Source organism: Anabrus simplex, chromosome 1 (assembly GCF_040414725.1).
Source record: "Anabrus simplex isolate iqAnaSimp1 chromosome 1, ASM4041472v1, whole genome shotgun sequence".
Taxonomy (NCBI): domain Eukaryota; kingdom Metazoa; phylum Arthropoda; class Insecta; order Orthoptera; family Tettigoniidae; genus Anabrus; species Anabrus simplex.
The window spans coordinates 1203736968-1203881146 of record NC_090265.1 but is presented as its reverse complement, the minus strand read 5'-3'; positions in this window follow the sequence as shown (position 1 = coordinate 1203881146).

Sequence of the window (144179 nt, the reverse complement as noted above, 5' to 3'; positions counted from 1 at the left end):
TTAATTTCTCAATTGACAGTTTAAAAGATAAAAAAGAAAAATGAATCAGACTTTTCTTTTTTAATGAAATAGTGCTTCAGAGTAAGGCAAAATTTGTGCTAAACCTGTAACGTCGCGCGCAAGCCTTGTAAGATGGCGCTGTGTTGACTCGTGCGCTCAGTTGGAGGTTAGCTGTCGTTGTGAACACATGGCGGTCAGTTGTATAGAATAACAAATTTAGTAATGGAAAATATTTTATTTCTAAGAAGGAAGTCTGCGAAACCCTTAAAGCGCCGTGGGCGTAACAATAGTGACAGCCTACCACCAATATTTTATATAAAATAAGGCTTTGGAAGCTTACCTTCACCTTTGGCATCGGTTGCCTGGAACTATGACGAACGACAAACATTATGCCATACAAGTAATTATATTATATATATAACATTAGATGTTTATGACGTTTCGGTCACCAGCCCCATGCATGTACTTGGTGTGTATGGAACGTTTCCGTGGATAACCTGCGTAAATATGACATTTGTGCTGATGTGTGCAATTGTAATTAACTGAAACTAGATATGATCGTGCTCAGTGGCACCAGTTGGCCTTTGTCCTCATGTTGCTTAATTAGCAGCCTCGATACTGGTTGAGATTGTTGCCACGTGAAGGTGATTAAATGCAACATCTGCGCTTCTCAGGCTTCTTGCACGTTACATTATAGGCCTATATGTGGGACAAATTTACAAAAATCTGACTTCTCTTAACTCCTTAGGACCGAGCTCGATAGCTGCAGTCGCTAAGTGCGGCCAGTATCCAGTAATCGGGAGATAGTGGGTTCGAGCCCCACTGTCGGCAGCCCTGAAGATGGTTTTCTGTGGTTTCCCATTTTCACACCAGGCAAATGCCGGGGCTGTACCTTAATTAAGGCCACGGCTGCTTCCTTCCACTTCCTAGGCCTTTCCTATCCCATCGTCGCCATAAGACCTATCAGTGTCGGTGCGACGTAAAGCAAATAGCAAGAAAAAAACTCCTTAGGACGTTAAAACTTGATATTATTATTATCACTAAGGTAAGGGTTATTTTGCCCGAAGGCAGGTCCGAACCTCCGCAGAGGTGTTCCTGAGCCGGAGTTTACGTGCGGTAGGGTGGCTAGTTCCTTTCCGCTCCTCCATTCCCTTACCCCCCATCAACAGCGCGTGGCAACCCATCCAACTCCTCACCACGCCCAATGTTGCTTAACTTCGGAGATCTCCCGTGATCCGGTGTTTCAACACGGCTACGGCCTGTGGCGTTATTATCACTATTATTATTATGTCCCATACTTGCATTTATTTTATTCTTTTTTTTTTTTTTTTTTTTTTTTTTGCTTGGCGGAATTTTAGGCTACGAAGCCTTCTCTTACTCTAAACCAAGGTTAACAAATGCAAAAAAGCTAATGCATTCGCCATAAATCTATCAACACATGGCTGAAGTATCTGAGCACCTTTAAATAAAACCGGGCTGAATTGCGATGGAACCAGCCACGTGGACTCAGAAAAGTAAGTGGTGTGTCATTTATCTCATAAGGTTTAGAATTAATATTGATGTTAACACCTACGTAAGTTTCAGAATTCAAGAGGCCACATCAGTTATTGATAAAACTGGTTGATTGTAATCCACAGTAGGATTAACTACTTTACGGTTTTCGGAGACGCCGAGGTGCCGGAATTTTGTCACGCAGTTCTTTAACGTGCCAGTAAATCGGCCGACACGAGGTTGACGTATTTGAGCACCTTCAAATACCACCGGACTGAGTCAGGATAGAACCTGCTAAGTTGGGATCAGAAGGCCAGCACCTCAACCCTCCAAGCCACACAGCCGGCCAGAGTAGAATTATTCTATTCTCGAATATGTTACCGGAGGCTAAGTGCATCCAGTTCTCAAATCGCTCTAACATCTGTGTTAAAGCCTGAAATCGAATAAATAAATTTGTAGTGGGGGTCCGCTGTCTGTAATTTCGTTTGTTTTGCCAATTTTTCAGATATTTATCCCATTTAGGTCAACTCAAGAATGTATCAGTGGTTTTTAATTTTCATGTCTGTTTGTCCGTCTATTCCACCATCACACCCCTCCCCCCTTAAAACAACAAGCAAGCCACCATCACGGTGAAACGGCTGGATAGACCTCGACCAAACTTCTCATATAGAGTATACTCATCCAGGGGAAGGTTCCGGCATGCATATGATTTAAAAATCACGCAATAAAATGGGGATTTATAGATATATCACAACAGATTTCTTCCATTTTCTATTATACAATTGATTTTCTGTAATATTCGTGGACTACATGTAAAATGACCCGTTATTTTAACAACTTTGGTTGTGAGCTTAATTTTGCTTACTCTTCTTATGACGGTGAAATTTGCTGCTTTCTGCGGCTTTCTTGCTCTGCATTGAGTGATCGACAGACCGACAACGAATCTACCGGTTACTATGGCAAGTCTCTGGTTGCTTGCCAGCAGGGAAGTAACATGTCATAGTCGTCAACATTCCTGTAAACTCGTAGTTGTTCCTTGCGTAGAAGGCCAGAGAGACGTCATGCTGCCATTCTGCGAGATATTTGAGGATTAACGTTTGAGGTTGCAATCGTCTTCGAATAGTTCTAAAGGGGCTGTTAATATTTGAACAGCACCGCGGAGTGTATGCCCTTGATTTCACACCGTAAGGTGTTTTCTGGCATTTGCTATAAGTTTTACTGCATTTCTTTTCTACTTCTGTTTTCCGCTTTCATTTCTTGCCCATGTCTTCCCTCTTTAGGGTTAAGTAATAGCACCATTTAAGTGATCTTCTTATCTGCTTACCTAAGAATCTCTACACCTAAATTTGTCCTCTGATACTGCCTTTTTATATCCGTAACTCATATCATCACAATTTAGTGAAGGGCATTTAATTTTACAATCCATCCTATTCTATTAATTCTATTAATTTTAACTTTCTTGCCTGTAATACTTTCTCCTTGAATTGCTCCGTATGTATGCCAGTGCTAATCCAGAAACGTGGACACTCTTTCCTTTGAGGATTTTTTTTTTCAAATATTTATCCCAGTTAGGTCAACTCAAGACCTATCAGTGGTTTTTAGTTTTCGTGCCTGTTTGTCCGTCTGTTCCACCATCACGGCAAAACGGCTGGTTAGATCTCGATTAAGCTTCATATATAGAGTATACTCATCCAGGGGAAGGTTCAGATATGCATATTATTTAAAAATGACTCAATGGAAAGACAGTTTATAAGGAAACCGCAAGAGTTTTCCTCCATTTTCTCTAATGATATTGATTTTCTGTAAAAATCCGTGCACTATATGTGAAACGTGGTTTCATATTAAACAACTCTTGTTATGGACATAATTTCGCTTGGTCACTGGACGCTGTTTCCTTTGAGGGAACATTCCAGGCCGTTCAAATATATTACTTTTAGAGGCAATTTCAATTATTTGCAGTCCTTCGTTTCGTGGTAAGTACTTTGTAAACGGTAAGTCATTTTACAAAACAGATTACAAAATCGCTGATCAATTTGGAGAGATTTTGATCTTTGGCCCTATGCCTTATTTTCGTATCGCGATTCTTTAAACTTTAGATAGCGCAGCATTTGTCGATTATAATTAAATACCTCCAACTCGATTATGCCTGGCATTAGGAAATGGGGCATGTCAATATAATAAAATTTTCCATCTCTATTGTGAATGGCAGTGGGCAAGCGAGCCTGCTGTTATTGTAGAAACTCCCGAACTCTATTGTGAATAGCAGTAGGAAATGTGGGCTGGCATTATCGTCAAAATTTCCCCAACTTGCACCTCACATCGGAAACAACGTATGGAGTCCTGCCCGTTTTGTTTCTCTGATAGTGCTAGGAGAGATGCAATTTAATATAATCTTACTCACTGCGTGTACTTTAACTTTCGTTGAACTCCACATATACCGGGCGAGTTGGCCGTGCAGTGAGGGTCGCGCAGCTGTGAGCTTCAATCCGGGAGATAGTGGGTTCGAATCCCATAAAACCTGTCTGTGTCGGTGTGACGTAAACCCACTAGCAAATAAAAAATAAGAACTCCATATACAAGGTAGAATACCGTAGCGAAGCACGGGTACATTTGCTAGTTAACCATATAATAAGTATCGGCGTGTACATGTAAGCACGTGTTTTTATTCAGTAGAATGGAATCACAAAAATGTTAAGAAATGTATTAAAGCTGTTTTTAACAGTGTGAGTTCTTATGGTGTACGTTCGCCGAACCCAATGTTAAGGCCAATATTAATTCTAAACCTTATAGGAGAATGATTTCTAGGATGCAAACTAAAACGCATCACTTACCTTCTAGGCACAACTTGGCTGGTTACAACGCAACATAGCCCGGTGGTAATTTGAAGGAACTCAAATGAGCTAGCCATGTGTCAGTAGACTTAGCGGTATGTAAAAGAATTCACGCCAGACAAAATTCTTGTCTCCGAAAACCTAAAGTAGTTACTTGGACGTATGGGGCGTTTGCGAAATTAATAACTGATTTGTTAGAAGGCAATTCGGATTTCAGAAAATTTATTCCACTGAGGCTCCATTTGTAGGATTCCAGCAAGATAAGCTGATATTTTAGATTCAGAAGGTCAAATGCACTGTAACGCTATTGACTTATCCAAAGCTTTTAGTAGCGTAGGTCACGGAAGACTGCTTGAGAAAATAGGGTGGTGGTGGTGGTGGTGATTATTGTTTAAGAGAAAGTACAACTAGACAACTATCCTCTATATAATCAAAGAGAAAATGGAAGGGATACGGCACTTCGAAGAATGAAGGTGTCGGCTAAAGACAGACAAGGCCTTGTGACCGAAGACCGCCGGGGTCTGAAATGAACAAGAGTTGACCAAGGGAGATCGGATAGGATATATGAAACTGAGGAGCCTGGCAAAGTAAGTGGAAACAATGCCAAGACTCAACTAAGGGCCCCGTGGTCGCCAACCCACGCTCCCAAGTTGAGAGCCCCTGGAGTCCCTTTTATTCCCCTGTTACGACAGGCATGGAATACCGTGTGCCCCAGGGGCTCTGAACTATGGAGCGTGGGTTGGCGACCACGGGGCCCTCAGCTGAGTCCTGGCATTGCTTCCACTTACTTGTGCCCGGCTCCTCACTTTCCTCTATCCTATCCGACCTTTTTTGGTCAACTCTTGTTCTTTTCCGACCCCGACGCTATTAGGTTTGCGAGGGCTAGGGAGTCTTTCATTTTCACGCCCTTCGTGGTCCTTGTCTTTCTTTGACCGATATCTTCATTTTTCGAAGTGTCGGATCCCTTCCACTTTTCCCTCTGATTAGTGTTATATAGAGGATGGTTGCCTAGTTGTACTTCCTCTTAAAACAATAATCACCACCACCACCACCGGAATACCGTGTATGTTATTCTACCGCCCCCACCGGCAGTGGGAAGAAAATGAGGGCTATTGGACTAAATAAGAGTGGATGAATGGGTGGCTACATTTCTGAAAGATAGAACCAGTATCTCACGGGGATCACTGTAAGTACCAAGCTGATAATATAACGGAAGATCATAATTGGGATAATCATATTAACTAAGTTGTAAGTGTTCACTTACGGTACAGAAAAACATGTAAAACAGGACTGTAATAGGTCCGCCTTCTCAATATAATTGTACATACATGTAAAATTTTAATACATACCGGTATTGAAGTCGAGAACGAGGTCTGTTCTCTTCTTCAGCTATCATTAAAAATTCCCAAAATTACCCAAATTCCTAATAAAAGACTTAATTCGACAACACATAATTTACATAAAAGCAACTTTCACATTAACAATTTTGTCACACTAAGATGCCAATATTTCAATGTTGATATAGTCTAAAACATTCTTCTCCTTCTTCTCCTGCTTCTTCTTAAAATCTGACTTATCATTCCTTTGAACCATTTACATACCATCCATAGTAGTGTAATGTTTAAAACAATAATTAGAGCTGGTTTCCGAACTGTTTCACAGGTTTTTTGATAAGTGTTACGAGTCAGTAGGGATCAAATACCTGGTAGGACTGAGTAGGGTCAATTTTTTTTTTTTTTTTTTTTTTTTTTTTTTTTTTTTACACTAAGTTGTACAGTAAGTGTTACATATCGTTTCATTTGGTTATGATGGTACACTGTACAGGGGTTGTAGTACGAATATAAAGGAGATGGCGTATGTCTCTGGTAAGACTCCAGTTAGAGTACGGTTCCATTGTAGCGGGCCCACACCAGCATTTCTCGATACGAGAATTAGAAAAGTAGCACGATTTGTTCTGGGTGATTTCCGGCAAAAGAACAGTGTTACGAAAATGTTGCAAACCTTGGATTGGGAAGACTTGGGCGTAAGGACATGAGCTGCTCGACTAAGCGGTTCTGACCTTTCAGTGGAAAGATGGCGTGGAATGAATTAATTAATCTTCTGAACCGAAGGCCAGTACGCTGACCATTCAGCCAACGAGTCGGACATGGTGTGGAATGATAACAGTAGACGCGTACGCTTGATCGGAGCTTCTGAAGTTAGGAAGGTTATAATATGAAAATAAATTTGAAGTTCAAGAGGACAAATTGGGGCAAATATCCATTCATAGGAAGAGAAATTAGGGTTTGGAATAATTTTTAAGAGACATGTTAGGTAAATTTCGAAATTCTTTGAACTCGTTTAAAAAAAGACTAGGTAAACTATTGATAGGGAACCTTCCTCATCGTTGACAGACCTAAATGGAGGTCAGCGATGATTTATTTTATTATTATTATTATTATTATTATTATTATTATTATTATTATTATTATTATTATTATTGTACCGGGCGATACACCTCTACGACGCAAGTTCAAATCTTGCGCCAATTTAATCTACTCTACAGGAGAAACCCTGAACTTTAAAAAACGAACTAACTCTACGGTTTATCAGAAGATGCCACTGAGTATTTTTGATTTACTTTTGTTTTTCAGTGATCAAGAAGTGTGAACATTCTCTAACAGATGTCTCTACCCCCCCCCCCAAAAAAAAACTATGGTAATACACTCTGGCGCAATGGAATGAACTCTCTTGAAGACATTTTGTATTCTTAAGTTTTGTCTTTACTAAATTTTGTTCTTTAATTTTTTGGGTTGGCAATATTAATCTTTCTGTCCGCCAGTTTTGAACTCCGCCAGTCCCGAATTTCTGTAATTAATTTTTGACCAATAGTGTCTTTCTTCTTCGATGTTGGTGTATAACTTTCAGCGACCCAATAAAATTGAGGGTCTCGAATTTTCCACGAGAGTATAAAAACTGCTGATTTTCTTGTCTCGGTGCCACTAGTATAACATCTAATTCAGTGTGTGGATATGTAGCAGGGTGCGGGAAACGCCTCTTTCTTCTAGCAGCAGTTCTTCTACAAGGTAATGGCCTTTAAACATCTTTATTTCTTGCTAGCTCAGCAGTTTAACTCTCGGGGAGGGTTCGAATCCTTTAATATGTAACCCATCTTGTTAAAATGTAAATTCCTTTCTGTCTATGTAAAATCTACAAATCCATTTCACTGTAAAGCGGGGATAGAGAGTGCTTTTCCCTCTCGAACTCCCCTTCATTTCGAAACTGAGGTGACCACGTTTTCATAACCGTTTGTTCTCTTCATTAATGTATTAAAGTTCTCATACGGGTCACCTCCCTAGCTTGGGATTAGCCCCTGTGTACCGGCCTAGAGCAGCTTAGGTTTTAAAGGTGTTATTTGGAGTGCAAGTTCACGCCTCCAGTTCCTTCTGTACTTTGGGCCAGTAACTCATCCTGATGTTTTGTTTTCTTCATGCAAAGGCCCTGTAGGTTGGGTATTAGATAGTCCTGTTTCACTGTATGTGTGCCTTGAGGGCAGTTAGGAGTAAGGGTTGTTGTGGCCTTTGATAAGGCTGGTAAAAAAAAAAAAAACGAGAGCAGGTCAGATCTTTCTGGTATTTTGGAAAGTGCCTCTAGGAGGCCTGACATTGTTAAGCGGGAGCAAGAGATCCAGGTAATGAAGGGGTTTTCTGCCCTTTGTTGAATTGTGGGTCTGAGCTGGGAGCTCAGACTTTGGGGCGTGTAGCCCAGAATTATAAAGTTGCTCTGTACCTGATTTAACTGTTGTTATTTGTTGTACGCTCAAAATTCTATGTTACCATTGTTAAGTTTTGAAAATATAACCTTTTTTAAAGTTTTAAATTAACTTTAATTTTGTAGTTGAGACCTATTCCAGCCCGCACCTTCTTTCACCTCTAACTACCACGGATATCTCCGTAACAATTATTATTATTATTATTATTATTATTATTATTATTATTATTATTATTATTATCTTTCAGACAGAAAAACTGAGTGTAATCTTCTATGAAAGACAACCATGGCGCAACAGCCCCGAACGGCTATGGCTTACAAAGCGACCGCTGCTCAGCCCGAAGGCCTGTCGATTACGAGGTATCGTGTGGTCAACACCAAAGAGGATAGAATAGCACGACGAATCATCTCGCTATTATTCTTGGCTTGGCTTTGTAGACGGGGGCCGCTATCTCACCGTCAGGTGCCTCCTTAATTGTAATCACATAGGCTGAGTGGACCTCAAACCAGCACTTAGATCCAGGCAAAAGTCCCTAACCTGGCTGCGAAAAGAACTCGGGGCCTCCGGGTAAGAGGCAGGCACGCTACCCCTACACCACGGGGTCGGCATGCAAGGACAAGTCAAATTTTATACTAGTCGTCCCGTTCTATGGTCTTCCATTGTAGCCCCAGGGGCTCTGAACTGTGGAGCGTGGGTTGGCGACCACGGGGCCCTCAGCTGAGTCCTGGCATTGCTTCCACTTACTTGTGCCAGGCTCCTCAATTTCATCTATCTTATCCGACCTTCCTTGGTCAACTCTTGTTCTTTTCCGACCCCGACGCTATTAGGTTTGCGAGGGCTAGGGAGTCTTTAATTTTCACGCCCTTCGTGGCCCTTGTCTTCCTTTGTCCGATATCTTCATTTTTCGAAGTGTCGGATCCCTGCCACTTTTCCCTCTGATTAGTGTTATATAGAGGATGGTTGCCTAGATGTACTTCCTCTTAAAACAATAATCACCACCACCTCTTCCATTGTAAAGTTCTTCCTGTCGTACACTATAATGTACGTCTATCAAATTCACACTTTCGAAATCAATTTACGCAATTCTCTTACGCCAGGAAAGTGAAAAGTAGCGGTTAGGCCAATGTTTAGTGGATGATAAAATTAAAAAATTCGTTGTTACAACATAATATTACATCATTTCTTTACCAAAGGGGAGATGAATCTATTTGTTTTAACAAGCGAATACATTTTTTAGACTATGTAGTTTATGACACCAATGACCAATCCAGCATAACAATATTAGGTACTTCAATCAACAGATGACTATTGCCCCAGTATTATCACACCTACGTGCGTTTGTTTCTTATATAAATTTATCAAAACAACTCATTCAAACATCTTTATAGCTTCTCTTTTAGTGTACAGTAATACGTTTTGAGATCTAATTGGGACTTAGGCCTATCACACTGTTCGTATGAACTGACGTCATACGAACAGCTCAGCGCCGGCTGTAATCATGGCAATTATGTAGTGAAATCAAAGTTACTAGCCACTCATTTATTACAGAATCAAGGAAGATAGTAGCAATACCTGCTCAATTTTCAAAACGTAATTCTTCTTTCAGAAACGTACAACTCAGAAAACTATTTGAAGTGAACAGAATTATACCATGAAAATACTGAGTGATGATTGGAATATCCTGGAGACAAAGTCTCTATTGTTGAATGTTTCAGAAAAACGTGTTCCAAGAAGAGCGCAATTTATAACATTGAAGCTGTAGAGCCATTTAAAGCACAGACCAAAGCGAATAATATATACAGGGAAAATTCCATGTCACCTTAATACGTTGTATCGAGTGGTTCTGGTCAGCTTTTGTTTCTACACTGACAATTCCGAACAGTTCTCCTTGTTATCTGGTAGGCTGAGTGGGATTGAGAAAGGACGGCAGAGGGCAGCTTGATGTAAAGACCATGTCAAGAGCTGAAGACTATAATTAGAGAAGCCCTCCCCTCTGTGAATAATTGAATCACTTTTCAAGTTAATCTCCTGCCAAGGCGCGGCACAACTTCCGTAAACTGCACATTCGCTCCCTGTCTTCTGCTAAAATCATTAACCTTCGTCACTTTTAATGAAAATATCGATTCAACTTGCAATGATGTTGTCGTATTGAAGGAAAAACCTTCATTTAACGTATATAACGTTTCCTTTTGTGGTGCGTACATCCTTCTTTAAGAAGAGGGAATAATACATGAAATGGGAAGTAACACTCTTCAATATTTAACTGATAGTTTGGTAAGTTTCACTGTAAATCTTATACATACCTACAAACATACATACGTAATGAGCTCTTTGTGCGACTATTGTATGACACATTAAAATACCTCGACTACTGAGTGGACTTCTTTCCCTCCTACAGTTCCTTCTTCCTTAAGTTCAGTGCTCTTCCTAGGGTCAAGCGGGATCAAGGAATGGTCAGGTATCGGATTTATATACAGTATATATATGTATATATACTAATATTATAAAGAAGAAAAATGTGTATGTTTTTGTAGCGAATAGACTCAAAAACTACTGAACCGATTTTAAAAATTGCTTCACCTATAGAAAGCTACATTGCCAGTGAGTAACATGGGCTGTATTTTATTTTCAAAACAATTCGAAGGGGGGGGGGGCGATGTGCGGAGATATAAAAATATTAAAATAGTAGGCTAATATAGGCGAAATCGAATTTGTCGTACAAGGACGAGACAAAGCTCATTTTAAGCCCCTTGACGCAAACAACAAAACTCGGTAAACCCTTCGGGCCCTAAAACCATGTTTTAAGACCCTAAAACCAACCGTTATGGAGATATTGGAACCACACTATCCCTGCTCTAGGAATCGGATAAAGAAACGAACGGCCGTAACCATGGCAACGTCAGCTCCAGGATTCTACAGCAGCTAGATTATGCATGTACGTTTGGGCATAGCTGCCTACCAAAATTGATACACATATGACTTACTATCTGGAAAATATAAACTGTTGTGTAAGATGCTCATCCTTTGGGCGGGGATGGAAAGGGAGTGAAGTATAAAAATAATAGCCCTGAAGATCTCCGTAGTACAGCGACCAGCGGTTGCCGACGGGCCTCCGTTTTTACGTACTGGCTTAGGTTTTAGCATTTTGCGGAGTCTGTTACCTGTAGTTTAAACTTTCTATCAAATAAAGGAGTAGTAGGATCACTGATGTTACTAGTGCCGATATTTTGGTCCACATTTACGATCATTGTAACTATGAAAAGAACCTATATACTGTACACGATTGTCAAGATGGTGCGCACATGACTTGAAAAATTTCTCAACATTTATACTCAGATTCATTATATGATGTGCGACATGAGTGACAAGCCCTGAGAATTATAATTCTCGATAATTATAGTAGTTTCTTTTATGCATAGCTTATTTCCTTGATCATTTGTAATATTTACGAAATACGGATCAAACAAATACATTCAATAATATTTATATTTGTGATACTATCTAGCGGAAGTATACTTACACTAAACCTGCAGCTTTGTGAAGGGAGCAGGTTTATCTAGGTGGGAATGAAGGAAAACATGGTAGCAAAAGATCTTAGAGGTCGACGCTAATTATGAACTAATATTTAGAGGCCTCCATGAAGAAAAGTGGAAGAAGATACACTATAATAAGATACACTGTAATTCCAAACATGACAAATAATCTCTGCGTACTTAAGTAAATACACCAGTGATATAAATATCTAATGAAGTCAGTCACACCGATAGTATGAGTAACTAAAGCCAGTTTCTGATAACCCGTACAAAGAACGGGTACTTCTGCTAGTATATATATATAAGGCAGGAGAGAAATATATACATTCTGAGACTTGCAAGTACTGTCTCGTGCAATGACATGTAAATGTCAGTATCAGGCAAGAGAGCTGGGTTCCGTGGTTCAAATCCCGGTCACTCCATGTGAGATTTATGCTGGACAAAGCGAAGACGGGACAGGATTTTCTCCGGGTACTCCGGTTTTCCCTGTCATAATTCATTCCAGCGACACTCTCCATTATCATTTCATTTCATCTGTCATTCATTAATCATTGCCCCAGAGGAGTGCGACAGGCTTCGGCAGCCGGCACAATTCTTATCCTCGCCGCTAGATGGGGGTTTCATTCATTAGATTCCTGACCCGGTCCAATGACTGGAAACAGGCTGCGGATTTTCATCAGGCAAGAGAATATATTTAGAGACTGCGTCGTGATATCATTCATAAAACAAGTATACTAAAACCTGCTGACTCAGTCACATTTATTTAAAATCATGCTAAAGATGTGGGCGGACAGTTAGGTTGACATCACTAATCACAAAGAATTTAAATCTTTCGCGAGATAAATCTCATTTGTACCTGACAATAGGCACGAGTTAAATACATTGTTGAACTGGTAAATAAACAATGGCTGCCATATCTCACAGCTCATCTGCGTTAAATAAATATACAGTAGAAGTCCGATAGTCCGGTACGTTTGGGACCGGCCCGGTGCCGGATTACCAAAAATGCCGGACTATCGGGCGGTGCCTCTTACTACGATATAGGTTAAGGCGTACAGCGAAAACAGCTGTAACACGGCGTTTTACAGTAAAATGTTGATCAGCAGAATCGTTAGTTTAATAACACATTCCTCTTTTCAAACATGTTGTTTCTTATTGCCATACTGTAATAATGCCGGAGTTCATCGATGTTTTTATCTGTAATTCTTACTTTACTATTTAGTCTTTCCATCTACAACTTCTATTTCCCTTCTGCCTGCTTCAATTTTTGAAGGAATGTTCCCATCCGTTTTAGAACGTGCCCCATACATCCAATTTTAACCTTCCAGCGGGCGCGCATACCTGGATATCCCAGGCGGGCGCGCGGCGGCTAAATGGCCGCCCTTTCTTTTACATCATCAAATCGAAGCCTTCTTAACAGTAATGAAAAGCGACGTTCACTGAAGTTAGCTCGCAGTACTGTTCTCGGGTTCTGTTAGTAGTAAAGAATTCCGATAAGTTCGTCCGGTTTACTTTTTTCACGGCTATCAAGAACAAGGCATCAAAAAGAGCTAAAATTTCCGATCTTGTTCTTTCTCCAAAATCTATTTCTCGAGCTTCTGGATGTTTCACTTTTACCCTGTCAATAAACGTATTTGTGTTATTAAAAATTTCATTGACCATAATATTTGCATTTATTACGGTGAGAAAGCATTCTGGTTCAGTTTTACACTGGCGAGCTTGTCCTTTAGGACCAGGAAAAGCTTTATCAGTTCTTTGCCTTTGTTTTTGTACTCCTTTCCATGGGATTATTTGCCTGCAATGTCTCACCATCTTCTGTCAGCACGGTCGTCATAGCTTACATCATCAGCCCTGTCTATTTCAACTTCAGAGTCACTCCTGTGACCGTTCGTTTCGATAACTTCGGGTTCGAAATCAATATCATTAGGATCGTCCCAAACATCTTCTCCTTCATTCGTTTCTTCTTCTTCCAATTCATCAAGAGTTCAGAGAATAGAATCAGGATCATTATATCGTGCCCTGAAACGCGTAATAAGTCACAATTACGTCAATATTATTGAAGAAAAACAATAAGAGAAAAGAGGAAATCAAACAGAAAATTAAGCAAACTTCAAAATATAAATATCCATCAACATTTAAGCATAAGAGAAAACGTTCCTCCCTCACGCACACACACACATACACACGCGCGCGCGCGCGCGAGCGAAATATATTTACTTACATGTTTCATTCGGGTTCTGTTAGTAGCATCTACAATCGGGCACGTGGCGGCAGACTGGCCGCCTGACTCGAACGACAATTTGGCGCGCACCACTTAGAAACTGAACAGCTGCCGATCGGCGCCGACTGGAAAAAGTACGAAAACACTGTCTCGAGTCAAGATGAGTAATTAAAGAATAACCGGGGGTCCCGCCTGGTTAATTGTCCATGAAGGGCACAATCTCGTGATTTTCCCCAAAAGACGGTCAAATTGCCGCCCACGCGCTCGCTGGAAGGTTAAATCTGTTTCTTATCATAAGGTTGGATTTGCAATACTCAGTGTAGCACACAGCCTTCTAGACTAAATGTTTCCCGAGATAGAGATATTTAAGTAAGTCAATGCATAACAACTGGACTGTATCAGATACATTTGCACTATTAGCTTTGAAATAACATAAAATACACTTCCAATGATTTCGACAAATAATGCATCAAATTGTTCAGAAGAGATCATTATTAAGAGATATTAACATTAAAAAATCCTGGAATGGTGCCGGACCATCGGGCGTTCCGAACTGTTGGATGCCGGATTAATGGAATTCTACTGTATTTCATCAAACATTAAGTTATACTTACAAATGAAATCACGCCCATATCAAGAAAGGATAAACGAATAAACTCGAAATAAAATTGATTAAAATTTTCTGGAATATATCTCGCATCTACTGCCAGTAACTATTTACAAATAGAGTTCTTGTTCACTCATTAGGAGTTTTAATTAATTGCTCAGGAAACGTTGTTATAAGTCCGTCATTTCGTGTATTTCCTCTTTGTACGGTCAAAAAAGAAAATTACAAGGTCATCTAAATATAAGTAAAGTTAGGATTCCTAATAACTCCGAAAGAGATTCAATATTGCACTTTGCAGAAACGTTACAATGGCATTTGGAACATAGCACAAAAATGGCAAGTCTAGATACAATAAGATTCAATGCTGTTGCCAAACAAGTTCCAAAACAACAATGGAAATATACACAGACAGAATGTAGACCCGTACACATCATCAAACCTGAAAAGGTTATACATGAGTTGGCAAAAGCTTCCTGTGAAATAAATAACAGGATATGGACGTACACATTACATTTCATACGAATGTAATAGAAAATGATCTTTCCATATTAGTGTGCAAATAGATCAATAGATAAATTAACATGATTTCGAAGATCCGGTTCCTGCATCATGATCTCTGGGTACCAGAAAAAGAAATCTGAGCTACAGGATATACCACTAGCATGCACTTAAATTAATATGTAGAACTTTAATATGGTTCACGCAAGCTTTATAACAGTATATAAGGAAGTAGAAATGATACAAATCTTACGTGGAATTGCTTTTATAAGATAGGCGTATTCATTGCCCGTCCCCAGAAATTTATATTTACTTTTATAACCTAATAAGGCGTAGCACACGCCATTTTCTATTGCTTGAGTAGTTACTAGCATTGTTATTGGCTAACATAAAATGGGATATGACGTCATGAGAAATACATTCCATTACCAACCCACGCAGAACAAAACCATTTTTCTTTGCCGGCGGCGCATGCTGTCCGCACGTCAAATATAAGGGCATTTGAATCGTCCAGTTGCAAAGCTGGAAATGTCCATCGGCAACAAAATTTCTATTTCATCATCATCATCATCATCATCTGTTTACCCTCCAGGTTCGGCTTTTCCCTCGGACTCAGCGAGGGAACCCACCTCTACCGCCTCAAGGCCAGTGTCCCGGAGCTTCAGACTCTTGGTCGGGGGATACAACTGGGGAGAATGACCAGTACCTCGCCCAGGCGGCCTCACCTGCTATGCTGAACAGGGGCCTTGTGGAGGGATGGGAAGATTGGAAGGGATAGACAAGGAAGGGAAGGAAGCGGCCGTGGCCTTAAGTGAGGTACCATCCCGGCATTTGCCTGGAGGAGAAGTGAGAAACCACGGAAAACCACTTCCAGGATGGCTGAGGTGGGAATCGAACCCACCTCTACTCAATTGACCTCCCGAGGCTGAGTGGACCCCGTTCCAGCCCTCGTACCACTTTTCAAATTTCGTGGCAGAGCCGGGAATCGAACCCGGACCTCCGGGGGTGGCAGCTAATCACGCTAACCACTACACCACAGAGGCGGACAAAATTTCTATTTATGGTGTCATTTTGTAGCTAAACATGTCCTGCATTCAATGACAGAAAGAAGCTGATGCAAATCACTGTTTATTCCATTTAAATTTCAATAGAAATATGTCGTCCTGCTTCAAAAGTCGGTATATCCATATTCATTAATGATGCAAAGTCCGACTCGTTGGCTGAACGGTCAGAGTACTGGTCTTCGATTCAGAGGGTCCCGGGTTCGATTCCCGGCCGGGTCGTGGATTTTAACCTTAATTGGTTAATTCCAATGGCACGGGGGCTGGGTGTATGTGTTGTCTTCATCATTGCATCCTCATCACGACGCGCAGGTCGCCTACGGGAGTCAAATAGAAAGACCTGCACCTGGCGAGCCGAACCCGTTCTGGGATATCCCTGCACTAAAAGCCATACGACATTTCATTTCAATGATGCAAAACGTGGCATATTTACCAAATACTCCTGAATCAAACCCGAGTATATCCATTAGTAACTTATGTTAAGGTAACAAAATACTGTTTCAAAACCAGGTTATTCCTTGTCTACTATTCATACCGTGGCTCAGTCAGAAAGGTCTCGGTAACATAATGAAAATTCAGGCAATTTTCTCACTTGTCGGTCATTTTTACATTCCTCCCCACAGAGCATCTCCCCCCCCCCCCCCACTTTGACATTTTTAACCAGCATGGCAGGGTACTCCCTGTGAGTCATGATATTCATAATGCGAATTGGTAAGAGGCAGTTTCACAGGTAATCAAACCTCCATTACAATTACATTTCAAATTTGCCCCTGCTGACCGAATCCTTGTTCAAAGGTCCAAGCTGTAAAATGCCCTGGTTAAGGGAGAGGTTCACTACATCTCCAGCATCAATATCGGATAAGGAAATGGTATCTGGAAACAGGAAAAGAATCACAACTTAAATGTTCAAAGGCTTGATATTGGTAAACCACTAAACGCTCTCAAGGTGAAGGATATTGTTTTCCTTTTACAGAAACATTTCAACTCAAACTGCCGGAAAAACAATTCCCTTAGATTTTACAAGCACCTAGTGGAAGAACAAGGAAATACGAGTGCAGATGTTGGTGTTGATTCAAACTTTGAAATACCGGATGAAGGCACTGAACAACTGTACATGTGTGAAGTAAAGTGAAGATTGTTTGAAAAATTCCGGCAATGCCGGCTGAGTGGCTCAGACGGTTGAGGTGCTAGCCTTTTGACCCCCATTTTGCAGGTTTGATCCTGAATCATACCGACGGTATTTGAAAATAAATATACCGGCACCTAAAAGAACTCCTGTAGGACTAAATTGCGGCACTTCGCCGTCTGCCAAAACCGTAAGAGTAGCTAGTGAGATGTAAAAACAATAACATTATCTATATAAATAAATTTGTAGGGAGTCCGCAGTCTGTAAATTCGTTTGTTTTGCCAATTTTCAGATATTTATCCGATTTAGGTCAACTCAAGACCGTATCAGCTGTTTTTAGCGTTCGTGTCTCTTTGTCCGTCTGTCTGTTTGTCTCTTCCACCATCACGGCAAAACGGCTCGATAGATCTCGACCAAACTACATATATAGAGTATATTCATCCAGGCGAAGGTTTAGATATGTATATGATTGAAAAATAGAATAGAATGGGGGTTTATAGGGAAGCCACAAGAGTTTTCTTCCATTTTCCTTTATAATAATGATTTTCTGTAAAGTACCTGAACTACAAGTGAAACGCCCCTTCATTTTAACAACTTTTGTTATGAGCATAATTTCGCTTACTCTTCAAATGACGCAGAAAATTACTACTTTCCCCGGATCTCATGCTCTGCATTCAGTGACCTACAGACCAACAACGAACCTACCTGTTACCGTGGCAACGTCTCTGGTTGTTTGCGGGCAGGGAAGTAACATACGCTAATGTCGTTTTCGACAACATTCCTGTAAACTCGAGGTTGTTCCTTGCGTAGAAGGCGAGAGAGACGTCATGCTGCCATTCTGCAGGATATTTGCAGATTACCGTTCGAGGTTACAATCCTCTTCGAATACCTCTAAAGGGGCTGTTAATATTTGAACTGTACTGCAGAGTGAAGCCCATGATTTCACAAAGTAAGGAGTTTTCTGACATTTTCTATATAATTTTCTGTATATCTCTTCTACCCCAGTTTACCGCTTTAATGTCTTGCCTCTGCCTTGCCTCTTTAGGCTTAAGTAATAACACCATAAGTCGCATTCTTATGAATCACTCCGCCTAAATTTCTCCTCTGTTACTGCCTTCTTATATCCGTAACTTATATGATCACAATTTAGTGAAGGACATTTCATGTTAAAATCCATCCACTTGGTATTTACATATTTGCCCAATCCGGCCGTCCTTAGTTATAATGCTATTTTATATTAATTTCAACATTCTTAACTATAATACTTTCTTCCTTAATAACTGCGTGTGTATGCGAGTGCTAATCCAGAAACCTGGAAACTCTGTCCTTTGAGTAATAAATCCAAGCTGTTCAAATGTGTAACATTTGAGCTCAGGAACATGTAGAAATATGGAGGCAATTTCAATGACGGTGAAGACCTGCGTGTCGGGGTCATTGGTGACTAAATGGTAAGTCGTATCATAAAACAAAAGGCGCAATCGCATTTAAATTTCTGGAGATCTACAACTTTGGTCCTATGAAAAACTGCCGTATCTCGATCCCTTATACGTTAGATGGAGCTGCATTTCTCAATTTTAAGATAATTTTCTACTTTTTACACATATACGTTATCTTTTGGCACTCTTATAGGAAAGATAGAATCATCAAATTCGGTGCGTACATTGATACGACCAGTGCTCGTATGCTAGATAAATTGTATGATTCCAGCTGCAACATAAATACCCTTAAAATAATGTTTGAAAACTGTACCCCAGTTTCATCCTATATGATGTATCTAACTCATTCTAACCCATAAATATAAAATTTACGAGAAAACGTCATAGGATCAACCATGTAGAACACTAAAATGGTTGTCCGATGGCGGAATCCGTTTGTTGATATGACGTACCGTTTTAAAGCAGTAAATCTCGAAATGAAGGTGTGCACTTATAAACCTGCCCATGCATATCTATATAAATAAAGTTGTAGGAGGTCCGCTATCTATAATTTCGTTCTTTTTTGTCAATTTTTGGGGATATTTATCCCATTTAGGTCAACGCAAGGCCGTATCAGTGGTTTTAATCTTTCATATCTGTGCGTCTGTCTGTTGGTCCATCTCTTCCACCATCACGGCAAAACGGCTGGATGGATCTCGACCAAACTTCATATACAGAATGTACTCATCAGGCAAAGATTTAGACAAGCATATGATTTAAAAATCACTGAACAGAATGCTGAGTATAGGGACCCCACAACAGATTTTTCTTCTATTTTCTCTTATACTGTTGATTTTCTGTAAAATCCGTAGACCACATGTGAAACGTCCCTTTATTTTAAACAAACTTGTTATGAGCATAATTTCGCTTACTCTTCAAATGACGGAGAAACTACTTTCTGCGTGTTTCATGCTCTGCATTGAGTGGCCGACAGACCGAAAACGAACCTACCAGTTACCGTGGCAACCTGTATGGTTGCTTGCCTACAGGGAAGTAACATACTGCAATTGTCCCGGGCTCGGCAGGGATATTTGGATGGGAATCTTCTGGATGCGGTTCTTCGGACATCACACCCAGGCATCGACGTCCCATCCTCCCTACTTTCACTGACACAACGGCTAAGCTCAAGAGCATACGGCCAATGGACTGTTCGCAAATAAGTGGGCAATTAATCTAAATATATTGAAAGTAGGCTGCTCTATAATACAAGAGGAATACACTATACTATTTAATAAGAATGGTTTGTTCCCAATTCAAAACATAAATTTAATAAAACTGATAGTCACATGGAAAATCGATACAAACGAGAAATGCCATATTATTTAACAAAAAAAAATCATTGTACGGGAAATGCCGCTACCGTCCTTGTCGGTCTTTCTAATTTTCTGAATATCATTTTGGCATTCCCAAATCAGCTCATCAACACTGGACACATGTATATTGCACTCCATAAACAATAGAGATCTTTCCCTCAATCTAAAATCGGTACCCGCTGATATCTGTTATGTTGATACTTAATAACACATAATTATACACACAGAGGTGGCATTTCTCGTGAGGAAAGCAATATGATTTGACAAAAAAAAATCATGGTCTTGAGATATTTTTATAAGATACAATTTCGTATACTTCCATAACTATGAAAATTATGTCGTCGCTTGTCACAAATTTGGTCTATTTTATTACATTAATTATATATATCACACTATCGCGTATACGCTCTTCTCCGTGGTAATATCTAATTTTACTATTTTACAAAGCGGGCGCATACAACGTTGGTATCCTGTAAGTCACCATGAATCATCATACAATGATATAATACAAAAATACGAACACATGTAGAAGGAAGCAATTACCCGTAAATTTATCAACATACGATATACTTCACACACGTTAATGCCTTCTGACATTGTGGCCCTTTCAGGATTCCTGATGTCGATCCAAGGGCGTCAATACCACACGGTATCGAACCTGTGTAAGTTTGACCTCGAGGTGTACCTGAAATCCGTATTTAATATTTGAATATAAAACTGTGAGGATTACTTCACCTATCTGATCATGGAACATACAACGCTGATGGTAAGAAATTATTGGCGCGTGAATAGTTAATACAGTGCGGAAGTGAGGGAAACTTCTTACGTGTTCCTGACGAGCATTGTGGACAAACCTTACGTTCAGCCTCGAAGGCTCGCTCTCTTCATCCCCTGTCATACAGTCTGAGGGACATAAATCTCTCCCTCCCTCCCTCTCTCTCTCTACACCAGCCAGCTGCCAGCTGAGAGGGACACTTTCACTAATCACGAGACGTAAATACATATTTCTCAGTTCAATTCTCTCGTAATTCTCCAAGCAAATGCTCATTCATGGCTATATGCAAATAACACTTTATCAATGTTTCGACCGTATTCAGCCTTGTTCATTTCATCTCTATTGTTGTTATTATTTTTCAATCTTTCATCTTAAACCTTTTCACACATACCGTTTCACACTTCACTTTACACGCGTGTATCTCAACCCCAAGTTATTTGCGCATTAAGAAGACCCTAAGGTAATTTAATTAGCATAACGTTCACCCGCGTAACTATATAAATCATTTATTGCACCTCGAGCCATTATCCCCTTCTTCCAGTTGTCAGCATCCTTAAGATTTAAATTGGAATAGTTGGACAAATGCATTAAGTCGTGAAGCATTTGGATAAAATATATTGTATATATATAAATAATACGAAGACCCCTCTCAACTAATTAAACCTAGAATGGATTATGAATTCTGCTGAATTATCAATTCCACCCTTACGAATGGTTCACTCAAACGTAAAACACCCTGTATGGCCTTACATACTAATTCATGCAAAAATCCACGGTAAAAATTCGTGATTGCCCATAATAACAGAAGACAAAAACAAAGGACATCAAACTAATAAATAAATTTTACCCCATTGAAACACTCATATTGAGTCACCTACACATTATCAAATTACAGGCTGGATATTTCTATGTTTATAAATTTAAGTTTAATGCGACCCTTATGATTTTCATGTTTAGGAATATGGGATGTACTTATCATTGCTGCGTATAACCGTGCCATTGTCAGAGGGTACACCTATGGGTTTAGGGTTCCATCACTGACGCCTCGTTAGCTGAGAGTCCTAGGTTCATCTTCTTCGGGGTCGCGTCCATGGTGTCTTGACCTGCAATCTCGTACCGTCTGAAATTCTGGATTGTTCCTGAATGAATTAATGCAGGCACAATGGCGCGTTCTGGTAGAGTAGAATCCAGGGTTCGACGATCACTCACACACATGTGGACATATCGCGAAACTAGTTATTGATGTACTGCTTATATGGCTTCAAATAACATAATATGGCTAGACCCACTCATAAGCTCGAATGGACTACCCGAGTAGCGGTTTCAGTCCCAGGAGATAACTACTCGATTCCACCTGTATTGTAACACGACACAATTACTGACTTTTTTATTCGTACGTGAGCGTCACTTGTTCAATTATACATCACTTCCTGGCTAGTCTAACACTTTCTACTGGTTAGAAGGACGTCTGTTACTGCATATGCCCTAATTATTGGTATAATATGGTCATTAACTCGCTACGACTTGGCGATCATTGGAATTTTACCCGATCTTTGTTAAATTATTCGCGTGAGCCGATACGAACTTTACTAGTCTGCATTCCCTTAATTTATATATGGGAATTAGAAGCACATATACCCACACACCACGATTATTATTTCACACAAGAAAAATTTGAATATATTATAAACGTGTATCGGTCTGATATGGAACAGACCAGAGCTCTGTCCAACACAATTATTTAAACACTGAATAACACAGAATGTTCTTGAATGGCACTGAATCACAATGAATGAGCAACACTGGTTCACAATGAATGACGGAGTCTCAGCAACGAATGAGTAAAGAATGGATACTAAGGGTTCGCCTACATTTCCTTTATAGTAAATCCGGGTCTCTGGCGATGGAGAGAGTAAGCTCCGACCACAGGTGGCAAATCGCTCCGTTAGTAATGATCCCTCAGATCGTATGAATAATCACTTTGTAGATCTTGAATTCTTCTTTTTACTGATCTATTTTAATGTGAATCGCATCGCTGAATCTCTAATAATCTTACAACCTTTCTCTTGGAGATTCGTGCGCGAGTCATTATAAGATAGGGACTCCCTTATTTCCGCCACGATACGCGCGCCCCAACATCTGGTTCCCCTTATGTACACCTGTCTAATGTGTATCATTACCAGTACGTTCATTAAGTAGTACATCTTCTGACATTAAATAGTGTAAATTATACTGATTCCAGTGAGTCCTAACTCGTAAATTTCTAAGGCTTGTACCAAAAACGTATTATTATTATTATTATTATTATTATTATTATTATTATTATTATTATTATTATTATTATTATTATTATTATTGTTACCGTGTTTTAGCGGTAGGTAGAGGCGTAAGAAGGTGCGGGCGTGAATGGGTTTCAAACTACGGAATCAAAGTTAATGTAAAAGTAATTTAAAATTTAACTAGGTTATATTTTCTTTTCAAAAAACCAAGCAATAACAGACATGGCAGGTACAATGTAGCAAAACAAGGGGAGATACAATATTTACAGGTTTTGGGCTTCACGCCCTGACTTCAGCGATCAGCTCAGTTTTACCACAAACACAAGTTTTAACAGAGGGGCAGAAAACCCCATTCATCCCTAGGAGCCCCTGGCTCCGAATTACACAGAAAAGCCTCCACGAGGCATATGACACTCCATTTTCAAAAGAGCGATCCGCTCTTAAAATTTAAGCCTCTCAAAGGCCACACCAAACTCTACCTTCAATCTGTCCTCTAAGGACGTATTCACAGGGGTAAAATACCCAACCTACAGAGGTCTATTACATGAAAAGAAGGTTGATTACATGACCTCTAAAATAACAATTTGAGAGGAGGCGATCTTGCACTCCTAATACACTTTGTTTTTTAAAACCTAATCTGGCTCTGGGCCGCTAACGCAAGGGCTAATCCCATACTACAGAGGTGACTTAGAGAAGAACACTTTACATTACATAAACGAAGAATAGTTTGAGAAAATAAGTTCACCTCAAAACAAATGTGAGTGGGAGCTCGAGAGGGTTAGCACTCTCTATCCCAATATGTAGCTTTACAAGAAAAAGATGAAAAGAGTAATTACATTTTAGGAAAAGGTTACATGATGGAAATGCTTCGAACCCGCCGCGAGTGTTAAACTGCCGACCTAGCAAGAAAAGAAGTTATTAATAGGCCATTACCTGGTGTTGAACGGCTGAAGAAGAAAGAGGCGCTTCCCGCCTCCTGCTATGTACTTAATACACTGAAAGATGGAACAGAAGTGGCCCAGAGACCCTAAAATCAGCAGTTTATATCCTCTCGCGGAAGATTCTAGGCGTTAGGGGAAAGAAAACACCCTCCCACAAAATCTTTATTGGTTCGGGAAAAGAAACCCCTACATAGAGGAAAAAGAAACACATTATTGGTGGAAAATTAATTTAAAAAAATTCGGGATTGGCTAGATCCAAACTAAGGGGAAAAAGAGGGGTATACAGCCAACTTAAACAATAACAGAAAGAAATTTAACAAGAAACAAACTTTTGAAATAAAAATTTCTCCAACAAAATAGTTCTTTAACTCCGCACTAGGTCGCACTATTGTTGATCTTCAGTAGTGTCCTCTAGAAGAGAAAGTTCACACTTTTTACTTCAAGCGAAACAAAAACACATCAAAAGTGACACAGTTCAAAAACTCAAAATTTTCCACGTGGTGACATCTTCTGAGAAAGTAGAGAATTAATAGAATAGATAAAGTTCAACCTTCCTCCAGAAGAGGAGTTTCAACTGGCGCAACTTTTAAATAAACAGAGTAGAGGTGTACCGCCCGGTACAGACCTCCCCCCCCAAAAGTTCCTCCAAGGGGTAACACAGAAGAACATAAGCTTTGTTTCCAAAATAAGGTCCAAGTTTTGATGTTGATATTAAGATTAATTGCGGAAGCATTTATAAGATTTTAGTAATTTGGTTGGTTGCAATTTCAAAATTTTGTTGTTGCCGGTGCAGTAAAGTTTTCCTGTTGTAGTAGTTGAATTTCTGAAGATAAACCTTTAATGCTTAAAAGTGAAGAAAAGTTTTGCAATGTCCACCAAATATTGTTGTTAAATTCCCAAATGTAATTATTGCTTATGGTGACTGTCCATGTAGTTGATGTAGATTGAGTCGGATGGCCAGACCGGCCGTTGCAGCTTGCGTCCAACGGAGGCCGCTCGGACCCCTCAAGTACCCTGAGATACCGCTCGCCCGCACTATGAGGGGAGCAGAGGTGTTGAAGTACGCCGCGCCCGCGGTGAACAGATACAGGCTGCGGGCATGTAGCAGGACGTGCGCCGCACATCAGCCTTGGCCGGGGGGGAGAGCTCCGGCTCGCCGTGCACATGTCGTCCTCGCTGGAGAGGAGGGGGCCCATCCCCCTCCCCAGTCGCTGCACGGCGCTGCGCGGCTGCGGGGGCGCTGAAACATTAAAGCTAGGCGGCAGAATTGTGTTGGACTATCATCTTCTTTGAGGGTACAGGCTTGTGGAGAGGTTGAGGGGCCAGCGGCGTGTAGATATCCATGGCATTTACTATTATGAAGCCGCAGTGTAAGGTGGAGCAGGAGACGGGAGCGTGGTAATGGCCGTGGCAAGAACAGGATGGCAGTTTAACGGGTCGGGGCAGGTTTTACATAAGGCTTACATCTAAAACCAAAATATTACAGAAGGGGCAGAATGCCTTAAAAGTGAAACTCAAAAAAAAAAAAAAAAAAAAAAAATAACCTTCATATCCTTTCAAAATAATATGGAGCAAGTTAACACAGAAATTACACCGGTTTCACCTGGGACAGGTGAACTCTAAATATCCTCTCGGTGGCTGGATTACTTAGCAATAAGGTAACCGGCGTAAGAAAATCGAGAATGATACAAGGCCCCTGAAATCTGGGGGCAAGCTTGCCCGCGGGAACAAAATTTTTGACCATAACCTGGTCACCTACCTTCAAAGGGGTTGGTCTCCGTCCACGATCATACCTTTCCCTAACCTTTTCATGAGACACTTTAAGATTGGCTTTAGCCTTCTTCCAAAGATCTTTAATGTTGTCCGGATCTATTGTCTCGGGCAGAATGTCATTCAGAGACCAGAGGTTAGAGAGCGGCGAGTTGGGAACAAACTTGAACATCAAAGAAGCTGGAGTAAACTTGTGAGATTCATGAACCGCCGAATTCAAAGCAAAAGCTATCCAATGCAGGGACGTGTCCCACCTAGAATGATCTTCATGATGATAGGCAATAAGTGCGGACCTGAGATTACGGTTAACCCGTTCAGCCAGAGAAGGTTGAGGGTAATAAGCAGAAGTAGTTACATGAGAGATGGACAAGTCAAAACAGAATTTACGAAATAAATTTGATGTAAAAGCCTTAGCATTATCAGATACAATATATTGACACGGACCAAAAGAAGCAAAAATAGAATTTAAGCAAGTAATTGTAGACTGAGCGGTAGCCAGCTTAGTCGGAAATAACCAGGAAAATCTTGTAAAACCATCTACACACACAAAGATGAACTTGTTGGCATTACCCTTTGACTGGGGGAAGGGTCCCACATAATCGATATACAGGCGTTCCATGGGGCGCGACGCTTGATGAGAAGACAAAAGGCCTACTTTAGTGGACATGGTGGGTTTACTGATCAAACAAGATTTACAAGCTTTTACAAGTTCCCGAATTTCACCGTCCATACCTTTCCATATGAACATTTCACGAATCTTTTCACGAGTTTTAAAGATTCCAAGATGCCCCCCCAATGGGGTCTCATGATAGTATTTGAAGATCATAGGTACAAGAACCGCTGGAACAACAACTTTCATCAACTTATCATGCCTCGAAGGGCAACATAGAACACCATTCCTTAGAACATAAGGGACAGCATGTTCCCCAGAAGAAAGGGTTTCCATTATAGGAGCCAGCGTCGGATCTTCACGTTGGTATTTCTCAATATCCCTAAAAAGCATGGGAGCATCTGTTAAGATGGCATTAACACCAGATAGTATGGACTCGGAAGGTGATGAACTGTCGACCGGTTCGTGGGTTTCTACGTCGTTATGAAACATACGGCTGAGTCCATCGGCAACAACATTTTCGGTACCTCTGATATGTCGTACATCAAATTGGAAGGCAGAAATACGGATGGCCCAACGGGCTATACGACCAGTACGACGCGGCCTACCTAAGACCCAGCTTAAGGCTTGATTATCTGTCTCCAGGTCGAATTTGACATGTTCCAGATAGAGACGGAACTTTTCTAAGGCGAATAAGACTGCCAACCCTTCGAGCTCATAGATGGAATACTTGGCTTCTTGAACCGATAGAGTCCTAGATGCATAGGCGATGGGACGCCTCCCTAGTTCAGTCTCTTGAAGAAGGACTGCAGCTACAGCTGACGACGACGCGTCCGTTTGGACGATGAATTTCTTCGAGAAATCAGGCATAGCAAGTACAGGGGCATTACAAAGAGCTAATTTAAGGTCTTCAAAAGCGGCTTGTTGAGAAGGTCCCCACTCGAATTTGATGCCTTTCCTACGAAGAAGGTTTAAGGGCGCCGCTCTATTAGCAAAGTTAGGAATGAACTTTCTGAAGAAATTCACCATACCAATGAACCTGGCGATACCTTTAATGTCCTTGGGAGGTTTAAAATCACGGATGGCCTGTGTTCTAGAATGATCGACTGCTACACCATCGGGTGACACAATATGCCCTAGGAATGACATAGAGGGCTTAGCAAAGGCAACCTTGGACAACTTAACAGTTAACCCAGCCTTACGAAGGCGATCGAGAACTTCTCGCAGATGATCTAGATGTTCTTCAAAAGTCTCTGAAAATACTACGACATCATCTAAGTAGTGATATAAGTACTCGAATTTGATGTCGGAGAAGACCCTATCTAGTAGCCTAGTGAGCACAGCTGCCCCCGTGGGGAGCCCGAAAGGCACGCGGTTGTATTCGTATAAATTCCAGTCCGTGGCAAACGCTGTAAGGTGTTTAGACTCTTCGGCAAGGGGAATTTGATTATAGGCCTGATTCAAGTCCAAGATAGTGAAGAACTTGGCCTTACGAAACCATGAAAAGCAAGAATGAAGGTCGGGAAGGGGCACAGATTGCAACACCACCTTCCGATTGAGAGCCCTGTAATCAATGACAGGCCTGAAGCCTCCTTGGGGTTTCGGGACTAGAAAAATAGGCGATGAATACGCCGATTTAGAGGGCCTAATAATACCATCCTTCAACATCTGATCGATGATTTCCTTCAGAGCCTTCATTTTAGGAGGAGACAGCCTATAAGGTGGAAAGCGAACAGGAATTGAATCCGTGACCTCAATTTTGTATTCAATAAGGTCAGTAACACCAAGAGAATCAGAGAACACCTCGGGAAACGACTGACACAGTTTGCGAATACTATCAGCCTGCTCCTCAGGTAGATGTCTAAGGTCTAACAACATCTCATCCTGGGTAGGCGAAATAGATGAACATGATACAGAATTACACTTTAACAAGGGAATTCTACAATTGGACGCAAATTTGAATGTGCACGACCTACTCTGGAGATCGAGCACAAGACCAGTGTGAGAAATAAAGTCCGCTCCCAATATGATGGGGCAAGACAAACGCTTGGCCACAAACAATTTGATCTTCCATGTAAATTTAAAAACCCGAATTTTGACATGTAAGGAACCTAGAATTTCTAATGGAGATGAATTAGCCGAAACATATTTAACAGGAGATGAGTCATAGTCAGGGAGTTTACAAACAGATTTCAATTTAGAATACCAATCAGCCGAAATAATGGAACAAACACTGCCTGAATCTAAGAGAGCTGTTATAGGCTCGTTATTCAACTCAATCCTAAGAAAAGGAACAGGTGCGGGGGTATCCGCCGCAATCCTAAGACACTCTCTGGGGCATTCAAAAGATGAATTTGAAGGCTGGTCGTTCTCTGCATTTACAACCTGTTTACTAGGGGCTGAGTCTCGGGAAGATGGATTAGTCGGCTCAGCCGACGCCACTAGTCACTTTTTATTATTGGCATAGCTGGAATTTGCACCAGAAGTTGAGCAGGAGGGGGTGCTATTTGAGTTTGGGCAATTCTTGGCGATATGTGAGAAGGCCCCACACTTAAAACAGCCTTGTGATGACCCTGCTCCATTCCTTGTCCCACTTGACTTGATCAGAGGACACTTATTCCGCAGATGGTCAGGCGACCCACAAGCATAACATTTACGGGGATTGACTGGTCGGCGAGGTGGAGGCCGAGTGTTACTAAAGGAAGGCGGGGGTTCTTTCGCCACACGCAAGGAATCGGCATACCTAACTCCTTCCGCAGAGACGGCTAATGCTTCTAGTTCAGAGAAGGTTTGCGGGCACGCCGCGAAACACAAATATGACCTGTAGGGTGGTGAAATCCCTTCGACAATAGCTTGCACGATCTGATCCTCAGGGAAGTGGAGAGCAAACACCCTAGTATAAAACTTAATATCTTGGATGAAGTCTGCCAGGTTTTCATCCAAGCGCTGTACCCGATAATAGTATTTCTGAATAAGGGAGGACCTGGCCCTAGCCGGGATGAAGTTAGCTAGCAAATGGGCATGGAAATCCTCAATAGATGATTGCTCGGCAATGGCTCTTACGATTTTATCAGAAAGAATACCAATAGCATAAGGATAGATAATTTGCAAAATTTGACATGGGGAAAGAGAAAACACAAGGGCATGATCCTGAAATTCCACTAGAAATCTTAAAAATGAAATTACGTCACTGGTGGTGTTGACGGAAAACTTAGAGATACCTCTAAGCAACATTGCCAATGGATGAGGCAAGCTGCTGAACCCAGGTGACATAGTCGTTAAAGGTTTCAAGGGCAAAGAAGTTAATTCAGAGCGGATGTTACTCAATGACGCACGGCGTTCAGATTCGTTGTTCGATGGGGCAGAGATAGTTTGAGCAGCAACGGTTATCCTATTGACTTCTCCCTGAGGAGGCTCTTCCTCGTTACCTACATTCACCGTGGCGGGTTGATCAGTTTTGGGAGGAGCTTCGCCGGTTAGCAATTGAGTGACCTTATTAGACAATTCAGAAATAGTTTCAAGGAGCGTATTAGCTTGCTTCCTCTGAACGTCATTCACCTTTAGAGACAACAGATCATTAACTCTATTTGCAAAGTGATACAGCCTGCCTTGCACACGCTTAATTTGATTAGGAGATGGATCGTTTTCATCAAAAAAGCTGACTACCGATGCTAGCCCAGTAATATTCTCGACAATCGTGGAAAGAGAGTCATCAATTTCTTTCTCTCCCAAATTGGGGATGGAAATGGGCAAATCAAGGGACTCTCTAAGCTTGTTAGTGTCTATTGCAACCGTGCCTCCAGATTGAACGTTTCTGATAGTTAACTCGTATATCAACTCCTCTTTGCGCAAGTAGTTAAGGAGGAGAACATCGCGAGGGCCGGGCATGATGACAGAACAATTTTGAAAAACTCAAAAAAATTCCAGCAACTGAGAAAATTGTTAGAGTTCGAGTCAAAGCAATGTTTAGCCGTCAAAAGGGGCTAAATTGAGACCCATTCAACCACGCTCTGCTACCACTTGTTACCGTGTTTTAGCGGTAGGTAGAGGCGTAAGAAGGTGCGGGCGTGAATGGGTTTCAAACTACGGAATCAAAGTTAATGTAAAAGTAATTTAAAATTTAACTAGGTTATATTTTCTTTTCAAAAAACCAAGCAATAACAGACATGGCAGGTACAATGTAGCAAAACAAGGGGAGATACAATATTTACAGGTTTTGGGCTTCACGCCCTGACTTCAGCGATCAGCTCAGTTTTACCACAAACACAAGTTTTAACAGAGGGGCAGAAAACCCCATTCATCCCTAGGAGCCCCTGGCTCCGAATTACACAGAAAAGCCTCCACGAGGCATATGACACTCCATTTTCAAAAGAGCGATCCGCTCTTAAAATTTAAGCCTCTCAAAGGCCACACCAAACTCTACCTTCAATCTGTCCTCTAAGGACGTATTCACAGGGGTAAAATACCCAACCTACAGAGGTCTATTACATGAAAAGAAGGTTGATTACATGACCTCTAAAATAACAATTTGAGAGGAGGCGATCTTGCACTCCTAATACACTTTGTTTTTTTAAAACCTAATCTGGCTCTGGGCCGCTAACGCAAGGGCTAATCCCATACTACAGAGGTGACTTAGAGAAGAACACTTTACATTACATAAACGAAGAATAGTTTGAGAAAATAAGTTCACCTCAAAACAAATGTGAGTGGGAGCTCGAGAGGGTTAGCACTCTCTATCCCAATATGTAGCTTTACAAGAAAAAGATGAAAAGAGTAATTACATTTTAGGAAAAGGTTACATGATGGAAATGCTTCGAACCCGCCGCGAGTGTTAAACTGCCGACCTAGCAAGAAAAGAAGTTATTAATAGGCCATTACCTGGTGTTGAACGGCTGAAGAAGAAAGAGGCGCTTCCCGCCTCCTGCTATGTACTTAATACACTGAAAGATGGAACAGAAGTGGCCCAGAGACCCTAAAATCAGCAGTTTATATCCTCTCGCGGAAGATTCTAGGCGTTAGGGGAAAGAAAACACCCTCCCACAAAATCTTTATTGGTTCGGGAAAAGAAACCCCTACATAGAGGAAAAAGAAACACATTATTGGTGGAAAATTAATTTTAAAAAATTCGGGATTGGCTAGATCCAAACTAAGGGGAAAAAGAGGGGTATACAGCCAACTTAAACAATAACAGAAAGAAATTTAACAAGAAACAAACTTTTGAAATAAAAATTTCTCCAACAAAATAGTTCTTTAACTCCGCACTAGGTCGCACTATTGTTGATCTTCAGTAGTGTCCTCTAGAAGAGAAAGTTCACACTTTTTACTTCAAGCGAAACAAAAACACATCAAAAGTGACACAGTTCAAAAACTCAAAATTTTCCACGTGGTGACATCTTCTGAGAAAGTAGAGAATTAATAGAATAGATAAAGTTCAACCTTCCTCCAGAAGAGGAGTTTCAACTGGCGCAACTTTTAAATAAACAGAGTAGAGGTGTACCGCCCGGTACAATTATTATTATTATTATTATTATTTGACGCGCGGAAATTCTGAGTTGGCATCCATGAATATACAGGGAAATTGCTCAGAATCTCCAGTTCTCAAGTTAAAACCCTGTAAAACAAACTCCGCCTCTTGACCTAGACGGTCTCTGTGCGTGGAGTGCTATGTCTGTCTCGCTCGCTGCATAGAGAGCGTAAATTAAAAGTTTAGCTGTACTGCGATCTCTCTCCCTCTGAACGCGTAAATAGAGCTTCACCTTTCGAGCTAATGCAACGCTGATCGCATCCCGGACCGGGCGAAAAATGCGTGTTAGACGCGGAATGACGCGGAAAACGGCATATACTACTTGTTGAGCCTCCTGACATGCCTATTAGCATTGTATTGAACGGTTACGTCCTTCCTCCATTTCATCGAAGAAAAATCACGAAATTAGGGATATTTCTTAATTAATATACTGTGAATTCTTAAGTTCTCTGAGATGACAATAGTCCTTTCCGGAGCATGACGTTCTCCTGGATCAAGTCATGTCTCTTCATCAGGATTTATAGACATTCTTGCATTAATATCTCTCGTTTTTCCGCGCATTCTTTTCAAGCATCTACATCTGTAGAGTCATCATTTTAGCCATTCAAGCTCGAAGGTTAATATTGTAACCGTATTTCATCAAAAGTATAATAATGGGTTCGAAGAAATGTTGTTGGTGTGCCTTGGCATTATTCAACGGTGATACATGAGCTTCCACTTGCGGGCGTTAAGGTTCACATAGGCACTGGTTACAGTTCATGGCAATCATCAACACGATAACATAAGAATTTGTAACATAACCATTTGAGGCTACTATAAATCCTAATGTATAAATGAAAGTACAGAGAATCGATTTCAACTGGAAGAATGTTCCGTTTTAATTATATCAATCCATCGATAAAATAGAATTAACATTAATGAAATATAATATCTTGTGACATGGGCGGATAAATATGAAATGTTGAATATCATAATTAAAGTAGTTTAAAAATATACTTTAAAATACTTTTGTTGGCTATCATTCTCCCGCTCATATGGCGCTACAATATTATTATGATTCAAACAATGTTAGAAAACCGATCTAAAGTGATCTAAGTGAATGTTTCGAAACATCCTGGAAATGGCCATGTAAAAAGAGAACAGAAATTGCATCAATAATTAGTCGCTCCATTGTCAATCTTTAAATGTTACATATTTTTTGTATAACACTTAGGTTTTCATTCAGTTTCTACATTTGTTGGCCCACTTGTATCTTATTTTCATCTGATTCTTCAGTTACCAGACTAAATTTATTATTAATTTGCTCTCTTGCTAAAGTAGTATCCTTTTGGAAATTCTGATTAACATTCTCCACTCCTGGCACCATTTTCTTAAATTTTCCTTCCCATTCGGAATTTGATTCCGTCATCCCCCTTGTGCGGAGTTTTTTCCTTTTCTGAGGCCATTAGTGACTTGATTGACTTGTGATTGAAGTTCCTTAATGCTTGAATTAAACTCAGCTTTCAATTCACTAAATTTCTCTTGAACATCTTTCTTACTTTCATTCATGGCCATGGTCATTTCTACTCTGAAGCTCACCGGGCGACATGGCCGTGCGCGTAGAGGCGCGCGGCTGTGAGCTTGCATCCGGGAGATAGTAGGTTCGAATCCCACTATCGGCAGCCCTGAAGATGGTTTTCCGTGGTTTCCCATTTTCACACCAGGCAAATGCTGGGGCTGTACCTTAATTAAGGCCACGGCCGCTTCCTTCCAACTCCTAGGCCTTTCCTATCCCATAGTCGCCATAAGACCTATCTGTGTCGGTGCGACGTAAAACCCCTAGCAAAAAAAAAAAAAAAAACTCTGAAGCTCTGAACATTTTCTTGGTCATCCGTCATATTCGCCCCTATTGATGCGATCTTGCATAATTTTTATATTCTGCTGGAATGCATCAGTAATTCCACACAAATTTTCTTGAATTTTTCCTTTTATTCCTTCTTGCATTTCTTTCTTAGCTGTGTGTTGGGTTTTTCGGAATCTGCTATGAATAATTTCTTGCATTTCCTGGATTATTTTCTCTGCGTTCTCTTGACCTTCATGAATCTCTTTTCTCATAGTTTCTTGTGTCTTATGAATTTCTTTCTCTGTATTCTTCTCATCTTCGTGAATTCCTTTTCTCGTGTCTTCTTGGTCTTGAATTTCTTTTCTCGTGGTTTCTTGACCTTCATTAATCTCTTGGATTTTCTTCTCAGTAAGCTCTTGTGCCTCTTGCACTTTCGTCATCTTACCTGCCAGCTCCTCTAACAACACATTAATCTGGGCTAACGAAGCCATGTTTGTTAATATTTATTCGCCGACGACGCACGATAATAATAATACTTAAAAACTGCCAATAAGAATTAAACGTCGTAACAACTCCTCGAAAATATTTATGTCGATTGAATCTCTCAACCTTTAAATCTCAATGTCACGTACTCTTGTACGATCACAATCACTAGCCTAGGCGAGTGTAAATATACACAATATACACAATTCACTGAACCTATATAAATGTGTGAATCCGACAGGGCCTAGAATATGTGTTGATACCGTGACCAGGATGATATATATGAATGAACGAATATCTCTTTGCGAATGTTCAAATATCAAATAAATTAACTATTCTTAACCAACAAAAAATTTTACATTTCGTTTCTTTCTTCCAATATTCCATCTACCAACTTCAATTAAGCCGCAATAATAATCCACATGTCTTATATCCACCAGGTTATCATGTGTTAGGATTTGAGATTTATTATGCGATCTTAAATATTTCATAAATCGTGCCCATGCCTTCCATATTGGTGTATGTTATTTCAAATGGTATAATTTCCTTTATTACAAACCGTGAATCATGCCTAACTGAATCTTATGATTGATAGTCCAAAAATATCTGATCAGCTCCCAAGATTGGATGTCAAAATATCTGCTCAGGCCCCACACTTGGGCGACCAAACATTCTGTAACCGTTAAAGCTCTAAGGTCTTTCATTCCCATGCTCTTCGTGGCCCTTGTCTTACTTTGGCCGGTATTTTCATTTTTCGAAGTGTCGGACCCCTTCCATTTCTTCTCTCCAATTAGTGTTGTATAGAGTATGATTGCTAAGTTGTACTTCCTCGTAAAATAGTACCACCACCACCACCACCACCACCACCCTAACGTTTATTTACAAGAAGTGATAGGTTACACTTATTAGTTGTGCGGAAATATATAGGTACTCTGCATCGATAGTTTCCAGTTCACCAGTTTTGTGACAACAGATTTATCAGTGCTCAAAGAAACGCCTGCAGGGCAAAATTTCGGTACGTTCGCGTCTCTAAAACCTACAAGGGGAACACAAAACCAATAATATTATAATAGTTTACCCTGTTCTAATCAACAAATAGTGATAGATAGACTCTCACTGAAGAAATTTACTACGCTGATCAGGACAAATAATTTCTTAACTGAGAAGTTTAAATATTACTTTGTACTTGACCTAAATTAAACTGACTGTGAGGGGAAAAGTCAGAAACCATCTCTGTACAGATTATAAAGGCTCGTGAAGGAGAGGAAGGTAATTTCAAATATCTGTAACGTAGGTTGTAAGAGAAATAGAGTTACTGGCTCTATATTCGACCACCAAGGAATTAACCTGATACTCGTTTTTGATGTAGGCTAACCGAACCTCAGGGATAAGTGCCTCTCAAGAAGTGGAAATCATTTTTATAGTTTTCTGCCTTCCTGAAAGAAAACCGAACTCGTGTCCTTCGGGGTGAATGGAATACGCCAGTACTGCCTACGATAGCCAGCCTTTGAGGAAGGAATTGTCATAAAAAGAATGAAATCTGCTTAACTGTCAAGATATAAGGAAGGATGTTGTTTTCTCTCTCTTAGAATTGAATATTATTATCATCCTTCACCTGAATGTAATCTCTGATCTGTATGAATGCATCAGTCATTTTGTCTGGTTACGTTTCATAACGTTAAAGGTTTATAGATTTATGTCCATTAAATTACAACATGTGTTCTTGATTAGTGCAAATAAAATGTAAAGAAGAAATCAAATTAAAATCCACAACTATGATGATGGATTTTAGATGTAGTTTTCAACGCGAAATACACCATTTGCTTCATTCCTCGTAACTTGCGTTGACGACTAACGTTCGCACTACAAAAGGCTGAAGAAGACTGTATAAAGTTGAAACTCGAGTATCTGAAATGTAGCAATTCTCGGTAAAAACTACATATAAAACTCATCACTATGAGTAAATATCACAACATCTCTGCTTCATCCATTCAGTATTTTAAAACCCGCATGTTTCTTTGATGCAATGTTGTTAATATATACGTAATTCCCACTGCCTTTGACAAAATAATAATTCGTCCAGTTGGTCATCTACCCTTTTCGAATCAGGAAAATAATGAAGTCAACTGTTGAAATGAGGGACAAGTGAAAAAATGAGTACTCGAAAGATGAGGAGAGAAGAAATCGTTAAGTCATAAAGCAGAGTGGTTGGCGGAGGTGGGGAGGGGGGCCTCTAAGCATCGGGTCGTCTACTACAAGATCCAAGGCCCGTAAAACTGATCAAAAATGGCATTACACTGACTACGTAGTTGGTGTGCGCTGTCTCTTCTGCAGCCACTTACCTCCGCTAGATGGTATTATAGGTGCATTTGTTCAAAATCTTTTATCAGCTGTTCCTTACTTAGGTATTGATTTAGTACAATGGGTTTGAGGGGGATTCGCGGTTGATAATGCTACTCTCACCCTACAAAGTCAAGTTAAACAGCCAGTCAGACATAAATTTATGACAAAATTGTTAAAAGGAGACACAAAATAGAAGCTGTTACTGTCCCAGAAGTCAGTTGCTCGTAATGGCGACCGAGCAACTTGGCCTTGTGGTTAGGGGCGCGCGTCTATGAGCTTGCATCCGGGAGATAGTGGGTTCGAATCCCACTGTCGGCAGCCAGGAAGATGGATTTCCGTGGTTTTCCATTTTCACACCAGGCAAATGCTTGGGATGTACCTTAATTAAGGCCACGGCTGCTTCCTTCCCATTCTCAGGCCTTCCTATCCCATCATCGCCAAAAGACCTATCTGTGTCGGTGCGACGTAAAGCCACTAGCAAAAATAAAACATAATGGCCGAATTCGAAACAAATGAAAACGTACCAGTGTGGTAATATTTAACGTTTGAAAGACAGTACTGTAGCAGAGTATGCATAATTTCTTGCAACTCTCCTAATTTATATAATTGACGATGACATTTCAGGATACTTGTACGCGACCATAGCACATTTTACACCTTTGAATATAGTGTGCATTTCAAAATCATAAATTTTTAAATTTTTTTAAAAAGTTGCTTTACTCGCACCGACGCAGATAGGTCTTATCACGACGATGGGACAGGAAAGGGCTAGGAGTGGGAAGGAAGCAGCCGTGGCCTTAATTAAGGTGCAGCCCCTGCATTTACCTGGTGTGAAAATAAGAAACCACGAAAAACCATCTTCAGGGCTGTCGACAGTGGGGTTCGAACCCACTATCTCCCGAATACTGGACACTGGCCGCACTTAAGTGACTGCAGCTACCGAGCTTGGTTTCAAATATTTCACGCCACTTAAATTTATCATACTCATTTTATCAACCAGTATGTTCTTGTCATTTCAGCAAACAATGTAGGCCACTTGAGTGCAACTAGATAATATAAATGCATTTTTGGCTAAAAATAAAAGTATTTCCGTTCAGCTGTTCTTTGAAACACCCTATACGAAATTACGCAGTTTTACTTCACATTTAAAATTATTTTCGGATTCCTTCGATGAATGGTCAGCGTTAAGACTTTACGTTCGAAAGGCTCCGGGTTCAATTCCTGGTCGAGGCTGGAATTTTAATAATGTCCGGTTAATTCCTCTAACATGAAACTGAATATCTCTGTTTGTCCAGACACGTTTGATTTTATATTCACATAACGTATCACACTCTCAACTACCACAGAAACACCCAGTAGTGAAAACCTCCTTTCACAGAGTTAAAGTTAGGGAGGGTATCTGGTCGTAAAGAAGGGCCAGATGTACTTGTGCCGATAGGGTTCACACCCGCGAACCCACAAGGGTGTCGAAAATGCTCTAGATGAAAGGAGGCTTTACATTTATCATTTTGGCTTAGAAAGAACTGCTCATTGCAAATGAAAATTCGTGAAACTAAAATGTGAAACGTACGTAGTTAGACGTATTAAATATGCTTTGCTCACAAACCAGTGTCCCAGAGAGTTCATGACATGCAATTACCGCACCTTGCGTCGCGATCGGAGAAGAGTCTTGAGAATAGTTTCGTACCCTCTTTCTCATAAAGTGTCTTTCATTTAACGTGCGAGGAATCAACCAGTGTAAATATGCGAAGAAAGCGAATGTTTTTTTTTTTTTTTTGCTAGTTGTTTTACGACGCACCGACACAGATGGGTCTTACGGCGTCGATGGGACAGGAAAGGGCTAGGAGTGGGAAGGAAGCGGCCGTGGCCTTAATTAAGGTACAGCGCCAGCATTTTCCAGGTGTGAAAATGGGAAACCACGGAAAACCATTTTCAGGGCTGCCGACAGTGGGATTTGAACCTACTATCTCCCGAATACTAGATACTGGCCGCACTTAAGCGACTGCAGCTATCGAGCTCGGTATATTTCTTTTTAGAATTCATGGCTTATGTAAATCCCTTCATGACGCTGAGCCGAATGAACTTGGTAGAAAGTCTAGAACGTCATTTTCTCAAATATTTCCATGTCAAAGGTCTCCATAATTTGATGTAAATCAGCGCTAAAGCTTTGAGATACGACGTCTGTAATAGAATTGTGTGGGATATACTGCCCTGCCAACCTAATGAGATCATTTCCCTATGAGAAATTTTCCTGACCTTACGTCTTTTTTGGATTCTCTTAGTTGTTAGAGCGTACGGCAGTATAACGTATTAGAATGTCATTTTTCCCAATTAGCATTTTTTGTGTTTCGCATTAGAATGTAGACATGTTAATAATTTGCAGTGATGACGTCTATCATATAGGGAAGATTAAATAATAATAATAATAATAATAATAATAATAATAATAATAATAATAATAATAATAATAATAATAATAATAATAATAAAAAATTGGTTTTACCTCCCATTAATGACTTCTCCATTTTATGGAGACGTATACTATAATTGCCGGAACTTTGTTCTGAAGGAGTTATTTCATTTGTACGTGCACGTGCTGCGAGTACCTTCAAGTATCACCAGGCGGAGCAGGGACTGAACCCACGCACCTTGGCTCAAAAAGGCAGTGCTCTACCGTCTGAGTCACTCAACCCGGCAGATGATACGAATTAACGATGATTTTTGACGTTTTATTGCTTTTGGTAGTAAGCAATTGAGTTCGTTAGAGAGCTTTCCATTGATTACGAGACAGTTGCATAGGATGACCATTCAAAAACATTCGAAATAAAATAAATAAATAAATAAACAAATAAATAAATAAATAAATAAATAAATAAATAAATGAAAAGTAATCAATCAAGAAATCAATGTCACGAATGATCTGCATTTAGGGCTGTCGCCCACGTGGCAGATTTAATATCAGTTGTTTACCTTAGTCTCGTTTTTAAATTATTTCAAAGAAGCTGGAAATTCATAGAACATCTTCCTTGCTAAATTAATTCAATGCCCAATTCCTCTTCCTATAAATGATTATTTGCCCCAATTTGTCATCTTGCTTCGTAACTTTATTGAACTTTACTACTTCGAAATCCGCACTCTCGCTTATTCGTCGACTAATTTAATTCCGCGTCGTCTCTGTGTTCAAAGTTCGAAACATATCACGTAGTCAGCTGTTCGTCTCCTTACTTCCAGGTATTCACAACCCAAAGTTTTCAGCATTTTCGTTACAATACTATTTAATGGAAATCACTCAGAGCAAATCGTGCTGCTTTCCTTTGCATCTTTTCCATTCTCGAATCAAGTACTTCTGGCGAGAGTCTCGTATACTGAAACTGTACACTATTTGGGGTCTTAACTTATACGCTCTCGAGCTCAAGAATGCGCTTTATATTGTGGACATCCTCCTCGATCTTTCTCTGTCCGGCTTCCTTCTTATTCTGGTCTCTTCCTTCTATTTTTGGCTGTCTTCGATCTTTACCTGGCCACCGTCCATCTTCTTCTCGCCGTCTTCCATCTTCCTCTGGCAGTCTTCCATTCCCTTTATCATCACCTTCTGGCTTTCTATTGACGGTATCTTTATCTGGCTTTCTGATATCTTCTTCTCGCCTTTTTCCTATTTTCATCATCCTCTCCTGGGTTTCTACTATCTTATTCTGGCCTTCTTTCATCTTGTTTATCACTCTCTTTTGACCTTCTTTCATCTGCTTCATCATATCCTTCTGGTTTTCTTCCATCTCCATCATCTCCAAGAGCGCATTTTCGTGTGACGTCTCAGTTGACATGAGAAATTACCGCTAGGAGAAACCTAATGCTTTATATGAGTGTTTACCCATTATACACGTATGTTCCGGAATACTATCGGCAGCGTCGAAGCTGCCGTATCTGGTCCGCTGATTCACTCCGATTACAATGATCTGTCACACATGGGGCCCACTCCAACTTTTGACACCAACTTTGTTATGAATAAAACGCTGTCTCTTTTATCAGCCTAATTTAATTCTAGGACGACCCAATTAGCGCCCCCCCCCCACACACACACACAATTATCGTAAACTATGAATGAACAGCCTCTTCTAATTGTTCTCTATTTCCAAGTCTCTCATTGCATGACTCAAGCTGTGCAGTCTTTACCTGAACGGGTCGTAATCCTTATAGGCAGGCTTCACCTTTCACTTATGCTCGCACGCTCAGTCCCTCCACATACAACAGCTGCACGCAGGTACGTTAGAACGCAGGGCTGCGTATCCCCACAGTACACGATTACAGTTCCTTGGCCCGACTCTAGAGAAAGTCCATCACTCTCACGTTCAACACAGTGAGCTACTTAACACTGACAACTCAACAGCGGGCACACAACAGCAACAAACCAACAGTGCTAGCCAACACTACAATATTCCTCAAAACAACGACAGTTAACACTGCTCTATTTCTACTCCAACTGTTTCACACGCTTCAGATTCTATACTGAGCACATCAGGTTCTATCAACACTACGTATATAATATTCTTCTCATCCTCTAGTTGTTTCAATCACTTTCTAATTCAGCTGTTCTCCCGGATGTTATTTACCATATGTTGGTCATGATTTCTGACATTCGCATTACCTTCTCAGTTAACATTTAGTAAACTGAGATCATCCGCTACAATCACGTTTCTTTTTTTTAATTTACAACATAACTTAATTATTTTATCAAGTAATTGAGCGTCAGAGTTACTCCCTGCATGCCTATACACCCCATAAACATTAAGTTGCATTTTGCCTTTAGAGATAAGCCTTACACCTAGAATTTCATGTTTATCTTTTTCTGAAATTGTTCGTATTGTACAAATTCGCCTTTCACCAGTATGAATATTCCCGCTCCTTTCGAATATTTTCCGTCTCTACGACAATCCTATTCTTTTCAATACAATCATTCAACAGTTTAACTGTAACATCATTACTTCATCCTTATTTGACTTCCAGCTCCCTGCTGCCTCATCACTGCTCCCTGGTCCATTACGTTTTCTTGACTATACCTCCCTAGAACCCTTCTCAACAAACCACCTAACATACAGAGACCACTGCGATTCAAATGAAGGCCATCTGAGCGCAGATCCCAATCTCCTACCCGCCCGTTGATCTCAACATCTCGCTCCCACATACCCACTACATAATCTGATAATAATCTACGCTTCCTTAAACTTCTCCTGCGCTACTTTAAACAGATCCCACGGATTTATAACGATGTTGTACCTATTCTTGCTAGCCTTGCGTTGTTGGTACTAACGACCCTCTTTGTGTACTCCCTGAGCTCGGTATCATGCATTCACCCCATTTCATTACTACCTGAGCCCAGTATTATAAATAGGAAAGTCTGCTTACTTCCATCCAGTCTGTCGAATTTTTAAGGTCACCAGGGTATTATCAATGAGCTCATATCAAATGGAAACTTCTATCTGTCTGAACCCACTTCCGACTTTTCCATACCTGCGTCGAGTGTGATATGTGACCATAATATTGCTATTGATCGTCATTATTGTGGCTCACATGGGATTGAAATCAATGCATAAAATATTTGGCCATTCAGAACCGTGGCTTGAAGAATTGGGTAAAATTTTGAAATGTACTGATAATATTGTAATTTTATTCATATAGATAAAAGTAAAGGAATAAAATAGCATACTACCTAGGTAGAGAAAGAAATGTCGGAAAATTACTTAATGTCTCGTACATGATTGTTTCAGATCATTGCACACGCCACATGTTTATTATTCAATGTAGCAATGTTTCAAATATGTTGGCCTAAGTACCTACTTTGAATCAGAGCGTACTTCAATATCAGGAAATGAACAATATCAGGATTGATAGTGCGTGCTCTTTAAGGGCTATCATACATACATACATACATACATACATACATACATACATACATACATACATACATACATACATACATATATACATACATACATACATACATACATACATACATACATACATACATACATACATACATACATACTGTACCCTTAGACTGCATAATGTGACGGCAACTGGGTTCTTGACTCTGCCTCGGCGCTGAAATATACTTACCGCTCACGTTGATTCTTACCTCAAAGCTGGGCCATCCGTTGTCTTCGCCTTCCCCGGTAGATAAAGGAACCTACTCTACGGACTAAGCTACTGCAACTAAAATAACTCGGATCAGACTGACTTAAAATCACATAATTTATTAACAAATAATTACCGAAAAATCAAAAATTAAATAAATAAACAAGTCAGGAAGGCCCAAATATATTTAAAAAATCACCAGCGACGGGCAATATTATTCTGAAAGAAATAAAATCATTTCTTACGTTCCATTACCAGATCTGAGCCTGTTTTACCATTCACAATAATTAGTAACTCAAAATCAAAACAGGCCTGCAAAGCAAATGAAAGGCAGGGGTTTTACTGGGCACAAATGCCTGCGGAACACTTAAATTATATAACATCTCATTATTGCTTCTACATCAATATATTAACTCATCTTCTCATAGATCTCTGAAAAATATACCTGGAGGTTACTTTAAATAATTCAAAGGCATAAATTTATAGATTGAAAACTGCCCTAAAATTACACCTTGCACCTCTGAACACACACACTCTCTTAGGAATCCTTCTTCCTATTATTATTATTATTATTATTATTATTATTATTATTATTAACAATGTCAATGAGCTGGCTCGTGGGCCTTTCATGGCTTATTCTCTTCATAGGATATTAATAAACAATTCTGTTCTACTTATACAGCCAAGATTATTTATTCTGAACTTTAACACGATACTGTGGAGATATTATATTTCCTATATTAACACTAATCGAGAGGAAAACAAGGAAGAGGTCAGACATTTCGAAGAATGAAGGAATCCGCAAAAGAAACAGAAGGGCCACGAAACGCATGAAAATAAAATACTTCCTAGACTTCGCAAACCTAATATCGTCGCGGTTGTAAAAGAACAAGAGTTTACCAACGAAGTTCACCAATGAAGGCGAAAAGTCTGACGCAGCCAGACTCAGCTGGGGGAATCTTGACCACTAACCCATGCTCCGAAAATAAAATCCCCTGGGCCTACTTTTGGTCACATTTTTACGTCATGCAGAGGATACCGAGGGTGAATTATACCACCTCCAACCCCCAGGTGGGTACCATATTTTGAAATTACTCTCTTAAATCTTATGAATATAAATAGTTTATTCACCTCAGTAATCATTCATTCTTCGGCAGAGGTAGTCGGATTTTTGAAGGGCGGAAAAAAGTCCATTCGACACTCCATGTCGTACGATGTCGGCATGTAAAATATCTCTGGTGACACATTTGGTGTTTACCCGACAAAATTCATTAAATCTCAGCCATAGACGCCCAAGAGAGTTTCGGTCTACTCGGTCTGCCATCTAGTGGGGGCCTAGAGTAAAACGGAACGTCTAAATTGACGAGCAGACAGCCAGATGGCGTCAAATTGAAATGTCTGCACACGGTAGCTGAGGCCATACGATTATTATTATTAGTAATCGTATTTAGTTAAAAAATATCCTATATGTATATATATATTGCATGTGTGATTTAAGGGTTATTATAAGTGTAGCGAAAGCGCAGGAATACATTAAGTATCGCATGAGGACAGGGGTTGCCTGGCCGAGGCGGTAAAGGCGTGCTCGGTTCGCCCGGAAGGACGTGGGTTCGAATCCCCGTCAGGAAGTCGTAAAATTTAATAAAGGAGATTTCCACTTCCGGAGGTGCATATGGCCCTGAGGTTCACTCAGCCTACACCAAAATGAGTACCAGGTTAATTCCTGGGGGCAATTGCGGCCGTGCGTAGAGCTAACCACTCTACCCCATCACGTGCCGCGGTTAACAATGGTGGAAGCCTTTACCTTCCACTCCTCCAAGGGCCTGTACGGAGATGTCTTTTTGTCTTTTATCGCATGAGGACCCTAGTACGAGCCATCAAGCGGGCGATTGGTAGGGCCTTGTAGAATTATCGCACTTAGTTACGTATCATGGATACATCGGGAGGAAAACGACTAATGTAGTCTCCAAGGAAATATGGTAAGGCCTACCACCAAAAATTCACAATTTCTCCCGTTGGAAACCGAGGCAAGTCGTATTATATTGCAAGAAATTTTCAACCATAAAATTTAAGACTTGTAGAAAAGCACTTACTTCATTTTACATCCAATCTCCTAACCACCAAAGGAGATACCACATCCTTTGAAACTATACATAGTTGAAGGTTTATAAAATCCGTGTGAAAAAAGTTAAAATTTGGTGGTAGCCAAAATATTATCGTTAAGCCCCTCGCGGTGACAAGCACGGTTGCTTAAGAATTATTGACGCCAGAAGTTTTCGTTCGTCTGTTTATTTACAGATAGTTAGCTTCAAAAGCAATAACTTGCGGAGGGACAGAAATGGCTTTACGGAAGATTAAGTTTAAAGTCAATACTGTTGTGGATTGAGCTGTATCGCTAATGCCACAGATGGACCCAAATTGAAGCCTTAAATGACACCAATGAATTAATTAGTAAAGCATAACATTGGAATTGTGCCGTGATTACACCAGATGTGAGTACATTGTCACAAAGACATCACCAGTCGATAGCCCAACAGCTGTGTTCTAATTGCTATCGTCTGTAATGGCCTATCGGTGTCAGTAACTCTGCTGCCACAACTCAGTTCGTGTTCATCAGTACTCGCCTCTAAGACTACACAAGGGATCTTGAAATAGTGAACTACAGTTAGGAATGTAACCCCGAAGCCTTTAACTTGGAATATCTACGGTTTAAGACGCTATCGACTCTAACTGAAAGCAAAATATTTCACTAAAACACAGTGATCAAAAAGGAGGACCAAATGCAACGAAAATACATAAAAGAAAAATTCATAACTCATATGTCAGAGTGGTTCGTACAAAAAGTACGTGCTGACAAGGTGTGAACGTTGCAGCGAGCGACGATTTTTGCTCTTCAGAGTTCTCAGTCGTTAGTAATTTCTAATTATACACTCATGTCCATAAGTCATCATTCTCTTCGAGATACGAGCGAGTTGGCCGTGCGGTTGGGGGCGCGCAGTTGAAAGCTTGCATTCGGGGTATACTGGTTTCGAACCCCACTGTTGGCAATCTTGAAGATATTCCGTGATTTCCCATTTTGATACCAAGCAAATGCTGGGGTTGTATCTTAATTAAGTCCATGGCTGCTTCCTTCACACTCCTAGTCCAGCTCCATGGTTAAATAGTTAGCGTGCTGACCTTCGGTCACAGCGGTACCGGGCTTGATTCCCGGCAGGGTCGGGAATTCTAACCATGGTTGGTTAATTTCGCTGGCACGGGGGCTGGGTGTATGTGTTGTCGTCATCATCATTTCATCATCATCATCATCATCATCATCATCATCAAGACGCGCAGGTCGCCTACGGGAGTTAAATCAAAAGACCTGCATCTGGTGAACCGAACATGTCCTCGGACACTCCCGGCACTAAAAGCCATACGCCATTTCATTTCACACTCCTAGCCTTCTCTTGTCCCATCGTCACTATAAGACCTATCTGCGTCGGCGCAACATAAAACAGGTTGTCAAAAAAATAAAAGAAAGGATCTTCGAGATTCACGGATAAAACATGGGACACAGTAGTAATGTATGCACTGAAATTATGCCCTGGCAATAATTTGACTCTTGTCATTGTTACAGATACCAGGTGTACAACAAAATCAGACATGAATGGTGGGTGACGCTAACTGTGTGGGGTGTCCCACCGCTGGTGGCGTACAGGACGTCAATACGGGTGCAATAACCTCGCATGGCAATGCAGGACGCACAACCGTACCCTATACTCTGGATCAGGCCACCCAGCATTGCTTGGAGGTCAAAAATGGTCCGTCGTAATGGTATTAGGGCTGCAATCCTTTGGCCTAGACCTTCTCATGCATGTTCAATCGGATGTAAGTCTGCAATACGAAGTGGCCACTCTAAACGTGTGACGTCCTCGTTCTGCAGGTACTTGTCCTCCAGGCCAGCCTTGTGTGGGCAGGCTTTATCGTCTATTAGATGGAACCCAGGTCCATACGCACCACAAGCCACACATACTGTTGCAGGATGTAATCCTTATAGACAGCACCCGTCACAGTACTTCTAGGAAACAAACACAGTGAGTTATGTGTTTTTAACATGATACCGCCCAAACGAGAACATTAGCGCTGCCATATTGGTTCCTTTCCACAATATTGGCAGGTTTTAACGTGTCCTAGGGTGCGTCAGATAAATAGACGACGAGAATCACTCTCCTGGCTAAACCGCGAACCATCCAGGACACCACCCCAATGTTCCTGGCTCCAATCACGATGAGCATGTTTTAATCATACGAACAAAACTGCCACGACGAAAAAGTGATAATTCAAAGAAAAACTATGACAGGAAGTGCAATAGTGGCCTTAAAAATGGCAAAAGATTAATCTTTACGCTACTACCAGGTCTTGCGATTTCATAATAAATCGACATTAAGTGCCCGAGAGGCTACTGAAACGGAAAACTACACTTCAAATGTATTTGAAAGAACAAAAGTATAATTGAAGTCCTGTTGTTTGGCTTCCATAAACAACCGTGGATTATTTCCGTTTCATTTTAGAAAGTACGTAGTATAATACTTGGGAACCGAGCTCCAGACTTCCACCATAATTAAGGCTGTCCACTAACTTGATATGAACGCAGGATACCTTGTTTGTTACCTGGACCTCCGGCTGTGTTATGGACCGATCACTATCGTTGGCTGACATTTAAATCAAGTTATCGGAGCTAATGGCAAACATAACGTACCGGTAACACTCCAGAGGAGTTTAATGACTGAAGATCATTAAGCTAACATAAAAATGTGTTAAATATCAAAATGCTCAGCAGTGTATTTATTACAAACTAAGTGCCAAAATAAAATAGCACGGTTTACATTCAATTTGTTACGGGGATACCGTGGTTTACAGAGGTGAAATAATGGGTGGATAAAACACAGTCAGAAGATTAATTTAAGACTTAAAAATTGGAGCTATATTAATTTCTTTCTATTCTTTTTTTCTATCTTAAACTTTACACTTTGCTAAGCAATTAACAAATCAGGTACAGAACTAGCTCGTTAGCTTGGGTAACAATGTTAGAAAAAATCAGAATAATCAACTAATAACCAATTAACAACCTGAGCTTGAAGCTCCCTAATTACAAACTTTAAATGAGCACTACTGCTCCTTTTATCCAACAGTCAAGGAGACAGATCTCCCCAATTTCTTTTACAACAGTAGGAAGAGCATCTTTGCTCTACAATTTTACACTTTTCAGGCCTATCAGAGGCACAACCTACATTTAACAAAATTAAACAGTACTCACTGTCTGATTCCCTTAAAATAAAATGAATTAAATTGAGTTTGAAAGGGATAACAAGTACCCATTCTACATTGCCTTTGGAATAAACAAAAGGTTAAAGTTACTGGCCGAAAAGAAAAATGTTAGCAGGCGAACACTTGCACTCCTAGAAATTTACAAGAAATACTTAGAACCCTATTTGGGCTTATGGCCCGACGTTACAGAGGCTAAGCCTATACTACGGAGGTGACTAGATAGAGAAAAATATTTAAGTTATAGAAATTACTAGAAAGATTAAAAAGGTTACAAAATGATAGCCACCTCAAAATCAAGTTGAGAGGGAATACAAGAGGGTACCTCAGTCTGTATTCCATGATTTCGGTTAAGTTCATTCAACTTGTTTGAAATTTACATTTAAAGTTTGAAATTTACATTTGGGAAAATAAAAGCTATATTACTAAAGAAACATTCCCCTCGAGCTAGCTTTCAAATACCATCACATAGTAAAGCCGAATATGCCATTACCTTGAGCTGGTGGACCTCTCGAAGATGGACGACGTAGCTTCTGCCTCCGATACGAACACACTCTAGACTGGAGCGATCACAAAGACAACATGGCTCACCAGTCCTCGGCTTCTATGGCGGAGAGGAAAGTTCCAGAGAACTCTGGGCCAAGGCCCTGACACACCCACTATTCCTATTGGTTTATTTAATAAATAACATAAAAGTTTGATTGGTAGATAAATAAATGTACACCATTTCTAATTGATCAACGTGTTACGTTGGCGGTAAGAGATAGAAGTGTTGATAACTTTTGAACACTAAATTCAAACAATAAACATTTCAGCTTAGGAAACCTTAACACACAAAATTTATCTTGAAGTGTAATACTTCATCATTACCCCAGAGGGCACAACATAAGTTGATAGTAGAGACATCTATCGAAAAATGTCCAAATTTTTGTACTAATGGTTTCCAATTTTACTTTACAGATGGCCTTCTACAAGGCACTAATTTTAAATGCACGTGGCGGGGGTACCCCCGGTGCAAAGTTAATGAAGTCTATCTTCAACAAAGACAACGTTAAATTCAAGCCTATCACTTGAGCTTAATTAAACACTCGGGTTGCGATTTTAATTAAGTGAAGAGTGAACAACTAATCTAAATTTACCACATCAATGATAACACTGATGAAAAGGTTTTCACTAAAATAGTTAACTCCACAAATAGTTACACTGTGAACAGTTTCTTTATAATATTTCTTATTGTTGTTGGGGTCAGTTGTTTGAACAAATGCCATTGTTTTTGATAAGTCTGTAAAAAAATATCCTTCGTGCATCTACTACTTTACTATGCTAACATTCCAGTACATAGTAAAAGAAACCCTACTGAAAACCATTTAATTTGAAATTAAGACGTAGGTAACCCTTAAAATAACTTAATAATAATAATTATTATTATTATTTTACGTTCCACTAACTACATTTTTTGACGGTTTTCGGAGACGCCGAGGTGCCGGAATTTTACCACACAGGAGTTCTTTTACGTACCAGTAAATCTACCGACACGGAGATGACATATGAGAGTACCTTGAAATACTACCGGACTGAGCCTGGATCGAACCTGTCAAGTTGGGGTCAGAAGACCGGCGCCTCAACCGTCTTAGCCACTCAACCCGGGAAAATAACTTACTTCCACGAAGGAATCCATCTACATTTGCGTAATACAATCCTACACTAACCCACAAAATAAATGTAAATCCCAAACTCTAATAATTAGCCTATAATTATACAACATGGACAAACAAACACTGGGAACACTTGGTCTGGTGGTAAACTGCTCGGCTGGTCCATAGATTTTCATGTGGCACCGACTCTGCTGTGACTCAGCACCAATTCAGGATGAGTGAGCTGCTTCAGTTAACCGAAACTGACATTGCTGAAAACCTACTCCTCGTTATACAATCTAACAACTAACGTTTGGTTCCCATACAATGGCAACACTAGCCATCATATACCATATCCTACATCACAAACTCCATAAATGAAAACACAACACCTCGGTGGACAATCAGTCCATCTAAACATCAAATAAAATAAAATAAATATTAACTTGAATTAATGACTATCACTGTGTTTACTCCCAAAATATACTGAAAGATGAACACAAAAACTTCACTGTTACCACTGGTCATTATAAATACCAAAAATTATGCACATCATCTAAATGTGAAACCTATGAAGGTACTGGTCTCAAGTCTCAAATGGTCCTAACACATTATCAGCGCAACAGTTGTTCTCACCTCAGAATGTGATCCATTGACTCGCCCACTCCACGCTTACAAGCGAACAAGCACTCCCCCTTTCTATTCCAACATCTTCACAGTGGCTGTGATGAAGGAGCACAAAATTTCTAGTAAATTTCTAAGCAGAATCTGGGCCACTACATAAGAATTTTCGTATAACGAGATCTACAGAGTTACTATGCGTGCGATGAGCTTCGCTTGGACTTATTGAATAAAAAAAAGGAACCTACCCTCTGGGCATACGGTTGTATGCAAAATCTCAGCAATGGGATTTTTATGCAATATTTTCTCACATCGTTCAAAATTCTTCGGGCATTTTCCAAACAAATCCCAGCATATAAAGAATATTTACTGAGAACAACCTCACTAACACATGGATCGCACGGAATCACAATTAACTAAAAGCAAAGTAAAGCAACGTACCTCCGTACAGGCCATGAAGGCCCTGGGAGGAGTGGAAGGTAAAGGCTTCCACCATTGTTAACCACGGCCTGATGGGGGTAGAGTTGTTGGCTCTACGCCCGGCCGCCTTTGCCCCCAGGAATTAACCTGGTACTCATTTTTGGTGTAGGCTGAGTAAACCTCAGGGCCATATGCAGCTCCGGAAGTGGAAATCTCGTTTCTTAAATTTTACGACTTCCTGACGGGGATTCGAACCCACGTCCTTCCGGGCGAACCGAGCACGCCTTTACCGCCTTGTCCAGGCAGCCCCTAATCACAATTAACTGGACCAATAAAATGTGTCCTCGACGCAAAAACAACATAGAAATGTGTCGAAAATCACGTCAAATAAGAAAAACATCCTTCATTAGGAAATGGTCTGGTCGAGAAAACATGACAACTTTCGAAGGCCTGAACATTGATCTCAAAACTCATCGACCAATCCCTGACGATATCGCCTCTTGACAAACATCTTTAAAATACCTACTTTCCATACCGAATTCTTCCGTAATGACATTAATTTCCACACATTACTTTATATTCTACAAATACTCTACAATCCCAGATGTGAAAACATTATCCTAAATTTAACACGAAAAATTACTCTACGTTCTAGGATATGAAAATGACTCACAATTTTAGTGCGACAACAATAATACACGCTCCGATGTCGTTGCACGGATCCTGTATCACTAATAATAATTCCAGTATCTTCCCACATGGAAGTAAATGACCACAATCTACCTAGAACACAGTGATACACATGCGGATATCGTACCAAATCCATAAATCTTACCGCACAAGAATAAAATATCTCAAACCTACCTTAATGTACCTTAACTGAAACATGAGGCAAATCTGCGCTACACATTCTAGAATATTTACATAGTAATTACACAGGGCTACATAAGTAAACTTATAACTTACAGTCCATAGCTCGACTACGAATTCTATTATCTGATTCAGCCAGCGATCCCTGGTATTTAACGCTTATTATTCATTTCTTTTCAGTTATACATGTCTGGCTCATGACATTTAACACCTTCATCATATTGGTTTTTTGTCTTAACCCAAGAATGTGAAAAAGAATGACAAAAATATTCACATGAAATACTCTGCACACGAAATAAACGCACTTTTAAACCGAACCTTTATATTTGCCCATACACGTGATTGAATGTTCATTTTTGTCCATACACGTGATTGAATCTTCCTGCACAAGAAAATCTGACAGTCAGACTTGTCTATATAACAGGATATCAGACCGTTCTTACCTCGTTCACCCACTGAGATGCATTAGTAACAACCTGTTGGTAATATTACGGTCGACTCGTATCTGACTTATTCGATCCATACTAGCAGACAATACCTATTCTTTGCACAGTCCTGTCCATTGTAGACTGTGAGTTGGGCTAAGTGGTTCTACTTTCAAAAAATATCTAAGTTAAGATTTATGTTTTCACTTACGTGAACAACGTAGGTAAAAGGACCAGATCGCTGAATAAGGGATAGTTTCCACAATTGCCGCTGTTCAGACTCCACAACTGTAACTCTGTCGAGTGTAAGTTCCATAAAATGCCTTATTCCAAATTCTAAGTCCCCACAGGACAACTCGTTCAAATTCTAAATCCCACAGGACGACTTCACAATTATACTCTAACTTTCCAGCCCTACGGAGCTGACACAGAAGTACGTGGAGGCGCGTTGAAATCTTCCACGAATATGACCAGGAGCGTAATGGCGTCACTTTTTTATTGGCGATAGGTTTCCCGCCAGGGCCCCAGGGCACAATGATTGGAAATACCTCTTTCCCAGTTTCTAAAGACGTTTCACCGCAATTACTGTCAAAATGTTCAAAAATATCCGGCCATCACGGATTTAGATTAACAATTACGGACTATACGTCTCTTGCACTATACTCTCCTTTTTGGCGACTATTTCACTCCACTTCACAATTGGCGCGTGTGTAATTGTCGTATTGGCAAATGTTATTAAAATATCCTCTTCACTCCCTGAGACTTCGGGCTTTCAAGGAACTGTAAGGGCTTAAATACATGTGAAATTAGTCCCGCCGGAGCCCGCGTGAATATGACAGCTCGACAGGTGTCAGGGCCGGCCAGAAGATGATGGGGACGTTTAATCGTGTGAATTTTATTGCTTGCTTAATAATGTTTTTACAGACATGTTATAGTGTAATATTCATGTTGAAACTGTGTGTTCGGCAGACTGGGAAGCTTTTAAGTTTACATTTGAACTCCATATGAATTTCCAATACAATTCTCAATGTATTTACATGAGATTATCACACTCCCTGTCCGGCTACATGGCTAAATGGTTAGCGTGCTGCCCTTTGGTCACAGGGGCCCGGGTTCGATTCCCGGCGGAGTCTGGAATTTTAATCATCATTGGTTAATTTCGCTGGCACGGGAGCTGGGTGTATGTGTCGTCTTCATCATCATTTCATCCTCATCACGACGCGCAGGTCGCCTACGGGAGTCAATTCAAAAGACCTGCACCTGGCGAGCCGAACTTGTCCTCGGACACTCCCGGCTCTAAAAGCCATACGCAATTTCATTTCATCATATTCCCTGGTACTCTTCTGTCTTCCTGAGGAACTCAATTACAAGATACTATAAAAATCAATTAAATATTGGCATCATTCACATAGAACCACAACACTGGGATAACTGTGAATTTCATTTATTACTGGTGGAAGTTTTGAAGCACAATTTCTTAAGTAGTTTATTGGATATATTTAACTCATTGAGCATTCTCTAGATTTGTGTCCCAGACGTTATTTGGGACAATACTAATTTCACATGAATTTTGACACACTGTATAATATTTATTTTTATATACGAGAATGCCGTTAGAATTTTAAGTTCTATACACCCGTAGAAAATCTTCAAATGTATTACTGGTTCAACTAATATCACTGAACACACGGCGATAAATTGCATCTGACAAACCGCAGATACAGTATTCCAGACGCCAAATCGTAGACTGTTCACAACTCTGATTATAATTGACCGCAACAAACTGACTAGTACAACTAAATGTTGGCTTAGGGTCCTCGTTTTAACCTGTTCATTACCGTCGGTCAGTCTGCGTGTCACCACAAGGCGTTTTACATCAATCACTCCACTCTCACGCAGCCAATCGAAATGCAAGTACTGCATCAAATTACGAAATTTGTCTCTCATTTATTCAATAAACAACATTAATTATCCAGTTGAACACAAAGTTTGTTCTTTCATGTGCGATTTCATTATCTCACCGACGTAGAGGATGCTTAAAAGGAACGTAAGTAAAACATTATAATCCCATTGTTCGGTAGACGTCAACAGATGATTTTGCTTGGAGCGCCAGTGAGAGAGTAAGGAGAAAGATAGCTCTTGCGATGGGAAACATACATGTAGCTTGGAACTAAAGCTAACACACATGTACACGCTCTGAAAACATCGAAAAAGCATAGTCCCTCTCGCTCGCTCATTATCACGGTCACATTTACGGTTTGTATATTCAGTGTAGATTTTTGTGTTTGTAGGAGACTGATGTTATCTGTAGTGTAATTGTATAAAAAAGCTTCCATACGCTGTGTAATAATTTGTGTTATTATTCAAGGAGTTCTCTACGTTAAAGCGTTTCCATAACCACACTAAAAACACCCCCTTCCTTTTACGGTTTCACAATTTTGTTAAGAATACTCATGATACGGAATTAAAATAAAATTGTCTCACTGGCTCGTGGGAATACACACAATTGAGACAATCTCTAACTAATCGAAAGAATTATAACGTTGAAGAGAATAATGTTGCTTTAATCTAGGTCTCAAGGGATGGTATTCTTTCAACGATACTCTGCTCTCTCTCCTCCTAAATGTTCAAGTATATAAAATTAAAACATAATTTCTGACAGCTTTTCTGCTTGATCAATTATAAAGTGAACAATTCGTTTTATTATCATTAATTATATTTTCATTTTTATTTATAGTTGCATAAGACGACTTTCAGCACAGTTATTACTAAATATTAGCAGGGCAGCGGCCAATCGCAGTGGGAAGTTGGTCCCTCGCTGCCGCAGTCTCCGAATGATCACCGCAGCGAGTTGCGTTCCTCGATGACCTCTCTTGAAAGAGCCGTAAATTTCTAATTTCACTTTTTACAATAGCTGGAAAGATATTTTTTCTCTCAAATACGACAGCCCCGTGTCGGTAGATTTACTGGCACGTAAAAGAACTCCTGCGGGACTAAATTCCGGCACCTCGGCGTCTCCGAAGACCTTAAAAAGTAGTTAGTGGGACGTAAAACAAATAACATTATTATTATTAAGATATTTTTCTTATTAGATATTTTCTCTTCCGACTAAGTTTTCTGCTTGTTTCATAGATACAAGGACAGTATATACCAAACCATTCCGATCACACAGATTGTTTGAGATAATGCACATATGCGGAAATTAAATAATCTTACACTATATATATGGCGTCCTTAGATTTTACCTGAAAGAAGTTCAGTTTTCAGTATAGTATAAAAATACAGAAATTCAGAGCATATTCTAACCATATTTTTTGGTACTGGATATGGAATAATAATTTCTTGTACGTGTTACTAACTACATATCTACCGGGCGAGTTGTCCGTGCGGTTAGGTGCGCGCAAGTGTAAGCTTGCATCCTTGAGATAGTTGGTTTGAACCCCACTCTCGACAGCCCTGAAGACGGTTTACCTTGGTTTACCATTTTCACACCGCGCAAATGCTGGGGATGTACCTTAATTAAGACCACGGTCGCTTCCTTTCCTCTTCTAGCCCTTTCCCGTCCCTTCGTCAGTACGACGTAAAGCAAAATTGTAGAAAAAACTACATATTTTTTGTTTTCGGAGACGCCGAGATACTGGAATTTTGTCCAGCAGGAGTTGTTTTTCGTGCCAGTAACGTACCAGTAAACGTACCGACTCGAAGCTGACGTATTTGAGCACCTTTAATTACCACCGGACTGAGCCAGGATCGAACCTGCCAAGTTGGGCTCAGAAAGTCAGATCTCTAGCATCGGAGCTACTCAGCCCTGCACTAGACATGTATCACGTCAATTGTCAGGAAGGATAGACTCCTATATCTTTAAATCTATTATATTATATAGAAATGTATAGAGAAGGCAAATGATAGTATACGTTATATATCCTGTTTTGTTGGTGAAATCTGCTCAAAGGTGAACTTCAACATCGTCATTTTATGTTCGTACATTATGCTGTAATAAGTGTATCCTTTTCATTGTTGCACCGGTTATTCATCGCAAGTTGCTCCGCAGCAGAATTCCAATCTGCAAATGGGAGCTTGACGAACGCGACCCATTTACTGAGTAGGTCTTCAAAAATACGATGATGGATCACACACTTCTCACATTTCCTGTGGGAGTACATTTGGTTCGCTCGATGAGTGAGCTCATGTACCTTCAAATTTAAAGCTCTTCGTTTTCTGGTGAGGAGGATGCCATTTTTATCCAGTGCCTACTTAGTTAATGTAACTTCAAGGCTTTCCAGTCTGTCGATAACACTAATTATAATATATGACACTAAAACATACCTGTAAAAATACGCACTATTAAACAAAGAATGAGATGTATCGTTCTACGAGAACATCCTCAGGTTCTATCAAATCATGTGTATATACCTACTGTACAAGGTTGTTTACGCTGCGTAAACTTGTTAATGATTGAGAGTTGGTGATATTATGTACAAGTAATAACAAATAATGACTGTAGCAGTCCTCAACCGTCACCTTATTAACTTATAGAAATGTTTCTGTACTTATCTAAGCTGCTAATCAATCGTCCGTCCATCCGTTACCTTCAGCAACTGCGCCTGGACTGCGGTCAGTGTCCTTGCCCAGCCCTGGGAGCTAAGTAGCGGGGCGGGGTGAGTGGAAAATTCTCTACGCAATGAACTCTGCTCCGTGGAGATCGTAGGGGAATGTTTCTTCTCATGTAGCGGTAATAATATATTTTTGTTTATTAGGGAGAGAGTCCTTGTACCGTTTCTCTAGGGGTCGGGTGAGATGAATCTTCGTAGCGAGTTTTTACGACCGGGTTCCCTTCCTGAAGTCAACCTCATCAGATTAGTTAATGAGATGAAATTGAGTCGTATATGATACTAGGAAGGTAGAGGGTGAAACCAGCTGCCGGCACATAGCGAACTCCTGTCTTAAGGCACCAAAGGATCTGCTCGAGACTTAACATCTCCATTCAACGGACGAATCACAATCAGCAGCGTCATATTCCCTCACTCCATATGAGCACTGCGGAGAGGTTTGGAATTGAATCCAGATTGTTGTCACACAATCTAGTGGTAATGAATCGTATACCACCACCTATCCTCTCCTGCCGGCCAACATTCTGATGGTGAACATTTTTTGCACCAACGGGACTCGAACTGGCTAACTACAGTGTCTGACCATACATACTTCACACCTTAACGATCATGGCAACCAGGAAGGGGGCAATAGGGAGTAAATGCAAGTTAGTGATTTTGATTAAATTTAATTATCGAATTTAACCTAAAAATCCAGTCTTGAGTGGCGAAAGACGCTGCGTAAATGAAGAGAATTTACTACAGGTAAGAATATCCTGTCCCACATACCAGACATTTAAGTAAGATTAGCCTCCCATAGGATTCATTAAGTGCTACCGGGTGAGTTGGCCATGCGGTTAGGGGCGTGCAGCTGTGAGCTTGCATCCGGGAAATAGTGGGTTCGATTCCCACTGTCGGCAAGGCTGCAGATATTTTCCCGTGGTTTCCCATTTTCACACCAGGAAAATGCTGGGGCTGTACCCTAATTAAGGCCACGGCCGCTTCCTTCCAACTTCTAGCCCTTTGCTATCCCTTCGTCGCCAGAAGACCTATGTGTATCGGTGCGACGTAAAGCCACTAGCTAGTTCATTAAGAGCTAATTCAAAAAGTGTAGGTAGAGTGTTGTTCAGAAGTTAAGTTGGGTGACGAAGGTGGGGGAGGGGTGTGAAATGTGTATGATCAATGAGGTTGGTCTGGTTCACTTTTTTGCGGTGTAAATTTGGATCTGTTCGTTAATATCCAAATATTTGCTTTTATTTTTGATGTGTAAAATTTATAGATCTGTGCTGATGTCTATGAAATGCAGTAAGTTATCATATATGTTCTCCTAAGGCTGGATGCCGATTCTATGTGATCGCATTTTTGTGTTCTTTGTAATTTTGTCTAGAAAATACGTATTTTGTTCCGTTTACATGTGCCATTGCAATTAGGTTCTTGACACTAGAATTCATAAACTTCTGACTTGGAAAAAGTTTTTTTTTTTGTTTAGGCTAAAGTTAAACTTAAAGCTTTGTCACAGTGCTTTTTATTGCATAGAAATTATCTATAGCCTAGGAAAAACCATTTAAAAAAATGTAAAGCTATTTGTTAGGGGCGTCGACCCATGTGGATCATTTATCCCTACTGGCACCATATTGTATGAACCTGCGTGTAATTGGAATGGTGGTAGTGTGGAATGTTGTGTGTGAGGAAAGGAAGATTAAGGACGTCACAAACACCCAGTCCTCAGGCCAGGGATATTAATAATTACAATGAAAATTCCCTGACGCGGCCGCGAATCGAACCCGGGCCCGTCGGGTGACAGGCGGACGTGTTGCCTTCTACAGTGCGGGGCCGGACAACCATTAAGATACATTGTATTTTTTCTTATTCTTCAACCTATTTAAGATACAACGTATGAAACTTTCTCATCAAGAAATGTTTGTGTATTTCAAACATATCTAAAGATGTTTTAAAAGTTCCCTTTCTTTTATCACAGGCAAACTAAAGATATATTTTCAATTTCAAAATCTTCCCTGGGTCATCTTATCGTAGAAACAGGCCAAAAACAGATATTTTGGATTAGGATTTTATCTTAGACAAATGAAATTCTTTCCGATCTCTAATAAATACTCATTTGATATTGAACCCTGAAAGCAATGGTGGGGAACATACCTCCTACTTCCCGTAATACAATATTAAACAAATAGCCTTTCTTCAAATCCTTCACGCCTATATTAGCCATGAAAACTTATTTGTTATTATCGATACAGTTTTGACGCCAGATACAGCACTTTTCGAACAGACCATGAAACATTCTGAAATTTTCCACGATGAATACCGTATTTCATCTTTTTCATGCTGAATCTCTCTCAATCGTAAGGATCACAGAAGTCGAAAGGCTACCTGGTGAGTACATTTCTTATATTCACACTATCTTTTTCTACTGCATGGAGAATGATCGAGGGTTTAGAAATCTGTTCATACTTCACTAAAGACAAGACTGTAGAGATTTTAGGAAATACCATATACATAGCAGGATATAGCATATCGATCATTTGATGATCTATGAGACTATATAGACGACGATGTAATCTATTCCTATTATGACAATTCTTTTGGATCGTCTGATGTTTTTCATCTGGTTATAAAGAATGAACATGTATGATAATGTTAATTATTAATAGAACTGACAAAGTTTTTTATGTTATTAGCATACAAAAGAGTCTAGGATACTACATGTTGGCGATGAGCATTATTACGATGACATTCACTTGTGTTAACTGACGTACAAGATAAAAGTAACATTTCATGGGTGAAAAAGACGACATAAAAATCACAACTGTGAGTCCCATGGTAGGACAGTTGCGTGAGTTTTCGACAGAATGATTGGAAAATTTCTTTACTGCAAATGAAATAACGAGGGATATGTCCGAGGACTTCGGCTCACCAGGTGCAGGTCTTTTTGTTTCGAAGCCCGTAGGCGACTTGCGCGTCGTGATGAAGATGAAATGATGATGGAGACGACACATATACCCAGTCCCCGTGCCAGGGGAATTAACCAATTACGGTTAAAATTCCCGACCCTGCCTGGAATCGAATCCGGAACCCTGGGACTAAAGGCCAGCACGCTAACCATTTAGCCATGGAGCCGGACATCTGTACGTTGATGGCCGACCTCACAGAGTAGAATTCCAGTCTTGTTCACGCAAGCGTTGTAAAGTGATGAGGAAGTGTACAGTATGTGTGTAAGATGTATGATACAGGAAAAGTGCCACACCGGGCAAATTCTGGGGCTGTGCCTTAATTAAGGCCACGGCCGCTTCCTTCCCACTCCTAGCCCTTTTCTGTCCCATCGTCGACAAAATGCATATCTCCGTCGGTGCGACGTAAAGCAAATTGTACAGGAAAAGTGCCGTCCGATTTTCGGCAGAATGTTGTTATACCTATTCCCAAGAAAGGCGGTGCTGACAACTGTGAAAACTACCGCACCATTAGTTTAGTATCTCACGCCGGCAAAATTTTAACACACATTATTTACAGAAGAATGGAAAGACAAGTTGAAACTGAGTTGGGAGGAGATCAGTTTGGCTTCAGAAGAAATGAGGGAACACGTGAAGCAATCCTGAGTGATTGTTCTATTAAAACTATATGAGACAGTTTGTTCCCCTTCTTTTTAATTTTTATATAGAATATACGATAAAGGAAATCGAAGAGAAGTTTGGAAAGGGAATCACAATCCAAGGTGAGGAAATCAAAACCCTGACATTTGCCGATTATAATGTTATTTTATCTGATTCTGCACGCACGCTATTATCCGTTGCTGGACTAGCTTCTAGCATTGGTATTGGCTAATATGACGCCATTCCCGTCAACGATAAGAAATACATTCCGTTACCAAGGCGTGCGTAATTAAAGGCAAGTAAATATAGCCTGTAAATGAAACAATGTAGCACACAGAACAACAATAATTTTATATGAAACTTACGTTAATGAAATGGAAGAGAGAGGACAATTTAGTAGGCTTTGTAACTGCCTGGCATTCTCAATTAATTCAGCTTTTCACCGCTAATAATAATAATTTCGTGTGGCTATTTCTAGCCGAGTGCACCCCTTGTAAGGCAGACCCTCCGACGAGGGTGGGCGGCATCTGCCATGTGTAGGTAACTGCGTGTTACTGTGGTGGAGGATAGTGTTGTGTGTGGTGTGTGAGTTGCAGGGATGTTGGGGACAGCACAAACACCCAGCCCCCGAGCCATTGGAATTAACCAATGAAGGTTAAAATCCCCGACCCGGCCGGGAATCGAACCCGGGACCCTCTGAACCGAAGGCCAGTACGCTGACCATTCAGCCAACGAGTCGGACTTTTCACCGCTATTCCATATAGAATGCGTTGGTATCGTAGGCCGCCAGACAAATCACTGCCATGAGAGCAATTTTTACAGCTACACTGTCCGAAAAAAAAAAAAAGGCCATTTAGTAGCTGTAACCTAGCTTATTTCTAAGTAAACAGGTTTGCAACCTTGTACACCGCACGTTCACGTCGCCCGCGGGAAATAAACGTACGACAATCATACCGCGCCTAGATGTTGGCGATGGAAGTGCTGTGTGAACCGGACTGGAATTATGAACTTGGGTAACTCCAAAGGAAGTGTTGAAAGACCGCTATGTTCTGGATTGGTCGAAAAGTGAACTTGTCAAGTACATGAAGCCTAAGGGCACTTACCAGTCGAACAACCTATTAAAGCTAGTTGTTGTGTTTGTGGCAGTAAAAATCATGAAATTCGTTTTTGTAGATACAAAGATTATATCTGTAAAATAAATGTCATGTGAGGGAGCAGCGGTTTTTGAAGACAACGATAATACTATCGTGAAAGAAGTGAATGTGCTCTATCGTGGCGTGTTTACTGATAATCTCAGAAAATTTACTAAGGGAAAAAAACTAGTATTGCCATGATATGGGCTTTCTGGGCTTATTCCGTGACAATAAAGTAAGTGGGGGTCACAAGGTTGACTTACTTGCGAACAATTTTCAGATGGAATTTCTTATTGATACGGTTTGTAACATAACAATAATGCCGCTTTCAGAGTTAAAATGGTGTGATATTGGAAGCATGCGATGAAAGGTTCGTAACTTACTTTAGCAATAAATAAACGAGCTACTACTCATATTCCTGTAGTTTACGATGACGAAAATTGCACTGACATGACTTTGTATGTAGTGGACTCTATAGGCCACCTTTAATGTGGCGCCAATGGTTTGAAACCCTAGGCAAATGCAGTAAAGACAATACGCGACACTTCTGGAGTTAGCCTTGTTTAAATGGGAGACAGTTCGCAAGTGGCGCTCCTAGTGGCATGACCTGGAAATTCGCGCCAAATTCAAATATCAATGGAAATGCATATACATAAATGGATAAAAAAAATTACGTGTAGAATGAAAGTGTTATTAAGAGATTAACTTCAATGTTGGTAAAGCAATTCTGGATAAATGGACGAAGACTGTTTTAAAAAGTTATTATTTAAAGACTGAAATTAGACATATAATCAAGATGTGAAATGGATCGCTGTTCATTTATGCATTACTTTTTTAGCTTTAGCATTCCTGTCTAAACTTCTACGGCTAGATTTGTCTTTCAACTTCTTTGATAACATTGCATCATCACATTAAGACACTTATCAATGAAAATATCGGCACCGGCACATTCCTTACACACATGATCCAATGAACTAACATTTAAGCGCTGAACAATTTTCCTCTTAACATGAAGCCTACTAACAGAAGGGATATTAAGAATTTAGCCTCAAAAACACTCAAAATTTCCCTAGAAGCAATATTTGCCATTTCATTAGGATAAAGCAAATTTGCATCATCATTTTGTTTCAACAAAATATGTATATTTCTTAAGACACTCATGTTTTCTTCAGTGCTTGACAATGCATTATGTTATTCCAAAGGGGGTAACTTGGAACACAAGCAGCCACACACATATGCATATGCATTTTCCTGAATTAAATAAAAACCCACAGATCACACCTACAACAACACATGGGTATTGAAGGTTAACTGCTGCACTATACAATAAAATAAGTTTATTATATTTTAAGCCAGTTAAAATGTGGGTCGCGCAGGTCAAAAGTTTAGGAAGTACTATAAAAATCTCGGTCACTGGAATAATATATATGCAAGCACAATATTTACTTACATTTTCTTGTCACGAGGGAAACGGAAAAAGACCTCGCGCGAATCCTTGTGCACTTCATAGTTAGTGCAGCCAAACACAGCACATATCTTTCCACTCATATTGAGAGGACATATTAAGGAATGACACGGTACTATTTACTTATGTCAACTTACTGCAAGCTCACAATTAACGCCAAAATCTTCAAAAACAAATACACCTGCTCTCATGACAGAACCAGTAACTCCAGGTCACTCCGCTAGACAGAGTTCTAATCGATGTCCCTCGATATTTCGCGGACTATCGCGTCCCTAGGTTTTCCTTTAGCCCGACCCGATAGTGATTGAGTGGTTTTTGAAGACAACGACAATAGGATCAGGAAAGTGCTGGGTGTGTTCTATCCAAGCGTGTTTATTTACAAACTCGGAAAATTTATTAAGGGGAAGTTAGAATTAGTGTTGGCATAGTGTAGACTTTGTGGGCTTATGTCGTGTCGAGGAAATAAGGTGAAATTCTTTACGTTTCGCAAAGAATTTGTTCCGCGTCTTCAGAAGAAAACCTCCTAAGAATGTTAAGGAACACCAAGCCCTTTTAAGATTCACAAACTTTTTAAGTAGGTCTTTACCATCCACCGCTTCTGTTTTGCAAGTTTTCGCTATGTTCATAATTTACCTTACTCTTCAAGTGACGGAGAAATTGACAATTTTCTGCCGGTATCATGCTCTGCATTGAGTGACCGACAGACCGACAACGAACCTACAGGTTACCATGGCAACGTCTCTGACTGCTTGCCAGCAGGGAAGTAACGTATTGCCATTTTCCTCATCATGCCTTTAAATTCGTGGTTGTTCCTCGGGTAGAAGGAAAGAGAGGCGTCAATCGGCCATTCTGCGGTATATTGGCGGAATATCGTCGGAGGTTATAACCGTCCTCAAATAGTTCAAGTAATAACACCATTACTCATCTTCTTATCTGTTTACCTAAGAATCCCTGCGCCTACTCTGTTACCGCTTTCTTATATCCATAACTCACACCAGCATCATTTATTGAGGGGAATTTCATTTTCCAATACATTCACTTGGAATTTACATATTTGTACTCATCCCGCTCTCCTCCGTTATAATCCTATTTTCTGTTAATTTAAACTTTCTCAACTGTATTACTTTCTTCCGTAATCACTCCGTATGTATGCGAGTGCTAATCTCGAAACCTGGAAAAACTTTTCTTGGAGGAAATTCATCTTCCAGGCTATGCAAATGTATAACTTTTGGCCCCGGAAAATATCGGAATATGGATGCAATTTTAGCGGCGATGCAGACCTTCTTTTGGGAATAACCGTAAACCGCAAGTCGTATCACAAAAAATCGCGTTTGAATTTGGAGAGATCTACAACTTTGGGCCTATGACATTTTGTCATATCTCTATCCCTTATTCGTTAAATAGTACTGCATTTCTCGAGTTCAAGTCAGTGTTGTACTTTTTACACGTGTATGTTATTGTCTGACACATTTATAGGAAAGATGCAATCATGACATTCGGCACGCGTATTGACATGAACAGTGGCCATATGTTCGCAAAATTTTATGATTCGAGGGTCACATGAGTATCAGGAAAATAAAGTAGTGTGTGAAAACTGTACCAAATGTCACCCCATTCAATGAATAACTGAATATAACCCATAAATATAGAAGATATGGGAAAAAAATCACAGGAAGAACCATGTAGAACACTAAACGAGTCGTCTGATGGTAAAGTCCGCTGGTAGGTGCAATTTAATATAGTCTTACTCACTGCAGTTTTTACAAGGAAATCCATCCGTATACATCGTAGAATATCATTGCGAAGCACGGGTACATTTGCTAGTTAGGCAATAAGTGCAGCGCCATGCCCGTTCACAAAATATTCTGTGTGTCATACGTTGTTTCTCTGACTGGAAGAAATGAGAAAATGTTTGTAGTTGATGTTTATCACTGGGATTAATCGGAAACTGAATTTGAAAGTGTTTTGTATAATGGACTTTGTTTTCGAATCTCCTACATTTCCTACAATTATGTTCCAAAATATTGAAAATTTGCTGATCCAGCAGTGCAACGGAAAAGTCTATAACTGGATGTGAACGCGTGGATTTGGAACACTTGCACGGAACCATCTCCATACCGAGCGACCTTGACAGTGACAGATCGGGTTGTGATACTTGCCCAGAATAATATCAGATACTAGAATGTTTTGTTTAAAGAAGGGGAGGCAAATAATAGTTTTAGTCATTACTAGTGGCATATTTTAATCTTTCTATCATGTGCACTGGACCACAAATCCTTATGTACAATTTTTACAATTTTAATGAAGCTAGTGTACCCATTCCGGGCATATCACGGCAACTATTACATAATTCGATTTCACAAACAGATGTATAAATGGAATTGTTGGATGAGAACCTTCGGAAGTCATTTCCCGGGCTCGAAGTCTCGTCCTCCCTACTTTCATTGCGTCAACGGCTAGAGCTCAGAAGCATATGGGCAGTGGAATGTTCGTAAGACAATATAGGCACTGCATAAAATATAACGAAAGTAGGGTTCTCTATAATGCGAGAGGAATACACTAATAGTATTAAATGAGAAGAATCTTTGTTGAGAATATTGGCTAAACATTTTATTATACTAATAAAATCACTCGGTAAGTACACGAGATGATACCATATTACAACACATAAACAAAGAAATAATGAAGATTGAAGCAATAATTATATCTAGTGTGCCTTAATGTCCTTTTAGTTTGTTCACAGATGTAGTTGTCACTCGGCATACCTTAAATCATTTGATTAATACGCACTGATACGTGCATTTATTTATCTATAACAGTGATACTAAATGACATCTATTAGTTAATAGGCTGATCAAAAATGGCACCATCTTGTTGAATCATATCGTTTATTAACTATCATGGTTGTGGAATGTAAGCATTCCACTAGTACATTATCTTTTACACACGAGATTGCACCGCCGTATATCAAACACATGGTCTATTTTATCACAACAATTACATATTACATTGAACACATACGCGTAGTTTACCTAACAAATTATATTCATAGTAAGATCAACCAACGCTGGTATCGAACCCATCACCGTAAAACATTTTGGGAATAATTAAACACGTAAACACATTGCATAGAAAAATATCAAACATATAGAACACAATAATTCTTGAGAAAATATGGCTTAAACAAGCCATAGTATCAGGTTAAATCCATGGTTCCAACATGAGTCGAACCCAAGTACTTCAGCTTCCGAGGTAAAAAATCTGAAACTCCTATCACGAGCTAATTTAATGCATAAAAATGGGGCGGAATCCATCCTTCGCAAAATCATAAAATTATCCACGTTACTCATAACGTATCATTAGCATGGAATCGATACTGCACTGGCAAATGAAAGAAGGCTTGCAGGTAGACGTTAAGACTGTTGGGAACAACACAATCTCCCCTCAGACCGTGCAAATCCTTACATCGTAAATCCGTCATTCTATGACAACAGCTGTGTGCCCAGCTCTGCGGCTACACATTATATTCTTTCTTTCTTTCTTTCTTTCTTTCTTTCTTTCTTTCTTTACCGGGCGAGTTGGCCGTGCGCGTAGAGGCGCGCGGCTGTGAGCTTGCATCCGGGAGATAGTAGGTTCGAATCCCACTATCGGCAGCCCTGAAGATGGTTTTCCGTGGTTTCCCATTTTCACACCAGGCAAATGCTGGGGCTGTACCTTAATTAAGGCCACGGCCGCTTCCTTCCAACTCCTAGGCCTTCCCTATCCCATCGTCGCCATAAGACCTATCTGTGTCGGTGCGACGTAAAGCCCCTAGCAAAAAAAAACTTTCTTTCTTTCTGCCATTTTGGCTCGTATTCAAGTACGCATTCATTTGAGAGCCATTACTTCCTATTATTTATTACCTGGCTATATATTCAGCCTAATTCAATATATCATGACAACCATAATTATTATAATCCTTTATTATTCCAACATCTCAAACATTTCACAAGCTTCATCTTCCCACATCATACCACTGCACCTCAAATCCGTTCTATTAATTTACAGAGAGGACTCCATTCTCACAGGTTATTTTACTAATTCAATTTCACTCGCGTATCTATATAATTCACATATTACCTCGGTTTGAACATCTTCAATGATCATATATTATATAGGATTTATAAATACCTGAATCACCTTGAAGCAAACATATAGTCTATATTCAAATTACTATGGAAATCTTTACCAGATAGTAACATTACGAAGAAATTATAAATTTAGCTAAAGCGCTATTCTTCTCAAAATATGTGCTTCATATGCACTAAGAATTTATGGGATCCATATACTAATTCATGCAAATAAGTCCACTAAATATCAATGATTATTTTTGAATCATCAAGAAACCCTAATTAAAATAATAAATCTTTTCCCAGTCACACGCGTATAGTGTTCCCTACATTTAATATTATTTATTATGACATTTTAATATTTACAAAATAAAAATTGCTACTGGCATGCAAATCTCGTGGTTTAATGTATTCAAATTAAATGTACTCATCGAATGCTGGTATGGTTTGCTGTCATCTGGAGGTACACTTGAGATTTTACACCATCATGATGACTTCTCCTCTCTTTGATAGTCCTTGGTTCCTCTTCATCCTAACACGATCCATGTCTCGAAATGTGGCCTTCTTAGTGGAGTCTCTATACGTTCCCTGTAGAAATGACTGCAGGCACTTCGGCGCGATTCTCGTAGGCTCCAGTTCTCGGGGTTCGATGATCACTCACGAACGTACAGGCAAAAATGGGAAAATCAGTTCCTAAACACTGTTTATGTGCTTTCAGAGAATCTACTGGTGATTAGATCCACTAATAACTTTAAATAGATGAATGGAAATAGTGGCAAGTTTGTATAAATCACTATTCATTACCCCATTAATCACGCAGTCAAACTAATTATCACCACGAGTGTCCATGGAGTAAGCAAACGCTAATTTTGACAGGAATATCGTTCTTTAATTTTACTGAAAGTCACTCACTCTTAAAATGCTTTAGATCGGTCACTATTAATTACTGAACGTAATTAGCTGTCTCACAACTTCTAAACAACCTGATGCGTTTGCTCTTTCACTTAATGATTGCATCATGAGCCGCAACTGACTGTCGGTGATATTTAAAAGATTAAATTTGAGATAAGAATTCTATTCATCACCACTGTACATTATTTGTACCACACGGCTTATTTCGCGATATTTTACATCGCACTGATGTGTTTTTCGTCCTTGACACAATATTTCATACACTGATATCCATATTCACTACTAACGTGTGAGTATTGCGGCTGCACAAATTACAATGGGATACTGCATCTAAGTCCAGGTCTTATTTATATCTGGGCTGAGTGGTCGGAGTGGAGGTAAACCACGCCCCTGGTCGAAATGGAGCTCCGGTAAACGGAATCTACTGATCTCATTTAAAACCAATACGATCAGCGTCCTTTTAGAAATTCACGCGTCATGGCTCATCTCGCAAGACCTCTCCCAACTTTTTTCCTCATGTTGTCAGATTTCGGCAGTCATCTTTATTCTGCGTACCACTATATGGCAGGCGTCATTAACCGATCCACTATTAAAGTATTGCATTTATATGCATCAAAAATTAGCATTAAATACATCGATTCGAATGAGACCTGACTCATACATTTCCAGGGATTATCTCAGATGAAGGTGTTCTTCTTCTTCCTCTTTTTAGTTACTTATGGTGAAGTGGCACCAATGAATGCGGTGTTGAATTGTTAAAGGATATTCATTTCTTGGGGGTTAATACACCTTAATTGAGCCCAATCTCCGACAACCTACATTTCCACACGTAGCGTCATCTCTCCTCCTCGCTCGCACGAAAAGAGAGCGCTATTTCAAGGTTCAGCAGTAATGCGCTATCCTTTTCTCAATACAGCGCAGAAAACTGCTCCCTTCGGGCTGGCGTATCGCAAATCACATCCCGGTTCGGTATGTAGACTGCTAATTACGACATTATATATCACAGAATGTTACGGAAAACGGCATATATGATTGACTAAACAGCCTAACATGCCTATGGCATGGTGATGAACGGTTACACTAGGTTAGGTTAAATAAGAGTGAGGAAAGAGTAACATAATGTGAAATGTTTACTTATCATTCCCGTTCTATTACCATGGAACCCCTTCACTTTTATTTTCTTAATAATACAAAGCTCGGGTTTCCCACGACAATGATCATTCCGTTCAAGAGCCACTCAATTCATCTCTGTGCAAATGTCACTGCGTGTGTGACAAACTGTAACATGTTAACATTTCACAAGCTCATTCCAGGTATTTTTGCGGTCTCAGGAACCACCTCGGCTGATTTTAGTTTTTATTAATACAGTATGATTCATTTAACGTGACGCAAGAATCGGACATTAGTCTCGCAAGGGTTCGTTAACATTCCTTAAACCAACGACACGGAGTTGTAATAGCCTACTCTGGATCGCAGCCTGAGCTGAACTCGCTTTTAAACGGAACGGCAAAGATTTACTGTAGGCCTACCACTGAAATCGTCACTTTGGGCTTTTGCTGGAGTTTTAAAGCCACATGCCATCTGTGACACATGATTTTCCCGGTGAACATTTTACCCTGGTTTCCAACGAGATTCAAACCTCCTGGGTGCAATGTCAGCAGATGAGCTATTCTAATCCTATATCTCCAAATCCTTACATACACCTTTATAAAATAATAATAATAATAATAATAATAATAATAATAATAATAATAATAATAATAATAATAATAATAATTTTGTGTCCTTCTACTCTTATGGTTCCCGGAGACACCCAGATGCTAGAAATTTTTTCCCGCAGGAGTTCTTACAAGTCGGCAAATCTACCGACACAAGGCTGTAGTATATGAACACCTCCCATTTCACCCGTCAGAGCTGGGACCGAATCCGGCAAGTGTTATTCAAAACGTCAGTGGTCCAACGTCTGAGTGACTCAGCCATGCTCATAATAAACATGAGAAAATATTATCATAGTTAGGTTAGAGTGACAGGCTGTTTCAAACCAGTCTACTGGACCTAATATATTGTTTCAATAAATATTAACCACATTTTCAATAGTGGAGTAATTGTAAGAATGGAAAGCAATGGGAATTCTATATGAAATGTTCGCATTCGTATTAATCTTCACCTTTTGTGATGGGTTTCGCTATGAGCTGATATAACGGGTCTGCTGTATTGTTGGTTCTCACTATAGGAAGCTCAAGAGCACAAAGATTTAATTCGTCCGTCCAGCTAATTTATAGGAAGTTCAAAGTGGTGGAGGAAGTGGAGCGTATAGCAGGTGAGGTATAGCCACATTAACTGGTGAAGGGTAGCGATTTACGGAGAAATACGATCTCGCTTTATTTCCGTGTCAGTATATGTACATTAGGGCATTAAGGGTCGCGCCGGGTAAGTGGTGAGCGCGTACTCCCGCCGCTCTTCACGTATCCGTTGCTTGTATACCACTCCGGAAGAAAGAATTGCTTTGTACTGCTCTATTCTTTGGGGAGAATGCTTCCTCACAACGCCTGGAACTCAGTTCATTATCACGTAGCGTACATTTCCTCTGACCTGATTTCTGTGTGTACGTTTGATGGAGATATCGCTACAAAATATGCTACCTACAAGGGAACAATACGGATTGGATCAGATCAATTGCAATTAGCCTCAGTAGGATGATCAGCTAAAATAACATAAGCTAAATGGTAGCAGTCATTGCATGGAAAAATAATATTAACGTAATTAAAGAAAACAGTGATCTTTTGCTGCAATTTTAGGAGGAAAGTGGGGTATCGAAGGCTCCATTTATATATAGATGACCAAGATTTTACACTACATAATAAATTATTTCAGCTTCCATTAATATTTCGATTACAGAGGTACATCTTTGCTTAGGGTGGTTTATGAGGTCTTAGCCAAGGTTTTGTCTATGAGACTCACTCCACTGGTTGAGCAGATACTAGGAGACTACCAAAGTGGCTTTCGACAGGGTAGATCAACAACAGATCACATCTTCACTCTCAGGCAAATAATGGAGAAATGCTGTGAATATAATGTGGGTGTGCATCAGCTGTTTGTGGATTTTCGGCAGGCTTATGATAGTGTGAATAGGAGGAAACTGTATCAAACAATGATATACATGGAGTTCCCAACTAAATTGATAAGACTGGTACAAATGACCCTAGCAGGTACTAAATGCATGGTTAAAATAGAAGGAAATCTTACTAAAGAGTTTGAAGTAAACCAAGGTTTGCGGCAAGGGGATGTGTTATCTACCCTGCTCTTCAGTGTGGATTTGGAGCGTGTGATGAGAAAGGTGGAGGTCAGTAATCCAGGTGGTACGCTGTTCAACCGTGTAACACAGAATCTGGCTTATGCTGATGATGTTTATTTATGCTGTCTAGAAGATTGAATTACCTAGAGGAAGGACTGGATAGATTAGAAAAGGAAGGAGGAGAAATGGGCCTAAGAGTGAATAATGCCAAAACTCATTACCTGTTTGCATCTAGCAGGACCATAGTTAGGGAAGACAAGTGCATCAAATTAAATGCGATTAACTACGAGAGATGTGAAAAGTTTAATTATTTAGGAGTGCTGGTGACAAAAGATAATGACATGAAAGAGGAAATAAAAGCGAGGATTGCTGCAGGCAATAGGGCTTACTTAGCTTTACTGAAAGTGTTTAGATCACTCAGCCTTTGTAAAAGATTAAAGTTGACAGTCTATCGAACAGTATTGCGACCAGTGGTAACTTATGGCTCTGAAACTTGGACAATGACCAAAGTAAATGAAGAACTGTTGAACAGATGGGAGAGAAAAATACTGAGAAAGATTTTTGGCCCAGTGAAGGAAGGGGAATTGTGGAGAATAAGGAAAAACAAGGAATTGGAAGAACTCTATGGACATCCAAGTATCGTAACCGAAATGAAAAGCAACAGATTAATGTGGTTGGGACATGTGGGGAGAATGCCAGATAATAGGGCTGTCAAGAAGATCTATAAAGGAAATCCAGGTGGTAGAGGATGGAAAGGAATACCCCGGAAAAGATGGCTGGATGATGTGGAGGAGGATTTAAGAAAGGTGGGAATAAGAAGATGGAGGAGGTTTGCAGAAGATCGTCAAGATTGGGCGACAATCGTCAGAGGGGCCAAGGCCCTACAAGGGCTGTAGCGCCGAGGAGTAAGTAAGTATTAATATTTCGATGCACAGTATTCATATGCTATACGATATGTGTTAATGAAATAGGCCTTTCCTGTCCCATCGTCGCCATAAGACCTATCTGTGTCGGTGCGACGTTAAACAACTTGTAAAAAAAAATTAAATAGGTTTTTACAGCACGAAATTCTGTTATTGTCAAAGTATCACTTTCTGTATATAGTGTTTTTATGCAGCTTTAAGTTAGAACTATCATTTCTACAGTGAACACGTAAGGTCAATTTACTTCCCTAGTTTGCTGCTCTAGCACTTTTTCAGCGATTAATTATATCACTGCTGTTGATTTTACGGCAATATATTTGCTACCATTAACTTTAGTATATGCTAATACATTCATCCATGTTTCATTGAAATCATTCAGATTCAACTCAATTACTTCGTTAATAAATATTTATTGAATTCGATATAAAAGCCAAGCTCATAACTATCTCCAATATCCAGTGTTAATAGTTCAATTCTTCTTCTTCTTCTTCTTCTTCTTCTTCTTCTTCTTTTGTACCGCTTTTCCCATATGTGTGGGGTTGCGGGTGCGAACTGCGTCGAACATGTGGATTTGGCCCTGTTTTACGGCCGGATGCCCTTCCTGACGCCAACCCTATGTAGGGATGTAATCACTATTGCGTGTTTCTGTGGTGGTTGGTAGTGTAGTGTGTTGTCTGAATATGAAGAGGAAAGTGTTGGAACAAACAGAAACACATAGTCCCCGGGTCAGAAGAATTATTCAGATGCGATCAAAATCCCCGACGCGGCCGGGAATCGAACCCGGGACCCTCTGAACCGAAGGTCTCAACGCTGACCATTCAGCCAGTGAGTCGGACTTAATATTTCAGTATGGAACAAAAATTCAGAATAACTGAAGAGTGTGTCACTAGAAAGAAACATTCTGTGTACGAAATTAAATATCAGGTTACATTGACTTAATTATCTGCTTAATTATCTGATTGGAACCCAGATTTTGGCCGTGCGCGTAGAGGCGCGCGGCTGTGAGCTTGCATCCGGGAGATAGTAGGTTCGAATCCCACTATCGGCAGCCCTGAAGATCGTTTTCCGTTTTTTCCCATTTTCACACCAGGCAAATGCTGGGGCTGTACCTTAATTAAGGCCACGGCCGCTTCCTTCCAACTCCTAGGCCTTTCCTATCCCATCGTCGCCATGAGACCTATCTGTGTCGGTGCGACGTAAAGCCACTAGCAAAAAAAAAAGGAACCTAGATTCAAAGACCAATATCACTCATTATTTAAAAAATTCAAACATTATTTTCAAATCATTCGATTAAGTCTGAAAGAAAGGTCAAATGTGTGAAAATTTTAGTGATCCGAATTTATATATTGAAATCATTCACAGGGAATGAGTAAACAGCAGTCCTAAGGGTAGCTAAGGTTACATTTAAACAGGCGATTCAGCAGAACAATAAACAGAGGAAGAACTTCTATCCTTATAGATCTCTAGCCATATTCGTAATGTGTCTGTCTGTCTGTCTGTCTGTCTGTCTGTCTGTCTGTCTGTCTGTCTGTCTGTCTGTCTGTCTGTCTGTCTGTCTGTCTGTCTGTCTGTCTGTCTGTCTGTCTGATACTTTGACAATAAGAACAGAATTTCGTGGTGTAAAAACCTATTTTAATTTTTTTTTTACAAGTTGTTTAACGTCGCTATTTGGATCTTTAAATAGCAGCGTCTAAGGCTATGCAGTAGTAACGAAACAGCAAAAACTTCTGGCAGATTTATAATGAGCCTTACTAGGAAGAGAGGAGTGAAGTAATCTACCACTGCGTTCCTCCCTATTCTAGAAATTTCCACTGCAGCACAACTGACTCCTTGAAGTACGCTGAATGTCTTATCTCATTACCACTTGTTACTCAGCAGCTTCCATATCGTCGCAGTCATACATGAAACTGAGACACACCGAGCGAGTTGGCCGTGCGGTTAGGGGCGCGCGGTTGTGAGCTTGCATCTGGAAGATAGTGGGCTCGAACCCTACTGTCAGCAGCCCCGAAGATGGTTTTCTATGGTTTCCCATTTTCACACCAGGCAAACGCTGGGGCTGTTGCCTTAATTAAGGCCACGGCCACTTACTTCCGACTCCTAGCCCTCTCCCATCGTCGCCATAAGACCTATCTGTGTTGGTGCGACGTAAAGCAAATTCTAAAGGAACTGAGTCGTAAGTGGAAGTTGCACTTTGCTATGGGCTGGGCCAAAAAGCAGATTCAGAAGTACTATATATGTCAATAAACAGCCATATGTGGGCCGAAATGTGTAGGCAACTGAATTTCTTATTCTGCTTCTTCACGTTCGATTCTCTGTTCAGTACTGAATATTGTTTTTCGCAACACGTAGATAACATTACTGTGAGGAGATAAGAAGATATGCTTCACCGCTCTAGAAATTAATTTTTGTGAGCTTCTCGTCTTCACTTCCAAGCGAATCCGATGATACCTAATATGAACGCTTCCTTTCCAGTCTTTTTGGAGATTTATAACAAATCCACCGACTCCAGTGGTGTTCACTGGTACTCATCGGTTGTTAGTACATTACAGAGCTTCCCGGGAACAAAATTCTTATTAGATCGTACTGTTGTAAAGACCGTATCTTGAAAGGAAAATAATAAATACTAACACAGATCGAATTCATATTTGCATATAATTATTCCATCCTTTCTGTTTGGGTTACATGGTTTAACTCTTCTTCTACTGCTTTTTCCCATGCCTGAGGGGTCGCGGGTTCGAACTGTGTCGTACATGTGAATTTAGCGCTGTCTTACGCCGGATGTCCTTAATGACGCCAACCCTATGGGGAGGGATGTAATCACTATTGCGTGTGTGGTTCGTAGTGTGGTGTCCGATCTGAATCTGAAGAGGAGAGTGTGGGGACAAACACCCAGTCTCCAAGTCAGAAGAATGAATAAAACTTGATTAACCCGGGACCCTCTGTACCGAAAGCCTCAATGCTGACCATTCAGCCGAGAAGTCGGACGTTGTTTTATTGAAATATATTTATCAACACAATAAGTAACTTGAGTTTGTAACCATGGTGTGCATCTGCGAGTCAAATGAAAAACTAAAAACAAAAAAAAACAAATGTAATTTCTTCTTCTTCAACACTGATAGCAACACATCTGTAAATATCGCATTAGTTACACCAGACGTTTCGAAGACGTGCCACTCAAAGCCTATTATTTAAGGTTACGTTTCGGTAGGAGTTATGCTCTAGAAATAGTTTGCATCAATTGCAAGTTTTATTGAATTCGTGCATTTTAATTTACAAGGAAAAGGAACGACTGAAAAACTACAAGCATTGTTTCAGCTAGCATATCTATATTACCATTTGATACTCAACAATTTAAAAATCTTTCGTTGTAAGAATTGACTACAATAAAAAGTCTGAATCTGATGTAAGCAAACGAGAAAAAACACAAAATATGAAAATAGTACGTCCATGGTAAAAACAAATGTGAGTCTATTAAACATGAATATCCTTATACAAATACTCAAAAAGGAATCAGGATTCAAACACTATCAGTACACACACAAATATAACACAGAATTTCAGAAACTGAAGCATAAGAACAGAAATGAAATTAAATGGCGTATGGCTTTTAGTGCCGGGAGTGTCCAAGGACATGTTCGGCTCGCCAGGTGCAGGTTTATTTGATTCGACATCCGTAGGCGACCTGCGCGTCGTGATGAAGATGAAATGATGATGAAGACGACACATACACCCAGCCCTCGTACCAGCGAAATTAACCAATGATGGTTAAAATTCACTACCCTACCGGGAATCGAACACGGGACCCATGTGACCAAAAGCCAGCACGCTAACCATTTAGCCATGGAGCCGGACATAGAAATTAACAGAACGCAAGTTTCTAATTATGACATAATAATTAGGCATATTCCACTGTGCTCAACCCTGTTGAACGTCCGACTATCTCGCTGGCCTTCACAATTTGGGCAAATTTTCTTCTGATGCTTGCCACTAATCGCACTTTCGCAAATCGCGCATCTTACTTTTGTCATCTTCTTTATCTTCCAAGGACAGAGAGGCTGCAGTACTTCCTCTTTTCACAGGCCTTGGTGGCAGACTTCTGACCTGAGCCCAAGACGCCGGCCGATTATCTCCCGAAGGTGACTAGGGATAGGTTTCTCCAATCTTGTTGCCAACCAAGGAGCAACAAGCTGTTCAGAAAGCCTAACCATGAACTGAAATCTGGACATAGGTTTCCCGTTTCCTCCTCCTTTGAACAAATTATGGAGGCACACAACATATCCATTGATGCATGTTATATTCAGCATGTTGTAAATTATACACACGGGCCAACACTTTATTTTTGCGCCCGGTGTTCGTCAGGTGACACATTTGATCGAAGGAATCTACAGGACCTTTAATGTCGTTATACACACACTGCTACGGATCGTGCTCTACTCATATGGCCTCCCAGATCCCCAGACCTCACTCCTTGCGACTTCTTCCTGTAGGGATACGCCAAAGACAAAGTTTATGTTCCGCCACTACCCACTACACTGGATGACCTTCAAGAGCGGGTAACACGCGTGATCAACTCAGTGGATCGTCATATGCTGCAACGCGTTTGGGAGGAATTGTCCTATCGCCTTGATGTGGTCCGTGCTGCTGGTGGTGGTCATATTGTACACTTGTAGGACTAAACTTGAACATCAGTCAAACACATGTGTCATAGGTTCAATTTGTACTACTGACTGTTGCGAAAATATAGCTTGATGAAATCGGTTCATTCTTTATGAAAGACCCTGTAATTCAAAATCATCTCTGGTTTTCTGATCGACGGATTGACACCGTCATCATCGTGCATTTTTAAGATCGAAGTAACAAGTTTGTTAGCTTTTGATTTATACGAAAATGCCGTCATAACTTCCTTATGGATAAATCAGGATGATCCAACTTCCCGTTTCTGAAACTTCACATGCCCGAATTCAACAGGAAGCAGGGGTTTGGTTTTCTTTATGGTGCCTAAATAAGTCAACTTATAGTCATTCTTCAGCTAAAGGAGCACTCGTAAACCAGTTGTCGCCCGTGATGTTTCGTTTGGATCCTTTGATGGGCTCAACGAGAAAGTGAAGTATGTGGCGGCTGGAATGCCAGGTGGGATAAGATATTGAAGCCAAGCCCAAGTAGGCCAATTCACATGACAATAAGTGGCATGAAAAAGTATTATTTCATACGCACGGAAATCAATCTCAAGGAAAATACCTGTGAAATGATATCCCATTGCCCTTGTGAACCTCTCTATGCAGCCATAAGCTGCACAGGCGACTGGTATTTTCCTTCAAAGAAGTATATATTTCAATTTATCGGGAAGCTCCAGTAGTGACAGTGCCAAATAATCCAGCTTTTGCCAAACAGCGCGCTCGTTCAACTTCGCACGCGACTGCAGCGCCCATACTACCTCTAGTGTATTATTTACTAACTCTGTGGCCAAGACCTGCATTTTGAGCGTCGTAACATCCACCATATACACTATATTTCGAGCTTAGTGATTCCCGCATGTCTCGACCACTCAAGGAAGCACTAGGCGGAAAGTTATTCCGCATTGTTGAAGATGAAGAATGAAGCTGATGTACGACTTGCTGCACAGAAAACAGACTTTTTTAAATTGACGAATCCATGCACTACGTAAGCGTTGGCGGACTTTTATTGACATAACGGAGACTACGTAGGAAAATGATACACTTGTGTAAAATTTTCACAAATAAAATTAATTGAAAGAAATATTCCAGACCACAGAGAGGCTGTCAAGATCAGATTTTCAGTATGCGCCAGATAATTGAAAAATGCTACGAGAGGAATAGGCAGTTGTGTTTATGTTTCGTAGATCTAGAGAAAGCATAGGAGAGGATACCGAGGTAAAAGGTGTTCACTATACTGGGGAACTATGGAATTAAAGGTAGATTATTTATGTTGACAATTAGGTTTCAGTGAGGATTGATGGTAGAATGAGTTCTTGGTTCAAGAATTTACAGGGGTTAGCAAGGCTGTAATCTTTCACCTTTGCTGTTCGTAGTTTACATGGATCATCTGCTGAAACGTATAATGAAACGTAGTAAGCAGTTTGGCCTATGCTGACGACTTGGTCTTAATGGCAGACTGTGCCGAAAGCCTGCAGTCTATTATCTTGGAACTTGAAAATAGGTGCAATGAGTATGGTATGAAAATTAGCCTCTCGAAGACTAAATTGATGCCAGTAGGTAAGGAATTCAACAGAATTGAATGTCAGATTGCTGATACAAAGCTAGAACAGGTCGATAATTTCAAGTATGTAGGTTGTGTGTTCACCCAGGATGGTAATATAGTAAGTGAGATTGAATCAAGTTGTAGTAAAGCTAATGCAGTGAGCTCGCAGTTGCGATCACCAGTATTCTGTAAGAAGGAAGTCAGCTTCCAGACGAAACTATCTTTACATCGGTCTGTTTTCAGACCAACTTTGCTTTACGGGAGCGAAAGCTGGGTGGACTCAGGATATCTTACTCATAAGTTAGAAGTAACAGACATGAAAGTAGCAAGAATGATTGCTGGTACAAACAGGTGGGAACAATGGCAGGAGGGTACTCGGAATGAGGAAATATAGGCTAATTTAGGAATGAACTCGATGGACGAAGCTGTACGCATAAACCGGCTTCGGTTGTGGGGTCATGTGAGGCGAATGGAGGAGGATAGGTTACCAAGGATTATAATGGACTCTGGTATGGAGGGTAAGAGAAGTAGAGGGAGACCAAGACGACGATGGTTAAACTCGGTTTCTAACGATTTAAAGATAAGAGGTATAGAACTAAATGAGGCCACAACTCTAGTTGCAAATCGAGGATTGTGGCTACGTTTAGTAAATTCTCAGAGGCTTGCAGACTGAACGCTGAAAGGCATAACAGTCTATAATGATTATGTATGTAAGTATATATGTATGTATGTAATATTCCAGGTATGCATTTGATTCGCCCTCGAGAAAAAGAAACTGGTCATCCGTCTTCGAACTGTCAATAAAGTAACCTACTTGGAGTATGTTTATGTTCTAATCACATCAAAATTGAAATTATTGACATTTACATTCCGTGATTAAAACCGTCAATGGTCACTCTGAAGGGCCCATCTAGTGGTCATGATCGTTACGGCATCACGGCTTTCTGGTCTGACACCGCGATTATTCGTTTCGAGTTCTGTTGGTGAGAAAAAAATTCACTTTCAGTATTTTGGCCGTCGGGGTAGGAGACGGTTTGTTATAAAATTTATAATCACTAGATTGCGTGCTAAAAGCCTGGATTCAATTCCAAATCTCTACACAGTGTTCATATGGAGTGAAGGCATATTGATGGTGATTCATCCGTCGGTTGGACACGTTAAGCCTTAAGCAGACATTTAGCTGTTATTCGACAAAGCGGGGTAAGCGCAGACAGAATTGCACCTTCTCTCTACCTCAGTTGTCATAATATCACACTCAGACACGCGGGTCGCCCACGGGTGTCAAATAGAAAGAGCTGCACTAGGTGGTCCGAGCATGTCCTCGGACCTAGGACACATCCGGTGCTAAATTAGCCATTCACTGAATAATACTCTGAAAGCGCATTATTACTACAAAATTCACATAATTAAAGAATAACGAACTGAATTTCGTATGTGACATGGAAGTTCTTTATGTCCATTCTGTTCTCTAAAAATGTGGCATGTGATGTAACGTGGTGCTACCGTTAATTAAACCAGCCATGAGAGATTATTCACAAGTAATCAGCTTTGGTATAAAACTGCTTGTTGGTTACAAGCCACATTAGGTCCATTGTTAGCAAGCTCTCGGTCGTCATCTCGTGAATATCACCGGCTATGTTCATTACCTCAATTTGGTTGATTATGGATGTGTTTCATTTGTAGATGGGTCAAAAACTACGTATTGTGACATAATTCCACAGAAGCAGATGTTCAATAGACTAGCAAGAGAAGGGATGCCATACTGATATCATTACGCCGTATGCGACTTCAATCAGCCGTATAATGGATCGGGATTAAAACTGACATAGGAAAATATATTGTACTAACTGTAAGTTTGGAATAACGCGGAATGTAATACTTCTGTAAATTAAGAGATTAGCCGATATGATCAAATAATTGATTTTGCAAAATATCTATTTGTGGTTATAATTGTTTCAAGACGAAATGCACAAGGTAACTATCCCGTCTTTATGACGACTGTTTGGAGATGAAGAAATCCACGAGAACTGCCCCAAAGCTTGGCTCGGGGCATTGATGCGAAGAGAGGGCTTAATAGGGTACGCAGCAGTTTAATGCTTTCAAATATTTTCGAAGAATTACTTAAACAGCCACTTTTCATTTCAATTGATTACGAAAATATAATTACATAAATTGAGAAAGAGTCGCTTGCATTTAAGAAAACAAAAAAAAAACATAATCCTATAACATTACAATGCTTATATAACATTTACTGTAATTATATACTTGCATTACAAAAAAAGAAAGAAAGAAAGAAAGAAAGAAAAAAAGAAAAACGGGAATCTACGTAACCACAGAGGCGTCTCCCTGAAATTCACCTCCAAGGAGTCCGACTCGTTGGCTGAATGGTCAGCGTACTGACCTTCGGTTTAGAGGGTTCCGGGTTCGATTCCCGACCGGGTCAGGGATTTTAACCTTCATAGGTTAGTTCCAATGACCCGGGGGCTGGGTGTTTGTACTGTCCCCAACATCCCTGCAACTCACACACCACACACAACACTGTACTTCACCACAATAACACGATTACCTACATATGGCAGATGCCGCCCACCCTCATCGGAAGGTCTGCCTTACAACGGCTGCACTCGGCTAGAAATAGTTAAACGAAATTATTATTATTATTATTATTATTATTATTATTATTATTATTATTATTATTATTATTATTATTCCGAGGTATCTGTGAAACAGCAGAGGTGAAAGAAGGTGCGGGCTGGAATGGGTCTAACTACAAGTTCGAAAGATGAATTAAAAATTTAAATAAAGGTTTTATTTTCAATAGACAACAAATTTTAACAAATTTGTACATAGAATTTGAAATCTTAACGAGTACAACAATCAACAACTATCCAATAATCTGGTACAAGACCAGAAAAGCAAGGATTTAGAGACAAATTAATGATCTGGACTTCAAGCCCCATCTTTTACAATCTCTGAGCTCTCAGCTCACAACCACAAATTACCAAAGGGCAGAAAACCCCTCATTACATGGAGCACTTGCTCCCATCTAGTAATGTCAAGCCTCCTAGAGGCACCTTTCAAAACACCATAAAGAGCTGACCGCTCTCAATCAAGCCTATTAAAGGCCACAACAACTTTCGCATTGCCTGCCTCTCAAGGCACACTTACAAATGAACAGGGGTACCTTGTACCCAACCTACTGGACCGTAAATTTAAAAAAAGGTTAATTTAAACGGCCCTAAATACAAAAGGAATGGAGGCGAGAACTTGCACTCTTACATGAAACTAGTTAAAACCTAAGTGGCGCTAGGCCAATTCAACAGGGGCTATTCCCACACTAGGGAGGTGACTCGTATAAGAAAATTTTAATACATTAGGAAAGAGAAGAAAATCGGTTATGAAAACGTAGTCACCTCAGATCAAAATGCAGGGGAGCTCGAGAGGGTAAAGCACTCTCTATCCCCGATTTACAGTTAAAGTAACATGAAAATTTTACATCGAAATAGTATAGGTTGCATCAAAAACTGTTTCGGACCTTCCCCGAGGATTAAACTGCTGAGCTAGCAAGAAAATAAAGATGTTAAACGGCCATTACCCTTGAAGGGCTGCTGACTGATGAAGGAGGCGCTTCCCGCCTCCTGCTATTCTTCCATACACTAAGCTAGATGTTGTACGAGTGGCGGAGAGCCAGGAAAATCAGCAGTTTTTATACTCTCGGGGAAGATTCGAGACATTTCATGAATGATTAAGACCCACCCACAGTCGTTTATTGGTCGGCTAAAGTTTACACATCAAATGTGAAGGAGGACACGATTGGTCCAAAATTAATTAAAATTCGGGATTGGCTAAGTTCAAAACTGGCGGAAGGAAAGATTAATATTGCCAACCCACAAATGAAAGAACAACATTTAGTAAAGAACAAACTTATGAATACAAAATATCTTCAAGAAAAGTTCCTTCACTTCGCGCTAGGGTGCATGATCATAGTTTTTGGTAGAGACATCTGTGAGAGAATGTCCACACTTCTTGATAATTAGAAAACAAAAACAAATCGAAATTAACACGGTGACATCTTCAGATAAACGGTTGAATTGATTCAGTTTCAAAGTTCAGAGTTTCAACTGTAGAGGAGAACTTTAAGGCGGAAAATTCAAATGTGCGGCGTATGGGTGTACCAACCGGTAAAATTATTATTATTATTATTATTATTATTATTATTATTATTATTATTATTATTATTATTATTATTATCACCTGCAAGAACCTCCCTAGAGCCGTATTAACTAGAGTCACGAACCAGTTGGACTTCCAAGTATGTGAATATCAAGCCGGCTTTCGCGCCAATAGGTCTTGCGCACAGCACGTATAAAACCTCAAGAACATCTTCTCGTGCATGAGGTGTGGATGACATCCTTGAGTTATATTTATAGTGGATTTCTAGAAGTCACATGATTCGATAGATGACAGGCAGACTCTCTTATCCACCATGGGGGAACAGAGCGTGGGTGAAAAGCCTACAGACTAGTTCAGGCCACTCTGAGGAACACCACCTTCAAAGTAAACTTCTGAGGTGAGCTCTTCAATAGCTTATCAGGATTTAGTGAGGAAGATGGCGTCTTTTGTATTCTCTTCAACGGCGTGCTACAGTAGATATCAGAGAATGGATCGCCAGACTACTTTCACGAGCTGGACTGTGGATACAAGAAAGACAACTTCAATGTACCATGTGTAGACCATGTACTTTTTAGCCAACAACATAGATGAGGCTACTCACCACTTTACAGAACCTCTACAGTATGGCAGCTAAGACTGGCTTGGAGGTCAACATTAAAAAGAAAAAACGGAGTTCATAACATATAAAGGGAGCCTTTCCTATAATCCCATTAAAAGACATACGTAAATTTCCTGCAGGTAAGTACCTAGGAGAGTGGACCTCAGTAAACGAGCCTGAAACCTTGGCCATAGACACTAGATGCGCCAAATTAGAGAGGACCTATCTCTCCTGCAGGAGCATTTACACCTCCAAGTACCTATCCAAGAACCTCAGGCTCAAGCATTACAAATCTGAACACTACGCTTCTGAATGTCTCTTGAAGTATCTGAAGGAGCCACTCAGGAACAGTAAATAGGACATAACTTAATAGAAAGAAAAACCCAAAGAAAAGAGGATGGCGCCTACGGAATCAGGCACAGTAATGAGCTCTGTGAACACCAAGAATATATAATCACATCCATGATGAAAAGGCAACCAGCCTTTTATAGACAATTAACTCGCATGAACCCCTGCAGACTCACCAACGGGATACTCTTACTTCCCACTAAATTTATAATTTCCACGTGGCTTTTGTGGTATTTTCTAAGCTACATTCTTCCGAAGAGGATATTGACATCTAAATACAGCTCTTAGCCTGATTATTACCCGCTGTGGATCTCATTATCCAGGCCTACTTAACAGAACAAAATTGATTAGCGATAATTTGTTGTTTTCATTTTCTAGGGTACATTCCTTTGAAGAGGACATCATTTAAATTGTGTTCCTAGTTGAAATTCTCTCCCTTGCAGTTATGTTTATATTTATTTCATTAATTCTCGGCACTACGGTCCTGATGTCAAAAGAATGGTCTTTCGAAACATCAGGGTTCACTATTTTGTCCACTACCCATTTGCTTATTGAAATGTATGATACTGCTTGATGAAGTGATGGGAGTGAATCGTTTATGCAGTGATTCGAACCCACGACATTCGGGGTGAACCGAGCACACCTTCACAACCCAAGTTACACGAATACAATAGGACTGATGAGATTCTCATTTTAACCCTTGCTGTAGGAGGGTATTACACGAGCGTTTTCTGTAAACATTGATTTGAAACCAGTAAGTACGCCGTTTTAATTATTTAGCTTATGATGAATTCAATATTATTATATTCAATATGTTTAACAAACATCTCAAGTTCACAACTAAAGCTCCATATCTATGTTGGAGAGCCAGAGAAGAGCTGAGCTTGAGACCCAGTTTAAGTACGCCGCTAATTCCAACATTGCGCATAACTTCGTCCGATTTCATTGTAGCGAGAAACTATTTAAATCGTACATTAAGATGGTGGATTACGTACTCAATTAAACAGTCTCAGTATACAAGAATAATATACAAGAATATACAAGAATAATGGAAACTCTGATGTTGATATATTAGTATTTAACCCAACAAACAATGAGATAAAGTGAGACTTAATTTAATGAGAAAGTGACAGTGTATATAATCGGGTGGAGTCAGTTGAGAAGTAATTCTCAATGGACCAAAATTTTATGAGCAGCTGTAAATATGTCACGTTGGATTCTTCCTTCTCATTAGTTCCAGAGGCTAATCTCAACTTACTATTTGGTTTGGTTAAGCCATTGAAAAAATGAATCCATCCCAAAGTTACTGAATTCTTGAAGACGGATGATAGAATCTGCGTTGATACGGCAGTCATCTAAATAATATGTAAATCATTCCATAGGAAAAAGATATTTTTCATACTTCATATATTAGTGAATTTATCTATATAAATAAAATTGTTCGTGTCTGTTTGTTTGTCTGTCTGTTTGTCTGTTCCACCATCACGTCGAAACGGCTGGATAGATCTCAACCAAACTTCATATTTAGAGTATACTCCTCCCGGGGAAGGTTTCGATATGCATATCATTTTAAAATCTTTGAATACACGGGGGGTTTATAGGAAAACCAGAATGGTTTTTCCACCATCACGTCGAAACGGCTGGATAGATCTCAACCAAACTTCATATTTAGAGTATACTCGTCCCGGGGAAGGTTTCGATATGCATATCATTTTAAAATCTTTGAATACACGGGGGGTTTATAGGAAAACCAGAATGGTTTATCCACCATCACGTCGAAACGGCTGGATAGATCTCAACCAAACTTCATATTTAGAGTATACTCCTCCCGGGAAAGGTTTCGATATGCATATCATTTTAAAATCTTTGAATACACGGAGGGTTAATAGGAAAACCAGAATGATTTTTCCACCATCACGTCGAAACGGCTGGATAGATCTCAACCAAACTTCATATTTACAGTATACTCCTCCCGGGGAAGGTTCCGATATGCATATCATTTTAAAATCTTTGAATATACGGGGGGTTTATAGGAAAACCAGAATGGTTTTACCACCATCACGTCGAAACGGCTGGATAGATCTCAACCAAACTTCATATTTAGAGTATACTCTCCCGGGGAAGGTTTCGATATGCATATCATTTTAAAATCTTTGAATACACGGGGGGTTTGTAGGAAAACCAGAATGTTTTTTCCACCATCACGTCGAAACGGCTGGATAGATCTCAACCAAATTTCATATTTAGAGTATACTCATCCCGGGGAAGGTTTCGATATGCATATCATTTTAAAATCTTTGAATACACGGGGGGTTTATAGGAAAACAAGAATGGTTTTTCCACCATCACGTCGAAACGGCAGGATAGATCTCAACCAAACTTCATATTTAGAGTATACTCCTCCCGGGGAAGGTTTCGATATGCATATCATTTTAAAATCTTTGAATACACGGGGGCGTTTATAGGAAAACCAGAATGGTTTTCCAACCGTCACGTCGAAACCGCTGGATAGATCTCAACCAAATTTCATATTTAGAGTATACTCATCCCGGGGAAAGTTTCGATATGCATATCATTTTAAAATCTTTGAATACACGGGGGGTTTATAGGAAAACCAGAATGGTTTTTCCACCATCACGTCGAAACGGCTGGATAGATCTCAACCAAACTTCATATTTAGAGTATACTCCTCCCGGGGAAGGTTTCGATATGCATATCATTTTAAAATCTTTGAATACACGGGGGGTTTATAGGAAAACAAGAATGGTTTTTCCACCATCACTTCGAAACGGCAGGATAGATCTCAACCAAACTTCATATTTAGAGTATACTCCTCCCGGGGAAGGTTTCGATATGCATATCATTTTAAAATCTTTGAATACACGGGGGGTTTATAGGGAAACTAGAATGGTTTTTCCACCATCACGTCGAAACGGCTGGATAGATCTCAACCAAACTTCATATTTAGAGTATACTCCTCCCGGGGAAGGTTTCGATATGCATATCGTTTTAAAATCTTTGAATACACAGGGGGTTTATAGGAAAACCAGAATGGTTTTTCCACCATCACGTTGAAACGGCTGGATAGATCTCAACCAAATTTCATATTTAGAGTATACTCATCCCGGGGAAGGTTTCGATATGCGCGGCTTTGAGCTTGCATCCGGGATATAGTGGGTTCGAACCCCACTGTCGGCAGCCCTGAAAATGGTTTTCCGTGGTTTCCCATTTTCACACCAGGCAAATGCTGGGGATGTACCTTAATTAAGGCCACAGCCGCTTCTTTCCCACTTCCAGGCCTTTCCTATCCCTACGTCGCCATAAGACCTATCTGTGTCGGTGCGACGTAAAACAAATAGCAAAAAAAAAAAAAAAAAAAAAAAAAAACGGAGGCAGACAAATAGAACCTATTAAAACATTATCTTTTAATCATCTTACAATAATGAATTATCCCTTTGTTCATCTACTGTAATTTGACAATTTATTTCATTACTTATACTTACTTTAATTACATATATATTAGTTATTCATAGGTTTTACATTTTATTTGAGGGGGCCCGTATTACATTAGTTACGCTTCTGATTGATAAAAAGCGTTTGCTGTCAGGTTGCTTTCGGGAGATGGTGGGTTCAAATCCCAGTGCCGGAAGCACTGAAGTTTGTTTGCCGTGGTTCTCAATTTTCACATGAGGCGGATGATGGGACTGAATCTTAACTGAGGCCACGATCGTTTCCTTCTCAGTCTTAGGCTTTTCAAGTTCAACTGACGTGGTGGCGCAGTGGCGATCGCCGCAGCTTCACACTTTTGCGCCCCGGTTTCAAATCCCGATGAATTGTATATTTTGTTTCATTTTTATACTTATGTTCATTGACGATTACTAATCGAATTTTTTATCAAGTTAGTGGATACAAGGGCGTTATGTTGATTGTAAAATTGCAACTGGGTTTCACAATAAGTGTTATGTATTTGTTATATAGCTAGTCCGGCTTCATGGCTATGCGACATGTTAAATTTTACTGCGGTTGAAGAATATTGAAGTTATTTTAATTGGATGAAATATTTAATCCTATATTTACATAATTTTATTCGATCTCTCGTCTGTTATTTTTTCGTTTTTATTATATATTGAGATCAACCGACTGGAACATTTTCTGAGATATTCATATTTAACAAATCACTGAGTGGCACGGTACCCAACATTCATAAGAAACTCGTTATACTGACTTCAGAATACAAATTCTGTTTATATAAAATTGCCTTCGGTATCCTACATGTATCCTTTCATGAAGCCAGACAGCAAGCTTATTGAGGATTTCTCTGTCGTATATGGCAGTGCGAAACTAACACATGTTCTTCAATGCCTGCACTGCAGCTGAAATCGATTTTCTGTGATAAATTGCTGAGCTGTGTCCACTATGTGACCCATTCCCGTGACTTCGGCATATTTCCTCTTGTTTGTTATGGACTCGCACCCATTTGTCTGCCCAATTTGTTCAGTGACAACTTCGTGAAATATGGAGCCAGATTTATGAGGTTCGTTTCATGGCCACAGTGACCTATTGGAGATATTTTCTGGAATAGTTCGTAAACTGGCGAATGTTTTCTGTTTTGTTATTACATCATATGCAGTAATGGGGTGTGGACATTTTGATTCTTCAACCCCGTGAGTTCAGCGTACGCGTATGAAGTTTTGTCGGATAACATTTATGGAGATGGTAGTTGCACTGGTGGATGTATTTGTAAATAACTTCTCTAGCAATCGGCTGGTATTTGAAAGGATATAAAAAGCAAAGCAAAGCAAAGCAAAGCAAAGCAATCTCCGCACAGGCCATGAAGGCCCTTGGAGGGGTGGAAGATGAAGGCTTCCACTATCCGTAACCTCGGCACTAGATGGGGTAGAGTGGCTGGCTCTACGCCCGGCCACCTTTGCCCCCAGGAATTAACCTGCTACCCATTTTTGGTGTAGGCTGAGTTAACCTCACGGCCACGTGCACCTCCGGAAGTGGAAATCTCGTTTCTTAAAATCTACGACTTCCCGATTGGGATTCGAACCCACGTCCTTCCGGGCGAACCAAACACGCCTTTACCGCCTCGGCCAGGCAGTCATTTGAAAGGATATACCACTATTAAAGCGAGCTAGGTATTAGTAGAGCAAAACTTCAAAATGTTTTAGTGAGTAAATTCGTTACTGATTTTCTTACAAATGCCCTTTAAATTACGTATTTTGGTAAATATTGAGTTTCCATAGGGTAAAACACTTCTATCGAGGTAGTCGATGATACTCCAACCAATTTACTGCAACATTTATTAAATATAAATATTTATTAGTTTCTTCTACTGTTTATAGTGAATGTAAATTCTAGACGCTTGGTACAATTACTGTTTTCACCATATCTTTTGAAGAGACTTTCATAGATTTCAGGGGTTATTTGATACATTTTTCAAACTACTTCATTCAATGAAGATAACTTTTAGGATGTGAGTCCATATCGTGTTTTGGAAAATATTTCTGAAAAATGTACGTAAGAAGTAAATTTTATGACCTAGATAGCCTAATCATAATCTTTCCTTTAATGTAACGTTATCAAATGTGAATTTAAAGACCCGTTGTATCATGAAAAGTTCGCTTGCTTCCTTGTTTTGTATCTTTAAAATGTTTGAGATCTTTCTGACCAGTGTATGCTATCTCTTTCACGCAATAGAAAGTATATTAGTTACATCATATTCAATAGAAGATCCTCACAAACACAAAATGTAACAAAACTACTGTATACTGGGACTGAATAGTAAACCATTCCAACGAGAAGTCAAGAAGATGAATATGCCATGAATCTAATCCACTTCATTGGGGGAGAATACCATTTGCGTTTGACGGCTACGTCAACAATTAAGAGAGAGGGAATATGCAACAACAACAAAAATGAATCGCTTTAATGAGGTGAGTGGGAGGGTGGATATCATGCCAGCTAAGAAAAGTAGAGTAGGGCCTATGTCCTCAAGAAGCTGACGACGTGGAATACAGTTGCTCATCTACCATATACGTTTCCTAGTGAATAATTAATATTTTGGCATGGAACTATGTTTAATTACATTTTAAGCTAATATTTGTGAAAAATTATGAAATCTTTACTTTAATATCTATGGAAAATTAATTATTCATAAAAAACCAATTCGTGTTATGCCAAAATACAATGTAAATAAGCCCTATCCAGTCTACGTGAAATGGATAATTACAGAGTAATATAAACCCACATGTGATTTATATAAATTGTATAAAGTGGTGTTTCAAGAATGATATGTGCATGTACAGTTGAATGCAGGCGAATGTGTATGAGTGTTCGTTTGGGAATGGTTATGAACCTATATGAGCTCGGAAGAGTGTGTATACAGGTGTATGAGTACGAGTATGAATGACTGTGTCTTGTTACTCTTAATATGTATTTTTCTATCAGCTGAGGATTTTTTAATCGTCATATTTTTTATAGGCTACCCGAGATGTACAGTAGCCCGCTGGTTTTCTGATTCAACATAGTGTTGGTTAAGTTATTGCGTCAGTCGGCTCACTTACTGTCCACTATAATTGAAGTCTTGTGCAACGATGTGACATATGAACTGAGAGAATACTGAGCCGTTCTTCCCAATGTAAAACAGGTACTTTTAAGTGGTCCTGAGTGAGCATGACTCATAGTCATAGGGCAGGCTAGAGTCGAGTTTAATTGTCAAATGTCAACTAAGTTATAATACTAACATCCATTAAACTAATAAATAGTATAACCTAATAGCCTGCCTACTTACTAGTTACTTCAGAATTATGTTTTGACTACCTTCTTAACTGAAAATAAATCCATCTATTATTGAAACCTCCCTATAAGAAGAGGGCAGTGAATGCAAGTGGGTATTATTTTCAAATGAGCTGAGCTCGAGAGCCCGTTATAGCATACGATTCTTTCAGTGTACGATGGCTCACTGTATGTCTCGCTGCAGCGGAAGCTCGGCTCTCCGCCAGTGACCAGTGTGCCGATAAGGAGCCGTGCGTATCTTGTGTCTCACTGAGCCGTGCTCGTTCACGATTCTTTCGATGTGCCATGATTCACTGTCTCGCTGCAGCGGAAGCTCGGTTCCGTGTCAACGTCCAGTGAGTGCGCCACTCAGCACTGTCCGCTGGGAGTAAATTGAATCGTGTGCCGTGAGATCGCCATTCATGTGAATCGATTCACTCAGACACTTGAATGAATCGATACACTGGTTCGAATCATGCATTCAATAGCCAACACTACTTCCATGTATGTGGGGTTTGCCCTTTCTGCATCTACCACTCCTGGATTATACATTTACGTCAATTTAAGGAAAATAAATAAATACGTAATAATAATAATAATAATAATAATAATAATAATAATAATAATAATAATAATAATACTGTTATATTGCTCACAGCCAAAACCTTGAAGTTCAGGAAGAAATATACTAATTGGCTTCTTGCTTTCGAGATGTAGTGTCGAATACAGAAAATTAATTGGACAAGAAGAATGATATATCCATTTCCATTTGAAAAAAGTAGTCACGTTTTCCAATAGTTTACGGCTTCCGATAATAGTATCGACATAACGAGTAGAAGAGAAAGTGTGAGCTCTTAAGTTGTTCCCTGTTAGCTGGTATAGAGACTGTGATGAATCGCCCACTAGGGGCAGCACCGTTGCTATCTGAGGGTTGGTATCTGTAGTTGTAATGCGTTCATTACTCTTAAGTGAAAGTGAAAAGCGTGTGATTTGGTGATGGTATTCATTTATTTAGTGTAAATATAGTGCTGAGATTATAAAACAAATATACCGAGGCGGGAAAAATGCCTTCTTGCTTCATTCCAGGCTGTACGTCTGGCTATAAAAATACGAAAGGTAAACACTCTTCAAACCACCTACAAATTAAGCAGAATTTTCAAAATGGAAAAGTAGGTTACCAGAAAAGACAAAAAGCTTTCTGATAAGTGTTATGTGTGCGATTCATATTTTTCTGATGAATTTATAGTTAAATCATATTCATTTTAATACAAGGCGAACAGGTAGACATTCCTAGAGATAAATGGAAACTGAAAACTGGCGCTGTCCCTCATATATTCCCCAGTTTGCCACAATATCTCACGAAACAACTGCACAAACGAAAATCACCCTGTAAAAGACAGCCTCCTAAGACGGAGGAAAGTTCAAGAAACAAATCACACAGGCCTCACCGCGAATAAAATTTCGATACTTTTTCTGAGAGTGCCGAAAGAAATTAAATGCATTCAGAGATAGCTAAAAAGACAATAAGTTCACTTACGAAAAATTAAGAGTCGAGGACGTAATGTAATTACTATCCATAATAAATAGAAAGTAGCCAATTTTGTTACTAGAAAAACAACTAATAGATTCCAAATTACAGTCAAATTACTTATGTAAACGAACATAAAGCAGAAAGCAAACGGTGATCATTGACTCCAAGCTAATAAAAAAGTCACCTAAAAATGAGAAAGGGATTAGATATGACAATGAATTCCGTTTAGATAGTCCCTTACTTAAAATTAAAATTCACCTAAGGGCTATAGACCCTGTTAAATGCTCGACATGCTTCACCTTCCTTCGGAGGCTCATCTGCGAAAATTAGCTAAAAGTCTTAAGTCCCCTTACAGAGTGAACACCCATACCATTAGTGCTACTGAGAACAATTTCACCGAGTTCGATAGCTGCAGTCGCTTAAGTGCAGCCAGTATGCAGTCTTCGGGAGATAGTGGGTTCGAACCCCACTATCGGCTGCCCTGAAGTTGGTTTTCAGTGGTTTCCCATTTTCCCACCAGGCAAATGCTAGGGCTGTACCTTAATTAAGGCCACGGCCGCTTCCTTTCCACTCCTAGTCCTTCCCTGTCCCATCGTCGCCATTGCGACGCAAAGCAGCCTGTAAAAAAAATTATTTCTCCGATGAGAAGAGTGAAAACTATCGTATATTCTCATATTTGACGAAGTAACACTAAGAGAAGAGGTTCAGATTAATACCATCTCATTAAAAGTTGATGGATTCGTAAATTTAAGAGAACACACCCAAAAACACGAGAAAAATAAACTCCCAAATCATGCGTTAGTGTTCATGTTTATGTCCCTATACCATAATTGGTTTCAACCGGTTGCAGTGTATCCAAGCCGAAATTCCACATCTGGTGATATTTTGTCACGAATTTTAATCCTGATGGTCTTATAACTGGAGCAAATTGGGGCCTGAATTATTGTTTTCACCTCAGTTGGAAGTAAGTCTAATGAAAACGTGTGGAGATAGTTAGGAATAACTGGAAAAGGAGGGAAGGTCAAGTGCTCTATTTCTAATCCTTTTGATTTTAGTAGGAGACTTTAGGACTTTTCAGATGCTGTACATATAATGAAGTGCATAAGTAGTAATTTCCGCGACAGAAGGCAAGTCTATTACAACAATGAAATTATGGATTTAAATTATATCGACAAGTTTTTGAAATGGAGAACTGCCATTAATATGCAGGTTTGAAAGTTTGCCACAAGCTGACGTCTGCACATATAGACCCCACTTCATTTAGCGCATGAACGTGACACTTGCTTTTCAGTTATTTAGTAAGTGTGTTGCAAATGGCATAAAGCTTTTCAGAGGGATTTGAAGAGAGTGAACCGATATAAACGTTCACTAAGGGAATTAAACATCCTAAAAGATGTATTAAATACTTTAATAAAATGGAGAGATAACCTCAGTGGGAAGAATAATACTTCTGCTTCAGAAAGACCCTTTTAATCCCCAAGACTAACAATTGAGAGGAGTATTTATGCAATAATGAATTCCTATATATGCTCACAGCTAAATTTCATCAAGATCCACTAGAACGGGGCTTTGGTATACTATACTTATTAAGTTTTGACGACCACCCTTCAACAGTAGACTTTTTGAATTTGCACATGCTGCAGTCTATTTATATCCCAACAAAACTCACCCTGTCATTGGGTAGTAATTATGATCCCAAATCTGAACTGACATTTGGCATCATTCGTCAATCAAATGAGAACACTGGCTAAGAAGTGAGAAGAGACAAGTAAGGCAGTATTAGAAAAAGCACAGAATAAAATAAGGCAAGCACTATAATTCGTTGAGAACATGGATTACCTCTTACCGGACTGGGAGATTAATTTATCCCTACTTAATATTGATAGCCACAGTCTTGCTAAGGAGTGTTTGATTTATTATCTGGGAGCATACAGTATATGTAGTACGCAATGTATCCAAAGTCACAAAATGTCATAAATATGTCATCCTGTTACATGGAAAGCCTATAGAAGAAATACTTGCCAAATCACTCACATTTATTAGGGACTATAGCAATAGATACATCATTGGCAGCACTTTCCTCACCCATCCTTCAAGAGCAGTTTATAATATGTTCGTGCAAGCTGAAAGTGTAGTGGAACATAAACTATCCTGTAAACATAGTATATGGGACGATATACTCGTATTTTACGAGTGTTTGAACAGTTTGCACAGTATCACTATTTATTGGAAAGAATTAGGATGCTGCTACGACCATATTGTGGATATTACCCCTAAACTTGTATTACACTATATGAAGTGTCGATTTTATTTTGCAAGAAGACAGATGAGAAAGGAACTGAAGTCTTGTAAGACCACAACGTCTACCCAGAAGCTATCTAAATTATCAGACAACTGACTTCTGGAATGGTAAGCAAAACAGCAATATTTTGCATGTATTAATTGTCTTATATTCGTATGCTCTCTTGTAACGTGAAACTCACTTGCTGCAGGAAAAGCGGCCTAGCGGAGGAACCGATGAACTAGGGGAGAGATCACATTTTTACCTTCAACTCGCTATGGTATCGGGAAGAATCAGAACAAATATTTATAAGTACTCTCACTTTATAGTGAATAATAGGGCCGGTTCCATTGATGATCTATTTCTACAACGCAATGAATAGTAATGGATTTTTGTTGTTCAGTAGTCCTCTTTATAAGACGTGCAGTGTTAGTTACTTATGTTAATGTAACATTCATATATAAATGATAATTAAATTAGTCCATCGTCAATGTGGTTCCAGCTGTTATCAAGTGCACCTAAAGGAATAATTAATTCCCTATCTGTTTTTCTCGTAGCCTTTCCTTAAATGATTTTTCCTTCGTAAGTTATTCTAATCCCTAGCTTCCCTTCCTATGAATGAATATTTGCCCCAATTTTTCCTCTTCAATTCCAATTTTATCTACATACTAGCGAGATACCCGTGCTTTGCTACGGCTTTAAACTGAAAATTATTATTGAAAGTTTTACATTTTGGAGAGCCCACTGTCAGCTAAGCCTGCAAAATACGCCCTCAGTTCGTAGGTGAAACGTTTTTTGGGGAATGATTATTTATTTTCTGATTGAACACTCATTTGAACCCCAGACGGAAGAATTTGAATTTTTAAACCCTATCTTATTTAAAATCTGGGATGTAAAAGCGACCAACCAGTGAAATTCTGATTTTGTACGTCGAACAGTAATGGAGGAATTAATACTTTTTAAGGGATGATTGTTTTAAATATTTATTAACAATTAGAGCATAGAAGACCAACCTTCATAAAAAAAAAAGTGCCTGAAAGGGTTTCAGAAGAATGGATATTGTGTTTTTGAGGGTCAACCACCATCTAAACCCCTTAGGGAAGAAATATTTTGAAGTATGAGGTATTTTACACCTAGGGCATAAAAGAACAACCTTCTCTTAAAAATACAACTTTGTACGTCAAACAGTTTTGGAGGGATGAATAATTTCGTTTACGGAGCTAACCTCATTTAACACTTTAGGGTTGGGACGTTAAACATTATTTCTTATTTCATGCTTAGGATTTGAAATTGGAATTTTGTCTTCGTACGTTAAACCGTTTTGGAGGAAGGAATTAATATATTATTTTGTTTTCGGATCTTAACACTCATTTAACTCCCTCAGCGGTTAAATTTATTTCAGGCGTTCTGTTATTTAACGTCTAGGATATCATTTCAAATTTTAACTTCATAATTCAAATGGTTTCATATAAATGCATATTTTTGTCATCATTCCTCACATCCCCTGAAAAATCCCCGTTCGGGGTGTATGGTTTTAAGGCCACTTCTTATTTGTATCCTCATAAAAATAATCCAACTACTATTACACCCCCTTAAGTTGATTCCAGACGCCTCCTCCGCCACAAAATACGCGTGTCTTTATTTTAAAAGGAGATTCCAAATAACAATTTTCTCGTCCGTAACATCCTTCGTTTCTGAGATAAAGTATCCTCAAACAAAGGATTCAGGTCATTTTTCAATTCATTTATCACCCCCCCCCCCTCATTAAGAATACGTGTTTGTTTTTTAAGAGGAGATTCCAAATACAAATTTCCATGTCTGTGTCATCTTCAATAATTGAGATACAAGTATTCTCTTAAAAACAACTCATCCCGTTTTACACTTCCTTTTATAACCCCCACCCCTCAAGTCTTCTTTTCGAAACAAAAATACGTGTTACTATAAGTTTTAAATACCAACTTTCATGTCTGTAATATGTGATCAATTTTGTATATACTATAGATATGCTCATTTTTAAATTCGCCCCCTTTAACACTTCCCCTTAAGTGGATTTTCAGAAAACAAATTATGCATGTTCCTTTACTTTTACAGGAGATCCATATACCGATTTCCACGTCCGTATCATCTTCAGTATTTAATATATAACTATCCTCATAAAAAAATTCAACGCTTTCTTCAGTTCTGTTCACACACCGCACCCCCTTAAGTAGATTTCCGAAAACAAAAGAATACGTGTTTTTTAAGGAAGATTCTAAATACTAATTTCCATGTCTGTAACATCTTCAGTTTTTGAGATATAAGTATCCTCATACCCACTATTCATCTTTTTTCACACCCCTTAAGAGGAATTTCCGAAAACAAACATAATAAGAAATATAGACACCCATTCAGTCACTCTTTTGTCTAGTCCTATTGCACTCATGTTTGCCGGTAGTCTCCCACGATCCACCCTAGCAAATGCCTTAGAGACGTCAATCGCGGTACAATCCATTTGACCTCCTAAATCAAAGATATCTGTTATAACTTGTTGGAATCCTACACGTTAAGCTTCAGTGGAATAACCTTTCCTAAAGCCGAACTGCTATGTATCGAACCAGTTATTAATTTCGCAAACATGTCTAATATAATCAGAAAGAATGCTTTCCCAAAGATTACATGCAATACATGTCAAACTGACTGGCCTGTAATTTTCGGCTTTATGTCTATACCCTTTCCTTTGTACATAGGGGCAACTCCCATTCATTTGGTATATATCCTTTGTTACTTACTAGTGTTGAGTTGATTGTGGAAGTCATCGGTCTTGTCTGGAGTCGAGCCACGTGAAGAGCAGTCGTGTGTTGTGACAGTCAACACATTGTTTTCTAACCAAACTATGAGTAACTGGTGAGCGAAGAGGCTGGTGTGTGCGTAGCGATGCGAAAGCTGTCACTCAAGATTACGGAAGGGTAACCCTTTCCAGGCAAGAAATGCCAAACTGGGAACCTGGTTTGTGGTTGAGAAACTTAGTATATAGTCCTTAATTAGTGGACTTGTGTCATTCACTTTTAAGTCTAATTGTGTGTACATTTACGTACACTAATTGAGTCATCGTAAACTAAATTATATCAATAAAACAGATAGTGATACTTGTAGAACTGACTTGGAACCAAACGACTCATCACACGGCGTGCTACCATGCCGAAGTCCAGAGCTACATTAATTGTTCTTTGTGTGTCACGGTGATTTTAGTAACCAAAATGGCGGCGTTCCTGTGTCACCTAATGACGTCATATTGAGGCCAGTCTCTTGTTGTTAGATGTAGTGATTCTTACTCTTTACAATGAAATATTCAACACTTTCGCCGCAAGTGTTGTCCAGAAAAAATTTCGATTTTAAAACTTCCATGTTTTTGTTACGGCCCAATTACGCTTGCGAAACTATTGTCGCATTCAAGGTCAATAATAAATCCATACCTAGAATATATGACAGTGTTTTCAGCCATTAAAAAATCTGCGCGTGAATTGTGCTAGGAGGGTGAGGTTCTGGTTAAGGACTATTAGCCCAGAGTCCTGACCTGATTCCTTTTGAATCCTATTGGAATGAGGTAGAACGTTCTTAGTTGAAGTTATAAACACACCTGTGGGTAGAACCATTCGATATATACACGGTAACCCATAACTATCGAAAAGGCGACTAGCAGGTGACCCGCAATTGTTGTCGATTTTTGAGAATGATTTGGTAACTATGGTGCCTCGAGCTGTGTCCGTCTGTGCATACACTTGTCCGTTCCCGGCCTCTTACTTTCTGACCTCACTTGATAAACCCATGTTTTTTTTTCTAATCCAGTCTTTGTCAGGACCATTGTCTTTTGTTTGCTGTAGTTTTTCTTCAAAAGTTCCGACCTCCCTTTCTCCCTTCCGACTCCAGTCGCGTCACCGAGGTTCGAACCTTAAGGGAACGTAGGGGTAATGGTGTCGCTGAGTTCCATTAAGTGATTAAGGTCATTAAATACGTATATTAGGTATGTCTAAAGGGTTCGGTGACTGATACCACAACACAGAGAAAACAGAATATACAAAGAAAATATTTTTTGTCGCCTTCAAAATACTCTCCATTGTCCACAATAAACTTCTGGCAGCGTGTAAGCAGCTGCTGGAAACTGGCAGCGAAGACGTCTTTTGGGATCGATCGAAGCACTGTTTTTATATGTCCGGTATGTCAGCACAATTATGTGTCTTTCATGATTCGCTTAAGGCGGGGAAACAAGACGAAGTCTGCAGGCGCCGGTTCCCGGAAGGACAGTGGATGTTCCAGAACAGTTACGCCCCGCTTAACCAGGAGGCTGCGCACGCAGATCTCAGTGTGTGTGAGCGGATGTTGTCGTGGAAGAGACTTGGCATTACTGTCCTATACAACTCTGGACGAAGTTGCATGTGATGTTTTGTTTAGGTTCCAATAGATGGAATGCTCCTTGCTCAGCTACTGGAGTTCCACAGCTGTAGGTTGGGAGACAAGATATTTTCATTAAATTAAATTCTTTAATCCATTCATGCTTGCGTAAGTTCATTCCGATAATTTATTTATTTATTTATTTATTTATTTATTTATTTATTTATTTATTTATTTATTTATTTATTTATGTATTTATTTATTTATTTATTTATTTATTTATTTATTTATTTATTTATTTATTTACTCGTTCGTTTATAATGGGGTTCCGCAGGGGTAGGCTGGGTGAATGCAGTCAGTCAGTTAATAATGAATGCTCTTTCACCTGTTGGTGGTTATCCGTGACTGAGACAGAAGAGTTTTATTCATTCATTCATTAATTGATTGATTGATTGATTCATTCATTCATTCATTTATTCGTTCATTCATAATGTTTGTTGTAATTGGTGGACAACGTTTTACAGACTTGTGACATAAATAAATAAATAAATAAATAAATAAATAAATAAATAAATAAATAAATAAATAAATACCTGTAAATAAATTCGCACATGCAGAACAGATCTTCCGCTTACCCTAATTGTAGTGAATGATGGTGTTCACACCGTCCTTGCTAATCTTTAATTCCTGTGTTATCCGTCTCAGAAACGGTTGTCCATTTTGTGGTAGCATCTATCGCACTTATTCCATGTTTTCTGCATTCTGCTTGTTGAAGGTCGACCCGGACGTGGCTTATCATAAAGTATTTCCTGGTCATCTTGGAATTCAAGAGGACAGATTGGGGCATACATTAATTTACTGTATAGGAAGGAAAATTAGGGAATGGAATAATTAATTAAGGGAAATTTTAAATAGATATCGAAGTCCTTTGCAGTCATTTAACTGTGAGCTCGCATCCGGGAGATGGTGGGTTCGAGCCCCACTGTCGGCAGCCCTGAAGATGGTTTTCCGTGGTTTCCCATTTTCACACCAGGCAAGTACCTTAATTAAGGCCACGGCTGCTTCCTTTCCATTCCTAGGCCTTTCCTGTCCCATCGTCGCCATAAGACCCATCTGTGTCGGTGCGACGTAAAGCAAATAGCAAAAAAAAAAAAAAAAAATAGCAGTCATTTAAGAAAAGAGTAGATATACAATCTGTCACGTGGGCGACAATCCCAAACGCATATCAATGATGATTGAGTATAGCTTCGCAGGTTTCTGTTCATGTTTAGGAGCAAATGTACTACTACAACAACAGAACGCTATCTATACAATGTCATGGGATGTTATGTAACATGTATGTATGTTTCCGTCTTAGGGACTTCAGACACGTCTGGCCACTGGAGATGTATCGAATTGTCGGCGTTACTGCTGGTTATTTTGCTGTTACGTCCTTTAGGGGATTGGGACATAATTATATGGTCATCAGCCCCATGCTCTAGTGAGTATGGAAATGACCTGAAAATCTTTGTCGGTGCGGGGTCTGTACGAGCGTGAAATATAATTATTCGATTCGAGCGTAAGGTTGGAATAGACGCTCCGGGACGTGAAATATGGTTCGCTGCCCGCTTTGTATTGTATAAACGTCGAGGAACAAGGCAAAATCGTGTTGACGTGTATGTAAACAGAGTTCCTTACGTCAACAAAGAATGCATGGGATAGGTCTATAGGATGTCCAAATTAGTAGTATCGGAATTATCGAAGTACATCGAACGTTTGTTTCAAACGAACAATGGACGTGTAATAAAACTAAATAAATTAAACGTACCTATATTTCGTGCTTTCTGCCTGGCTGAATGGCTCAGACTGTTGAGGTGCTGGCCTTTCTAATACAACTTCGAAGGTTCGATCCTGGCCCAGTCCGGTGGTATTTGAGTGTGCTGAAATACGTCAGCCTCGTGTCTGTAGATTTACTGGCACGTAAAAGAACTCCTGTGAGACACAATTCCGGCACCTCCGCGTCTACTGAAACATTAAAAGTAATGGGACGTAAAACGAATAACATTATTATTATTATTATTATTATTATTATTATTATTATTATTATTATTATTTTATTAAGTCATTAAGAGCTGAAGGCCATGGAAGGAAATAGTAAAATATTCGTGGTTTAGGAGGAAACAAGATGAAATGTACGTCACACGTGGCAACATCTGTCGATAACAGGCAAGTTACGCGCCATCCTTGCCAAACTGGTTTCTGTTTATGTGTAAGAGCAAATGTGCTACTACAACAGCTGAACGCTACTTATACAATGCCACGAGATGTTATGTAACGTTCTCGCCAAACTAGTTATTAATTTTTTTGCTAGTTGCTTTACGTCGCACCGACTCAGATAGGTCTTATGGCGACGATGGGACAGGACAGGGCTAGGAGTGGGAAGGAAGCGGCCGTGGCCTTAGTTAAGGTACAGCCCCAGCATTTGCCTGGTGTGAAAATGGGAAACCACGGAAAACCATTTTCAGGGCTGCCGACAGTGGGGTTCGAACCTACTATCTCCCGAATACTGGATACTGGCCGCACTTAAGCGACTGCAGCTATCGAGCTCGGTCAAACTTGTTTTATGTTTAAGAACAAATGAACTACGATAACAGCTGAAGGCTGCTCCTAGGAGGAAACAAGATGAAATGAACGTCACACGTGACAAGATCGCTCGCAGTAGTAACTACATAATACTATGCTTAAGACCAGATCAGGTAATGAAAGCTCTTGTGAATGAGTCAGCTGTAATCTAGTATTGTGGTTAGCACGAGAGGACAGAATGTGACAAACAGATTTTTTGTATAAACATCAAACATACACATCAAAACATCTGCGAAACAGAAACAAGGTTACACGTGACATACATGTAGCTATTAACCTGACGCCAGGCCAACGGTCGCGCTCACGAGTACCAGATGAGTTACCGAATTATACACAATTCACAGATGTCCAACGTTCTAAAAGGATTCCGCCACAACTACGTCTTACATTTTACTATGATGGTGTTAATAACAAATCGCAACAGATTACGCTACCGTGTGTTAAGACGATACCGGTAGAATATATCTGGGATAAGACATAAAGCTCTAGTAGTAGTAGTAGTAGTATTAGTAGTAGTAGTAGTAGTAGTAGTAGTAGATGGTAACGGGAGCCACATAGTCAAGCTGGACACAGCCGAACAAGGCTGACATCAGTGACACAGGCATAAGCGTGGCATGGTCGTAGGAGCTACAGTCGTAATAGTAACTTTCTGTTGTAGAAAAGAATGAACCAACGTGCAGTAGGGGCACGGTAATTCCAGGTGAACGGTAACGAGATTATCTCGAATAGAAAAACACGGTTTTACGATAGTACACGAAAAACCCTGTATACACGAAACGTTTACTTATGTTATATATTACAGTACAGTAGTTTAGAAAGCAAAACATATAGATTACCTTACACTAAAATAATTTTTTTATTGTCTTTTGTAAATTTAAAAACATCACTACGCAAACTATTTAAGTTAAACGTTATATTTCATTTGTGATGAATATAAAACACGCATTTTATTTATTGATTGATTGATTGAGTGAGTTATTCTATTGATTGATTCTTAAATGTGGTAATGATGATGATAGTGATGAATATGATGACGATTGCCCTTTTAAGGTCATCGGCCCTTAAAAACGTAAAGTGTCTTTTGTTTTAACGCATAGTGGATAAAAAACAAAATATAAACTGATTAAATACACGTAATCAACCCAAACCACGTGCATGGTAGGATTGACGAACTGCCGAACTGCGTTCAAGGTCAATGTCTAGCTTTTTAACAAGCACGTCTCCCGTGTGTTGTGTTCAGCTTTCGCCACGTGCAAGGCACTCGAGCAATGAAACTCTCGATTTATATTTTTTCTTCCCGATACTTCAATTTTCTTCTCGGATTTATGGGAATATCGAGCTATCGATATTCAAAATACTACATCGATTCTCTACTGTACTCCCAAGTCAATACGCTGCAGAAATGACATAACATCAAATATACCAAAGTGAAACTCGTAGCAATTGTTCAAATTGACCATCCTGGGCTTCCATGCAGGCTTTACTTCCCCGAATCCAGTTGCAACGCATTCGAGTCAAAACACTAGGGTGGTTCCAAATATCATCTGCTGTTCGAAAAACACGTTCACGGAATGCATCCTAAGTGATTACTTCAGTTCGATATATTTTGTTTATCTTGTCTCCCGAGACTTAAATATCTATTGGATTAATATCTGGAGATCTAGCGGGCTAATTGATGAGCCCACGTCATCCTATCCACCAGTGACGAAATGTCTGATCGATATGATCACGCAGTAAGCGGCTTACATCAGTTGGCGCATAGAGGTCTGCATTATCTCTGATTTTTACCGGCGAGTACCGCTCGCCTCTCTGGCTCTCGGGAGTTTGCGGCCGAGCGTCCTGTGCAGCCGGTTGCGGGCTACCGATCATCAGCGACTGGCCGAGCGCGCCAAACGCTCGGTCGGTCGCCAGTAACCGGCGGACAGTGCTAGCCAGCCAGCGAGCTGCGCTTCGCCGGGCTCGAGATCATAGCCCACTACTTTACATTAATCCTCACCTATTTCTTTTACAAATGTCTTTCATTTTCTACTATCAGTTCTATAACCTAAATAATACAATTGTATATGTTACATTTGAAGTGTGTTAATATGTTGCAGACTATTGGATTTTCGTCTTTGAGGTGTTCATGTATTCCAATAATTGTAACGTTATGAACTGTAAAGTCTTCATATAGTATTTTGTTACGTTCGCTAGATAAACGGGGACACAGTAATAGTGGGCTATGTGTAGCCTATCTCCAGACTCGGCCACATATGCACTGTACTAATATCAAATGCAGGATCAAGAAGGAATGCAGGATTGTTTTTAAACAAATACTCATCGATTTTCTTTTTACAAGCGTTAATTTATAAACAAATTATGACCTGTAAATAAAGTTATATGTGAACCATAACTATACAATTCGTTTTTCGTCATTGGTGCTGCCTGATGCACAGGATTCATTTGTGTTTCTGGAGCTACTACTACAGCTGGCGGTTTGCACTTCTCCCTGTGAAGTAAATGAAAGTAGAATCATACATTTATAGCGTTTGAGGCATGTTTCCTTTCTTGTGATTACGTGGTATGTTCAGAATACTTACAAAATTGTGATGGATCAATAAGATATCATACACCTTGTCTGATTCCAAGCACGATCTTTTGCTGGACAGCAGGTGACCGGCCTGGCTAAAATTTCTCTCGCTGGCAGCACTAGTGGCAGGAATGCAGAGTACTCTTCTGGCTACTACCGACAGAATTGGAAATAACTCCGCATGCGTTGTCCACCACTTCAAAATGTGTCCTTCGGCACAGCAACAGTCGGATTTGGAGAGCGAAAGGTACCTGTCGAGATCATTAGTAGTATTTGTGTGTCCATCTTCGTCGTCCTCATCTGAACTCCAGTCCACCTTGGACTTTTTCATGGGAAGAACTTCGTCACTGTTTGCTTGAATGGACTCTAAAAATGAACAAAACATCCGTAATGCATTCCTGTCAACTTTAAATATGTATAAAACTTACGATTACTGGTTACTATAAAGCTATATTTCCAGTGAATTCATATATATATCGCAAAAATTACATTAAAACGCATTGTGGAATTTTTAGGCTGCGAAACCCTTTCCAAATATTGTATATTTTAGACGGCATAATTGCTGATCTAACGAAAGGTGGAAAATTAGACAAACAAACATTCGTTTTGTTGTCATTAATGCTTTCCCAGCCCGTACTTAAAGACATGATACTGTATAGGCTTTTGGACTTATGCCTTATTCTCTTGACACGGCATAAGGCCAAAGTGATTCGACCTTACCATTTACAGGCAGTTCCGAGAACAATCGTCGAACTTCAGCATAAGCGACCCGCTTTTCTTCTGCCGTGACTTTCTTCAAATGACGTCGTGATGGCTACAGAACCGTGGCAACGTAATGGATAGCCTCCAATTTGCACTTCTCTCTGATGAAGTATGCTGCTCTCGTTTTTATTATCGTCATGCACTGAAAAGTATAAACAATACATACATAATTTAATTCCGATAATTCAGCAGGTTTATAAACGATCGTAACTTATAAAAGTATTTCTTACTTCGTTGTCACTCTCTTCTGATTCACAATAATGTAACAGACGCGTGTACCAAGGCAGCACACGTTCCAGCCTTGTTACACTTTCCAAATCCAAACTCGCTTCTTTAAAAGGGGTTAGAAAAGCGATAACTGCTCGTACGCACTCTTCATGGAACGTTTCTAAGAGTTTCGATTGCCCGCGGGATTCTAGTAGATCTCGAATATCGTCAATTTGACTTATGATGGAATTGAGCATTAACAGTATACTGTTTCACCGCGTTACAGCTTCTTGCGTCCCAGAGTGCTACAGACGCCCCGAGTGACCCGATCTCTTCAAATAGCCTACTATAGCTCTTGCTGATAGCAAACACGACAGGATTTCAGGAGCTTCGTTTTCTAAAAACGTCTCTTGAAATGTGCGACGAAGCGCAGTCATCAGGCAGTGATCAAAGCAAGGCAAACGGTCGTAAGATGCAAGTGCCTTCTTCATATTGGCTCCTTGGTCGGTGACAAAGTAAATTTTGTAAGATCATTCTTGTTAATTGCTAACTCAAGCAACCGCTCTTCGATTTCGTGCCGAATGTTCTCTCCTGTCTTAGGTATGTCCGGAAACTCAGTTGTTAGCAAAACAAGCGTTTCTAGCTGCCACTCATCGTTAACATAATGCGATGTCACAGTCAAAAAATTTCTCTTCTTGTAGTTATCAGACCACAGATCAGCGTCTAAAGCGCACATATTGTTCTTTATGGCACATATTAGCTTGGGCATCATTGTCGCCCGTATTTTGTCGGCCTTTTCTTTAACATGCCGTTTTTTTTTTAATTTCGTGTGGCTATTTCTAGCCGAGTGCAGCCCTTGTAAGGCAGACCCTCTGATGAGGGTGGGCGGCATCTGCCATGTGTAATTATAACTGCGTGTTATTGTGGTGGAGGACAGTGTTATGTGTTGTGTGTGAGTTGCAGGGATGTTGGGGACAGCACAAACACCCAGCCCCCGAGCCAATGGAATTAACCAATTAAGGTTAAAATCCCCGACCCGGCCGGGAATCGAACCCGGGACCCTCTGAACCGAAGGCCAGTACGCTGACCATTCAGCCAACGAGTCGGACTTTAACATGCCGTGATACAGTGGTAGGGTGCGGAAGAACATCTTCTATATTGACTTTGCCATAAGTGGCGCCAACATTGATGACCTCCTGCAAATAAATCTTGAAGCCAATCTTACTACAAGTGTTTAACGGTAGCAAACCTATTCCACTCATATCGACCAACTTATCAACACCAAATTTCTTTATGCTGCTTGGTACTGCACGTGTTCGGTGGAATTCTGATACTCAGTTACTTTTGCAGCGCTAAATCATACCTGCTGTGCTTGGCTGGTAAGAAAGTACAGTATCACTGCACGAACCCAAAAGAAGCCTGCGTGACAGGATCCACTACAAGTGCAAGCGATTTCCAAGCTTCACTCTTCGCCTCCTCTTCCGACATATCTTTCTTCTTCAGGACTAACGAGCCGCTCCTAATTCTCTCCAGAATACTTCTCTTCGTTTCTTAAATGCAGCGTTTACAACCTATACTTGGTTGATCCATAACGCTGTCTGCACTGCTCAAAGCCCAGTCACCAACTGATTTTACACACGATTTCTAACGCATTCCGCACTGTAGAGCGCGCGGCGGTTTTACTGTCACCGACCGGGATTACGATTACGCTCGAGCGCCCGGCAGTGCTCGACAGTTCCACTGATCACCGAGAGGTGAAGGAAGGCCGGCCACATGGTCCGTTAGACGGCCACAGCCTTATCGCAGCGTGGGCTTTTCCCAGCCGTCGAGCAGCGGCACGAAGTGGGCAATGCTCGAGCGGTTGTTTTCTTCAAAATGCAGAGCTCTAGTGGCGCACCATTAAGTAAACACAACATGGTTCTGCATAGTCGAAGCGACCGCGTCCTCTGAAATCTACAGTAACGTACCTATGAGGCATTCCAGGTAACCTACACTGATCAACCGTGCAGGTAAGATGATTGGTGACGCGCTGAGTAAGGTGCTGGCCTCCTGATCCCAACTTGGCAGGTTCGATCTTGGCTCAGTCCGGTGCTATTTGAAGATGTTCAGATACGTCAGCCTCGTGTCGGTAGATTTACTGGCACGTGGAAGAACTCCAGCGGGGCTAAATTCTGGCGCCTCGGCGTCTCTGAAAACCGTAAGAAGTAGTTAGTGAAACGCAAAAACAATTATTATTTTTATTATATTTTGATTATCATTACTATTACGGAAGCTCTAATTAAACGGGTCAATTAATCATCATTTTGTCCGTCTCCTTAGCTTAATGGTTAGCGTTGAGGCCTTCGGTTCAGAGGGTCCCGAGTTCGATTCACCGCAGGTTGGGGACTTTAATCGCCTTTGATAAATCCTTCTGGTTCGGCTCGGGGACTGTGTTTTTGTGTTTGTCCCAACACTTTTCTCTCCGCACACCAGAGAAATACGCAATAGTGATTACATTACTTCATATAGGGTCGGCGAAAGGAAGGGAATCGGCAGTAAAACAGGACCAAATCCACATGTGCAGCACAGTTCGCACCCGCGACCCCACAGGTAGGGGAAAAGTGGTATCAAAAGAAGAAGAATTGGTCATCATTTTATCTATCGGCACTTCCTGTCCAATAATAAGCCTTCTATTACAAGAACACCGCGGCCCTTTTGATAATCATGTTATTTGATTTACGTTCCTCTAATTATTTTTACGGTCTTCAGAGACATCGAGGAGCCGGAATTTACTCCCGCAAGAGTTCTCGTAAGTTCCAGTAAATCTACCGATACCCCTAAGGATGGGAGACGAAGACAAAGAAAACCCATGGTGTTTCCTGCCTGTCGTAAGTGGCGACTAAAAGAGCCGACCAAGCGATGAAGGAACTGGAACCATGAGATTACTTGTGATTAGTACCATTAAGTGAGTAACACCATGGGTCGACATAACTTGCGATTAGAACCATTATGTGAGGAACACCATTTGTCTGGGTGTTGCCTGTGATTAGTACCATCGTATGCATTCCACCACCATCATCAAATCTACAGACGTATTTCAGCACTTTCCAGTACCACCGGATTGAGGATCGAACCTGCCAAGTTGAGGTCACAAGGTCAACGCCTCAACCGTCTGAGCCATTCAGCCCGACGCTGCACTTTCATAGTAGCCCTTCTAGCAATTTTCAAAAGCATGGATGCAACTACGGTCTTTGAAATTTATGGTATGAATAACAATTTAATTGAATCTACGGGTAGCGTATTTTTCAGTGTGCACCGTTCTTTCGTTGACCTGAAAATATTATGAAAATAGTATACACAACTCTAGTGTCTGTTATCACAAATTCAACATTGATTGACACAGTAACACCAATGAAATCGTGCACCCACATTTCATTAATTCAGTATCTACTCCCTTCATTTTTGTCAACTTTAATCGCTTAGTAATGTCACTTTCGTCTTATAAATCACACACCACTGCACAACACTTGATGCGCATGTATGCACTGGTACGGATATTCCGCGTCACATACTGCTTTAATTTATTGACGTAGGCCGTAGTACAGACTGAATTTCTACCGGATATAGTCCCGAAGCTTGATAATTTTTAACCTTAGGTATCGTTTATGAATTACGTTATAAGCTCAGTTCCATTTCAACCAACGAATATGCCCATACAAATCCGAATAACACAATAATTACATTTATAGAAAAAGGTTCGTACGAGTATAAAATAGCACTCGGCGGCAACATCAGAAGGTACAAGAGTGGATACGTCGGTACGGATCACGTGTACTTCTCACAGAGTACCCTAGACCAGTTTTCGAGTAAATAAAGTGGTCTGGTATGTGCTTCTACCACCCCTACTTGCCCAGCGGCTAGGGGAAGGCACAGTGACATGCGTTGGCCTGCAACAAAAAACAGGTTCATGCTCTGCCACTGTTCTCTAATCCACGAGGGCAGTATGGCATAACCGGCGTTTCCTACTACGGCCGTTCAAAACACATTCGATCCTGAAATATTTGGCTTTTATGGGGACACTAATAGGACAAGGTGAAAAGTACATAGCATATATTCTGAGATGTACTCTTTTTACCGACTAACAAAATATCTGCACTATACCGCTAACAGCCTGTATACTGTAGAACACTCTTCGGATATCCTTGAAATTAAATAGCTAGTTTCAAGAAATTCTGTCAACCCGTTTTCTTATCATGTTGAGACAAACATTCACACAGACAGATAAACAGACAAACATTAAACTGAACCTAGTTTCCGTATACGTTCTCATATGAATAATTTATGGTGGCATTGCCACGAAAATACGGCCTCCTTGAACGAGATGTTCAGTTCGTAATTCAGTACTTCGTTGGATGAGTCTACATAATGTATACATTATAGCCGAGTAAGATTTTCTTTGATGTCAATATTTGGCATATGATATGTTTAATGTAAATTCTTGCATACCTCTATTTCTAAAAAAGAACCTACAAAAGTCTAGAGTTGTAATATATGGTGCTACTCCAGCCTCTCACTTAAAAATAGGGACTAAGTAGAGTTGGAGGCCCTAAAGTGGAAAATTTCGATTCTTAGAATTTTATCCCACAAAGTAATCCACAATTTTCTGACTGAATTGGTGTATGACGTACGTACTTATTAAGAAACTCGTTCCAGAAACAAGATAAAAATCTCATGATTCTCTCAAACCTAAAAATTTCGAAAACTTTTTTGTTACACAAAATGTTTTGTTTTCTAATAGTTTGTAGAAAAAGCAATATTATTGAAATTGGTAGCATTGTCACAAAAATATTGCTTCCTCGAGTGAGGTACTTTATTGTGTGGGTATACATAACGTATCCCCCCCATGGCTCAAAATCCCCGAAGGGCTATGGCCTACCAAGCGACAGCTGCTCAACCCGAAGGTCTCGTGTGGTGCGGACAGCACGACGAATCCTCTCGGCCGTTATTCTTGGCTTTCTAGACCGGGGCCGCCATCTCACCATCAGATAGCTCCTCAATTGTAATCACGTAGGCTGATTGGACCTCACCAGCCCTCATGTACAGGGAAAAATCCCTGACCTGGCCGGGAATCGAACCCGGGGCCTCCGGGTAAGAGGCAGGCACGCTACTCCTACACTGCGGGGCCGGCCATAATGTATTTCTTTAATGACAATTTTTGGCATGCGGTATTACCATAAAATCTTACGTACCTTTCTCTCTCAAAATACATACCTAGAACAAACAAATGTTCATCAGGGCATCAAAACAAATAAATACCAACCTCCGAACCAAAAATCAGAGCAAAGATTTTCCCACTGCTTGGTTTAGACACTCTTAAAACTTAATATTATTCTAATCTAAAAAAGTTAATTTTAGTAAAATCATATATTAAAATCAGTTCAGAAAAGTCGCTTCACTCCGGTTCAGCGGATTTACAATATGTGGAAATGAGAGTTCAGAACTTTCAAAATTATAGCCGAATATTTTTTTGCTAGTAGTTCAACGTCGCACTGACACATGGAAAGTTTTGGGTGAAGCAAGGATGGGGGAGGGCTTGGATTGGCAAGATCGTGGCCGTCGCTTAGTTAGTGTCTGTAGAGTATTCACCCAGTGTGAAAATAGAAATCCACCTTCAGGGCTGCTGATGGCAGGTTTCGAGCCCTCATCTTCCGAATGCAAGATCATAGTGGATTTCTGAGATAAAGAAACATACGTTTAGCAATTAGAAGATATGCGAGAATGCGTGTTTTAACTCTCCTTATAAGAGTTTGGCCTGTCGAAACTACTGGTACGACGTCCCTCTGGGGAAAACGTATATGTCCCTTATTCGCTCCTCCATACTGTAACTAGATACAGAGTAGAAATCACGAAATAGGAAACAATTTTCAATTGTTCATTTTGCATGTATAAATGTATATTTCCCGTGATAAAACATACGTTTAGAGCGACAAAATAGGCATTTACAATAAATGAATGGCAATGAGATAAACAACTGCCGAGAACAATGCAGCCACAATTGTATTTATATTCATTCATGATCGCTCACTTCCACAGTCATAAATCAAGTAAGCAAATTATTGTACATATAACAATGATGGTTGTTTAACAAAGGACAGGAAGCATTTTATGTCAACCCTTGTTTGTAACATAACACGTTTTAAAGATGATAGCATTCACTAGCATTGAATACTCGAAAAATCTATGGGTCATGCATTCAGACCAAAAATCTGGCCAGTGAATTTTCTGATTAATTTTGTGGGTATGGAGGATTTGAGTCTAATATGTATATTGTGTTTAAAATAGTCGTTTCGGAACAAGGGAAAGGCGATAATTTAAAAACTTGAACGTAATGTCTGAAGTGAGGAAGAAATCGAATTAAGGAACCAGTTAACCAGCCATATTCTTCTCCCGTTATTCTTCGAACTAAACCACTGGACCCTAATCCAGAGAAACTTTATGATCAGTTTTCAGTTGGCCATGACTTTATTTTAAATCCATTTTTATATGGTTGATATAAATTGAGTTGGTTTTCTACCAGGCCTCTCGTTTCATTCGAAACGGTCTACATAGGAAGTTTGCTCTGTTGAGTCTAATAAAATCATAAATCATTAATACTTAGTCATTGGACGTAAATCAATACTTTCAACAATCAACGTTTAACGTAATTTTAAACCTGACAAATGTGTGCTGTTAGCAGAGGCAGTCTAGGCATGCCCGGTTCACACGGAACGACGTGGGTTCTATTGATCGTCAGGCAGTCTGGATTTCACTTCCACTATAGAAGAATGGCATGAATCTAGGATTTACTCAGCCTGCAACATAAACGAGTTGCTGGGGCTAAAGGTTATCGGTCATGCGACTTATCATTGTATCCCATTTAGTCCCGGTGTTACACATTGGGCTAGGCTGTCATGAAGATTAATGATATTACTAAGCAGGCTCTTTAAAAAATGGAGGAACACACGTTTAAGAAAGTATAGCCTACTACTTTTTACGTTGTGAGCACACGTGTACAATAACTATGGACTACATGTAACATATTAGACTAATTTACTTATTTTGAGTCTATATCCCTCAATCAATACTAATTAAACTGAGCAGGTGGCTGTATGGTTTGGGTCACGTAGTTATTAGCTTGCATTCGGGGGATAGTGGGTTCGAACCCCAATATAGGCAGCCCTGAAGATGTTTCTCCGTGGTTTCTCATTTTTACACCAGGATGTACCTGAATTAAGGCTACGGTCGCTTCCTTTCGACTGCTAGCCCGTTCCTATCCCATCGTCGCCATAAGACGAGGTAAAGCAAATTAAAGAATAAAATAAAATAGTAAACCACTAAAAGTAACTATATGCAAATCACAAACACCTTAATAATTATCTGTAACTCAACACTGCACTTCAGTTTGGTACTCCGTACGTGTGGAGGCTTGATACCCGAGTGGTATAGTCACTAGCTTCTCTAATGTCTAATGCATCTCACCGAAGAACAGAAGACGTTAGCTAAAATATCTTCTAAGTCGAATATTTCAACTGAATGCGTACTTGAACCGATCATTAATATAATAATTTCGTGTGTCTATTTCTAACCGAGTGCAGCCCTTGTATGGCAGACTCTTCGATGAGGGTGGGCGGCATCTGCCATTTGCATGTAACCGCATGTTATTGTGGTGGAGGATAGTGTTATATGTGGTGTGTGAGTTGCAGGACAAACACCCAGCCCCCGGGCCATTGGAATTAACTAACTAAGGTCAAATTCCTCGACCCGGCCGGGAATCGAACCCGGGACCCTCTGAACCGAAGGCCAGTACGCTGACAATTCAGCCAACGAGTAACCGATCATTAAAAGAGAGTCGCTACAAATATTTATCTCGCTTCATACCCGATCCCGTTGAGAAACTGAACAAGGGTTTGACATATTATAATTTATCTAACATGCTGCAATAATTATTTATGTAATAGTATATACGTTGAACTAAATTCACCCACCAATATTGCAATCCAATTGTATTCATGACGAGAAGAATCGCTCTCGGCAAGTCAAAGAAAACTGTTTTCAAGAAAGCTGATGATTTGAAAAAATGTTCTTGTTCCAAAGACTTGTTTGTACAAAGAAACCCAAAATCATGGATACAATCCACCTTCATTCTCTATGTCATGCTATGTCCCTGCCGATTCGAGGTGTGTTCTGAGTCAAAGCTTACAACCTTGACCCCGACACAGGCCCACTTAATTTTTGTACATCAAATCTCTACACTGAAATGACTCTCCCAGTTAGCCATTCTTATTTCTGCAGTGAACTTGGGTTGTTTTAATTTTAATATCGTGAAAGGCTCGTTTTCAGCTAATTCTACTATTTTTCTTCGTCCTTCTGGTGGTATTTATCATTGATTTTTTCTTATGCTTTTATATCGTCTTCACAACTCTGCATATCGTTCTTGTAACATTTCCTCACTTTGTATTTGTTGTGCCTTATGCAATGCTGATAGTTTCTTTCCAGCGCTGGAACATTCTGAGTTAAACCAAGGTTTAGCTCTTCGATGATATTGTATTCTCTGTATGCAGCCCTCTTTATTATGTATTCGGTTCCATTTAAAACTTAATTTATATATCCGACGTGTATATTATTCAACATTTCTACAAATGTAACTCTGTCCCCATATTTTCTAAGTCCATTATTCTGGAATAAGTTTGTCTATTGGTTACAGGCTTTGAAATTTCATTCTTCATGACTAGAATCAATTCTACTAGTAGATGCTTTCGTATACTAACGTTCCTTACGGTCTTATTTTTAAGGTTGTTCACGTTTTTCAGGTTGCTGAGGAAAATATATATGCTGCTACACCGTCAAGGCTGGCTTATGAGTTACGAGAGAGTCTTTACTTACAGAAGACTAGCTGTAGTACCCGGCGTTGCCCGGTTATTTTTTGAATGTTTACCTTAAAGAATTGTATTACCAGTTAATTATGTGTGAAGTGAAATTTTATGGAATTCCTTTCTGAAATGTTGATTGATATTTTATGATCTATAGTGTAGTTTTAGAGTTATTGAAATGTGTTCGATTTAAATTTTAGATTATTTAATTTTCGAGTAAAACTTTATCGTTATGGAAGCTCGATTTGACTGGGAAGTATTTGACCCTGTCAAAAATATTATAAGTGATAACTATATGTACGTTATTTGCCCGTCGCACTATAGATACGATGCACACGATTTCGGCTGCCATTGGGACTGCCACAAATCATTCTTGCGATCCCAAAAGCAGTAGATTCAACACTCATCTCGGTTATTTTAGACTATTTACTTTTAAGTCCATCTCAGACTCCCGTATCAATGGAGGCTGAACGTGGACTTAAACAGTATCCAGAGTGTAACAATAATTCATCTCAGCGACACGCAAACAATGGATTCGACATTATTTATTTATTTATTTATTTATTTATTTATTTATTTATTTATTTATTTATTTATTTATTTATTTATTTATTTATTTATTTATTTATTTATTTATTTATTTATTTATTTATTTATTTATTTATTTATTTATTTATTTATTTATTTATTTATTTATTTATTTATTTATTTATTTATTTATTTATTTATTTATTTATTTATTTATTTATTTATTTATTCACGAAGCACAAGATACAGATACACTGAGCAAATTTCACTTGCACTGTCAACAGACTACTTAACAAACGTAAACTTTCATAATAAAATATAGCAAACATAACAAAGTATAACAAGATCAGGTACACATCCTACTAATAACTGTCCAAATCGAAAACCATGAGAATGTCCATGTTCATAGCCAAGTCGTTGTGGGTCAAGATAGCGGTATAATCCCTTCACATCAACTTTAAGATACTATTTACACACCTCTCGAATACACTTTTATTTGATGCTATATCAAGCTCTTGTCTACTATTAATATTGTTAAAGAGTGTTGGGAGGCAGATTAGGAAAGATCGTTGAAGTATTGAGTGCTGAGTGTGGGGAATGTGGAGAAGGTTGGTTCTGGTGGAGCGGAAAGGAACGCGGAGAGACAAGAGTGAGACAAGATGTTCCAAGCGGTAGTGTCCATTTAAGATCCCGTGGAGGAAGCTCAGGTCAGCTACCTGTCGCCTGATGTGCAGCGGTGACACATTAATTGCCATTAATACCTGCTGCGTAGACAGATTTCTGAGCTTGGGGTTTCTGTTCCTTACAATTGCAGCAAAGAAGGACACTGCTCTGTCTAACTGCTTAGTATTGGAGGGGGCGGCTGTTGTCCAAATCGGAGAGCAGTAGTTTAAGAGAGGTTGAATGATCGTGAGGAAGAAGTGACGAAGAGCAATGGGGTCAGAAATTTCTGTGAAGCGATAGAGAATGCCTAGTAATTTCATATCCTTGGTTGTATATGTTTCTACATGGGTCTTAAATTGTAATTTTGTATCGAATATTACACCTAGGTCACGCTGTTGCGTAACCACGGTGATGGGCTTGTCGAGTAGGTAATATGATGTCGGTAGAGGAGATTTACGTAGTGTTATGGTCATGTGACTGCTTTTTTGTGGATTGGGGACGTTTCCAAGTACGGCACCAGTTCGAGAGGGCATTAAGTGAGGACTGTAGCAGAGCTGCATCTACTGGATTCCTGATCTCCCTAAATATCTTGCAGTCGTCAGCAAAGAGTAGGGTATTCGCTGTTTCGTTGAGTTCGGACGGCAGATCGTCCATAAACAAAGAAAACAGCAAGGGGCCAAGAGTGCTGCCTTGTGGGACACCGGAGGTGACTGGTAACCATGGGGATGAAGTGCCTGATATTACCACTCTCTTGCCCCAAAAACATTGTTCACACATAGTAAGAAATATTTGTACCAAACTTACTTGACAGTTATTCTAGAAAATAAACACATAGACCCATAATCTCCAATATTTGGGTTATTTTATTTTTTCACTCTTTCTCTCCCTCTATCCGAAAGGGGCCTGAACGTTTATATCTCACTCCCCCCCTCGCCCGAACCGAAAAGCGGGCTGAACTTGGACTTGAAAAAGATCCGGAGTGTAACTATTCATCTCAGACACTCCGAAAACTGTGGATTCTTTCTTTTTTGCTAGGGGCTTTACGTCGCACCGATACAGATAGGTCTTATGGCGACGATGGGATATTAAAGGCCTAGAAATTGGAAGGAAGCGGCCGTGGCCTTAATTAAGGTACAAACCCAGCATTTGCCTGGTGTGAAAGTGGAAAACCACGGAAAACCATCTTCAGGGCTGCCGACAGTGGGATTCGAACCCACTATCTCCTGGATGCAAGCTCACAGCCACGCGCCTCTACCCGTTTGGCCAACTTTTACTTTTATATCTCACTCCCCACTCGCCCCCCCCCCCATCGCAAAAAGGGTTGAACTTTGACTTTAAAAAATCCGGAGTGTTACTGTTCATCTCAGCGACCCCGAAAACGCTGGATTTGACACTGTTTTCGATTATTGTTTACCTGAACTCTTAACCCCAACCCTTAAGGGGGCTAGAGATGGCTTACCCCCACAGCGCTCGTCTCCAGGTATCAAATGATAAGTGTTCAAAATTTGAAATTACTCCGGTGGTTTAGGAAGAGACGTGTCTTTTACATACATATATCCATTTTTATATATAATAGATATAGAGATATATATTTATATCTCACTCCCCCCTAGCTTCTCACCGCAGAGAGGGCTGAACTTTGACTTTTTAAAAATCCGGAGTGTTACTGTTCATCTCAGCGACCCCGAAAACTATGGATTCGATACTTTCGATTTTTATATCTGACCCCCTAACCCCCACCCCTAAGGGGGCTAGAGATGGCTTACCCTCACAGTGCTCGACTCCAGATAGCAAATAATAAGTGTTCAAAATTTGATTGAAAACACTCCAGTGGTTTAGGAGGAGATGTGTCATTTACACGCACACATACATACATACATACATACATACATACATACATACATACATACATACATTTTTATATATAGTACGATTTATTTAACCCTGTTGATATTACCATCTAATTCACAAAGCGAGATATGAAAGAGAAGAAACTAATTTGGTTGGAGTTCCATTCTACGGTGGCTATGACTTCCATTGAGTGGACACAGTCAAGATTTGAACTGAGACACACTGTAACAGGTTTTGCAGTGCATAGATTTCAGCACAGAATTCGTAATAAGAACAAGTCTCATGGTCGGTTTCCGGAATGTGTTTGTGAATGATGTGAGCTGTCTTGCGATAGATATAACGCATTACAATGTACAAAGATGATAATAACAATTACGCATATATATAGTGAGTGATTCACTTACCTTATAGATATTTCATGCTTTTTCATTTTATTGTTGTTACTATTATAATATTGACTTTCTTTCTTTTATATGTATGGCCGTTGACTGTAATAAATATTACATCTCTAGAATGCCTGTTCCATTTCCGCAACCTTACTGTCTATAAACCATTCCCGTACATTAGTGAAGGAGTATAATTTTATAGGTGCGGGTTATACAATAGGCAACGCCAACCTAGTCTTCTACTGACGACGGTACACAGCTGGTCACTTCTGACTTCTACAGTTCTGTTCAATATTAAGAAAAAGTCAAAACCCATTCTAGGAACACTGCCAGACTGTGATGAGAAAACCACCTAAGTTCATTGTTGGGACTAGTCATAAAATCGGATTATCGATCTCCACACCCACACATGAGACTGTCACGTGCTGTAGAGTGATTCATCGAATGTTTTCAGTTGTCCACTGTCCAGTGACATTGCTCATTACACCACTTTAGGCACCGCTGTTTACAACACATTAGGTGCCGGTTAGCATTCACAGGAGGAATATTCAGTTTATGGACAGTTATTCGACCACAGCACCCCAATCTTCAACATTCTTGATACACATTAATTACACTTGCAATATAATTTGCATTAACTTAATAGCATTGTGGAACTCACGGGTGATTGAGTCACCTGAGATCTGGAAGTTTTTGCAAACCCTTTTCAATGATCGACGCCCTGTGACACAGGCAATACGACCCACCTAGTCTTCATTCTGTTGTTATTGTGCTGTCATGTTTCCACCTGTTACTAGAAAAACGCAATAATAAGTCTGATTATGAACTGAATTCAACATAAAAGGTCAATTGTATTTAAAGTATATTTCTAAACATATTCGATATATTACAAACTTCTATTAAAACGGAATTAATGAATGTCTAGATTTAATGAAAGATAATGAGTAGGTTTTCTTTGCGGAAATTCTTATTACCCTAATGTCCTATTTGTAAGTACGGTTTTTATTTCTGTCTTCTTAGTGGAGGGTACTAGGCTACAGTCCTTCACTTTCACTTATAGACTATGCACGGTTTTATCATAATTCAAATTCAATTATTCTTTTTCGACTTTAATGGGGAGCCGGAATCCAAATGCAAAAGAGAAATCAAAACTTATAAATTTTATCCTACAAAACAATTTAATATATATTGATAAAGTTAGTACAGTATTGGTTAAGAAATTCGCTCTAGAAATAAGTACCCTACCTGTCGTTATATGAAGTTACGATTTTAAGTATTCCATTCTTACGTGGCTCTTTCGAAACCCCACCATTTTCTAAACCAACTGAAAAAGAATTTGATTACAACGAATTTGTATATAAATCTTTATTCGTTACTTTAGTAAGATGACTTCCAGAAGTGCACTACTTGGTTAAGAATTGAGTGTTTCATTGTGGTGTGTTCGTAACGAATTACTTTGATCTCAGCTTCTTCCATTCCACATTTCAAATATAATCTATACCTCTACCTAACAAACTACAGAATGGATATTTTCATTAATCTTTGAGGAAATTACGATGAGCCGCTGAACTAAAATCATATTTCTCATTATCTGAATTAGAATTATATTATTAATTATTTCCTATGGGTTTCACTCCTTTACTGTCCCAATGGATTTAGGTCTACCAAGTGACAGCTGTTCATTCAGAGGACCTGCTGATTACGAGGTGGCACATAATCAGAGCGAAGAATCCTCTTCACCGTATTAATAGATTTCTAGACCAGGGTCACCATCTCACCACCATGCAGTTCCTCAATTATAATCACGTAGGCTGACTTGACCTATAACCAGGCCTAAGATTCAGGTAAAAATCCACGACCTGGCGGGAAAGAAACCCGAAATATTTGCAGATTCACTAGTTTCAGAACGCGCGGCCAACCTTTGAGTAACATTCATAATTCCTTTAAGGCCATAAAAATCACTTATTTCTGGCACACTGAATTTATAATGGATGTCAATAGTCTCAGAAGTTGTAGATACAAATATTTTGGAGGTACAGTAACACCAAGTGGACAATTTGAACGTTGACGAAAAAACGATTTTCTAACTCCCCTTTATTATCGACTATACAAAAGGTTTCAAATTCACAGGCATCGGGCGAGTTTACTGATGGGCCACCTAGCTGTGAGCTTGCTTTCTGGATATGGTGCGTTCGAATCTCATTATTGTCATCGCTGAAGATGATTTTCCGTTGTTTACCATTGTCCCACCGGAAAATACTTTATTTAAGGTTAGTCTCTCTCTTCCCTGTTCTGGATTGTTCCGATCAAACCGTGGCCGAAAAGCTGAGTGTCGCTTTTCACAAGCAAAATGAAGCAAAAGATGAAATACGCTTGTAATCAGACAGTATGGAGATGATGAACAAAGAATTCTCTAATTCCAAATATGCATTTCACAATATAATAATAATAATATAATTTTATTATAGGAAGTTACTCTCGTAAACAGTATTGTGCCCTTTTCAAGGCAACAACTGCGGTGAACTCTTCCTTCTTCTGTGCGCCGGCCGCTCCTGTAATAAATGACATTTAAATGATACTCACCGCTGCATGTAGACTCTTCTTCCTCAGTCGTGGACCGTCCGCTATCCCCGAAGATAGGCCACCCGTCGGTCAGGAGTGAGGAAATGGAAAGTAGGGGTAAACTAACTAAAATGACGGTACCCAAAGACTGAATTAAAATTTAAATAACAGACTGATTTATTGAATAAAGTGCAAAGTGTCAAAAATGAAAGTAAACTAACTGGTGAAAAATGTAAACAAAGTGAAATAAATGAGGCTAAGAAAATTAAAGATTGAGGATCTGCCTTACCATAACACCATTATCTGCCTAATAAACTGACTGAAGGTCAATCAAATAAATTAAAATATTCCAGACTATGTTGACACTGTCTCCAAGACGATGACGTGAATAAATTTAAAACTCTGGTCAGAAATACCACCCATTTGAAGTACAGAATTGTATTACGTAGAAAATGTCACTCAAAAATAAATTGATGTAGTTGAATAATTAATTAATTAATTAATTACGTCATCAAATCAACACTGACTCAGAGGAGTTTATGAAGTCTTTAAAACATGTGGCTAGTTGGGAAACACCCAGCTTTAAAATAATCGTGGACTGCACTAACCATGTGTAACAAATAAGGAAAAATTCGAAGAAAACAGCCATGAACATCACACTTACTACCACATAACGACTATCTTATTCAAACACCTCGTGATTCAACAAAATAAATTATTGAAACATGAAACTGAGTGTTACAACCACTCATCTAATTTTTTAAACTTCACTTGCATGACTGTGATAGCCTGGACTTCTTTAAAATAATCCAAAAGATTAGGCCAAGTGCCTCATATTTACGCTTCAAATGACAGCGATCCTTGTACATTAAAATTTTACTGAATTTGCCGCTAACTGCATTTGATTATGAATTCATTATTTGTGGTACCACCACTAGATGGAGGCAGATGCCATCTTATTTTTCCTCATTCATTGCGGCAATTATAATACAACTGGTTTATTAAAGATCGCTTCATTTCTTAAATAAAATGTAGTGGATTTTAAAAAGTTTGGTAATTACTGAATGTCTGGTATGAGCATACCACTACTATGGTTTTGACTGTGACCTAATCGATGATCCGTTAACCTAACACATGAAATCTTATTTACATAATTAAATCCGTTAACGGAGAAACACTGCTCCAACAAAAGAAAATACAGAAATCAAAACTAGCCTATCTACACCTATCTATTTACATCAGATCAAATATAAACAATTCACATACGATCACATCCTACAAATAAACGGTAATAAAGTACACTCAGAAAGAATAACAAATAAACAAAACTAGATCTCAACATCGCTGCCTACTGTAAATAATAAGGATGGAATGCGCAAAAACAAAATCGGAGTCTACAGAAAAATATATCCCGCTGCGAGTAGCAAAATATTGCGAATTTGACGGCAATCTCTAACCTCAGACGACAAATGTTTGGCCATGATACTACTTAACCTTTATGGGCAATAATTACTGTTATTTCACGTCATCCATGACTTTACGTGACTATCAAAATACACATTGACTCGTCGCTCTGCTCACATGTACAATGGCTAGCATATTTGCCGAGCATCTACTTTCCCTGGAATTATTTAAACAAATACAGGCTTCTGCCTACAGTCATAGCCCATGTCGTAACACATTTAATACTCTTGGTTAAATTATTCATTTCTCAATTCTATTTTACTCATCATTAATCTCGACGTAGTACTTCATAATACGGCCTCGCTCGCATCCGGCGGGCGAAATATCTGTCGTGCACACCACTATTTCTCACGACAGTTCATGACATGGTCCAAATATCACATTTCCATTATCAACGTAGATCATCAGGGATATTACTCATTTGGCTCGATCTCTAGATCATTCTTTGCTTCACATATCACAAAATATCAGAGCTGACTCATCAATGGCTTCCTAGCACTCACTGTTTCTAATAAAAAAAAATGACGAGATTGCCTCTCAAAACACAGATATTGAAAGATGTGTAACCGCAACTACACAGAAATAAATACTCGCGTCTACCAAAAATCGTCGCAAAAATACACGGGATAAGTACTACCAGAAACGGTCATCTGAAGGATGATTCCACCACATAAAACAAGCTGAATGCGCATAACAACAAAATAAGCATTAAAATCAACAAGGCGGCGTCTACAAGATCAAAACCCCAACGGAAAAGTGACTCAAAACCAACGATATAATAACATGATGATTATTATAATTATATTATAAATCGGCATTACACTCATTGAGATCAAATAACATAGCTTCCTAAATTGTCAAAGTGACATACTACAGAATAATCCATAACAAATACACAAACACATCAACATAAAGGAAGTGCGGAAATAACCCTAGCTGAAAGTGCAACATTATTATTATTATTATTATTATTATTATTATTATTATTATTATTATTATTATTATTATCATTATTATTATTATTATGTGAATTATTTACAATCCTACCTAACAGTCTAAGCTACATTGATCATCGATTAGGCACGGTCCTACATATTTATTTACATTATTCTATTGATGCTCATACCTGAGTGATGGAGGCATGTTGGATTACCCTCCGGACTCCGTCATGGTGAATTAGAATTCCATCTTGAAGCTGATGTGGTATTCCAAATTTTCACACACGCAAACTTGATACATTTTTATCATGCCGTTACACACGCTTACATTAACCTAAAGCACTCGCATTTTCTCGTGCTCCAGTGAAGGTTAGACGACAGCACTGCGTAGACTCCTGTCGTGAAGTTGGAAGTTCGTCTCCGCTACCTGCCTGAAAAATCACCTGCTGATCTGCACACCGCTCTCTCAGCTTTGTTTACATAAAGCTTACCGATCATTCACCCCTACGGACCATAACAGTTTGCTCAAGGTCTACCACTGCGGCCTTCATTAAAGAAACGTCATTCTCCTCCCTGTAGACCTAACAGTCTAAGCTACATTGATCCCCGCAAACATTTCGCTTGCCCAAAATAGTTTATTAAGTGGTAAAAGCAAGCTAAAGTACAGTTTCCAATGATGTGGAGAAATTTTATGTTGATTGTCCTCCCAAAACGAAGACAAAAATAGCTTTCCAACAAATGTCAAACTACCCGTGGATTAGAGAGGTTTTATGTAATTATGCTGAAAACATGGATTTGTCCCTCTCGACTCGTGATGTGAGTTCATTTAAGCCAAGTGTTGAAAGTGTAGCTATTGCCTGTTATCTCTGCATAAATAGTAAAAGTTTGTTAAAGTGTTCATTTCTGAAATGTTACTCTCCCAAGTAAAATAATACATGTCTCTCTCAAATGCCAACAAGTGTCTCTAATCTCTTTCTTACCAGCCAAAAGTAAAGCTGACTAACTGAATTAGCTGACACACCTTAAACACACTGAAGATTCAACTAACTCACGAATACAGAATACAGTGAAATACACAGTCACACCGTCACACTGTGCCACTGTCACTCTTTGTCACACTGTCATACTGACACTCTAGATTCACTGAGAATTCAACACCCTGGTCGCTGGGTTTTTGTAATGAGTTCTCCCCACACCTTGAAAATAGTTCTGTGGAAGGGATGTGGCGTAGTGATCTAGCCCTCGGGAGCGCTTTATCGTACATCCGTAGGTTAAAGTTTCAAAATTTATGTACAAAAACTTCCTAATTTCGGTCTGACTTACTTGTTATATTGCGCCGTGGGAAACGATCACAGGATAATCCACACGACGGCGCGCGTCACCGGCGTTATTTTCTTCCAGCGAATGGCTCCTTCCCGCCATGACAGTTCATCTCCTGGGTAAAACTACTATTCCATGCGAAGTTAAAATTCTATTAATTAGGCACTAATTAACCACACTTTCGCACTGATAAATTTCCAAATATTATAAAGAAGTCAGGACACTGTTTTTCACCACTACTCCGGGCTTCAGATAGCGAAATACTGACTGTAGATTCCCGCTATGACAGTTCATTCAAATTTAGAATTTTGTGATTGGCTGAGACTTTCGCGCTCTTCGTAGCGTGGATGCTTCCATTTCCTCCCAAGGGTTGGTGGGTATTGTCGTTGTCTCTTTGTCCTTGCTAAATAGGTCAGGCCTCAACGCGTGATTTTCTCGTGAGAACCAAATAGAAAGTTGTCACTCCTAGGCGGTACCATAAAATTTATTGGATGGAGTACTCAGGGCGGTTTACAAGTTGGTCGTGCTCTAAGAAGAGTTTCGTGGATTTTCTTTGCCGTCAGACTGGCGCCAGAAAGTTCCTTTGTGACTGCTAGATTCACAGCCTACTGTAGTATCCCATATGCGAAATATTCAACTTTTAATTTGTAAATTAATTACGTAAATTCGCTTAGGGGTGCAGTATGCATAGAGAAATGACGCCACCTACTTAAAATTCGCTACGAACGGGGCTATTTATCTGCATTAAAATATGGACAAACGGGTCCTTGTATACTGCTATCAATCTCAGTTTGTCTAGATATAAACAGACTAAGTCTACGGCTTTGCTGAGGATTTAGGAGTAGTCTCATTAAACATGCCCTAGATGGATACTAGTTACATATTTACGCCGCAGATGGTCCTGTTGGCAGAGTTAGCTGGAGTTTACAAATACATTTCTGATTAATACACCCCAGAAAGGTAGTATTTTATTTAATAAAATAATAATATGTATGTATATCCAGCCCTTGTCCCGCTTCTCTATGGGGTTGGGTATGAAGTGGGATGAATCGTCGTAACGAGCTTTTACGGCCTGATGCCCTTCCTGACGTCAACTTCATCAGAAGAGTAATGGGATGAAAGGATGGCGTGGTATATGGTATTAGGAAGGGAGAGGATGAAATCCGGTGACGGTACATGTTCTACTCCTGTCAAATACCACCAAGGGGTTTGCTCAAGGATTATGTATCCGTCCGACGGACGAATCACAATTAGCAGCGTTATATGCCCTCACTCCATATAAGCACCACGGTGAGGTTTGGAATTTAATCCAGGCTTTTGGCACGCAATCTAGTGATTAGAAATTGTATGTACATATTACCACCATCTCCCCTACACTGCCAACAAACATTCTGTTGGTGAAATTGTTTTCGACCAACGGGACTCGAACCGGCTAACAACGGTGTCAGACCATATAGACTTCATACCTTAACGATGTTAGCCACCGGGCGGGCTCTGGGTCGCCGAAAACCAATGTGAGTTGGAACTCCTACGAAACATAGAAAACTGTAGTAAAGTCATAATCATCTTAAAGGAATATTTCATGCCTGGATGCAAATTTTCAAAGAAATCATATGTAAAACTCAGTCGGATGGGAGTGTCAAGGAAAAGACTAGGGGTATATGTACTAGTTAATTATACACTACACTACTAACTTTTTCATATGATCATAACTGAATGACATGTATAAGTATTCAAATGAAAGCAGGTGCGTAATGAAAGCAAACCTTCTTATTTCCAACGATTAAGAATCGAAATGAAAAGCATTTTTGGACACTCAGTACACGACGTAATAGAACAACTCGTCATAAACAATGTGGTCGCTGGCGTAAACCAACATGGCGTCGTGATAATTAAGCGTCTTAATAAGGAGTACTGCCACCCCTCGCAGGGATAATATCTTCATAACACCTTCTCATGCTTCTGGCAAGGCGCTGACCGTTCAGTTGAGACAGTCTTCCCCACACTTCCGAAAGGGCACCTTCAAGGGCTTTTAGTTTTCGGGGTGGTGGATTTCTTGCTCGGATGCGTTGTTCCGGTTCATTACAGACTTATTCGATCGTATTCAAGTCGGGACTTCTGGATATCCACTCGATTCGTTGAACGTAGTGCTCTTGCAGGAATATCCGCACGATGTTGACATCATGCGCTCTAGCATTTGTCATGCATGAATGTTGCGATGTATCACATCTTGTACAATCATCTCGGCAATGTGCCGTAGAACAGTTAAGTATCCATTTCGAATGATCAATAGGTAGATCTTCGTGTCAAGACTTATGCCTTCCCACACTATAACAGATTCTCATCCATAAGCGACGGTAGATTGTACATCTGTCGGATGAAATCGCTGCCCACGTCTTCTCCAAACTCGCAGATGACTTCCTGGATGATATATCTCGAAAAAGTATTCATCGGAGAACAGCACAGAGTGGCTGTGTCAGCTGCCAATGTACATGAATCTCCTGCCACGAAGCCGTCTGTCCAGTGCAAGTATTTGAACAAGTCGCCGGGATCATAAAATAGGCTCTCGAAGATTTTTCTGACTGCTTGGTCATTAACTCCCACTCCAGAATCCTGTTGTAGGTCCACCTGTTGTGCTCGTACTGTTACTCGGCGGTTTCCGATCCGTCCCTGGATGTTCCTTTCGTGGCCCGTGCCAGGGCGCCTGGCAACACTTCCAATCTCTTAAAAACGTTTTCGCGGATATCATATCGTATTCCGAACAGCCCCTGACACTCTGGCTACGTACCTTTGCGGGTATTCTTTTCGAAGTATTGCAAGTGCACGAGTGGCTTCATTCGAAGACAACTGCCTCCTCCGTTGCCTGCCACGTCCGTACGATCAGCCATACTTGAAAACGCTTCACTCCACTCAGACCAAACTTCGCACACATTTTAAATTGAAGCAATCGTACTTTTCGAACGACATTGACACCTCCCAAACAACCGATGACAGTGGATCTCTTTCTTATGTAAACTTGACAAGTTACTGCCTTAGTATTCCAGTCCTTGTTCTACTGTCATCCGCACAAGGAACATTTAGAAACGTGACCGAATATCTTTTCTTGAATAGTGTACTTGCAATAAGTTCTGTTCCAAGGAATATTATCATGATAACCTTACTATTTTACTTTCTCGTGCCCATTTCAAAATGCTCAGGAGTGTTATTGTGTGATATTATGTGAATGTCAGGGATGTGCATCATCCGCCACACCTTCATGACCTTCACGCAGAGGTTTGAAAAACTTATTACCTACTTCGTGTACAGATGATGTCGAGCTGAATGTGTCTTCCCGAAAGTGGTTGCATTTTAAATTATTTTTGTTTTAAATTTATTGCTAACTAGCGAATGTACCCGTGCTTCGCTACGGTATTCTACATTGTATTCGAATATCGAAGTAAATAGTGTACATGCAGTAAATAAGATAGTTTTAAAATTGCATGTCTCTTAGCGTTATCCGAGAAAGAGCATGGGGAGGTCCCCGTACGTTTCCAATGTAAAGTGTTTGTTACGGATTTGTGATATAACGGCAGGCTCACTTGCCTACTGGCATTCACAATCAGGTTGGGAAGTTTACATTATAATTGCAGGCCCCATTGCCTACTATGCGGACAGAATCGATTTGGGGAGTTTTCGTTAAAATGGCAGCCCCCCTTTCCTACCTCCAGACAGATTACAGTTTTTATTATAATGGCAGGCAATTACCCTACTATCACTCGAAATTGAGTTGTGCAGTTATCATTATAATGACAGGCCCCTTTTCCTACTGCCAGCCAGCGTACTGCCAGTCACACCAAGTTGGTGAGTTTCCATCAAAATAGCAGGCCACTATGCCTAATGCCAGTCACATTTTAGATGAGGACATTTCTTTATAATGGCGGGCACCCTTGCCTACTGCCAAACACAATCGGGTAGGGGAGTTTTAAACAAAACTGCATGCTCACTTACCTTCTGCAAGTCAAATCGAGAAGGGAACTATTCATTACAATTGTAGGCCTTCCTTACTAATGACAGTTACACAGGAGTTGGAGAAGGAACCCTTTCCTACTGCCAGTCAAAGTCGGTGTGGGGAGTACTGATTACAATAGCAGACCGACCCTTTCTCGATCGCTAAATCGACATCAGTGAATATATATAGATCGACATACGAAAGTATATGCGTGTTTACAATATTGAAGACCTTCATTTACAGATTAACTGCTACTAAACGTACGTCATATCGACAAAGGATTATACCATAAGACACGCCGGATTTAGTGGCCTAAATGGCTGGTCCAATGATATGTCATCTATTCTTGGGTCAGATTTAGAAACGTGGAACAGGGTAAAGGTTTTGTAAGATCATCTCACATTACATTACTTTTCGGATAATAATGTGACAGCTACATACGTAGCATTTGGCTCACATATGGCTACTGAGTGGGCCAATTTTCGTGAAGAGTTTGATGATTCTGTATTTCATATAAGTAATTGAAAGTATGAATAATGCATGTGAAAATTCCAAATTGACTTAACATCGATTAATAGAGAAAAATCAAACGTAAAAGGGATACAGATACGGCATAAAGTCATAAGACCAAGGTTGTAGATCATTCCAAATTGAACGGAGATTGTGCAATCCGTTACGTGATAGGAATTTCCGAAGGTCTGCACCATCATTAAAATTGCCTGCATATTTCGATATTCTTCGGGGATAAAAAATGAAAAATTTAATGATATAGGATTTTTCATTCGTTACAGGCTAAAATGTATAATTTTGTCAAATTTCAATTACCTTCTTATTCTTCTGGCAGATTATGCCACAATGTGGATTTTGGGCGAGGCGGGTAAAAATTAGGACTTTCAGGAAATCAAAAATTATGGAGATTGTTATTATTACCCCTTAAACGGAAAGCTGTACGAAAATTTCGCCAAAATAGTCAGTGTAGAGGTACACAGTCGTTACGATTTGATTTATATAGATAAGGAATCTGCTCCATGTAAAACACCTTTTGGGCTATGTCCGCTGGACTTAACCTGCAAAAGTGACCATTCATGATATCTCCCTTATTAATCCTCCTGACGAAAAAATGCACATGAAAAAAAAGGTTTAGAGGTGGAATTCCATCAGGTTTGGTCGATTTCCAGTCAGGTTGGTCTTGTTCTGTATATATTGTGGAAGAGTAAAATCACCATTTCGGTTCCTTATAAACCGCCAGTCCATTCCGGAACATGAAATGTTATTTACGTTTAAAACCTACCTTTGGACAGGTGGATGCTAAATATAAATTTTGTTTCGAATGTCTTCAGTAGTTTTCAAGTTGTAAGGAATACGCTTTACACGCACCCGCTCGTGAGTTAAGTCCGATGGGACTTGTACAGAAAAACGGTCCTTTAATGATATCTCCCTTATTGATCCTCGTATCGAAATGATGCACATGAGAAAAAAAGGTTTAGACATTAATTTCTACCAAGGTAGGTAGACTTCCATAAACTTTTGTTGTGTATATTTTTTGGAAGTGCAAAATCACTGTTTCGGTTTCGTATAAACCCCCAGTTAGTTCAGGGATTTAGAAACAATATTTGCCCTGAAACCTATCAAGGACAGGTGTATTCTAAATACGAATCTTGGTGGAAATGCATCCAGTAGTTTCTAGCATTCACGTACATACGGCGTAATTAAGGAAGAAAATAATACAGTTAAGAATGTTGAAACTAATAGAAAATGGATTATAACTGAGGACAGCCGGATAACGACAAATAAATAAATGCCGTGAGTTATGGATATAATAAAGCACTAACAGAGGAGAAATTTAGGTTCAGTGATTCTTAGGTAAACAAATATGAAGATGACTAATGGTGTTATTACTTAATCTATTCGAGGGCGGTTATAACCTCCAACGATATTCCGCCAATATCCCGCAGATGAGCCGATTGATGCCTCTCTTGCCATCTACCCAAGGAACAACCACGAATTTAAAAGCATGATGAGGAAAATGGCAATACGTTACTTCCCTACTGGCATGCAGTCAGAGACGTTGCCATGGTAACCTGTAGGTTCGTTCTCGGTCTGTCGGTCACTAAATGCAGAGCATGATACCAGCAGAAAATTGTAAATTTCTCCGTCATGTGAAGAGTAAGGTAAATTATGAACATAACGAAAGTTGTTTATAATGAAGAGACGTTTCACGTACGGTAAACGAAGTTTACAGAAAATCAATAGTATAAGAGAAAATAGAGGAAAACCACTGTGGTTTTCCTATAAACACCCCGTCTATTCAAAGATTTTAAAATTATATGCATATCGGAACCTTTCCTGGGATGAGTATACTCTAAATATGAAGTTTGGCTGAGATCTATCCAGCCGTTTCGACGTGATGGTGGGAAAACCACTCTGGTTTTCCTATAAACCCCCCGTCTGTTCAAGGATTTTAAAATGATATGCATATCTAAACCTTCCCCGGGATTAGTATACTCTAAATACAATGTTTGGTTGAGATCCATCCAGCCGTTTCGACGTGATGGTGGAAAAACCATTCTGATTTTCCTATAAACCCCCCATATATTCAAATATTTTAAAATGATATGCATATGGAAAACTTCCCCGCGATGAGTATCCTCTAAATATGAAGTTTGGTTGAGATCTATCCAGCCGTTTCGACGTGATGGTGGAAAAACCATTCTGGTTTTCCTATAAACCCCCTGTCTATTCAAGGATTTTAAAATGATATGCATATCAAAACCTTCTCCGGGATGAGTATACCCTAAATATGAAGTTTGGTTGAGATCTATCCAGCCGTTTCGACGTGATGGTGGAACGGACAAACAGACAGACAAACAGAAACAATTTTATTTATATAGATTTTTACACTCGTTCTTCACCCCCTTTCCATCCCCGCCCAAAGGAGTCCTACGAGTGCCTTACACAACAGTATATTTTTTTCCCAGATATTAAGTCTTATTTGTACCTATTTTGGTTGACAGCTATGCCCAAACGTACATGCATAATCTCACTGCTCTAGAATCCTGGAGCTGACGTTGCCATGGTTACGGCAGTTCATTTCTTTATCCGATTCCTAGAGCAGGGGTAGTGTGGTGCCAATATCTCCGTAACGGTTGGTTTTAGGGCCTTAAAACATGGTTTTCGGGCCCGTAGGGCTTACCGAGTTTTGTTCTTTGCGTCAAGAGGATTAAATTGAGCTTTGTCTCGTCCTTATACGACAAATTCGATATTTTGCCTATAATAGTATAAGAGAAAATGGAGGAAAACCGTTTTTCCTATAAAACCCCCGTCTTTTCAAAGATTTTAAAATGATATGCATATCGAAACCTTCCCCGGGGTCAGTATACTCTAAATATGAAGTTTGGTTGAGATCTATCCAGCCGTTTCGACGTGATGGTGGAACAGACAAACAGACAGACAAACAGACAAACAGAAACAATTTTATTTATATAGATTCATCTCCACATTTACAGAACAAGGTGTTGTAAACATTGGTCGATGGATAAATATCAAGATTTTATTATTTCTGATTTAGAACAGTGAATATTTTGGTTTCTAATATAATCTTATCCTGCAGTGTGTGTTGTTAATCCACGACAAACGAAACCAGATCTAGAAATCAATGTGTAAGGTATCTGACGTTTAGTTTTTGTTCATTGAATGCTGACCAGCATCGGAAGGTCCTGAGCATTTTCGAAAACTTACATTCTTGGGAGTGGAAAATGACTTTTTGTTCCAGCAAGATTGTTATTTTACACAGGGTGTCAGGATTCTCAGTCTATCCTTCCTGGTCTTTTCACAATTACGAGGGGTGGCATATTGTGTTATATAGCCCATTTTTGCAGTTGAATACCTTTCCTGACGGCATCCGTACATAGAGCCTAGTTAATGTGATTATTCCAATGACGATGTGTCCTTATATTAAAACCTAGATACTTACAGCGATATATCCATGAGGTACTATCAACCCATCAACACAGTAATTAAAACTGAGAGGCCTTTTTCCCTTGGCGAAACTTACAACCTTCCTTGTAATCCCGTTTACAATCATACCATTGTCTTCTGACGAGGTCTTTTTACAGTCGCTCACAATCCTGTAACTTATTTAATACTCTATACAGTATAATATCTTGAGCAACAATTCTTTTCTGCAATTCCATTTTCTTTACTCAAATCAGTTATATACATACGAAACAGTAAAGGTCTTATATTATTGCATTTCGGGACACTATCTTAGTGATTGATATTTATGCCCATGAGTTTCAAATCGTTTCCTACCACTGTGGCATTAGTAGCGAGGAAGTCGCTTCAAGAAACTCGGCCATCTAATTTTTGAGACATTCCCGATAAGCCTTTTGACACTCGGCTTTTCAAATAAGCCGTTATATCCGACTGAATGCTATGATTTTTAAGCCATTTGTCACTATTCCGCGATCATTTCAAAAATAAGTTTTCGCACTTCTGCGGACCGTAGCATTCTGAAATGTTTAATATTCGGTGTTTATTTCGCCGTATACTTTTCGAAAAATAAAACGGCATCTCATACGACATGCAACCACGCTGGAGTCCAGTGCTACACTAATTTTGGTCATCCATCTTCTCATCGGAGAAACAGAAACTGGGTAGGCCTACTCGTACCTGGTCTCAAAATGAGTCTCTCTGCCAGTTTTAATGATCCGCGTGGTACGGAGATTTTACTTCCTCAAGATGGTGGCTCTATTGTATCACCCGATGACATCACGGTCCGGCTCCATGGCTAAATGGTTAGCGTGCTGGCCTTTGGCTTTAGGGGTCCCGGGTTCGATTCCCGGCAGTGTCTGGAATTTTAACCTTAATTGGTTGATTTCGCTGGCATGGAGGCTGGGTGTATGTGTCGTCTTCATCATCATTTCATCCTCATCATGAAGCGCAGGTCGCCTACGGGAGTCAAATCAAGAAAGACATGCATCTGGCGAGCCGAACTTGTCCTCGGACACTCCCGGCACTAAAAGCCATACGCCATTTCATTTCATTTCATCATACCCACGCTTGTTGCAGTGCGCATAAAAAATAAAAAGGGATAATTAAATATTCAGTAGATATTCTGAAGAACCATCTCTTCAATGCGGTACAATGCTACCAATTTCGAACTTAGGTTTAGTATTCTTTTTTAAATAATTCTGGATGTTTTGCTTCCAGCTTGTGTATGCACTTCTCTTTAAGATTCAGTGACTACGAAAAATCTAGACATGGAACAGATAATAATAATACGAGGTAAAAACTTGTTCAGACCGTTGAAGATTGGGGAAAAGAAGAACGGAGTAGAAATTGACTGCTTAACTTTTGCGGATGATATAGCAATAATTACTGAAAAGTTTGAAAGTGCAACAGAAGAAATTAATGTGCTGAATGAGGTAGCAGAACAAAACAGGTCTGCTGATATCCTTTCAAAAGACGGAAGTAATATCAAAAAATCGAAGACAACGCGACCCAACTGAACACCAAGTATGGAACAGTAAACCGTGTGAATAAGTTCAAATACCTTGGTGAGTGGATCCAGTCAAACGGGACAGATAGAGAGGCCTTAGCATCCGGAGCAAAGAAAATGTAGGTAGCTTTCCAAACCACTCGGGATATATAAAACAAAAGGTGTTTTTGTAGAAATAATATAATTCATCATTAAAACACTGTCGTCAGGCCGGTATCAGAATACCTTATTCTCTCTCCAAAATGTGCGCTCGCTAAGTTAGAGAAAAAGGAGCGAAAGGTTATCCACAACATACTTGGCCGAAAATTCAAAAACGGGATCTGCATAAGAAAATCCAGATAAGAAATCTACTCTAAGCTAGAAAAGATCACGGACACAATACGCAAACGCAGGGCTCGCTTCTACGGTCACCTACGACGGATGGACGACTGTCGAAGGACAAAACACATTTTTAACAATTTCTGCTCAAAACCGAAAACATCAATTCCCTGGTACGTAATGTAAAAGAACTCGAAGAAATGGGCCTCCGACCAGATGACGCGCACAAAGGAGACCTTTTCAGAACGAACATTGTGACTTTTTGGACTTTGCGATGTGAGAAATGAACAACTTGTGCAAAGTGGTCGAATGAACGCCATGCTCGGCACAGCAAGCTAATGAGTACCTACATGATCAACTGAAAATTGAATAAACGCCAGAATATTGAAACGGGAATGTGACAGTGACATTCATTATCAATGTATTTCTGGTGTATACGAGCGTAACTCGTAACAACAGACTTACGAGAGGTTTGATAAGACCGCTGTGCGCGCAGGTGACGGATGTATCAGCTATGCACGCAACCTACTCGCTGATGAAAAGCCAGCCAAGGACATTTGACGTAACCATCGAACATTCGATTCCTTCCATCTCATGATTTCCAGAACCGAATGTGATACAAAACTATCAATCATATCATCGTGTAGCCCATAAAAACAGAGGGTAAAATGCCATATTTCATTAACCGAGAAATTGAAGATAGAAGATAGACGAATCAAAAGCCACGATACCCGGACTACGGGTATAAAAGATACTAGTTGAGTTAGCTTAAGTCAACTTCACGCACAAGGAAATCAGGCCCCTCAGGCAAAAAGGATCCATCAGGTCCTACAGGCCCTTTAGGCACAAAGGGCCAAAATCAAGGCCATTCAGGCAATCAGCGCCTATCAGGCGGAGGTCTATTGAACTTTAAACCTACACGGATGGAGGGTAAACACAACCCCGGGCCCTCAGCCGACCAGCCCCTACCTCCGTCCAAACCAAGACCTCCAACCCAAATGGAAAGAAGGCCCAGCCCCATACAACGAAACAAAAGCAGGTTGAGTCCACGCTAGCTCCCTCCGAGCTACCACAGGGCCCGCCCCCAGCTCCATACCAGACACCACCATCTCACCACCTACACCTGAAACACTAGCACAGGTGCAACATCCAGAGGGAACATGACAGGGAGGGTGATCAGGGTAAAGGTATTCGAAATACTGAAAAACATCTTCCCGAACCTGAACCTAACCGAAATCATAACCACTGGAGTTATGATAGCCAAATTGCTGGCCACGACCCTATCAATCCCATGGCTAGGGGACCTGGCGAACGCGATCTCCGACCTCCTAACCCAAGTTGGCTGAACAACTCAACGAGGATAATAATAATAATAATAATAATAATAATAATAATAATAATAATAACAACAACACCAAAAACACACAAGGGCTTCGAGTACTAATATGGAATTGCCAGGGCGTTAGGTCCAGAAAATACGAACTCGAACCCTTCCTAGTCGCGAACACTATTCATGTAGCACTCCTAACAGAAACGTTCCTCCCACCGGGGGAGAAGTTCAACATAAGAGGCTACAAAATACACAGAAGCGATAAGGCCAACGGAGTTGGAGGGGTAGCAGTTCTGGTAAGAAAAGACACCAAACTTATGGAGGTGGACATACCAGAACTGGTCGAACTGGAGGCATGTGGAATCGCCATGCCAGTCCGAGGAACACTCATAAATGTCATAGCGACATACTCCAGACCGAAGAGCCTGAACACACAAGACATAGACGCAGTACTAAGGCTAAATCGAAACACGATCCTAGGAGGAGCTGGGGCTGCCTGAGACCTAACTCAGAAGGCACATGGCTGTACAACCACATGCTATCCCAGGACTATGTGGTAACAGCCCCCAGCGAACCCACGTCCCTAGCGCCAAACGATCCAGTCGACGATATACCAGACATAGCCCTACTGCGACATATTCCTCAAAGGCATGGCATAAAGGTAGTGAACGACCTTGGGTCGAGGCACCAACCATTGGATCATGTAGGTATTCATTAGCTTGCTGTGCCGAGCACGGCGTTCATTTGACCACTTTGCACAAGTTGTTCATTTCTCACCTCGGAAAGTCTATCGAACAAAACGTGAAACTGCAACTGCATGAAGTTGGGACATTAATCAGAAGATGTAATCACTGAATAACTTTGACGTTTGTCATTTCTAAGTTCCCTAAGCTGATTGGAGTTATTTTGTTTTGTTTGGGTGTACATCAAGAAGTTTGAACTTTTCTCCATAGATGTCTCTACAAAAGTGAGGTAATGCACTGTGGTGCAAGGTAAAAGAATTAATGAATGAAGGAAGTTTTGCGTTATGTTTTTAACTTTCATTTATTTTGTTATTTCAAGGTTTGCAATACTGCTTTCTCATTCTACCAGTTTTTGAATCTGGCCAATAAGGAATTTTTTGTAATTATTTTTCAACCAATCACACATTTCTTGTTCATTTTGAAGCTGCCAATCAAAATGAGAGGGCGTGTCCAGAATTTGTCCAGAACCCTCTCGAACCCTCCCCTTGGGTATATAAGCTGCGGGTTTTATGGCTACCTTGTCTTTTGACCGCCGTATTTCTGAGAGTGTGTGTAAGACAGGATGCGGGGCTCCTCATTCTTCGCCAGGCAGTCCATCAGCCAAGGTAATGTCCACCAGTCTTAATTTTCTGTAGCTACCTCCACAGACTTACACGAGGGGAAGGTTCAAGTTTCTAATTCTGTAACCTCCTGTTTTCTAAAATGTAAACCTTCTTTCGGCTAATGTAAAATTTCATATTCTTTAAACTGTAAATCGGGGATAGAGAGTGCGTTACCCTCTCAAATTCCCCTTCAACTTAGTTTGAGGTGACTATGCTTTTGTAACTTTTTCTCTTTTCTGTAAAATGTTAAATTAACCTCCATTCTAGTCACCTCAGTAGCTTGGGATTAGCCTCTGCATCATCGGGCCGAGAGCCCAATTAGGGTTGTTAATTTTCTAGGAGAGCCAGTGAACGCCTCCATTCATTTTTTGTTCAGGCCATTAATTTAACGTGTTCTTCTTCTACGAAGGCCCAGTAGGTTGTGTAATAGATAGACTACCCCTGCGTGTAAAAGTAATTTTTGGTAAATTGTGCCTAGAGAGGCCAGAGATTGTAAGGTTTTGTGTAATGTTGCCTTAAGAGGGCTGTAAGAAATCGGTTAGTGTTGGAGAGCATGTTAGCTCTTTTCTGAGATTGTGAATTTCCTGTAATAGTGAGGGGTGCCTCTGAAAGGCTATAGTTTTGTAACCTGTGGAGCAAAGTTCTCTTGAACGTTTTCACCTTCGCGAAATTGTAAATTTGTAAACTTGGGGCTTGAAGCCCAAAATTGTTAAATTCCCTATTCTGGAGTTCTTTATCTTAATATCATAATTTGTCATTGTTATTTCACTAAGTGAAAAGTTGTTAAGTTTGTTTTGAAAAGAAATATAACCTATGTTAAAGTTTTAATCTTTGATGTAATTGATAGACCCATTCCACCCAGCACTTCCTTTCACCTCTTTCTGCAATCCACAAAAACACGCTAACAGTTACGTCCTGGATGTGTGACCCACGCCTGTACCTGCTTGCTCACCACATCCTTGTGCCATGAGAGACTAACCACCCTTGTTGGGCAAAGAAATCCTGGATCTAAATCCAGGATCTCCAAAAGTTAGTCGCCCCTCAAGGAAGGGGCGCACCGAGCTCGATAACTGCAGTCGCTTAAGTGCGCCCAGTATCCAGTATTCGGGAGATAGTAGGTTCGAACCCCACTGTCGGTAGCCCTGAAAATGGTTTTCCATGGTTTTCCATTTTCACACCAGGCAAATGCTGGGGCTATACTTTAATTAAGGCCACGGCCGCTTCCTTCCCACTCCTATCCCTTTCCTGTCCGATCCTCGCCATAAGACCTATCTGTGTTGGTGCGACGTAAAGGAACTAGCAAAAAAAAAGAAGGGGCGCAGGTCATATCCTGACAAGTAATGAAATCCGCACAACAGGATTCCTCTCCATCCCAATCAGTGCAGTCTTAGCCTAATTGTCAAGAGATAGCACTCAAGACCTCATTTCGGTCGATGGGCTAAAATCCTCAATCGGAGCCGGTCATCCGGAAACTCCGTTTGAGACCGGGGCATGGCTTAAGTCACTATCTGTGTGTATTCCCAGCTGCCACGGTGTGGGGGCCGCTGTGGAAGATACCGGTCAGAAATCGTTACTCTGTTCGGCAGACTGCCCACGGTAGTTTTGTTTACGGCAAGTACAAGTGTTCGCGTCTGTGGATGTACAATTTTCTAAGGTGGAAACTTTGAGCTCTATTTTTGTGCGAGATAGGAAGTGATATAATAGTTTGAGTCGTCAACATCTGTTAGACTTCTGTATTAAAACTTGAACAGTTCGACTAATTAACATTCTTGAGAATCGGTCTGAATTCTCCGAGCGAATAATCATACATTATTATCAACTTGCATAAACTGGGCGGACTCGCCGCATAATAGTTTACCGTCGTGTTATTGTACATGTTCAGGGAAGCGAGAGTTCAGTTACAAAAGAGACCATTTGACTCATGTGTCCTTCGCAACGAACTGTATCATAACAATTTCTGAAGACTGTGCCTTAGTGACAGAATTTATTTCGTGAAAACTGTGCTGGTGGAAGAATGGACTCGAGGTTTTTGAACTGTGTTCGCCAAGTAGGTTTGGTGCACTAAAACAGTGCATCGAACGACAATCATTTCACTTATGTTGAACTGTATTCTTCTTCTTCTTTCATTATGATCTGTGATATTCTATTGACTTGAGTTACGTCGACAAGTGCGTCGAACGACAATAATTTCATTTATGTTGAACTGCGTTAATCATCTTCTTTCGTTATGAACTGTGGAACTTGTAAATTCTACAAACTGTGTTGAGTAGTAATATTCAGTAAAGGTACTAATTCGCAAAATGTGCAGTGCAGTAAATAAATGTCGTACCAGATCTCATTGACATTCTGTGTGATGCCTATACACTTCTTTACTCTCTTTATGGGACCGAAGTGGAGTTAAATGCTAAATCAATAATTCCACATTGCCGAGAGACAACGTCACTTCCAACCACTGTTTGGACTTTCTCAAATCTATCCTTCACATCTGTAAAAGGTGATATACTGTATTTCTCGTCTAACTTGAATAAACAAGGACTAAAATTTCAAAAGAACTTATTCAAATACCCTTCTCTCTGTGGTTCCTAGCATGGACCGTACATGCCCTGGCGTCAGTCCATGCTTTCCGATAAAGCTAAAGTACGGGCGCTCCCGTTACAATATATAATAAAACTTAACGTGGTCCCTAGGTTGCCGATTTGCTATAAATAAATAAATAAATAAATAAATAAATAAATAAATAAATAAATAAATAAATAAATTTAGATATACAGAAAATATTAAAATACATACATATATCAGAGCTAGTTATGAACATGATAATTAATTTTCACTAATTTCAAAATAATTTCCACTGTAAGTTACTTTCTCAATTAGTATTTAAAATCCGTGTGTTTATTTATAAAATTATTATTGTTTTATTTGTAGTAGTATTTGAAGTAGTTTTCAAGTGTCCCGCTACAGCGGCACAATCGGTCACGCTTGGTGGCAATGGTCAGCTGTAGCCTTGAGATTAGGCTAGTATGTCTGGTTTATGGCGCGGCGAACAACCACCGCCGCACGCTATTGTGTATTTAACTATGTGATGTAAACGAAGGTAATAAATATTGTCCTCCGTGTACGTCTTATAACGTGAGTTACCAGAGAGATGATGTTTTCCCAGCAAACAAACAGCTAGCGTTGACCGTTTATCAGTGGTGACAATCTCTACCATGTAGCATAGTATACACGCATTTCAAAGCTGTTAAACTGCTAAGTAGTATAAACAAAAACATAAAGTAAACTGCAACGTAGAAACAATCACTTTTATTTGATACGGTAATGGTTTAGTTCGGGTGGAGATCTGACAGTATTTTTTCTGCCAAAGATGGGACAGAGTAAACATACATACATACATACATACATACACACATTATAATTATAGACTGTTATGCCTTTCAGCGTTCAGTCTGCAAGCCTCTGAGAATTTACTAAACGTCGCCACAATCCTCGATTTGCAACTAGTGTTGTGGCCTCATTTAATTCAATACCTCTTATCTTTAAATCGTTAGAAACAGAGTCTAACCATCGTCGTCTTGGTCTCCCTCTACTTCTATTACCCTCCATAACAGAGTCCATTATTCTCCTCGGTAACCTATCCTCCTCCATTCGCCTCACATGACCCCAACACCGAAGCCGGTTTATGCGTACAGCTTCATCCATCGAGTTCATTCCTAAATTAGCCTTTATCTCCTCATTCCGAATTCCCTCTTGCCATTGTTCCCACCTGTTTGTACCAGCAATCATTCTTGCTACTTTCATGTCTGTTACTTCTAACTTATGAATAAGATATCCTGAGTCCACCCAGCTTTCGCTCCCGTAAAGCAAAGTTGGTCTGAAAACAGACCGATGTAAGGATAGTTTCGTCTGGGAGCTGACTTCCTTCTTACAGAATACTGCTGATCGCAACTGCGAGCTCACTGCATTAGCTTTACTACACCTTGATATAATCTCGCTTACTATAGTCTATTACCATCCTGGGAAAAAACACAACCTAAATACTTGAAATTATCGACCTGTTCTAGCTTTGTATCACCAATCTGACATTCAATTCTGTTGAATTTCTTACCTACTGACATCAATTTAGTCTTCGAGAGGCTAATTTTCATACCATACTCATTTACCTATTTTCAAGTTCCAAGATGTTAGACTGCAGGCTTTCGGCACAGTCTGCCATTAAGACCAAGTCGTCAGCATAAGCCGAACTGCTTACTACATTTCCACCTAACTGAATCCCTCCCTGCCATTTTATACCTTTCAGCATATGATCCATGTAAACTACAAACAGCAAAGGTGAAAGATTACAGCCTTGTCTAACTCCTGTAAGTACCCTGAACCAAGAACTCGTTCTACCATCAATTCTCACTGAAGCCCAATTGTCAACATAAATGCCTTTGATTGATTTTAATAATCTACCTTTAATTCCATAGTCCCCCAGTATAGCGAACATCTTTTCCGTCGGTACCCTGTCATATGCTTTCTCTAGATCTACGAAACATAAACACAACTGCCTATTCCTCTCGTAGCATTTTTCATTTACCTGGCGCATACTGAAAATATGATCCTGACAGCCTCTCTGTGGTCTGAAACCACACTGGTTTTCATCCAACTTCCTCTCAACGACTGATCGCACCCTCCCTTCCAAGATGCCATTGAATACTTTGCCTGGTATACTAATTAATGAGATACCTCGATAGTTATTGCAATCCTTCCTGTTCCCTTGCTTATAGATAGGTGCAATTACTGCTTTTTTCCAATCTGAAGGTACCTTACCAACACTCCACGCTAATTTTACTACTCTATGAATCCATTTCATCCCTGCCTTCCCACTATACTTCACCATTTCAGGTCTTTCATCTATTCCGGCCGCCTTATGACAATGGAGTTTATTTACTATCCTTTCCACTTCCTCAAGCATAATTTCACCAACATCATTTTCCTCCTCCCTATGAGCTTGGCTGTTTGCAACACCACCATGATGATTTCCTTTTACATTGAGAAGATGTTCAAAATATTCCCTCCACCTCTCCAGTGATTCCCTGGGATCTATTATGAGTTCACCTGAATTACTCAAAACACTGTTCATTTCCTTTTTCCCTCCCTTCCTAAGATTCTTTATTACTGTCCAGAAAGGTTTCCCTGCTGCTTGACCTAGCCTTTCCAGGGTATTAGCAAAATCTTCCCATGACTTCTTTCTTGATTCAACAACTATTTGTTTCGCTCTGTTTCTTTCATCTACGTACAAATCCCTGTCTGCCTCGGCCCTTGTTTGGAGCCGTTTCTGATAAGCTTTCTTTTTACGTTTACAGGCTGCTCTCACTTCATCATTCCACCAAGATGTTTGCCTTTTCCCATCTTTACACACAGTTGTTCCTAGGCATTCCCTTGCTGTTTCTACTATAGCATCCCTGTATGCCACCCATTCACTTTCTATATCCTAAACCTGCTTACTGTCTACTGTTCGAAACTTCTCACTAATCATATCCATGTACTTCTGTCTAATTTCCTCGTCCTGGAGATTTTCTACCCTTATTCGTTTGCAGACAGATTTCACTTTCTCTACCCTAGGCCTAGATATACTTAGTTCACTACAGATCAGATAATTGTATCATCGAAAAATCCCCGAAAAACTCGTACATTCCTAAAATATTTCCTGAATTCCAAGTCTGTTAAGATATAGTCTATTATGGATCTGGTACCCCTAGCCTCCCATGTGTAGCGGTGAACAGCCTTATGCTTGAAGAATGTATTCGTAACAGCTAAACCCATACTAGCACAGAAGTCCAGCAAACGCTTCCCATTCCCATTAGCTTCCATATCTTCCCCACATTTACCAATCACCCTTTCGTATCCTTCAGTTCTATTCCCAACTCTCGCATTGAAATCGCCCATTAGCACTATTCTATCCTTGCTGTTGACCCTGACCACAATGTCACTCAATGCTTCATAAAACTTGTCAACTTCATCCTCATCTGCACCCTCACATGGTGAATACACAGACACAATTCTTGTCCTAATTCCTCCCACTGACAAATCTACCCACATAATTTGCTCATTTACGTGCCTAACCGAAGCTATGTTGCGTGCAATGGTATTCCTGATAAAGAGCCCTACCCCAGACTCTGCCCTTCCCTTTCTAACACCCGTCAAGTACACCTTATAATCTCTTATCTCTTCGTCGTTACCTCCCCTTACCCGAATATCACTTACTCCTAGCACATCCAGATGCATCCTCTTTGCTGACTCAGCCAGTTCTACTTACTTTCTTCCATAAGCCCCATTAATATTGATAGCTCCCCATCCAAACCCATTTCGTTCGCCAAGTTGTTTCCAAGGAGTCCCTTGCCTTTCAAATGGGAGTGGGACTCCGTTACTCCCATAGGTCCGAGGCTTGCTTAAAATGTTCTGAGCTAGGTAAATTCATGTAGCAGGATGCTACCCTACTTGCACATAGTCCAAGTAGGATCTCTCCCCTAACGGGTTATGGACCACCGGTGAATTATATAGTCCTAGCCGCCTGAGCACAAGGAGGGCCACGACTCAGAATATGTCCGAGATGCCCACTCCCATTCCATAGCAACTGGTATCCCGACTCTCAGGACCACTTACTAGGCCACTCAGCCGTTGCCCATGGTTCACGAACTAGGACGTGACTACAGTAACTCACAAACATGAACCATGGACAGAGTAAAATGTTTGAAAAATCACTGACGCAAGGGATGTGAAGCAATGAGTTTTTGGCAGATTATTTCTTCTATCTGTGATGTGGTGGTGTTTCCATAACCGAAAGAACTTCCGTTTCACCTCAAATCACTTTGCCCAATATAAACAATCATACCCAGATAGGTCTTATGTTGGCGATGGGGTAGGAAAGGGCTGGGATTGGGAAGGAAGCGACCGTGGTTTTATTAAGGTACAGCCCCAGAATTTGCCTGGTGTGAAGATGGGAAACCACGGAAAACCATCTTCAGTGCTGCCGACGGTAAGGTTTGAACCCACTATCACCCAAACAACGCCACCATTTTCTCGGTCTCAAAGAATCCCCCACATCACTAGCACCGTAGTTCAGTTCTCCTGTCCTCGACAATCTCTCCTCATTCATTTGTATCAGATAGCTTCATTACCTATGCCTGCTGCTTCATGTAGCTCCATTGAAAAGCTGATTCCTACTTTGGCGTTTTACCCAGCAAGTATTAGTACTCCTCTGTAATCTTAGCTCCACCATTCACACTTGAAATAAGTTCCATTCCTTTTATGACTGATAACACCGGGTTGCGAATAAGATATCACGAATGTATCCAGGTTTCTTTTATTGTTGAACACGGCCGAACTTATAAACCATATCGCTGTGGAATAACATGGGAGCGAACTTACTTCTTCCAGAATGAAATTGTTCATATTTCGTATGATACTGAATTAGCTCAATCAGACCTGAAACATGTTCGCAACGGGATTCTCAGAAAGACTGGACTTGTGGTTTTCCTAACTGAAGTAACCAAAAGCCATTACAAAAACGTTAGTAGGGGAGTAGCGATAAAAATCAATGTTACCATATAAAATGCTCGATCAAATGAAAAACCGCAGATTTTCTCACTTTTAACGAACAGTACTACGGTGCTGATCGAACAGTTCAAATTTCCAGAGCTGGAATGACCAGGACGCAGACAGCCGTGAACACTCCTCTGCCTTAATTCCCTTAAATATGAACACTGCTCATTCCAATTAGGGCCTCAGAATAGGAATTGAATAGCTCGAATGCTATGATGAACCAGTGTGTTACGTACCAGTAGTATCAGAAAATTTATGAACCAGAGGAATGGCATGCTAAAGAAGAAAGTTATCTAACTCCCCAGCTACTTCCCGCCAATATTCAAGCAGGCTGTTACACTACGTACGACCGGGCGAGTTGGCCGTGTGATTAGGGGCGCGCAGCTGTGAGCTTGCATCCGGGAGATAATGGATTCGAACCCCACTGTCGGCAAACCTGAAGATGGTATTCCGTGGTTTCCCATTTTCACACTAGGTAAATTCTTGGACTGTATCTTAATTAAGGCCAAAGCCGCTTCGTTCACACTCCTAGCCCTTTCCTATCCCATCGTCGCCATAAGACCTACCTGTATCCGTGCGACGTAAGGTAAATTTAAAAAATACTCGGTACACAGCAGTAACCCTATCTACCGTAGATGAGTGGCGACAGAAGACACAAAGCCCACCACAACAAACAATGGTCAATGCAATGTTATTGTTGATCAGTTTTATGAGCTATTTTGTAGACCTTCACATTTAGTTTTCTTTGGACTCTGTGATATTAGGGCGTCTTATAAAATTATTTATAGCGTAGACTGTAGTTTCTTATTCTCCGACTTCACATACTGATTTTCATCAAATTCTTTTTTTTTTTTTTTGCTATGGGCTTTACGTCGCACCGACACAGATAGGTCTTATGGCGACGATGGGATAGGAAAGGCCTAGGAGTTGGAAGGAATCGGCCGTGGCTTTAATTAAGGTACAGCCCCAGCATTTGCCTGGAGTGAAAATGGGAAACCACGGAAAACCATCTTCAGGGCTGCCGATAGTTGGATTCGAACCTACTATCTCCCGGATGCAAGCTCGCAGCCGCGCGCCTCTACGCGCACGGCCAACTCGCCCGGTCCCTCATCAAATTCTGTTTACCCCATGTTCTCTTGACTTGGCGCCGATATGGACTTCGCAACAAAAA